Source organism: Sciurus vulgaris (genome assembly GCF_902686455.1).
Source record: "Sciurus vulgaris genome assembly, chromosome: X".
Taxonomy (NCBI): Eukaryota; Metazoa; Chordata; class Mammalia; order Rodentia; family Sciuridae; genus Sciurus; species Sciurus vulgaris.
Genome location: NC_136471.1, coordinates 118229268 through 118364230, shown reverse-complemented (window position 1 = coordinate 118364230; position 134963 = coordinate 118229268). Strand labels below are relative to the sequence as shown.

Genomic DNA, 134963 nt, shown 5'->3' with positions numbered 1-134963 from the left:
CTGAATCATAACCAGGTCTTGGCAGGCTTTCACTTGGTAAATGCATTTTTGTTAAGTTTTATCAATTGGGTCACATTTTAAATAGATTAGGGGAATTTAGAATTTGAACTCTCCTGTGAATCATTTTGTAAAATCAGCCCACATGTATGAATTTTTACATACTTTCTTTTTTTAAAGTGAACTATATCCACCTTGATATTTCCTTGTTAAATCTCATATTTGAATAAAATGTCACCTGTACTCTCTTTCCTTTTTGAATGCTATTTGTACTAGTGCCAGTTAGCCTTTTAACAAGGGTCTATAGAAAACTACCTGAAGTACAATATTGATGGTTATACAGCCTATGGGAAATTATTTTGTTTCCAAATATCACCTCAGGACTATAAGATTTCTTTTTCTGTCATTAATTTGTCGAGGGATGCTGGATAAGTCACTCTGACTCTGCATTCTTAAGTTTTTCCAGCATATTGAATAATAAATTAATTTTTGAAGTTGTATGAAGTAAAGAAGGAATGGACTATATTCTTACCTTAGAAACAAAATATTAGAACTTATTTCAGTATACAAGCAATGGAGCTGTTGTGCAGTGGCACATGTCTGCAATCCCAGGGACTTGGGAGGCTGAGACAGGAGGATTGCAAGTTCGAGGCTAGCTTCAGCAACTTAGTGAGGCCCTGAGCAATTTAGTGAGGCCCTGTCTCAAAATTAAAAAGAAAAAGAGCTGGGGATGTGGCTCATTGGTTGAAGATACCTGGGTTAAATTCCCAGTACATAAAAAAGCAATGTATACACAGATGAAAGTAGAAGAATTCAGAAAAATAAAAAAGAAAAAAACATCTGTATATCTACTGCATGAAGAAACTTAGCATTACATTCTAGTTTATATTCTCCTATTCTTCTTCATATGTACAGCTTATTTGTGTTTTTATTATCATGACATAAGCACATTCTATATTATTATCTTTTGTTGGATGTCATTATCTTAATAGCAACATGAAACACAAATGAGCAGATACACCATAGTTTACATATCTAGTTTCTTCTGTTCAGACACTTCCCTCTAGTTTTTGCTGTTATAAATAATGCCTAGCAAATTTAGCTTGTGTCACATTGTTTCCCCATTATTATTTCTCAACAATCCTTCATTCTCATTCATGATGTATAGATCCCATGTTTCACAGGAAATTGATCCCTAACCCTCTCTTCATCTTGAGTGCTTGCTCTGTGTTGGGCACCTCGAGGGAGCTGAAGATGAATAAATATAGTAGTTATCTGTAAAGAGTTTGGAATCTGGAAGGGGAATGCAAATCTGTAATATACAAACAATAGCAGCCCACTAGCAGAGCTCTACATGGGATGTTATGAAAGCATAGAGGAGTAAATTTCAAACTCTAGCTAGAGAGAGGTTTGAGAAAAACAAAGAATTTTTTAGACATATAGCACACATAAAGGAAATAAGAAATCAGAGTAATGTGAAAGTACTAGGAGAAGAACCATAAGAGAAGACAGTGTGTATTAGGAAGAACTGTCTGGAGAGATGACATTTGAACTGTGATCTGAATGACAAGAAGTTTCCAGTCATTCAATGACCCAATGGAAGGGTGTTCAAGGCAGAGGAACACCAAGCACCAAGGAAACATTGTATCTTGGCTTGTTCAAGGAAGAGTGTGTTCAAAATGACATGAGTGAAAGGGAGAATAGTAGAGTTGACCAGGAAGTGGAGGAGGGAAGTAAAGGGGGTCAAATGAAAGGACCAAAGGCAAGTTTGAGATTTCAGCTGATGTTAAAGGCCATGAAGCCTGAGTGACATCAATGTATAAATTACATGACTTTCAAGACTGCTTAGCAGCATAGTAGTAAAGGAGTATGGTTGGATGGATACAGAACAAGTGCAGCAAGAATATAAAAAGGCAAAAGGATAGAATTTACTGGGAGTGGAGAGTTTATACTGTAAGGTCTGGGCTGGATAAGGAAAGAGTAGAAGTTGAGCTGTTTGGGAAGAAGTAGGTGTGACAAATAGAAAATGGGATTGGAGGTTTGGAGGTCTTAGAGGGTTTACAAAGCAGATGTAATAGAAACAAGGTAGAGGGAAAGTATAAGGATGAAGGATTGGACTCTGAGAGCAGAATACTGGGGTTTAGGAAAACAGAGTTCCAGTAGCTTTGGATGATGCCAAGGTCATTACTTAGGTGAAATGAAAGTAATAGTTAAAGAGGAAATTAGGGATAGGTGAATAAGAAAAGGTGTTAGGACTTCATCAAATTAAAATCTTTTTGCTTCAAAGGCCATCATCAAGAAAGAGAGAAGACAATTCACAGACTTGTAAAACATTTATCTCAGAGGGAACTTGTATCCAGAATATATAAAGAACACTTACACTCAATAAAAAGAATATAAATGACCTAATGATAATAGGCAAAGGATCTGAACAGACATTTCTTTAAAGAAGATAAATGAATAGCCAATGAGCCCATGAGAAGATGCTCGGCACCACTGGCCATCAAAGAAATACAAATCAAAACAACAACAAGGCCCACCACAGTGGTGCAAGCCTGTAATCACAGCAACCAAGGATACTGAGATAGGAGGATTGCAAGTTTGAGACCAGCCTCAGCATCTTGGCAAGGCCCTAAGCAACATAGTGAGACCCTTATTCAAAATAAACAAAAATAAAAAGGGCTGATGATGTAGCTCGGTGGTAAAGTACCTCTGGGTTCAATCCCCAGTACCAAAAAACAAGCAAACAACAACAAAAACAATGAGATACTACCTCATATCCACTTAAATGGTTGTAATCAAAAGACAGATAAATAATAAGTATTGACCAGGATATGGAGAAATTTGAATGCTCTTTCACTCTGGGAAGAATGTAAAATGGTGTTGCTCTTTAGAAAATAGTTTGGCAGTTCTTCAAAAATGTTTAACAGAGAGGTACTACATGACTCAAGAATTTCACCCCTATGTACATGCTCAAGAGAAATGAAAGGATATGTCCACACAAAAACTTGTATACAGATGTCCATAGCAGCTTTACTCAAAACCCAAAAGTAAAAATACCACAACTCTTCATCAACTGATGAATAGATAAGCAAAATATGGTATATTCATTTAATGCTACCAGATAGATGACTCTTGAAAACATGTGAAGTGAGTAAGTCACAAAAGACTACATATTTTAAGATATATGATTCTATTTATATGAAATGTCCAGAATAGGCAAATATGTAGAGGCAGAAATTAGTGGTTGCTGAAAGTAAATTAGGGATTGATAGTAATAGAGAGTAACCAGTATTTTTTAAATGAAAGAGAATAGATCAGAGCATGTTACACATAGTGAGAGTAAAAATGTTCATGAAATTTTGTTTAAACCAATATGTATATGTGTATTATGTCTTGATTTTACTGTTGGTTTCACTAAAAATTTAAGAGACACTCCTATACCCTCTGGTTCAAACATTTATGACTATAATTTTTTTCTGAAGCATGAATCATTCTATTGGTTTGAGAATCAAAGCCCATAATCCCAGGGACAAGGGAGGTTGAGGCAGGAGGATAGCAAGTTCAAGGCCAGCCTCAGCAGCTTAGTGAGGCCTTAAGCAACTTAGAAAAAATAAAAATGGTCTGAGGATGTGGCTCAGTAGTGAAGCGCCCCTGGGTTCAATCTCTATTATTCCACCCAAAAAATCACAGATTATAAATATAAGACCTTTGATAGTTTATAATAGTAAATAGTATAGCATTTTATAAATTATATTTTTAATTGACAAATAATTGTATATATTTATAGATTACATTGTGATGTTTTCATCTATGTACAACATACATTATAGAAATATTCAAACTAATTAACATATCCATCACCTCATAGCTCTTTAAAAGTCACTTAAGTCCAAATGAAAATTTCTCAAATATAAATTAAGCATTAATTGAGTTTCTTAAGTATAAATACATGTTAGTCTAATTTCTTAACAAATGAACAATGTTTGTAATCTATATTAAAATGTTTTTCAGCCCTCAGATATTTCAGCAACTCTGATTATTCCTAATAATTTCTGAACAAAAAATCCAGGAAGCCCATTTTTATTTATGTGGTTAAATGCATGTTTAAATTCTTCTACTATGAATTAATTCAAAACATCTCAGTTCTAAGATTTCTTCTGGTATGTGCAGCACATCAAATGCATTTAATAATTCTCTTATTTGGTAAGTATTTGGTGGGGAATCTGGAGCCAGTCTGCCAGAAATCCTGGCTCTGTTGCCTACCAGCTCTTTGACATTTGGCATGTTGGTATATTGGGACCTCAACCGCCTAGTCTGTAAAATGGAAAAAAAATTAAAAAAATTTTTGTTAGTGCATTATAGTTATACATAAAATAGAGGTTCATTTTGACATAATCATAAAGCGTGGAATACAATTTGCTCCAGTTCAGTCCCCAGTACTTCCCCTTTCCCTCCCCTCTACCCTCCCCCTGTTCCCTTTCCTCTTATTCTGCTGGTCTTCCTTTTATTTGTTTATAGATTTTTTTAAAACTAGTTCTTTATAGATAAACTTAAAGGTGAAATTCACTGTGGTATATTTATATATGTACATAGGTCACTTTGGTCAGATTCTTTCCACTGTTCCTCCCTTTTCCCACCCCTCCTGCCCCCCCCTCGATCCCCTTCCTCTGCTCCACAGATCTCTCTTCTATTTTCATAGGATTACCTCCCCTATTTCCCCCATTGTTTTTGTCTTGCTTCTGTATATGAGAAAAAGGAGTAGACCCTTGACTTTCTGAGTCTGTCTTATTTCACTTAGCATGATGTTCTCTAGTTGCATCCAATTAACAGCAAATGCCATAATTTCATTCTTTTTATGGCTGAGTAAAACACTATTGTGTACATATAACACATTTTCTTTATCTATTCTTCAGTTGACAGGTGTCTGGACTGGTTCCATAACTTGACTGTGCTTCTATAAAAACTGATGTGCCTGTATTACTATAGTATGCTGATTTTAGTTATTTTGGATAAATACCAAGGACTGGGATAGCTGAATCATATGATGATTCCATTCCTTGTTTATTAAGGACTCTCCATACGGCTTTCCAGAGTGGTTGTACTAATTTGCAGTCTCACCAGCAATATATGAGTGTACCTTTTTCCTCACAGCCTTACCAGCATTTATTAATTCTAAATGGAGTGAGATGAATCCCAGTGTAGTTTTGGTTAGCATTTCCCTGGTTGCTAAGGATGTTGAACATTTTTTCATATATGTGTTGTCAATTTGCATTTATTCTCTTGAGAAATCTGTTTAGTTCATTTGCCAACTTCTTTTTTTATTTTTTAGTTGTTGATGGACGTTTATTTTATTTATTTATATGTGGTGCTGAGAATCAAACCCAGTGCCTCACACATGCTAGGAAAGTGCTTTTCCAATGAGCTACAACCTCAGCCCTTTTGCTCAATTCTTGATTGGGCTATTTGGGGGGTTGGGAGGGTTTAGTTCTTTATATATTCTGGATATTAATCCCCTGTCTAAGGAGCAGGTGGCAAAGATCTTCTCCCATCCTGTAGGCTCTCTCTTCATACTCTTAATTGTTTCCTTTCTGTGAAACTTTTTAATTTGAGGCAATCCCACTTATTGATTCTTGGTTTTATTTCTTGTGCTTTAGGAGTCTAGTTAAGGAAGTTGGTGCCCATTCCAGTATGTTGGAATGTTGAGTCTGTTTTCTTCTAGCAGTTGCAAAGTCTAATCACTAGGTCTTTGATCCACTTTGAGTTGACTTGTGCAGGGTTGAGAGATAGGGTACTATCTCATTTATTCATTCTTCTATATGTAAACAGTTTTCCCTGCACCATTTATTAAAAAGCCTTTTCTCCAGCATGCTTTTGGCAACTTTAGAGTATTAGATGACTGCATGTATATGGATTTGTCTCTGTGTCTTCTTTTCTATTCCTTTGGTCTTCATATTTGTTTTTATGCCAATACCATGCTGTTTGTTTTACTATAGCACTGTAGTATAATTTGAGATCAGATAATGTGATGCCTCTAGCATCACTCTTTTTACTCAGGATTGCTTTGACAATTCTGAGTCTCTTCTTCCAAATGAATTTTGGAACTGATTTTTCTAGTTCTATGAAGAATGCCATTGGTGTTTTGATGGGGATTGCACTGAATCTGTATAACGTTTCTGGTACTAATTTTGCCTATCCAAGAACAGAGGAGGTCTTTCCATCTTCTAAGGTCTTCCTCAATTTCCTTCTTTAGTGTTCTATACCTTTTATTGTAGAGGTCTTTCACCTCCTTAGTTAGATTTATTCCCAAGTAGTTTACTTTTTTGAGTTTATCATGAGTGGGATAGTTTTCCTGATTTCTTTCATTATTGGAATATAGAGAAATGATTGAGTAATGTATGTTGATCTTGTATCCTGCTGCTTTGCCAAATGTGTTTATCAGCTCTAGAAGTCTTCTTGTGGAGTTTTGGGTATTCAAAATATAGGATCATGTCATCAGAAAACATAAATTTGACTCATTTTCCTATTTATATTCCTTTAATTTCCTTTACTTGCCTGATTGCTCTGACTAGAGTTTCAAGAACTATATCAAACAGGAGAGATAAGAGTGGAAATCCTTGTATTGTTCCTGTTTATAGAGGAAATGCTTTCAGTTTTTCTCCATTCAGTATGATGTTGGCCTTGAGTTTGTCACATATAGCCTTTATAATGTTGAGGTAAGTTCCTTCTATCCCTGATTTCTCCAATATTTTAAGCATGAATGAGTTCTGGACTTCATTGAATGCTTTCTCTGCATCTATTGAGATAATCATGTGATTCTTGTCTTAGTCATGTGGTGAATTATTTGTTAATTTGATATGTTGAACCAACCTTGCATCCTTGTGATGAAACCCACTTGATCATGGTGTACTATAGTCTTAATGTGGGTTTTTTTTTGCATGTTTAAAGTTACTTTGTTAGTGCATTACTACATTATAGTTATATATAATATTGGGGTTCATTTTGACATAATTATACAAGCATGGAATATAATTTGCTCCAATTCAGTCCCCAGTACTTCCCATTTTCCTCCCCTTTCCTTCCCTTTTCATTTCCCTCTATTATACTGATCTTTCTTCTATTTATTTATAGTTTTTAATTTGTACATTATAAATATACATAAAGGTGAAATGCACTGTGGTATTATCATTTATGTGCATAATTGTGGCTTGCAATTATTTTATTAAGTATTTTTGCATCTATGTTCATCAGGGATGTTGGTCTGAAGTTTTCTTTCCTTGATGTGTCTTCACCTGGTAGTGGCTTCATAGAATGAATTTGGCAGTGTTGCCTACCTTTCTGTTTCATGGAATAATTTTAGGAGGAATGGCATTTGTTTTTCTTTAAACCTCTGGTAGAACTCAGCTGAAAATCCTTCTGGTCCTGGGCTTTTCTTTGTTGTAAGGCTTTTAATTGCTGCTTTAATTTCATTGCTTGATATTGGTCTGTTTAAGTTTTCTGTATTCTCATGGTTCAATTTGGGTAGGTCATATGTGTCTAGAATTCTTTCAATGTTTTCCAGGTTTTTAATTTTTTTAGAGTATAAATTTTCAAAGCAGTTTCTAATGATCCTCTGGATTTCAGAAGTGTCTGTGGTGATATATCCTTTGTCATCTCTAATTTTGTTGATTTGGGTCTTTTCTCTCTCTTTTGGTTAGTTTCGCTAGGGGTTTATCAATTTTATCCTTTCAAAGAAACAACTCTTTGTTGCATTGATCTTTAGTATTGTTTTTATTCTCAATTTCATTAATTTTGGCTCTGATCTTATCTCCTGTCTTCTACTGATTTTGGAAGTAACTTGTTCTTCTATTTCTAGGACCTTGAGTTATAACAACAAATTATTTTGTTGAGATCTTTCTATCTTTTACATGTAGGAATTCAAAACTGCAAACTTTCCTCTTCAAGCCACCTTCATACTGTCCCAGATATTTTGGTATGCTTTATCTCTATTCATATTACTTATAAAATTTTTAAATTTCTCCCCCGATTCCTTCTGTGACCCATCCCTCATTCAAAAGTGTATTATTTAATCTCTGAGTGTTAAAATGGCTTCTGTTTTTTTTATCTTGCCACTGATTTCTAATTTTATTCCATTATGATCTGATAGGGTACAAGGAATTATCTCCATTTTTATTTGCTAATGTTTGCTTTGTGCCCTAAAATATGATCTATTTTAGAGAAAATACTGAGAAGAAAGTACTATTTCTATTCTGAGAAGAAAGTGAATTCAGTTGTTGATGGATCAAATGTTCTATTGATATCTGTTAAGTCTGTTTTATTAACAATATTTTTTAGTGTCTTTTTAGTGTCTATTGAAATGTCTTTACTTAGTTTATGTCTAGTTGACCTACCCAATGGTGAGAAAAGGTGTGTTGAAATTGCCCATTATTATTATATTGTGGTGTATTTGATTCTTTATATTGAGAAGGATTTTTTTAATGCACATAGGTACACTGTTGTTTGGGCATTTATAATCATTATATTGTGTTGTTGAATGTTTCCCTTAAACTATATGAGGTGACCTTTTTTTTGGTCTCTTCCAATTAATTTTGGCTTGAAATCTGCTTTGTCTGATATGAGAGTAGTTACTCCTGCTTGCTTTCAGTATATCCTTTTCTATCTGTTCACCTTTAGTCTGTGGATGTCTTTGCCTGTAATATGAGTCTCTTGTAAACAACGTATTGTTGAGTCTTATTTTCAAATCCAATCTGCCATTCTGTGTCTTTTGATTGGAGAGTTTAGATCACTTTCATCCAGTGTTATTATAGAGAGATGATTTTAATTTCTTGACATTTTGGTTTATTTCTAAAGCTTAATTCAGACTTTATTCTCCTTTAATTGACTATTGACTGTTCTTTCTAATGTGATTCATCCCTACACTGGTTTTCATTTTTATTTTTCATTTTTTCTTTTTATCAATTTTGAAGGATAATTTTGGTAGACATAGTAATCTTTGTTGGTTTCTGTTTTCTTTCAGGCTTGGTATATATTATTCCAAGCCCTCCTGGCTTTTAGGGTTTGAGAAATCAGTTAAAATCCAAATTGGCTTACCTCTAAATGTGACCTGCCACTTTTCTCTTGTGGGTTATTAAATTCTATCATTATTCTGTATCTTAGGCATTTTCATTTTAATGTGTCTTGGAGAGGATCTTTTTTGATTTTGCCTATTTGGGGCTTTTTATGCATATTGTATTTGGATTTCCGTCTCATTCCTAAAGTTTGGAAAATTTTCTGATATTATTTCATTGAAAATAGTTTGTATTTCAGAGCCTTCAACTACACCAGTAAGTCTTAGATTTGGTCTCTTAATATTATCCCAGACTTCTTGACTATTCTGGTCGTGGTTTCTTAACATATTTTCTGTATTGCCAACTTTATTTTTAAGATTCTATATTTTGTCTTTAAGACCCAAGAAGCTGTCTTCAAAGTGATATAATCTATTAGTTATGCTTTCCACTGAATTTTTAATTTATTAAGGCTCATTTCCAACATTTCTGTTTGGTTATTTTTCAGGATCTCTATCTCTTTATTGCAGTGATATTTTACTTCCTATATTTTCTCTTTATGTCCATTCATTACATCTTATTTTAGCTCATTGAATATTTTAACTATGAAATTTCTAAATTCTCCAACATTTCCTCCACTGTGGTGTCAATGGAATTAGAATTGTGGAAGTGTTGTGGGTTGTTTGAAGTGGTTTGTTCCCTTGTTTGTTCATAGTGCTTGCATGTCTACTCATTTGCTGGGATGGTTATCACTTACACTTTTATGGAAGGGACTATCTCATGAGCTTCTTTCTCATAAGAGCTCCAGGCAGGGTGACTATCCAGGCATTGATATTTTCATTCAACATGTGTTCTCTGCTATTCCCAGTATCAGCACCATTTTGTGAGAAGACACTGAACTCTATTAACTACAATGACTTTAGAGCAAAGCCACATACTAATCAACCTTAGGAAAAACAAAAAGCTTGTTTGTAATGTTCTCCACAATCCACCTAATCAAGATATAAAATTGTAGCTAGGCACTGTGGTGTACATCTGTAATCCCAGCAACTGGGAGGCTGAGACAGGAGGATCAAAAGTTCAAGGCCAGCCTTAGCAACTTAGTGAGGCTCTCAGCAACTTAGTGAGATCCTGTTTCAAAATAAAAAATAAAAATATCCTGGGGATGTGGCTCATTGTTAAAGTGCTCCTGGATTCAATACCCAGTACAAAAAATATATGATTGTCATAATGTTCTGGAATAGGTTCCAAAATTAGTTGTTAAATATAGTAAAATCACTATTATATTATATTAGGACAGAAAAGAGGAGGAAAGAAAAATTGGGCAAAAGAAAGAAAAGAATAATACAAACCAAGGTAAAAAGCAGAAATGAATGAGGTGTACTGAGGCAGTAGCAGGTAATATAAGAGAGAAAAGAGGGGCTAAGAGGAGCAAGTGTAAACCTGGGCTAGGAAAACAAAGAGAATGGTTCTAGTTAATGCTTTAAAACATAACAAGAAATACAATGTTGGGTTGAGCACAAATATTGAATGCCAGGGGAACAACTATGGAATCAATATGAAGAGTAATATATGTAAGATCAAAACTGACATTAGAGCTATTTATAGTAAACCACATCAAGGTGAAAGAAAATTCTTTTCGAGTCTTCCTGGGCTGTATTTCATCAGGATTTGAGACCTTTAGAAGATCCCCATCACTCTTTAGCTTTTGATCCTCCTAGAGGTGCTGGGACACAGGAATTTCTTATCTAGTTTCTATGGATTTCTCAACAGCCAGTTTTTGTTCCTGATCAGCCCATGGGGCTGAGGCTACATGCTTGGAGAATACTGTGTTGTGTCTGTTGACTGTTTCTATTGGATGCAAGCACAGGATGCAGTTCTTAGGGCTGTTCCACTGACCAATAAGGAATGCTGTGCCCTTGTTCTCTACTGGGTATTTTAAAAAAGTATCATTGAACCTGGTGTCTGTCTACAAATGTGGGATCTGTGATTGTGGGTTGTCTGTGGCACAGAAGCCTATCCACTGATTGATGTATATTGCTCAGGCAAGTCCCTATAATTGGTATATAGAGTCAATTGACCCATCTTCATCAGTGAGTTTCCACCACAGTTGTAAATCACTGGTGCATGCTCCCTTCCACTGATCTCTCCTGGAGTGGTGCTTTCTGAACACTTGCTATCTGAACACTTGGTGGCTACTGGCAATCAGGGGTCCATGAGTGCAGGCTCTGTGTGGGCCATCTGTGGCACAGAAACCTCTGCTCAGAATAATATATGTTACTGGGAAAGAGAGTTGGTTGGCCTTCTGGCTGTGAATCGCAGGCATCTGATCCCTTCTGCTGTGGTCTCCTAGGGGCTGTAATTCAAGTACCTCACACCACCTGCAACCTGGGTGCTGCAGGGATAGACTCTATGTGGCCTTTTGTGGCACAGAAACCTCTGTTCTGGCTGGTATACATGATGAATTTTACCTGACACTATGATGGGGGTGGGATGTCAGCTTAAAATGTAGAAAATATTAAGTGGAACCTTATAGCATTGCCATTTGTAGAGGTAAAAAATGGTCAAATATTGGCAATTTTGTATGGCTCAACCTAATAAGCACCATTACAGGTGATTATGAGGATCAAACAAGATAAAATTTGCTTAATACTTAATACTTAAGCATAATGCTTATTTTGTTTGTATCCCTTTTGATAAAGGTAAAAAATCTTAGCATCAGTGTTTATTTCTTTTAAACTGGCAGTATATACATTGGTCCATTGTACATAATGTACTTACTTATTTCATATCTTGCCTTGTTCCAGAAAAGATTTAAGGAGATTATTTAGCACACAGTTGATACTAAATAAATATTTGAATACTAATAAATTAACATTTTCTGTTTAGTTTCAGTTCCCTGGTCATTTAGGAGTGATCGTTCAGTACTTTAATAGAAGTTGATCAAACATTAAGTACCAAATTTGTACACTCATCTTTTCCAAAGAGTTTGTAACATTGTCTTTTTTTGTACTTTTATATCAAGCTGCTCTTTCTTACAAGTCACCCCATACAGTGGCATCTGGCAAATATATAACAATAGGCTCTCCAGAAGCAGGGGTGGAGCTGATATCCAGCATTTGCCCATTTCTGTGGTTCGAGTACTCCCATTACTGCTGATTTCAGGCTACCTATTGACCTCATCGAATACAGAGTTTGGAAGAAATTCATGTAGTCAAGTCATCTCTTTTGAGCAAGTACCAACCAGCTTCAGAGTACCACTGGCCCCAAGACATATGAAACCCCCACCTGAGATAAGTGCTCCATTGACTGGAACTGAGAAATTTTGTAGGATATTTGTTTTATATTTATGTTGCTAATAAGGAATTTTCACAAATAGAGAATTTTTAAAAAAAGCATGACTATACAGAATGAACACAAAAATGGGACAAAACAATAATTATGGTATTTATTGCTGTCTTAGATATGTATGACACCTTCTTCTCATTAAATTACTTTTCTTGATGAGAACCTTAAAGGTTTTGCTCTCCTTTTTTCCTTTTGTCAACCTATTATATTAATGACTAAAATATTTAGAAAGTGTTTCCAAGAAAAAAATAAGCATGTAATTTTGTTCATTGACCCCAGGATCTTACTGCCTCAGATGTTGTGAAACTCATTTTTGGTAGGATTATAAAATCAAAGATCAAAATGTTTAAAAACTGCAAGGAAACATGAACCACAAATGAGGGCTCACTATGTATTCTTTTATTGATGTTATGTTTTAAGATTTAAAAAATGACATGCAAATTATTTTTTATTCTAAATTAGAGATTCTAAAGAGAAGGTAGCCTCATCTGAGGTGGAAGGTATTTTAGAAATCCACATGTTTTTCAGTACCCTATGTATATGTAAGATTACATGAATGGTGTGACTCTACATCGTGTACAACCAGAGAAATGAAAAGTTGTACTCCATTTGTGTACAATGAATCAAAATGCATTCTGCTGTCTTGTATAACTAAATAGAACAAACAATAAAAAAGTATAAGCCCTCCCCCCAAAAGTACTAAAATATTTTTAGGGATATAGCTTAGTAGTAGAGCTCTTGCCTAGTATGTGTAAGGCCCTGGGTTCAATTCCCAGCACTGAAAAAAATTAAGATATAAAACTGTTTCCTTAAATTTATTTTTAGTTATAAAATGTAACAGGGATAAATCATGATATAAAAGTAACAACATAAACTTATAAATTGCAAAAATATGTACTATTATACTATACTTTTGTATAATATAATGAATAATGCTACTTTATTCATGGGATAGCTTGATTCATTATAAAAATTTTCTTGCTGATAAAAAAAGAAATCCACATTTTTTTTGGTTGTCAGAATTATTTGGAGCACTATTGACATTTGAAGTGTGAAGTTCAGCAATTCTAGAATTAGAAATTGTCCCATGTTCTGAATGACCTTCAAATGTCCTGCTGTAACATTCATGCAAGTGAAAATAAGTACCCAATTTTCCAACAACACAGGTGCCTTACAAATTGAAGGATGCTTGCATTTAGTTTTGCTTAGAATTTTCCAGGAGTTGTTCACCATGTTGGGAAGTCCAGCTTTGTGGTTGGAATTGCCAGCCAAGCACACCTATGTCAGTCTGCATCTTGAGCTGTCATTCACAGTGATGCCATGATTAATATAAGCATATAACTACTTTATTATGTCTTCTAGTATTTCTATGCCTGAGAGTTTGCATTTTTAGATGTTTGTATGTTATTATGTATTAGTTTCCTTTCAACTAGGACATTCTTTTTTGTTTTTTGTTTTTTTTTTTTAAAATAATTCCATGCAGAAGTATGTGGTACCATCTATGAATTTCATTTCCAGCTAGTATAGGGGGTTACTAACTATATGTTTTCAAACTGTATGTTTTGGCAGTTACTTAGATCAGCAGTAATCTAAATAATCAATCCTTAACATATGACAGTATGTTTCTTAGGCTCCTAGTGTATCTGCCTATCATTTGACATCAGAGTAGTGTATCATATTCCCTTGGTTTTAAGACGATAAAAAGATTGTTCATTTCTGCCCTAGTCATTACTATTTGTGGTCTACAATAACAATTTTATCCATTTCCTTGATCACAATGCTTACAGTTTTGTCATTTGTTCTTTGGAACATTTGGTGCCCTCTTGGAAAAGCACATAATCAAAAAAGTCCAGTGAATCAAATCATTAAGGCTGTTTTAAAATGAAGTGAACCCAAATTTCCTTGAGTTGAGAATTTTCCCCTGAGAAATTTGGAGGCAAGCATTAACAAGCACATCTATTTAGTCATATGCCTTATACATTGGCAATAAACACCATGATAGAAAATAAGCAGTTAGTGTTAGGCATACAGTAACAAAAATAAATATATACTTTGAGTTGGATTCAAATATGAACCTACAGATCATGTTGTCAACACATTGAAGGAAAAATGCATCATCAGTGACTAAACCTGTAATCAATATTCAGGGCTGACCTTAGGCAAGATTGCAAAGTAGTTGGTATTTCTTTCCACCATTTCCATCTTCTTTCTTTGGTGGCCCTTTCTTTCCTCAGCACCTCTCACAACTGCAAGCCAGAGACCTTCAGTCGACATGGAATTAGCAACCATTTTTGAGCTGCTTCTGTATGCCAGGCACCATGAGAGGCACTATCAAATTATTTTTGTATTTGAAGCTGTCTTCCTATCTGAAGGAAAGGGGTTTAATACATTTCTTCCTTTAGTAACTAGAATCTTTTTAAAGCAGATGAACTATTTTTATAGGTCGGGATATTGATTATCTTGTACAAGAGGAAGTGACTAGGAAGGGACATGAGGTCTGGCAATGTATTTCTCTTTTTATTGTGGCAAAAATATATAACATAAAATTTACCATCCTAGCCCTGTCTGAGTGAACAGTCTGCAGTGTTAAGTATGTTCAAATTGTAGTGAAACAAATCTTAATTTTTCCATAATAAAAAACTGAAATTTTATACCCTTCTATTCAGCTGTTGATGAGCACTCCCATGGCTACAACACAACATGGTTGAAGTAGAAAGGGAAATGGTCGTGTACTGAAGGGGCCAAGCAGGTGGGGTGGCCTCCCTTTATAACAATCCACTCTCATGAGAACAAATTCAGTCAGTTCTGAGAGGTCAGCATTATTCCCTTCAAGAGGGCAATATCCCTGGTGACCTAATTACCTTCCATTTGGGCCCCACCTATTAAAGGTTTTGCCACCTGAGTACTACCACACTGAGGACCAAACCTCCAACACATGAGCCCTTAGGGGACATATCCAAACTATACCAACTAGAAATCAATTTTGTTTTACAGCTGACAGAAAAATTAAGAGCCTATGAATGTCTTGCTAGGAGCTCAGAGTTTAAACCAAACCCTGTCACATACACTGTTTCCCAGAGAGTTGGATAGCAGAAACTGCCTAGGATAACAGTGTGTGGGCTGCAAAAAGGAGGGACAAAGGACTTCTGAAAGGCCTTGTACTAAATTCCCTATTTTCAGTTTTCTTCTGAGGAAATCCTTGATGTATGTAAATAGGGGTTGCCATTAAAGTACAACATTAGTGCTGGTAAAGGAAAACACATTTCTAAGCACTCCATCCTTCCCATTCATCAGTGCAAGTGTGTTCAAGATTCATTCAAGGTGAATTGGGGCAGTTGGTCTGGCAGAGTTAGCCCCATCACAGAGGTTCTGATTTTCTTTTGAAACCCTGCAGTTAATTCTAGTTCTTTTTTTGTCTTTTATTAGTTGATATTTTCAATATTTTTAAAATTTTTATTTTTTACAGACTGCATTTTGATTCATTGTACCCAAATGGGGTACAACTTTTCATTTCTATGGTTATACATGATGTAGATTTATACCATTCGTGTAATCATACATGTACATAGGGTAATGATATCTATTTTGAGTCAGTAGAAAAACTACTCAGGCCAGATCAGTGAAAAAGTCCGAAGCAAAATTTTTATTATTTATCTAATGAGGATTAAATAACTAATAAAATGATTCTAAATTGAGGCCTATTTTAATGGTCTATTTTTAAACCAGAAAATAGTTAAATATAGTTAAAGGCAAAAGTCCTTTAAACAGGTTACTCCTATAAATAGGTAAACTATTTGTGATATTTTTATACCATTAATTGTTTAGTAAGGTTTTCTTTCATAGGGGTTTAAAGTAAACTTTCATCTAGCTCAGGTCAAATCATGATAAAACCTTAAAACAATGAACACCAAATCAAACAACTTGTATGGAAGGTGTGTGTGTGACTGTTACTGGCTGGATATGAAGACTTTTGATTGATATATTTATGGCTGTATGAAACTGTCAACAGCGCTGATCCATGTATTAGACAATTCATTCAACTGTGTAGGCTTTTGCTTCCTCATCTACAAAATCAGAGTTGGATCACTTGTCTCTAAGTTCTCTCCAAGCTCTAAAATATCTCAACTGGGTTACACCATAGGTATATCCATTTCTCAGGATTAGAGAAAACCCAGAACAACCTACCTAAAGTTTTCCTTGAAAGTGATATTTTTATTTTAATAAATAAAGGCAAGAAGAGTGTAGAGAAATGTTTTCAATTCTTTCTTGCTCCCTTGGAAATCTTTCATGCATAAAATAATCAGAAATTGGGAAAAACTCAGAATATCCATAAAGTGATAACCTCTAGATGGGAGCAAGGGATAAAGAATTGAGAGTTGGTTACTATAAGGAAAGTAGCTGCCATGAGAGAAAACCACATCTGTCTTTGCTTCTACAAATATCCAGAATGTGCCTGATGGGAACAAGAGATTCAATCCCAGTTAGTACATTCAGTGCTGCCAAAAGTGATGTCTTCTATTTGATGTCCATAGCTGTCAGAAAAGCATGTCATGGGAGCTGAAATGTGAGATGAGACTGTTCTTAGGGCTAAATGTTTTCACTCACCCCAACTCTGGGATGAATGACCACTCCATTTCATAGATAGCACTTTGAGGGTTAGGGTACCTCAACATTCAAGCCGAATAAGTACTTAAAATGCAAATTATTTGCATCATGAACCCCCTTTTTTGCCAAAGAGATAGCTGTGCACTTTTTGAATATTGTCCTACAAATTATAAAATTATCTCAAAATGTTTAACCACAGCTTCTTGATAGTCACCTTGTGACCATCTCCTCAACCAGTTTCTTGAGAAAGTGACAACCTGGATAGGAAACTTGGAGTTGGGAAGGTAGACAAAGGGGTTAATTCAGCGGCTTGACTGGGCCTCACTCCCTTCCTGTGGCTCATTTGTTGTTGCTATAATAGAATACCTACAACTGGGTAATTCATAAAGAATAGAAGTTTAATTGGCTTACAGTTCTGGAGACTGGAAAGTCCAAGGGTATGGTGCTAGCATCTGCTTGGCATCTGGTGTGCTGTGTTATACCATGGTGGAAGGTGAAAAGGCAAGTGGACATGTGTGCTTATGAAAGAGGTGAAACATGAGAGATGACTTGATTTATAATGACCCACTGTCTAGGTAACTAATCCAGCTCCTCAAGAATGAGAATTCACTCCCATGAGAATTAACCTAGAAAGTACCCTATGTGAAAGTGAAGCCCCTTTGACTCAAACACCTCTGTCTTAGTCAGCTTTTCACCACTGTGACTAAAAGACCTGACCAGAACAATTTGGGGGAAGGAAAAGTTTATTTGAGGGCTTACAGTTTTAGAGGTCTTAATCTATAGAAGACTGGCTCCATTCCTCAGGGCTTGAGGTGAGGCAGAACATCATGACAGAAGAGTGTGGCAGAGGGAAGCAGCTCACATGGTGATCAGAAAACAAAGAGAGTCTCCACTGGCCAGATACAAATATATACCAAAAACACACCCCAATTCCCACCTCCTCCAGCCACACCCTACCACTTCAGTTACCACTCAGTTAATCCCTATCTGAGGATTAATTCACTGATTGAGTTAAGACTCTCATAACCCAATCATTTCTCCTCTGAACCTTCCTGCATTGTCTCACAAGTGAGTGTTTGGGGGATACTCACATCCAAACCATAACAACCTCTTAAAGTTTCCACCACTCTCAGGTCTGTCACATTGGGAACCAAATTTCAACATAAGCTTTAGAGGGGACAAACAACATTCATGCCAAGTACTTCCTCACCAAGGGGACAGGAAATCAGGAAGAATACATGAAGTATACCTGAAAACTGTGTATATGTGGACTCTGTGGAGAATATATACACATTCAAGGAAAGATTAATGGAAGTGGAAAGATTTACAAAAGAATATAAGAGAGAGTTACAATGTGGTTCATACCATGATATATATGAAGGGTGAATGGTAGTGAAATTCAGAAGTTGGCCCATAAAACTGCCCCAAATGTACCATCTGGGATATGGGAGGTGTGGTAGGCTAAATAAAGTCCTTTCCCTGTCTCCATCCATTCAGTGCTGCTATAACAAAATATCTGGGACTTGATCATTTATAAAGAACAGAAATTTATCATTTATAGTTCTGGAGGTTGGGAAGTCTAAGATTAAAGTATCAGCATCTGATGTCTAGTGAAGACCTTCTTGCTGCATTCTCACATGGCAGAAAGTAGAAGAGCAAAAAAGAGATGAACACTGTGTCCTGGTGACATAGAAGAGCAGAAGACAGCAAACCCACTTCCCTTTTCATAATGACATTAGTCCTTTCATAAGATTGAATCCCATATGTCCTGAAAATCTCCCAAAAGGTCACACCTCTCAGTACTATTGCATTGATGATTAAGTTTCTAACACATGAAATTTGGGGGACATATTCAGACCATAGTACCCCATGAAGACATTTACCTTTTAATGCCCAAAACCTGTGAATGTGTTACCTTAATATGACAAAAGGGACTATGTAGGTATGATTGAATATCTTGAAAAGTGAAGATTATCATGGATTAACTGTATAGGCACAATATAATCATAAAGAAGGAGGCAAAAGGGTAAGAATGAGAGAAGGAGATGTGACAATGGAAGCAGAGGTTGGAGTGATTTAGGGCTATGAGGAGTGCAGGCAGTCTCCAGAAACCAGAAAAGGTGAAGAAAGGGATTATTTTCTAGAATTTCCAGAAGGAAGGCAGCCTTGCCTGCTGCTTGATTTTATTTTTTAAAGTTTTATTTTATTTTTAATTAACAAATAATAGTTGTATGTACTTATGGGGTATATTGTGATGTTTTTATATATGTATGCACTGTGGAATGATCAAATCAGATGAATAAACATATGTATCACCCTAAATATCACTTCTTTCTAGTGAGAACATTTAAAATTCTCTTTTAGCTCTTTTGAAATATACGATATATTATTATTAGCTATACTTTGCACCTATTGACCAATCTTTCTCCTTTTCTGTCCAACCCCCACAACTACTCCTTGATTTTAGTTTTTCTGACCTCCAAAACTGTAAGATAATAAATTTGTGCTGCTTTAAGCCACTAAGTTTGTGGTAATTTGTTATAGCAGCAACAGGAAACAAAAACAAGAGGACTCTACAGAGTGTTTTTCAACTGAACTATCATGGCCTGGTGAGAGCTTTGGAGATAACAGTTGGGGGAATGTTCAGAGAACCAGTCACTCTGCAGATTTTTCTGCTATCAACTGGAAACTATGCTAGCAACTGAGCCCTCAGTGGTGGATAAATAGGCATGGGCTCTTCCAATATGGAATTTATAGCCATGAGCGGAATACTGGCATTAAACCAAAAATTGCTATTGATTAACTTCAAGTACACAATGTGCTATAAAGGAGGACTGCTTGGTGCTATGAGAGTGATTAAAAGGAGACCTTGTCCCATCCAGATGATTGGGGAAGGTTTTCCTGAGGATGTGAGGTTTAAAGCCGACTCTGAGGGTGAGTAGGGATTAGTTATTTCAGGTCAATAGGAGTGAAAAGAGTGTTTCAGACAGAAGGAAGAACACAGACAAAAGCTGTGGACAGGTAAAACATTACATTTAAAGGAATTAAATCCGATATTACTGGATTACACAAAATAAGAGCTAGAGTTGTACAGGAGAGAATGGGGTGCCTAAGGGGAGAACAGGTATAACCTTAGAGGCCATTGAAAGAGAGAGACATGACCATGTTTACATTTTTTAGGCTCACATAGGGTGCAGTGGGTGAAAGAATGGAGTAAGGCAAGGGAAGATACAGGGAGACGCTTTATAATGACATTGCAATGTCCAGATGAGAATTAATGATAGTCCTGGCAAGGATAGTGGCAGTTGGGATGTAGAAAAGCAGAGAATTCAAGAGAGGACAAAGAATCAAGACACTTGATGACTGATGGAATGCAAGCCATGACAGCAAGTGAGGTGCCAAGGGTGATTCGTAGATTCTCATTTTAAGCAACTTTGTTAGCAGAACAACCATTTCCCAAGGAAAGAAGCAATTCTGGAATAAAAGGACTTTGGCAGAAAAATAATAGAATAATTTTGGACATGTATAGCTTGAAAGGATCACTGAGACATTTAATTCAAGTACAAAGGGTCAGAAGACATTTGGATATGTAGGGGAGCCAGAATTGAAATGGTAAAATGAAGCCAAGGGGATAGTAAAGGAGAGAAACAAGTAAGAAAAGGAATGAGGATAGAGGTTTAAGGATCTTTAAAAAGAGCAGAAGTCAGAAAGAGAGATACAGCAGTGACCAGAAAGGCAGAGAGTAAAATGGAGGCTATGAAGACCTTAAACTCAAAGAGTTTTTTTATTTTCCCACATGAGGTCAATAGTCATAGGACTGACAAGTATCCCTAGGACATGAAGATCATTGATGATTTAGCAGGAATTTGTTGTACTGAGGAATGGAGACAGACCCGAGGAATTGTCATGTTGGAGTGTTTTTGGCAGATGTTAGTGAGAATAGGATTTTCAGGAAAAGGTTTGTGGTTGGGGAGGGATGAAATACATGCACCACCCCCACCAATAACTATCTCTCTCTTCTCTCTCTCTCTCTCTCTCTCTCTCTCTCTCTCTCTCTCTCTCTCTCTCTCTCTCTCACACACACACACACACACACACACACACACACACACACACACACACACAGAGACACACGTCATTCCAGAAAGACAAATGTAGATCACAAATCTGACTCCTGGCCATCTGGGTCTTAACCTCATGTCTTAGTCTATTTGGGTTATTATAACAAAGTACTACTAACTTCCTGGATAGTTTACAAACAACAGAAAATTCATTTCTCATAGTTCTGGAACCTGGAAGTCCAAGATCAAGGTGCCAGCATATTGGGTATTTGGTGAGGGATCACCTTCTCATAGATGGCACTTTTTTTCTGTGTCTTCACATGATGAAAGGGATGCACTAGCTCTTTGGGGTTTCTTTTATAAGAGCAATAATCCCAAAGGCCCCTACCATCACACTGAGGGTGAGGATTTCAATATATGAATTTTTTTGGTGGGGGATGGGGTAGAGGAAGGACACCAACATTCAGACCATAACAGCACAACTCCTGTGCACTTGTCACCTTTAGCCAGAGTCCTTCCATCATCACTTACTCTTTTTAGTTCTCCAGTCCTTGCTTGAGCATCTCTGATTAAAGTCTTGGTTATTCTACCTCATATCACTCTTTCCTTTGCTTTTTTCTTTTATTCTCCTAGTGTTGTTCGAGAGATTTATATCTCCAGAGAATCCTAGTTGATCAAAATTTCATTGCAATTGCTTTTCATCCAATGAATATGCAGTGGTTCCTCATAATGGATACAGCCAGTCCTGTGAGCAGTTGGAGATTAATAGGGTATTAATTAGACAGGTGAATTCATACAGAAGGGTAAGAGGTTTCAGGTAAGCCTCCTATCTGTGAGAATCCAGGAAGGCTATTGGTAAAGATAAGAGTTGCCTTGGGTTGAAGGTTTAATTTAAGAGAAGAGGAATGGGGAATGCAGCTCAATAGGTTGAGTGCTCACCTACTGTGTGTGAAGCCATGGGTTTGATCTCCAGCACTGTAAAATAAATAAACAACAAGAAGATAATGTTCTTCTGCTTTTTCTTTCTTTTTTTTATAGTTGAACATAGTGATGGGATTTATTGTTACATATTTTCTTCTGCTTTTTCATTGACTGCTGAAATTTATCTTATGCCTAATTCAGATGGAATTCTTATGAGGTATATGTAGGAGTAAAAATTTCTCTACCCTGTGAAACAACAACATAAGAATGAAAATAAGTATTCCTTAGGTTATGCTGCCAAATAAAACTTAACTAAGACCAAAGTGACTTGCTCACTAAAACTAGAGTAACAACAGGAATGCTGAGAAGAAAAAATTGCAGTGAAAGAATGAAGCCATTCTGAGGGACAGGAATAAAATAAGAAAAGGGTTATATAACAAGTCATACACAGAAACAGAATACAGTTCTGACTCATGTAATAGGCTTTCTTTGTTAGGTGGTGAAAAAATAATTGGAGTGATTGGTGAGTAACATCAGAGTTCTGAACTCAGTTTTGAATAATGTTTTGAACACAAACACAGCTTTTGTTTGTAAATTTTAGAGTATTATTTTATCCTCTTTTACTATTTCCTTTGCCCTTCAGATTTGGAAATTGTTCTCTCAAGTAAAATAAAATTATTTCCTCTTGTTCCCTGGGAAAGTTCTTGTCCTAAGTCTTCCCTCAGGATCTACTGAATAAGTTAGTACTTGAGGAACAAAAGCCATGGGTGACTACATTGGCATGAATGAATAATTTATTATTGTAGCTAATGCTCCTCTCATAGACTCATGATCTCCCTTGCAGAGATCAGCTGAGGTCCAGTCCTCTCACTTTACATATAAGGAACAGGATGAAGCACTATTCCCAAATTTGCAGAGTTAGTGAGTGGCAGATCTAGGCCTGGAATTTCAAGGTTAGGTGTCTGTCTACATTACATTGTCATGCTTCAATGTATTAAAACAGCAGTGGCTCCTCTAATTGAAATCTGACTGAGGCCTGAAGGGTACTATTTCTAGTCCTTACAACTAACCTATAGAGGGGGCTTCATTTACTCCAATATCCTATTTTCCAGATGAGAAAACCAAACCTCAGGATGTTAGATAACTCACCAAAGACCAAAAAGTCAGTAAGTGGAAGAACTACTTAATTTTAAGAGGTGACCAAGAAGGGATTGTGGGTATCTAGGGCTGATCTGGTGATAGCCTCCTGGCAGCTTAAAGAATGCCCAAAGTTCCACCCAACTGAAATGATCGATCTAACTGTTGTAGCTGTTGCACTTGGAATCACTGCTAGAAAAAAGCAAAGTCTTGTGGGAATGGGACACTGAAGAGTTATGTTTTTCTTAGCACTGGTAAGGGCAATTATCAGAAGCCCTTGGAAAACTCTTCAGTCCCAGTAGGATGATACTGGTTAGGTGGAGGCAGTGTGAAGAAAAGAGGTCTCTGGAAAAAAGAAGTGCAAAAGTGGAACCAGACCCTGCCCCGCTCAGAACTGTCTCTAGAATGAGTCTGGATCTTGAGCTCCCTAATTGGTCTGTGGTATTTATGCAACTTGATAGCATGCATTTATAGAACTTATCCAATTTGGAAAGTGAGTTCATAGTTGCGTAGAACTAAATTGGTAGTAATCCTGGGCTTGGGAAACAGGTCCATACTTGGACGCCCTCTTCTTCTTCTTCTTCCTCTTCTCCTTCTTTTGGTACTGGGGATTGAACCCCTGAGGTGCCTTACCACTGAGCCACATCCTTAGCCCTTTTACTTTTTAATTTTTGAGACAGGGTCTCACTAAGTTGCTTTGAGCCTCTCTAAGTTGCTGAGGCTGGCCTCAAACTTGTGATTTTCCTGCCTCTGCCTCCTGAGACACTGGGAATACAGACATGTGCCACCATGCCTGGATTGACCCTTTTTTAAATAAATAAATACACAAATAAATATAAATACCGATGAATTCAACATTCAAACCAAAAACTAGAGCATTTGATAAAGTGATCTGATGATACCAAGTTTTCAAGAGTGGATATGGATTAACAAACTCTTGTTTATCTGTCAGAGTAGAAGTAAGTTTAATCAATTTTAAAAGTTAAATATTCTTATATCTTCTGATCCAACCATTCAATTTCTAGGTCCATAAATCTATTCAAATGTAATGTTCACAGCAGCACTGTTTACTGTTTGTAGTAGCAAAAAAATAGATGGATAGATAAAGGAAGGAAGGAATGGAGAGAAAGAGAGAGGAAGAAAGAAGAAGAAGGGGAGAGGGAGAGAGCTGGATAGAGAGGGAGGAAAAACCAAAAACAACCTAAATGCTCCTACATCTGCACATGTAACATAAAATGAATCTTTATAATGAAATACTGAGTGCAAAACTAGTTCCAGAAGTCTTCTGATAGCATAATACTCTCTTTTTAAGTTCTAAATAACTGAAATGAAATAATATAAGCATGCATATGTGTGTGATAAAATTATAAATCAGAAGATCCAGAGAAGGATAAAATTCAGGGCAGTGTACATGGCAGGCCAGAGTTGCTAGCCAATCACCTCTCCTTCCCAGGAGCAACCCTAACCTCTAACCTGGCATACAAATATCCCAGTTTTCTTGCCTTTTGGGTAGGATAACTCTGAGATGTACATTTGTGTATTCCCTGGCAGGGTGATGCTCCAGCTACTTCTGGCAACTTGTATGATCACAAGCCCTTAATTGACTTGTCCCTCTACTATTCTAGAGGGGTGTTTTGGCTTCATCTCTTAAATAAACAAATAGCACATAATCTCTAAGTCAGTTTTCCATCACTGTAATAAAATACCTGAGATAATCATTTTTTTAAAGAAGAGAAGTGAGCTGGGGATGTAGTTCAGTGGTAGAGTGCTTGCCTAGCATCCCCAAGGTCCTGGGTTCAATCCCCAGCACCACAAAATAAATAAGTTGGAAGTTTATGGAGGTATGGGGATTGAACCAAGGTCCTTGTGTATGTTGAGCACATACTCTACCACTGAGCTATACCCTCAACCCAGGAAAGGTTTATTTTGGCTCACAAATTTGGAGGATTCTGTCCATGGCCAGTTGGCCTATTGATTTTGGGCCTGCAGTGAGGCAGCACATCATGGCAGGAATGCTTGATGGTGAAAGACCTCACCCCATGACTAGAAGTGAAAGAAAGAAAGTAAGAGATCAGGGTTCCTTTGAGGGCATGACCTCAGTGACCTAACTTCTTCCTACTAGGTCCCACTTCCTAGGGGCTCTACCATCTCCCTATAATGCCACAAGCTGAGGACTAAGCCTTTGACACATGGGCCTCTGTGGGATACAGTAGTCTGCTTTAGGGAAAAACCAAACTAATCTCATATCTAAGATCCTAATGGTGATATTTTCAGTGTGACACATGGAACTCTAGAAATACTAATGGGAGAGCCAGTTTCAAGCATTTAAAATAGGCACTCACCTAGTTGCTTTCACTAATAATTCAGTATTATTCAGTATCATCCAGGTGTTAGCTAGAGGTTCCTCATGTCCTAAGGAATTGAGGTGAAAGTGTCCTATCCTGCTCCCACTTACTATTTTGCCCTTTCCCACCTTCCCTTCAAATCCTAAAGCCCATCACAGTTTTCAGTAATACTGAAATACATAATATGTCCTCTTAAACTCCCCTGCTGCCTGCTGTTTGTTTCACATGGCTGCTACTGAACTCTTCTTCTTCTTTTTTTTTAGTGTTATATATATTTTTTTATTTTATTGTAAACAAATGGGATACATGTTGTTTCTCTGTACATGGCGTAAAGGCATACCATTTGTGTAATCATAAATTTACATAGAGTAATGTTGTTTGATTCATTCTGTTATTTTTTCCCTTCCCCCACCCCTCCCACCCCTCTTTTCCCTCTATACAGTGCTTCCTTCCTCCATACTTGCCCCCCTCCCTAACCCTAACTCTAACCCTAACACTAACCCTTCCCTCCCCCCATTATGTGTCATCATCCACTTATTAGCGATATCATTCATCCTTTGGCTTTTTGAGATTGGCTTATCTCACTTAGCATGATATTCTCCAATTTCATCCATTTGCCTGCAAATGCCATAATTTTATCATTCTTTATGGCTGAGTAATATTCCATTGTATATATATATATACCACAGTTTCTTTATCCACTCATCAATTGAAGGGCATCTAGGTTGGTTCCACAGTCTGGCTATTGTGAATTGAGCAGCTATGAACATTGATGTGGCTGTATCTCTGTAGTATGCTGATTTTAAGTCCTTTGGGTATAGGCCAAGGAGTGGGATAGCTGGGTCAAATGGAGGGTCCATTCCAAGTTTTCTAAGGAATCTCCACACTGCTTTCCAGAGTGGCTGCACTAATTTGCAGCCCCACCAGCAATGTATGAGTGTACCTTTCTCTCCACATCCTCGCCAACACCTGTTGTTGCTTGTATTCTTGATAATCGCCATTCTAATTGGGGTGAGATGGAATCTTAGGGTGGTTTTGATTTGCATTTCTCTTATTACTAGAGATGTTGAACATTTTTCCATATGTTTGTTGATTGCTTGTAGATCTTCTTCTGTGAAGTGTCTATTCATTTCCTTAGCCCATTTGTTGACTGGACTGTTTGAATTCTTGGAGTAGAGTTTTTTGAGTTCTTTATAGATTCTGGAGATTAGTGCTCTATCTGAAGTATGATTGGCAAAGATATTCTCCCACTCTGTAGGCTCTTTCTTCGCATTGCTGATAGTTTCCTTTGCTGAGAGAAAGCTTTTTAGTTTGAATCTATCCCCGTTATTGATTCTTGCTTTTATTTCTTGTGCTATGGGAGTCCTGTTAAGGAAGTCTGGTCCTAAGCCGACATGTTGAAGATCTGGACCTACTTTTTCTTCTATAATCTGCAGGGTCTCTGGTCTGATTCCGAGGTCCTTAATCCATTTTGAGTTTAGTTTCGTGCATGGTGAGAGATATGGGTTTAGTTTCATTCTGTTGCATATGGATTTCCAATTCTCCCAGCACCATTTGTTGAAGAGGCTATCTTTTCTCCATTGCATATTTTTGGCCCCTTTGTCTAGTATGAGAAAATTGTATTTATTTGGGTTTGTGTCCGTGTCCTCTATTCATTTCAATGAACTCTTCTTAAAGCTCCCCACCCCACCCTAATTATTCCTCCCATTTCTGTTTCTCCTCTCTCCCTTCCATGAGCGCCCTGGGGGCTTCAAATTCTTCTATTCACAGCTCCAATCCCAAATTTGTATATCTAAGCTTATCAAGATGCTCTTTGAGAAAAAAATGGAATTAGAGGACTATCTAGAAAAAGTTTTCCTCCCACCACATCTAAAACTATAGACAAATACTTACAGGAATCTTTCTTTATTGAGTGGGGGAGAGTCCAGGTAACCAACAGTACCACTCAAAAGCTCTAAGTTATGATTAGATAAAAATGAAAGCAGTGCTACATAACTCATCACCAGTCATATGTTCATTAACTTAGCATCTAGGACTAGGAAGGTGTAGTTATATTTTTTTTAGTGAGGCTCTTCTGTGCAAAGCAATTTTAATTTTAGATAACCTATTTCCTCTCATTTATTTTTTGTTTGGCATCGTCTTTTCTGCATGTGTATGTCTTCAAATCATAGCAGAGAGAAAAGGCTTGGCAACTGAAAAACACTCTGAACAATCATTCAGTGTTAAATTTACTGACAGGATTGATATAAAGATTAAAAGAAGTAATTGTACTAACATAACCCTGGCACAAAGAAGCCCAAGTGTTAGCTATTTTCCCATATAAAAGAAGAATAAGGGATACTCTGCAACATATCTACTGCAGCAATGTCAAGTAGAATTCTAATGTGATCCTGAAATGCAATTCACAGACATAATTTTACATTTTTAGAAACCATGCTTAAAAAAGGGTAAAAGAAAGAAATGAAATCAATTTTTAGTTGTAGATGGTCACAAAGACTTTTATCTTATTTAATTTTATGTGGTGCTAAGGGTTGAACCCAGTGCCTTACATGTGCCAGGCAAGCACTGTACCACTAAGCTACAACCCCAGTCCCATGAAATCAATTTTAAAAACATACCTTATTAAACTAACATATACAAAAGGTTATCATGTCAACATGTAGTCAATATAAAATTTAAGATAGTTTACACTATTTTTCATGTGAAGTCTTTGAAATCAGTGTGAATTTTACATGCATAACACATCTCCATTAGAACTCACCATGTTTAAAGACCTCAATAGCCACATGTGGCAATGGTACTATATTGGGTAGTGCAGTTCTAATACTTATAATAAGGTTGAACCTCCTTAGATTTTGAAATCCAGCCTTTTCTATTCTATTCTATTCTATTTTATGGCACATTACAAACTGTGGGAGATATACAGTTCCAGTTTTGTTCCTTTAATATCACTAAATTATGGTTGTTCCATGCATCAGATAACACAAGGGATGGGTTATGCTAGAGCAGGAACTCCAAAATTCCTTGTAAGGAATAGTTATTTTTTTCTTAATGCTTTCAAATCTATATAAAATTAAGGTAAGTGGAGGGCTGGGAGAGTGAAGAGTTGGGGCTGACATAAAACTTCAGTGGTCTGGGGATAAGGCCCTCTTGGTAGCCACACGACACTCTCTGATGGAAATCATATTAAGGTGGAAATTGACCCATACTGAGTTCAATGTTAGTGGACAGGATGGTTGGGGATGGGGGCGAGACTGCACCTTGGAAAAGAGCTTGGAGGGATGAAGACTTTACCAGACTTGCAAATGTGAGAAAAGCCAAGTTTTCTAAATAATTGGTGGCATCTTAGGTTCATGGTAAATAATGGTTCCTGTTCAATTAATTATGGGGCTAAGTAAGTAGTAGTAGAAACTGCTAAGATTAAGTTTTGGATAAAAACAAAAGAGCAGCGAATTCTGACAAATCTTTGTATAATTAACCTTCATCTTTTGGGGTCAAGGAGAACTGAATAAGGTTATTGGTGGCCGTACTTTTATAACACATTCCAACCTAGGACTCTAGGATTTCCTCAGTGTCAAATCTAACCATGATATCACTCAAAGCATTCTTTAGTGGTTGTTGTGTTTTTAGTGTTTTCCTTTATTTTCTTCCACCTTTTTCTTAAAAAGTTTATGTGATCTCTTCATAGGCGAGCTAAAATTTAATAAAAAATTTGGTATCTTGCTATCTCCCCACTTATAATACTTTCATTTTCAAGTTTTAATATGAAATTCATACAATGAATCTTTAATCACAGTATAATGGTCCACTGAGTGTATGTGCCATGATTTATGTAACTATTTTCCATTATTGTTTTCCTTCTTCTGGATACTATAGGATATGATTTTGTTTCATAACACTTGGGCACAAGAAGCATTAGTTTATTTTTTAAAATAAAATAAAATCTGGATTTGAATTCACATGTGCATGGCTGGCAAAGACACCCAATAGCAGGCATTATTGGGGGGCTTGTCCCTGTATAGAGTATCTGGAGAATGCTTGGTGAGAAAGTTAGGATATTTTTTACTTTAAGTAATACAAGTATATGCATGTTGTCCTAAACCATAAAGGAGATATGCTGGCCCATATAAGTGGAATTTTAGGGGCTGGGTTGTGACTCAGTGGAAGAGTGCCTGCCTGGCATGCAAGAGGCCATGGGTTTGATACTCAGCACCACATATAAATAAATTAAATAAAAGATCCATTGACAACTAAAAAATATTTTAAAATATTAAAAAAAGTGGAAGTCTTCAGGGTTGGTTTGATTTAGTAGTCTGACAATGTCATCAAGGGCCCATTTTCTTTTCATTTCTACTCTACTTTCTGCAAAGTCAGCTTCACCCTGGTCACAAGATGGTTGCCAACTTCTTCATGCTTCTTTGTATACACTCTGAAATGAGGAGGAGGTTAAGAGAGAGAAGAGAGATTGAGAGAGGCATTTTCAGAGGCTTCCTTAGAATATTAAGAAAGATTCCTTCACAAAAACTTTCCTCTGCCATGCCCTTTCACCATGATGTTTTGCCTTACCTCAGACCCAGAATAATGGATTTGGCCAATCATGGACTGAACCTCTCTAAAACTGTGAGCCCCAAATAAACTTTTCCTTCCTAAGTTGTTCTTGTCAGGCATTTTGGTCATAGTGATGAAAAGCTGAGTAACACAGAAATTGGTACCAAGAAGTGGGATCATTGCTGTGACTCACCTGACCATGTTGTTCAAAAGCCTTTAGAACTGGTTTGCAAGAAGAATTTGAAAGTTTGGAGATGCACTCTGGAGAAAATTTAGAACGTTGTAAGCAAAACTTGGTGGGTGATTCTGACTGGGGCTCAGAAGACCAGAATGCCAATAGGAATGTGGACAGTGACCATAAAAACTGTGCTCATGAGGTTTCAGATATGAATGAGCATTCTATTGAAAACTGAACTAGAGGTCATACGTGTTACATTCTGGCAGAGAACTTGTCTACATGTTGCCCATGTCCTGATACTGTGTGAGCTGAATTTAAAGGTGATGTACTAATTAATCTGGTAGAGGAAATGTCAAGGCATCACAGCATTCAGGCAGCAGCCTGGATATTGCTGACAGCTTTTGACCAGGCTTACTTTGATAATCAGAAGCTGAAAGCAGAGAAGAAAGATTTTTAAAACTTGCAGTTTGACCAGAAAAGCACATGTAAAATTGGGGCCAGGGTAGATGTGGTTGCTGAAGAGTTTACTGCTAAAAGAGAAGATAAGTACTTTTCACAGAGACAATAGAAAAGATACCTTGAGGACATCTCAGGAATTAGCAAGACCTCACCCATGGCAGACTTAAGGGTGTAAAAGTGGAAACTTGTTTGAAAGACATTGCTTTACAACAAAAGCACCAGCACTAGGCAGCCTAGAAAGCTATTTCCCTAGTATTCAATTTACCACACTCAGTTACCTGGGAACTCAGAGGCCAGTACAGCCATGGTCCAAGAGTGTCCTGCTACTGCTTGGGCTGGTGGCAGACCTTGGCCTATCTATGTGGTACTGATTCTGCAGGATGTTGGAGTTAAGGGGTAATGGAGGCTTTCACCAAAACTTCAAAGGAAGTCCTGGGAGGCAAGGCAGAGTGTACAGGGTCAGAATCCTTGTGGGTAGCCCTGAGAGAGTAATTCAAAAAGCTGTGATAATGAAGACAAAGCTGTAGGGGAGACTCCTGGAATTAAGAGATGCCAGGAATGTGGACTGTCTGCTGAAAAAAGTTGCAGAAAGTGAGCAGAACCAAGCCAAGAGAAAGGCCATGTGGGCTGCAAGTGGCAAGACCAGAGGGGTGGACCTCCCCAAGCCCTTTGGAGATTGCATTTTACCACCATGTGACATGAATTCCAGACATGGAACTTCAGGACTTTTTTGCCCAGCTGAATTTCAGTCTTGTTTTGGTCCCATTCTTTCTTTCTAGGCCCTATTCCTTCCTTTTGGAATGGGGATGTTACTCTGTGCCATTGTATATTGGAAGCATGTAACCTGATTTTTTAATTTTTACAGGGGCTCATGGTTAAGAGTTTGCCTTAAAACTCAGAGGAGCCTTTGGACTTGGACTTTTGAGCAATGTATTTTGTTTACATTGTGAGATGGACATAAGCTTTTGGGGGCCAGTGGTAGAATGTTATGGTTTGGATATGAGATGTCCCCCTGAAAAGCTCATGTGACAGTGCAGGAATGTTTAGAGGTGGAAAGGTTGGATTATGAGAACTGTAACCTCATCATTGGATAAATCCATTTGATTAATTAATAATTTGAATGGACTATTGGGTGGTAACTGTAGGCAGGTGGGGCATGACTGGAGGAAGGAGGTCACTGTGGATGTGTCCTGGGGGATTATATTTTGTTCCTGGCTCCTCTTGCTTTCCCTCCTGTTTCTCCCTCCCTCCCTCCCTCTCTCCCTCCCCCTCCCTCCCTCCCTCCCTCTCTCTCTCTCTCTCTCTCTCTCTCTCCCTCTCCCTTTCTCTCTCCCCCCCTCCCCTCTCTCTCTACTTCATGGTTATCATGGCCTGAGCTGCTTTCCTCTGCCACACCCATCCACCATGATATTCTGCCTCACCGCAGGCCCACAGCAATAGAGTTGGCTGATCATGGACTGAACCTCTGAAACTGTGAACCCAAAATAAACTTTTCCTCCTCTAAGTTGTTCTTGTCAGGTATTTTGGTGACAGTGACAAAAAGTTGACTAACATGCAACCATGAAAAGACATGGAGAAAACTTTAATGAATATTTCTAAATAAAATAAACCAATCTGAAAAGACTATATACTACATGATTCCAGCTATATGACATTCTATAAAAAGCAAAGCTACAGAGTCAGTAAAAAGGTCAGTGGTTGCCAGGGATCAGTGGGGGAGGAGTATCGAATAGTCAGAGCACAGAGGATTTTTAGGGAAGTCAAACTGTTCTGTAGGATACTATAATGGTGGCTACAAGTCATTTTGTACATTGTATACCATACTACAGAATGTACAACATCAAGGGTGAACCCTAATGTAAACTATGGATTTTGATAATGATTAGTCACAATTAATGAAGGTTCATTAATTATAATAAGTGTCCCACATTGGTGTGAGTTGTTGATGGTGTGGGAGACTGTGTGTGGGGAGGGGGTATGTGGGAACTCCCTGTACTTTACAGTAAATTAGGTGTGAATCTAAAGGTGCTTTAAAAAATAAGGTCTGTTTTTTATGTCAGGCTGATTATAAAAGACCATAGAATTGTGGGGAGACCTGGATTCAAGTGCAGGTTTTCATTTACAAGCTGTTTGGCTTAAATTATTTTAAGGCTTCTATATCTTATTTCACTCACCTGTAAAATGAGTATAATATTTATCTCACATTTATTGTGAAGAGACAACATAAGTATATTCAGAGTACTCAACAGGTACTCAAAAATGTTAGATGAATGTGATGAGGGAAAGAGGGGGAAAGGACAGGGAAAACAGTCTCACAGCCCTGTCAAATGGTGATGGAGGTCTTTTGTAACAAGATCCACCAATTACTGATTAATGATGAAATAGTCATGGGTTCTTTTTCCTTATCTGTTCCATTCTAAACTTTGGGTTTTGTCTGTATTATATTATGATTTAACATAGTCTCCATTATTGCTTGTTTACTCAGAAAACTACCATTGCCTTTGTTCCCCCATTTAGAGCTATAGACAAAGAATGTGGTTTGGGGTAGGTTTTGGTGTGTGTGTGTGTGTGTGCGCGCGTGCGCGCGTGCATGTGTGTGTGTTTCATAAATATTTGGTGTGAACCTACATGGTAACTGGCACTTATGCTGGATATTGGTTAAGTCTAGTGTGGAAGACAGGCATCAGTTAAATTGCAAAAAGGAATTTGGAGGGTTATGGTAGGAAGAATCAGAGAATCAGAGTACCAGATACAGAGAATCAGAAAGTCGGATAGCAGGGGGAATGAATAGACTTTCCATTCAGGGATGGCCTCCCTTGATGTTTAAGTGATCATGCTGAAACCTGAGGTATTTTCTAGAAGGAATAGAGATCTTCATAGGGTAGGAAAGTGGCTCTCACACCTGAGTGTGCATTAGAATCACCTGAAGGTCTTGTATGTTAGTTAACTATTGTGGCATAACCAATTATACCAAAAGTAACAAACACTTATTACAACAAACTGTGAGGATTTCTGGGGGGGGGGGGTCAAGATTCCAGGACCTCCTTAGTCAAGTGGTTCTGACTCAGGATCTCTCCAAGGTGTTGGTCAGAGCTGTACCGTCTCAAGGCTCCACAGGGGAAGGATCTGTTTCCAAGCTAGCTCTGGTGGGCCTATTCACAGATGTGTCTCACAGCATGACAGATAGTTGCAGGTAGCTTCCAAGCTTCCAATAACACAAGAGAGAGAAGGGGCTAGGGATGGCAGGAGAGCATTAGTATGATATATATGTTGCTTCTGGGGATTGAATCCAGGGCTTTGTGCATGCTAAACAAGCACTCTACCACTGAGCTCTATCCTAAGCCCTTTTTATTTTAATTTTAAAAGTATTTTAATTAGTGGATTATAGTTATAGATAATAGTGGGGTTCATTTTGATATATTCATAAATGCATATATCACAATTTTCTTTATTTCAATCCTTGGTACTTTCCCTTTCCCTTCCTTTCCTCTATTGGATTTCCTATTTATTCATATACTTTTTTATTTGGTGCATTATAGTTATATATATATATATATATATATTTGTAGTGAATTGTGATATATCCATACATGCACACAGCATAATTTGGTCAACTTCATTGCCCAATTCTTCCTCTTTCCTTTTCCTTATCCCTCCCTCTTGGCTCCCTACTTCTACTTTACTGACATCCCTTAAATTTTCACAAGAATCTATTTTTTATATATTTTTTTTCTTTCTAGCTTCTGCATATGAGAGAAATCATTCAACACTTGACATTCTGAGTCAAGGGTCTTGAAACAGGGTCTCTCTAAATTGCTGAGGCTGACCTGAAACTTGAGATACTCCTGCCTCAGTGTCCTGAGTCGCAAGGATCACAGGTGTACCCTACTGCAGCTGGCTTGTGAACCAATATTGATACATCATTATTAAACAAATTTAGTTCAAAGCCTATACTTTACTCAGAGTGCCTTAGTTTTAACCCGATATCCCTTTATCTGATCCAGAATTCCATTCCAGATAACACATTATATTTAGTTATCATATCTCATTAGGGTCCTCTTTGCTGTGACAGTATTTTGGGCTTTCCTTGTTTTTAATGATTTTGAGAGTTTTGAAGAGTACTGGGCAAGTATTTTGTGGAATCCCAGTTGTTTTATAACCTAACCTCTGAAGTGAGATGCTATCACTTCTGGCCATATTCTATATGTTAGAAGTGAATCTAGCCCACTCTCAGGGGAGGTAAATTAAGTTACATCACTTAAGGGGAGAAGTATTAAAAAATTTGTACCCACATCTTTAAGACCATCAAACTTGGCGAAACACAGATTTCTGTGCCCCACTCCCAGACTGATTCAGTAGTGCTGCAGTGGGGTCCAGGAGTTTGCATTTATAAAAAGTTCCCAGATGATGCTGCCATTTGCTGGCCCAGGAATTTCACTTCAGGAGCCACTGAGAGTAGAGACCTTAGTACATACAAGGAAATGGAAAAAGTTCAAGATGTATTTCTCTCAAGAGACCTTTTCTAATAACTACAATCACCACTGAAATCAACATATTTATTTAGTTTCTAAACTTTGCCAGTTATCATGAAACTACTAGGTAAAAATATATGTATTGCTGTACAAAAGAGGTACAATACCTTATGTATACATTAGACGTCACATTTCATTTGAATACTAGGAAGAAAAATGAGATATCTCTATCTTACATTAAAAGAATTGGGACACAGGGGCTGGGGTTGTAGTTCAGTGGTAGAGCACTTGCCCAGCACAGGTGAGGCACAAGGTTCGATCCTCAGCACCGCATAATAAATATAATAAAGGTATTGTGTCCATCTACAACTTAAAAATTAAAAAAGAGCTGGGGCACAGAAAGGCTAAGTGACTTGTCTAAGGTCACACAGCTAGTTAATTATAGAACTAAGCTTCAGACTAGGTCATTTGAGCCCTGGCCCAGAAGTTTCCATTATACCAGGCTCTTTCCTATTGTTTCCAATTTACAGGACTTTGCCACCTTCTGGAGAAACAAAAATACAATTAGGCACATGAAGGTTCAAATAATCGAATCAACAGAATATATTTAAAGTAGAATTTGTGTAATGGAAAAGGAAGACATGAAACAACTGATTTGTAAGCTCAGGAAGCTTGGCAATGATTCATTGCATAGATTGGGAAAAACTCCTTATCCATCAATATCCAATTTCTTCCTGCTTACTGACTACCATAACTAATACCAATTACATTCCACCTGCAGGTATCACCTGAGAAATTCAGTAGGGAAACCACAGGCCATGGTCTTCTTTTTGTCTGCCCATGCACACAAACTGGAGTACTTACCTGTGCTGATAAAGCTGCCAGGTGAAAAGGTTGTTGGTATTTTTTTAGGTTTTGTTGTGAATGGTAAACCACCACCAAGATGACCAAGTTGTACGTGAGAATCCATAAATGTGGAGAGACTCTTGCATGTCTTTCAGTGTGTAACTTTTCTTTAGGGGAGTAAAGATGCAAGCAAAGAATTAGGTGCATAAACATCCAATGAAGTCACAAAAGCTTAATAGCTGTACACTAATAATCTTATTCAATGAGAAAAACCAGCCCAATCAGACCAAAGGAGTGGTTTCTAGTTGTATTTTTAACTTTCCTTAAAGAACATTTTACCTTTCATATTAGTTGATGTTTTCACATTACCAAAAATTAAGTTAAGTTTTGGTGAAAATGGTTTAAGCAAGCATTATTTCATGTATTCATATTAGGAAATAATGATTTCATATGCTGAGTTCATATTGAGTTCAAGTTCATTCTTATCAAACAATACCCAACACAGTGTAAGCATAAGTTCCTGTCCAAAAGTGGCGGTATATGATGGTGATGAAACAAAATCAAGTCCGTGTCCTAAGTTGGTAAGGGGGTATGAAAGAAAGTGTAAGTGACCTTACAGTTGGTGTTTCCCAACAGTACTAGTGGTGGCAGGGAGCATGAAACAGAACCAGTGACTATAATTAATTCTGTCCAATGGGGTTGAGAGTGGGTGGAGGGAAGGCACGAAACTGTTAGTGACCTTACAATGGATTATGTCTAATGATGGCACTTAAGTGGGTGGGTTGGGGGGCGTGAAACAGAACCAGCGACCTCACAATGTCATCTGAAGATATTGGCCCAGGTGAGACCAAGGGGTGCAGGGCCACGCAGGAGTCAGTGACCTAACAATCCTGTCCAAAGGTGTGTGTGTGTGTGGGGGGGGGGGCGTTGGAGAACATGAAACAAGGGAGTCAGTGACATTACAATTAATACTGTCCAATGGTGGGGCGAAGACGTGAACCAGAAACCATGCGTTTACATTTTATTTTGTCAAAAGGTGATAATAATGGTCGAGGGCATGAAACAGCCATTATAATTAGGTAATAAACAGAACATGAAAATCAAAGTTTAAGGATGCAACAAGCACTGTAAAGCGCAACAGTCGATCCAGGGAAGGCTTCCCGGAAGAGGCACCTTGGGCTGAGAAAGGCCCTGATCGGCGCATAGAGTAGTGTTTACGGCATAGGCTCCCTGTGTCCTTCTGGCCTCCTAGCACCTTGTCTACATTTCAGCCTCTGAGGACTTGGCCCGGGGCAGGGACGGGGGCGGAGACACTTGCCAGTGCAGGCTGAGTCCCACCAGCAAGAGAGACAGGCTCAGATGCCTCACTCCGGCTTATGAGAGCCTGTGAGGTGGCGGCGGCCAATCAGGGCCGCGCGCGTCCAGCCGCGTGCCCCTCGCGCCCCCGCACCCCTCGCGCGCCGTGTACGTGCGGCGGCCGGCCCCGCCCAGGAGGGCGGGACCTAGGGAAGCCGCGGGCGGCCGGCCGCGGCCCGTGAGCTACTGCTACTGCTGCTGCTGCTGCTGCTGCGGTGCCTGCAACCCTCGGTTCTGAGACTGAGAGGCCGAGGTGTGCCCCTGGCGAGCCTGCTGGATCCGCGCGGCTCAGCTGTGCCAGCCCTTGCGGCGGTCCGGAAGTCTCAGCGGGTCTGTGCACTGCTGTGGTGAGGATGCGGCTGTTCCAGTGGCTGTTGAAGCAGCCAGTGCCGAAACAGATCGAGCGCTACTCGCGCTTCTCGCCGTCGCCGCTTTCCATCAAACAGTTCCTGGACTTTGGTGAGTGCGGGGCCACAGGCCCCCATGGTCCCGGGATGTGAGGTTGCCGCCATCCCGGCCAGCTTCCTGGGTCTCTACAGCCTCTGGGCAAAGTCCGTGGGAACCGCGGGCGGGGCTAGGGGATGCCCAGGAGCTCTCCCCCAGGCTTGGATTTCGGGGCGCAGAGGGGTAGGGCCTGGCACCGTCACACCAGCGGAGGGCTAACCCGGAGACACAGAAGCCGCGTTCAAGGACTCTCATTTCAGGCGGGACTCCCCAAACCTGTCGTCATTAGCTTTAAATCTACGTGACACAAACCTCACCGCCCATAAAACTTCAGAACGAAATGTGTGTGACTTTGAAATGTTTTTAATTTTAGATTCTTTTTTGTTTGGCGAAGAGCTGTTTAGAAACACCTTGAGGTTGAGTAAATTATGCAATGGCATTTTGTTCCTTTTCTGCTCTGAGGTGTTGCTGCCGTGTAGCCAGAGTGGGAGGACTCGAACTGTAGTCTCCATTATGTTATATTAGAGCAGCCAGAGGCCTGGACTGCAAATTCCCTGATGCTGGGAAGGAGCTGACGTGTGGGTTCCTAGTGTCCGAGCACTGTCTGTGACAACTGTGGCCTTGGTTCCAGCACCTCTCATAGCTCCTTAACCTTGGAGTTCCATCCATCTTCCCCCATCAAATGGGCAGGCAGTCATCTTCCATAGATTGGGGAAGCAAAGAAGACCCTGGTCCCCAACCTGCCTTAGGCCTAGCTGAGAAGGAAATAGATTCCACCGCCTTCTGTTAACTGGATCATGTTTCCCCAGAGGGTGCCATTCCAACCGCAGCTAAATGCAGTTGTGCAACACCTGAAAGTAAAACAAAAGTGTGCACCCAGGTATCAGAATGGAGCTTGACATCCCTGAAGGAAAATAAAATCAAGCAGCAAAGATGTGCTAAGCACACAAGGGAAAATAATGTTCATTTAATGAATTTTATATAAATGTCAAGGGATGGTATCTGTTGGGCATAAAAACTAAAGTACAGAGTAGGTAGAACATTCCAGAAAGACCTGGAATATGCAAAATGTGGTGTCTATACTTAAACAAGATGGGATAGGAAGGGAGGAATAGTTTGAACTTGAGACCAAATTACATTTTTAGAAACCAATTTGCCACAGACGGATGATGAGAGTCAAAATTCAGTGAGATGTTGATCTTTGCATCTTAAACTTGTCTCCCCAGAGCTTTTCAATATCAGACTTTACCATCCCTACCTACTTGTAGAATTTTAGAGGTTGGAGGCAGGTCCTGACTTCAGAGTTTAGAATGAAAGTGTTGCTGTTGCTAATAAATAGGCATATTTTCCATCTCTAATTTATGGTTTAGAGAAAATTATTTTGAAGGTATCAACCTTTTGGTAGGGTAAACTGGGACATGTTAATTCACAATGACAGGAACCTGGAATTAAATCCCAATTCCTTCCACCCTCAGTTTGTGCTAACTTTAAAAGTGTGGCTGAATTTTCTGTTAATTTATTTCTGTGGCAGGGACTCTCTACCCCTGTTAATAGGTGTTTTGGCAAGGATGTTACTTGAGTATGTAAACCACAGTGGGGGTTAGTGTTATAGTGGAATATCTATGGGACCAGTGTCTGGAAATGAATATTTTAATTCTGCCTCTGCCACTAACTCAGAGTTTGGCCTTAACTAAGTGACTGAACCTCACTGGGGTCCAGTTTCCTCATTAATAAAATGTGTTGATTGTATCAGATAATCCCTAGTGCACAGCTCCAAAACCATATGATGATAATTTCAAGGAAAAGGGATGTGCTTTTTAAGAGAAAATTGCAGAAATCTTTTGATTTACCTGTAAAAGTCTTCTGACCTATTTTGGGGGGGTGGGATAGAGGGATTCACTCATCCAGGATCTTGAGAGAAGCATAGTAATTTTAAGTCTTTTCCATATAAGGACACACAGAGAAGTGCTATATATACTTGTAATGGATTTTTCTAGAAACTAAAACTTTGTAACACCCAGAGACAAATCAGGTGGCATTGAGCTTTAATGACATGAAAACTAAAAGAAGGGAGTTGTCAAAAAAGTCCATCTCTACTCTTCTCTTAATTTTGTCTCTTGATAGAAGTTCTGTTTTGACAGGGGATTGGGTGAACATTTAGAATGGATGTAGGGATAATTGTAAAGGGAGGAGAGAGAGGAGTAATGAGATCCTCTCCCTGTATGATTGAAGAAATCTGCAGGGGAGGGCCAACTCAAATGCTTATAGGACCAGGTGGGGAGCAGTAGGTGAAAGAATTAAACCAGCCAGGTGGGGATTGTGGCAAACTCCTGGTATATGGCTGGCTCTAAAAAGGGCAGCTGATTGGCACCAGTTTGGTTTATATTTTAAAAGACCTTTGGTGTAAACAAAGTGGATGAACTGCACTGGGCCACAGGTTTCTAGTTTGTGAACTTTATGTTGTTCTCCTTGAGAAGTTTATAGCTAAATGGGGCATAAGCTTTGGCTAGAGTAACTAGACAGGGACCATAGAAAGGATGTGCATAGAATTTTTATTGATAGTATTTTCTATAACCATATTAACAAATAAATTGTAGTTTCTATGGCCACTGAAATAGTTTTCTTATGTAAATGTGTCCCACATTAGTAAATAAGGAGATTATTTCTTATTTTTAAGAGTGAGGACTGAAAATGACTTTTACTTCAGAAGCAGTGATTTTATTTTATTTAAATTTTTTGTATCACTAACTTTTAAGATTTATTTTATATGCTACTAGTTTCTTAAGGCATAAAAATTGCAAGTAAAGCCAAAGACCCCCTTTAATCAACTGCACTAATATCCTGCCAGAGATAGCACTACCAATAATTAGGTATGCATCCTTCCAGTCCATTTAATATACTGTTACATACATATACTAAAATATGTATTTTAGTGATATTCATGTAAATTAGAATGATTTTATTTTAAGGCAGGGGTTCACAGCCTCAGTACTCTTGATATCCTAGGTCAACTCATAATGTTGTGGGCGACTGTCCTGAGCATTGTAAGAGGTTTAGCCACATTCCTCACCTCTTTCCACTCGATGCCCCCACCCCAAGTTTTGACAACCAAACATGGTGTCATTGCTAAATGTCTGCTGGAGAGCAAAGGGTCGCCTGGGTGGTTCTTTGTTGAGATACACTGTTTTAAAGCACTGAGATCAGTGGTTTTTTAGAGCAAGGAATCGCACCAGGAATTTCTGATGTCATGGTCTGAGAGTGGGTGCAAGGCATTTGTGTTTTTAGAAGATCCTCAGGTCATTCTAAAGCATTAAAAACTACTAACTAGATACTATTCACTCTAATCTACAGCCTCCCTTTCATCTATATGCAGTATTTTTCTAAGCCCTTTAAATAATAAGTTTCTTGAACTCAAATCTTTTGTAGAAATATGGCCTGACACCCAGCAATTGTATCAAGAATAGCAAGTGTTCTAAATGGATAATTAATTTATAGAGATAATACAGTAGTATATTCCAAAGGGTGGAATTTTTTTAAGATGAAATATTCTTTTTTGGCCACTGATCATAGTCATATGGTTCCTTCTCCAAAAAATGTAAAAAGACATAAGCAGAAAACCCTGCTTCCTGCTTCTGTTCGCTAGCCTCTTTTTTTTGTATAAATGGCAGCTTATTCTTTTTTTTTTTTTCTGTTCTTTACTTTTCTTTCTTTCTTTCTTTCTTTCTTTCTTTGGTACCAGGGATTGAACCCAAGGGTGTTTACCCACAAGTCATATCCACAGTCCATTTTATTTTTAATTTTGGGACAGGGTCTCACTAGGTTGCTTATAGTCTTGCTGAGTTGCTGAAGCTGTTTTCAAACCTGGGATCCTCCTGTGCCACTAGGATTACAGGTGTGTGCCACCACGCCTGGCAGCTTATACCTTTGTTTGTTGTATTTTAAACTTACTACTTTAGAGAGTTTCCCACATATGTGCCTATAGAACTTCCTTTTTCTTTTTTATGACTTCTGAGATCTTGACTATATGGATTTAATATAATTAGCCAACTCCCTATTGATGGCTAGTAGATTGTTTCTGGTCTTTACTATGATAACCAGTGCTACAATGCATTACGTGCATTGTAATTTCATGCATGTCTAAGTGTATATAGGACAAATTCCTAAACATGGGATTTCTACATCAGTGGGGATGTACATTTATAATTTTGATAAACACTGTCAAATTGCTTTCCATAGAAGTTTCTGAGAGTGCCTATTTTTTAAATACTTTTACCACATTGTTAAACTTTTGATAGGTGAAAAAATGGTATCTGACATTTTTTTTTCTAGAATTTTTTTCTCCTTGAGTAAATGTTTCTATATTTTAGCTTTTTATTATTGAAAGTTGTAAACATATACAGAAGTAGAGTGGTTTGATGAACTATTCATCCTGTGTTCATTATATTGGTATCCATGTGTTATTTGTCTATAGATATGTGTTTAAGTGCAGGCTTTTATGTTTCCTTATAAAAGTCACATTTATTTTAGAAAGATAAATTTTTTCTTTTTCTCTACTAACACCAATTCTTTGAATTTTTTCCTTAAATTATATGCTCTTTAAAGATTTGGTGGAATATCTGTATGAAACCTTTTAAGATTAGTGTGCTGTTTGACAACTTTCTCTATATAGGTTTTCTATTCCTTCTAGAGTCTGTTTTAATATTTTTTTCCAGAAAATTATCCTGGTCATGGAGGTTTTTAGTCAGTATGGATAGCTGAGATAGTAGTTTCTTGACAGCCTTAAATTATCCTTGTGGGCATTTCCCCTTTGTTTTGTAATTTTGTATTTTTTCTCCCTGTCCACTTCTTGATTAGGTTAGTTGATGGATTATTTGGATTTATTTTTTAGCTTTATGGCTGTTGTTTTCTAGTTCATTAATGTCTTTGCCTTTATTATTTCCCTGTGCCTCAGGTTTATTTTGTTCTTTTTTAAAAAATTGGATAGTTTCTTTTCTGTTTTCTTGTTTACTTCAGTACTTAAGGTTAGAGTTGTTCCTCTTATCACTGCTTTAGCAGCTGATGTATGTATTTGATGATTTCCCCCTTCTGCATCTTCAAATGTCTATTCTTACATAAACTAAGGGTTGTTTGTTAAAATTTCCAGCAAAGGCGCGTTCTGTATTTTAATTGTTTTAATTTGGTTGCATTGTTATCAGAAAATAATTGGTAAATTATTGATGTTCAGTTTGTAGCCCTGTATGTGATCATTTCCTGCGAATGTTCCTTGGGCAGTAAAAAAGATTATGCTTTCAAATTATAGAGTTTATTATATCAAATCTACCATATTATGTTACTTAGGTTTTATATACCTTTATATTTTATCCACTTGATTTGTTGTGAGTCAAACATAAGAGGTCAGTCTCCTAACAATATGATTCAATTTCTCCATATATTTCTTATGGCTTTTGTTTTATGACCATTAATATTGTATTTGATGTTCATTGACTGCTATGTCCTCATTGTGAGATGCACCCCTTTAGCATTAGAGAGTGCTGCCCTTTTACTAATTGAATGTGTTTTTGGCCTGGATCTACCTTATTTGACATTGAGATCTAGTTATCTTTTTCTTGTTTCTCTTTCCTGGTACAGGATTGCTGTCCTTTTATTTCAATCTGTTTGAATTACTTTGGTTTAAATATGTCTTTTTTAAATTTTTATTTATTTTTTTATTGTAAACAAATGGGATACATCTTGTTTCTCTGTTTGCACATGAAGTAGAGGCATGCCATTTGTGTAATCATACATTTACATAGGGTAATGGTGTTTGATTCATTTTGTTATTTTTTTCCCTCCACCCACCCCTCCCACCCCTCTTTTCTCTCTATACAGTCCCTCCTTCCTCCATTCTTGCCTCCCTCCCACCCCCAGGTTTAAATATGTCTTTAAATGTAAAGTTGGGTTTAGGTTTGTGAATCAATTCATTTCTTTTATGTGATAAATTTTTTAATTAAATATTTTTATTTTTACAGACACAGTTTGATTCATTGTACACAAATGGGGTACAACTTTTCATTTCTATGGTTGTATACAGTGTAGAGTCACACCATTCACGTAATCACACATATATATAGGGTAATACTGTCTGTTTCGTTCTACTGTTTTTCCATTCCCACCCTCTCCCACCCCTTTTTCCCCTACACCATCCAAAGTTCCTTCATTCTTCTCTTCCCCCCATCACCCCCCTTGTCATATGTTGTCATGCACTTATCAGAGAAAACATTTGGCCTTTGGTTTTTTGGGCTTGGCCTATTTCACTTAGCATGATATTTTCCAATTTCATCTATTTACCAGCAAATGCCATAATTTTATTCTTCTTTGTGGCTGAGTAATATTCTATTGTGTATATATACCACAGTTTCTTTATCCATTCATCCATTGAAGGGCATCTAGGTTGGTTCTACAATCTAGCTATTGTGAATTGAGCTGCTGTGAACGTTGATGTGGCTGCATCATTGTAGTATGCTGATTTTAAGACCTTTGGGTATAAACCGAGGAGTAGGATAGCTGGGTCAAATGGTGGTTCCATTCCAAGTTTTCTGAGGAATCTCCACACTACTTTCCGGAGTGGCTGCGCCAGTTTGCAGCTCCACAAGCAATGTACGAGTGTGCCTTTTTCCCCACATCCTCGCCAACACCTATTGTTGCTTGTATTCTTGATAATCACCATTCTAATTGGGGTGAGATGGAATCTTAGGGTGGCTTTAATTTGCATTTCTCTAATTACTAGGGTTGATGAGCACTTTTTCATATATTTGTTGATCACCTGTATATCTTCTTCTGTGAAGTGTCTGCCCATTTCCTTAGCCCATTTATTGATTGGGTATTTTGGGTGTAAAGTTTTTTAAGTTCTTTATAAACTTTGGAGATGAGTGCTCTGTCTGAAGTGTGTGTGTAAAAGACTTCTCCCACTCTGTAGGCTCTCTTTTCACATTATTGATTGTTTCCTGTGCTGAGAAAAAACATTTTAGTTTGAATCTGTCTCATTTATTGATTCTTGCTTTTATTTCTTGTGCTGTGGGGGTCTTGTTAAGGAAGTCTGGTCCTAAGCCAACATGATGGAGATTCGGGCCTACTTTTTCTTCTATTTGGTGAAGGGTCACAGGTCTAATTCCTAGATTTTTGGTCCATTTTGACTTGAGTTTTGTACAGGGTGAGAAATAGGGGTTTAATTTCATTTTACTGCATATGGATTTCTAGTTTTCCCATCACCATTGTTGAACAGGCTATCTTTTCTCCATTGTAAGTTTTTGGCACCTTTGTCTAGTATGAGGTTACTGTAGTTATGTGGGTATGACTCTGTGTCTTCTGTCTTGTACCATTGATCTACCTGTCTATTGTGGTGCCAGTACCATGCCATTTTTGTTACTATTGCTCTACAGTAGAGTTTAAGGTCTGTTATAGTGATACCTCCTGCATCACTCTTCCTGCCCAGGATTGCTTTGGCTATTCTGGGTCTTTTGTTCTTCCAGATGAATTTCATGATTGCTTTTTCTGTTTCTATGAGAAATGTCATAGGGATTTTAATTGGAATTGCATTGAATCTGTGTAGCCCCTTTGGAAGTATGGCCATTTTGACAATATTAATTCTGCCTATCCAAGAACATGGGAGATCTTTCCATCTTCTAAGGTCTTCCTCAATTTCTTTTTTCAATATTTTGTAGTTTTCATTGTAGAGATCTTTCACCTCTTTGGTTAGATTGAGTCCCAAGTATTTTATTTTATTTTTGAGGCTATTGTGAATGGAGTTGTTTTCCTTATTTCCCTTTCAGATGTTTCATCACATATGTATAAAAATGCTTTAGATTTATGTGTGTTGATTATACATCCTGCTGTTTTGCTGAATTCATTGATGGGGTCTAGAAGTTTTCTGGAGGAGCTTTTCGGATTCTCTAAATAGAGAATCATGTCATCTGCAAATAGTGACAGCTTGAGTTCCTCTTTTCCCATTCGTATCTCTTTAATTTCTTTAGTCTGTCTAATTGCTCTGGCTTGTATTTCAAGCACGATGTTGAATAGAAGTGAAAAAAGAGGGCATCCCTGTCTTGTTCCCGTTTTTAAAGGGAATGCTTTCAGTTTTTCTCCATTAAGAATGATGTTGGGGGGCTGGGGAGATAGCTCAGTTGGTAGAGTGCTTGCCTTGTAAGCACAAGGACCTGGGTTCGATCCCCAGCACCCAAAAAAAAAAAAAAAAAAAAAGAATGATGTTGGCCATGGGCTTAGCATAAAGAGCCTTTACAATGTTAAGGAATGTTCCTACTATCCCTATTTTTTCTAGTGTTTTGAGCATAAAGGGGTGTTGTATTTTGTCGAACGCTTTTTCTACATCAATTGAAATAACCATATGATTCTTATCCTTAAGTCTATTGACATGATGGATTACATTTATTGATTTACAGATGTTGAACCAACCTTGCATTCCTGGGATGAACCCCACTTGATCGTGGTGCACTATCTTCTTACTATGTTTTTGGATATGGTTTGCCAGTATTTTGTTAAGTATCTTTGCATCTATATTCATCAAGGATATTGGTCTAAAATCTTTTTTCCTTGATGTGTCTTTTCCTGGTTTGGGTATGAGGGTGATATTAGCTTCATAGAATGAGTTTGGTAGGGTACCCTCCTTTTCTATTTCCTGGAATACTTTGAGAAGTATTGGAATGAGTTCTTCTTTGAAGGTCTTTTAGAACTCAGCTGAGAATCCATCTGGTCCTGGGCTTTTCTTGGATGGTAGGTTTTTAATGGCTTCTTCTATTTCATTGCTTGATATTGATCTGTTTAAATTGTGTATGTCCTCCTGGTTCAGTTTGGGAGGAGCATATGTCTCTAGAAATTTGTCAATTTCTTCAGTATTTTCTATTTTGTTGGAATATAGTTTTTCAAAGTAGCTTCTCATTATGTTACGTATTTCAGTGGTGTCATGATATTTCCTTTTTCATCACAAATTTTAGTAATTTGAGTTTTCTCTCTCCTCTTTGTTAGTGTGGCTAAGGGTTTGTTTATTTTGTTTACTTTTTCAAAGAACCAACTTTTAGTTTTGTCAATTTTTTGAATTGTTCCTTTTGTTTCAATTTCATTGATTTCAGCTCTGATTTTAATTATTTCCTGCCTTCTACTACTTTTGCTGTTGTTCTGTTCTTCTTTTTCTAGGGCTTTGAGCTGTAATGTTAGGTCATTTAGTTGTTGACTTTTTATTCTTTTCTTGAATGTGCTCCGTGCAATGAATTTTCCTCTTAGTACTACTTTCATAGTACTTTCATAGTACCCAGAGATTTTGATATGTTGTATTGTCGTTCTCATTTACCTCTAAGAATTTTTTTATCACCTCCCTGATGTTTTCTGTTATCCATGCTTCATTCAATAGCATATTATTTAGTCTCCAGGTGTTGGAGTAATTTGTTTTTTATTTTGTCATTGATTTCTAATTTCATTCCATTATAATCTGATAGAACATAAGGCAGTATCTCTATTTTTTTTGCATTTACTAAGGGCTGCTTTGTGGCATAACATGTGGTCTATTTTCGCGAAGGTTCCATGTGCTGCTGAGAAGAAAGTGAATTTGCTCATTGATGGATGGAATATTCTGTATGTCTGTTACGTCTAAGTTATTGATTGTGTTATTGAGTTCTATGGTTTCTTTGTTTAGTTTTTGTTTGGAAGATCAATCCAGTGGGGACAGGGGTGTGTTGAAGTCACCCAGAATTATTGTGTTGTGGTCTGTTTGATTCCTGGAATTGAGAAGGATTTGTTTGATGTACAGGGATGCACCATTGTTTGGGGCATAAATATTTACTATCGTTATGTCTTCCTGATTTATGGTTCCCTTAAGCAGTATGAAATGTCCTCCTTTATCCCTTCTGAGTAACTTTGGCTTGAAGTCCACTTTATCTGAAATAAGGATAGAAACCCCCGCTTTTTTTTTACTGAGTCCGTGTGCATGGTAGGTTTTTTCCCATCCTTTCACCTTTAGTCTGTGGATATCCTTATCTATGAGATGAGTCTCTTGAAGGCAGCATATTATTGGGTCTTTCTTTTTAATCCAATCTGCCAGTCTATGTCTTTTGATTGATGAGTTTAGGCCATTAATGTTCAGGGTTATTATTGAGATATGATTTGTATTCCCAGTCATTTTGGCTTACGTTTGGTTTTTAACTTGGCTTGGTTTCTCCTTTGAATGGATTTTCCTTTAAGGTAGTTCCTCCTTTTGCTGACCTACGTTGTTGTTTTCATTTCCTCCTCATGGAATATTTTGTTGAGAACATTCTGTAGTGCAGGCTTTCTATTTGTAAATTCTTTTAACTTTTGTTTATCATGGAAGGATTTTATTTCGTCTTCAAATCTGAAGGTTTGTTTTGCTGGGTGTAGGATTTTTGGTTGGCAACTATGTTCTTTCAGAACTTGAAATATGTTGTTCCGGGCCCTCTAGCTTTTAGAGTCTGGGCTGAGAAATCTGCTGATATCCATATTGATTTCCCCCTATATGTAATCTGATGCTTTTCTCTCGCAGCCTTCAAAATCCTATCTTTATTTTGTATGTTAGGCATTTTCATTATAATGTGACTTGGTGTGAATCTGTTGTGATTTTGTGCATTTGGTGTTCTGTAAGCCACTTGTATTTGATTTTCCATTTCATTCTTCAGGTTTGGGAAATTTTCTGATATTATTTCATTGAATAGGTTGTTCATTCCTTTGGTTTGTATCTCTGCCTTCCTCAATTCCAGTAATTCTTAAATTTGATGTTTTCATGATGTCCCATAGTTCTTGGAGATTCTGTTCATGATTTCTTATCATCTTCTCTCTTTTGGCAACTTTATTTTCAAGATTAAATATTTTGTCTTCATTGTCTGAGGTTCTGTCTTCCAAGTGGTCTAGTCTTTTGGTGATGCTTTTCATTGATTTTTTAATTTGGTTTATTGTTTCCTTCATTTTAAGGATTTCCATTTGTTTTTTTTTTTTTTTTTTTGAGAATCTCTATCTCTTTGTTGAAATGATCTTTTGCTTCCTGCAGTTGCTCTTTCAACTGCTTATTGGTATGACCCTTCATTGCCTGCATTTGCTCTCTTATGTCATTCTTTGCTTCACGAATCATTTTAATCATGTATAATCTGAAGTCCTTTTCTAACATTTTTTCTATCATACTGTCACTGGATTCTATTAATATGGAATCCAGATTTGTTTGGATCATTTTCTTCCCTTGTTTTTCATGTTGTTCATGTATCTTCCCCTCTAGCAGTGCAGATCTGGGGTATTGCAGTTCCCCCCCATAGGCTTATAGTGACTCTATAGGTTTCTAAAACCTTTTCTTTAAGGGGGGGATCAATATTAGCAGTGCCCAGTTCAGACAGTGTGCAACCTGAAACCAAATTGCCCCTATGAGGACGTTAACAATATTGTGGTAATAAACAGAATGAGTTCAATTATTATCTTCAGTATAACAAATAGATTTCCAATAAGGTCTACAGTTTCTAATGGAGGACAAAGGATGGGGAAGGGTGTAGGATGTAGCTGTTAATGGGATAAGAAAGAATATATAGAAGTTCTACATCTTAGAAAGCATGAGAGTGTAATCAAAAGAAGTCGATTATTAGCATGGGAAAAGAGAGAAAGAGACTTTGAGGGAACAGGTAAACAAAAGGAAAAAAAGAAGGAGAAAAGTAAAGAAATAAAAACTTAAAATTTTTCAATAAGGAGAAAAAAGAATATCTACATTATAACAGTCATATAGTATTCAGACCTCCCAGTCTTCAGTAGCCTGATATATGAGAGGTACCTGACAATGAGCTTCCAGTCTCCAGCAGGTGTCACAGGATGGGATTTGCCCCACCTAAAAGTGGAGATAAAGCTTCCAGGATTATCCAAGATGGCCACTCTGCCTTCTAAATGTGTCAGCAAATGGGGAACTGTAACTTGGGTGTGGGCGTGGTTGGCTGGAGGTCCTGGAGGCAGGGTGCGGTTGGTCGGGCAGGGGTCCTTGGGGTGGGGTGTTGTCGGTCTGGTTGTGGGATCCTGTGGGGCAGGGAGCAGTCAGTCGATGTGAGGGCCCCGGAAGCAGGGAGTGATCGGTTGGGCTGAGGGTTCCTGGAGACGGCGTTCAGTCAGTCCAGCCAGGGATCCTACAATTCAAGGCTGTTGTCTCAAAATGGCGGCAGCCACATGTAACCAAACCTGTAGGTATTTGATAAATTTAACCTGTGTATACTTGTTGATATATTTGCCGTCTGTAATGATAATATGCATCTGTAGTTACCTTTTGTTTTTGTTTTTAATATCTTATTTTTCTCCATGTTATATATTGTCTTTGTTTTACCATATTTCTTTTAATAAATAGATTTGAACTTTTGTTTCCAGCAGTCAGGTTTATGATTATTACTTCATTTCTTTAGACTTTGTTGGGTATAGTCAAAACTTGCCAGCCACATGAGCCTCTTGGGTACTTGAAATGTGGCTAGGGTAGCTGAGAAACTAAATTAGTTTAAGTTAAATTTAAAGCTGCTATTTGGGCTGGGGATATAGCTAAATGGTAGAGCACTTGTCTAGCATGCAAGGAGCCCTGGGTTCCATCCCTAGCACGGGAAAAAAAAATTATATTTGATTCAATTAACTTTTAAGTGTTTAGAACAACTTTTATATGTGAATATACCTTATCAAATATAAATTTTATGAAAACTGATTATGTCAGTTATTTCTAATAGAAATTTAGCTTTCCAAATTGAGATAAGTGTAAAATACACACTATTTCAAATAATAAATTTTAAAATGGTAAAATATCTCAATATATTTTATGTTGAATGCAAGTTGAAATATTTTGAAAATGTTGTTATATAACATATAAATAAAATACAAAACAGTTCATCTGTTTCCTTTATGTTAATGTGCCCTACTAGGAAACTTAATATATGTGCCTCACATTTTATTTCTATTGGAAAGTATGGGTTCTGATGATCTATGTTAATTCTTTATGAGAACAATAGAATTGTTATATTTTAATGTTCAGAACAAGCAGTTATTGATTTTATTTATTTTTATTTATTTTTTCCAGTTTTTTTAATTGTAAACAAATGGGATACATGTTGTTTCTCTGTTTGTACATGGAGTAAAGGCATACCATTTGTGTAATCATAAATTGACATAGGGTAATGTTGTTTGACTCATTCTGTTATTTTTTTCCCCTTCCCCCCACCCCTCCCACCCCTCTTTCCCTCTGTACAGTCCTTCCTTCCAACATTCTTGCCTCCCTCCTTATCCCTAACCCTAAACCTAACCCTAACACTAACGCTAACCCCTCCCACTCCCCCCATTATGTGTCATCATCTGCTTATCAGTGAGATCATTCGTCCTTTGGTTTTTTGAAATTGGCTTATCTCACTTAGCATGATATTCTCCAGTTTCGTCCATTTGCCTGCAAATGCCATAATTTTATCATTCTTTATAGCGGAGTAATATTCCATTGTATATATATACCACAGTTTCTTTATCCATTCATCAACTGAAGGACATCTAGGTTGGTTCCACAATCTGGCTATTGTGAATTGAGCAGCTATGAACATTGATGTGGCTGTATCTCTGTAGTATGCTGATTTTAAGTCCTTTGGGTATAGGCCAAGGAGTGGGATAGCTGGATCAAATGGTGGTTCCATTCCAAGCTGTCTGAGGAATCTGCATACTGCTTTCCAGAGTGGCTGCACTAATTTGCAACCCCACCAGCAATGTATGAGTGTACCTTTTTCCCCACATCCTCGCCAACACCTATTGTTGCTTGTGTTCTTGATAATCATCATTCTAATTGGGGTGAGATGGAATCTTAGGGTACTTTTGATTTGCATTTCTCTTATTACTAGAGATGTTGAACATTTTTTCATATATCTGTTGATTGCTTGTACATCTTCTTCTGTGAAGTGTCTGTTCATTTCCTTAGCCCCTTTGTTGATAGGATTATTTGTATTCTTGGTGTAGAGTTTTTTGAGTTCTTTATATATTCTGGAAATTAGTGCTCTATCTAAAGTATGAGTGGCAAAGATTTTCTCCCACTCTGTAGGCTTTCTCTTCACATTACTGATAGTTTCCTTTGCTGAGAGAAAACTTTTTAGTTTGAATCTATCCCAGTTGTTGATTCTTGCTTTTATTTATTGTGCTATGGAAGTCCTGTTAAGGAAGTCTGATCTTAAGCTGACATGTTGAAGATTTGGACCTACTTTTTCTTCCATAAGATGCAGGATCTCTGGTCTGATTCTGAGGTCCTTGATCCATTGTCAGTTGATTTTTGTGCAGGGTGAGAGATAGGGGTTTAATTTCGTTCTGTTGCATATGGATTTCCAGTTTTCCCAGCACCATTTGTTGAAGAGGCTATCTTTTCTCCATTGCATATTTTTGGCCCCCTTGTCTAATATGAGAAAATTGTATTTATTTGGGTTTGTGTGCATGTCCTCTATTCTGTACCATTGATCTACCTGTCTATTTTGGTACCAATACCATGCCGTTTTTGTTACTATTGCTTTGTAGTAGAGTTGAAGATCTGGTATTGCAATATCCCCTGCTTCGCTCTTTCTGCTAAGGATTGCTTTAGCTATTCTGGGTTTCTTATTCTTCCAGATGAATTTCATAATTGCTTGCTCTATTTTTGTGAGGTATGTAATTGGGATTTTAATTGGAATTGCATTGAATCTGTATAGCACTTTTGGTAGTATGGCCATTTTGACAATATTAATTCTGCCTATCCAAGAACATGGGAGATCCTCCCATCTTCTAAGGTTTTCTTTAATTCCTTTCTTTAGAGTTCTGTAGTTCTTATTGTAGAGGTCTCTCACATCTTTTGTGAGATTGATTCCCAAGTATTTTTCTTTTGAGGCTATTGTGAATGGGGTAGTTTTCCAAACTTCTATTTCTGAAGATTCATCACTTATGTATAAAAATGCATTGGATTTATGTGAATTGATCTTCTAATCTGCTACTTTACTGAATTCACTTATGAGTTCCAAAAGTTTTCTGGTGGAATTTCCAGGTTCCTCTAAATATCTGATCATGTCATCAGCAAACAGGGATAGTTTGAGTTCTTCTTTTTCCTATTCATATCCCTTTAATTTCTTTGGTGTGTCTAATTGCTCTGGCTAGAGTTTCAAGGACAGTGTTGAATAGAAGGGGTGAAAGAGGGCATCCTTGCCTCATTCCAGTTTTTAGGGGGAATCGCTTTCAGTTTTTCACCATTTAGAATGTTATTGGCCATGGACTTAGCATAGATGGCCTTTACAATGTTAAGGAATATTCCCACTATCCCTATTTTTTTCTAGTGTTTTGAGCATGAAGGGATGCTGTATTTTATTGAATGCTTTTTCTGCATCTATCGAAATAATCATGTGATTCTTAACTTTAAGTCTGTTGATATGGTGAATGACATTTATTGATGTCCAGATGTTGAACCAACCTTGCATCCCTGGGATAAAACCCACTTGATTTTGGTGCACTATCTTTTAAATATATTTTTGTATGCGATTTGCTAAAATTTTGTTGAGAATTTTTGCGTCAATGTTCATTAAGGATATTGGTCTGAAATTTTCTTTCCTTGATGTGTCTCTGCCTGCTTTAGGTATCAGGGTGATATTGGCTTCATAGAATGAATTTGGGAAAGTTCCCTCCTATTTCATGGGATACTTTGAGAAGTATTGGAATGAGCTCTTTAAAGGTTTTGTAGAACTCGGCTGAGAACCCATCTGGTCCCACCCTTTTCTTTGTTGGTAGGCTTTTGATGACCTCTTCTATTTCATTTCTTGAAATTGATTTATATAAGTTGTGTATGTCCTCCTGGTTCAGTTTAGGTAATTCATATGTCTCTAAAAACTTGTTGATGTCTTCGAGGTTTTCTGTTTTGTTGGAGTATAGATTTTCAAAATAGCTTCTAATTATGTTTTGTATTTCACTCGTGTCTGTTGTGATATTTCCTTGTTCATTCCGAATTTTAGTAATTTGGGTTTTCTCTCTCTTTCTCTTTGTTAGCGTGGCTAAGGGTTTATCTATTTTGTTTATTTTTTCAAAGAACCAACTATTTATTGTGTTAATTTTTTTGATTGTTTCTTTTGTTTCAATTTCATTGATTTCAGCTCTGATTTTCACTATTTCCTTTTCTACTACTTTTGGTGTTGGCCCGCTCTTCTTTTTCTAGGGCTTTGAGCTGTAGTGTTAAGTCGTTTATTTGTTGATTTTTACTTCTTTTGTTGAATGCGCCCCATGAAATAAATCTTCCTCTATGTACTGCTTTCATAGTGTCCCAGAGATTTTGATATGATGTGTCTTTGTTCTTGTTTACTTCTAAGAATATTTTTATTTCCCTCCTGATGTCTTCTGTTATCCATTCATCATATAATAGCGTATTATTTAATCTCCAGGTATTGAAGAAGTTTCTGTTTTTTTCTTCAGTCATTTATTTCTAATTTCAATCCATTATGATCTGATAGAATACAAGGTAGTATCTCTATCTTCTTATATTTGCTAACAGTAGCTTTGTGGCATAAAATATAGTCTATTTTAGAGAAGGATCCATGTGCTGCTGAGAAGAAAGTGTATACATTCTTTGTTGGATGGTATATTCTATATATGTCTGTTAAGTCTAAATTATTGATTGTGTTATTGAGATCTATGGTTTCTTTATTCAATTTTTGTTTGGAAGATCTATCCAGTGGTGAGAGAGGTGTGTTAAAATCACCTAGTATTATGTGTTGTGGTCTATTTGATTTCTGGCATTGAGAAGGATTTGTTTGACATACATGGATGAGCCAGTGTTCGGGGCATATATATTTATGATTGTTATGTCTTGCTGATTTATGCTTCCCTTAAGCAGTATGTAATGTCCTTCTTTATCCTTTCTGACTAGTTTTGGCTTGAAGTCCACATTATCTGAAATGAGGATGGATACTCCATCTCTTTTGCTGTGTCCGTGTGCATGGTATGGTTTTTCCCTTCCTTTCACCTTTAGACTGTGAGTATCTCTTTCTATGAGATGAGTCTCTTGCAGGCAGCATATTGTTGGATCTTTCTTTTTAATCCAATCTGCCAGCCTGTGTCTTTTGATTGATGAGTTCAGGCCATTAACATTCAGGGTTATTATTGTGATATGATTTGTATTCCCAGTCATTTGACTCATTTTTGTTTTTTGACATGATTTGGTTTCCCCTTTATTTGGCTATTCCCTTAGGCTAGTTCCTCCCATTGCTGATTTGCATTGTTGTTTTTCCTCTCTTCCTCATGGAATATTTTGCTGAGAATGTTCTGCAATACTGGCTTTCTTTTTGTAAATTCCTTTAGCTTTTGTTTATCATGGAAGGATCTTATTTCATCGTCAAATCTGAAAGTAAGTTTTGCTGGGTATAAGATTCTTGGTTGGAAAAAAAAAAGATTCTTGGTTGGCATCTGTTTTCTTTCAGGGCTTGGTAAATGTTCCAGGCCCTTCTAGCTTTTAGGGTCTGGATTGAAAAATCTGCTGATATTCTTATTGGTTTCCCCCTGAATGTAATTTGATTCTTTTCTCTCGCGGCCTTTAAAATTCTGTCTTTATTTTGTATGTTAGGTATTTTCATTATAATGGCCTTGGTGTGGGTCTGTTGTAATTTTGTATATTTGGAGTCCTATAAGCCTCTCGTACCTGGTTTTCCATTTCATTCTTCAGATTTGGGAAATTTTCTGATATTATTTCATTGAATAGGTTGTTCATTCCTTTGGTTTGTTTCTCTAAGCCTTCCTTAATCCCAATAATTCTTAAATTTGGCCTTTTCATGATATCCCATAATTCTTGTAGATTCTGTTTATGATTTCTTACCATCTTTTCTGTTTGGTCAATTTTGTTTTCAAGATTAAATATTTTGTCTTCAGTGTCTGAGGTTCTGACTTCCAGGTGTTCTATCCTATTGGTTATGCTTTCTATGGAGTTTTTAACTTGGTTTATTGTTTCCTTCATTTCAAGGATTTCTGTTTGTTTTTTTTTCAATATCTCTAACTCTTTATTGAAATGATCTCTTGCTTCCCGTATTTGCTCCTTTAACTGTTGATTGGTGCGATCATTTAATGCCTGCATTTGCTCTTTCATCTCCTCCTTCAGTGCCTGCATTTGTTCTTTCATCTCCTCGTTTGCTTCCCTGATTGTTTTAATTATGTACATTCTGAACTCCCTTTCTGACATTTCTTCTGCTGTGCTGTCATTGGGTTTTATTGATATAGTATCTAGGTTTGTTTGGGACATTTTCTTCCCTTGTTTTCTCATATTGGTCAGATATCAGTGGAACTCTGAGATATTGCAGATTTCCTCTATTGGCTTATAGTGTCCCTGTAGATTTTCAGTATATCACCTCCCAGCCTTCAGTAGCCTGAAGTCTTGGGGGAACTTGATAATGCAGTGCTTCTGAAGAAAGCTGCCCCTAGCCCGCTACTGGGTCCAGGGCTGGGAGTGGTTCTGCGTGGAAATCCTCTCACTGGGCGGTCCTGCTCCTAGAAACTGGCTATAGACAGGGCCTTCCCCCACCTGAGGGAGCCAGGCTGCTCGGGGAAAGCCTCTCCCTGTCCTGCCTTGGTCCCAGAAGCCGCCTGCTGGGTTCAGGGCTTGGGGTTGGCTCTGTGTGGAAAAGCTCTCACTGAGCGGGCCTTCTCTGAGAACCTGGCTGTGGACCCCGCTTGCCACCGGAGGGTGCAGGGCTGTTTGGGGAAGTCTCTCGCTGCCCTGCTGTGCTCTGAGAAGCTGCCCCTATCCGGGCCTGCTGCCCGGGCCAAGCTTCACCCGGTAGGAGAGACTCACCCCGCGGCTCTATGTTGGTCTGAGTCTCTCAGTACCTCCCCTTCTTGAATCCTGAGTTTTGGAGCGAGGGGAGATGCAGTCACCCTCTAGTCTACCAATCCTTGATTTTATTTTTAATATAACTTTTGCATATCTTGTTCCATTGTTTCTTCTGTAAAGCTCTCTGACTTTTTGGACCAATTTATTGTTTTTAAATAGCAGTTAATGTTATGATGGCTCCTTTTTACATTTATATAAATTTGAGTTTTGTCTTTGTCTTATGTCACTGTTGTGAACTAAATGTTCTCTTGACTGTGGCTAAAGCTCATTGGTAGAGCACTTGCCTCGCATGTGTGAGACCCTGGGTTGAATCCTCAGTACAGCTGGAAAAAGTTCTCTTAATGATATAAGAAAAGGAGCCTGGGTGCAATGATGCACACCTTTAATCCCATCAACTTCAAAGCCTGAAGCAGGAGGATCCTCAAGTCCCTGCCAGCCTCAGCAATTTAGCAAGACACTCTCTCTAAATAAAAAATAAAGGGCTGGGGGTGGTAGTGCATTGGTAGGGCCCTTGCCTAGCACACCTGAAGTCCTGGGGATATAACTCAGGTTTAAAAAAAATGAGAACTTGGACTTTTATGACATAAATTAAAGATGGAACCTTTTGAATGTTGAATGAGTTGGTAGGAAATGATTCATATTTTTATTTGTACTTGCTTTTCATCTTTCAGCCTCATTTTGTCCACTTCTGATTCTCTCATTAACCACTTTTATACTTTCATCCCCTCTGTATAGGCTTACTTCCCACTTGTTTTATTTCCTAGTTGCTTCTGCATAGCATCACTTATATTATTTACTCCTGTCTCCTTTTATTTCATCCTCAGTCATCTCTTTCCAGAGGGGGAGCACTCATCTTTTTGTAACCTCTCTCAGCTTCCTTAGCTCAGTTTGCTCTGCACACAGAGTGGACACTCCAAAAATGGCAGTTACTCCATATAGAGGTCATTAAACATTATGACACTTTCATTTAGTCAGTTGTTATATAAGCTTAAACTTCCATAATGTCCCCACATTTAAATATAGATCTCCCAGATAAAACCACCAGAAGGCAGGTTGTTTGACCATCCTGCTATCTTTTCCCAGAACCTCCTATTTTTACTTCTACCCTAATTATGCTGTCTCTTTGAACCTCAGAGCCTTTAGGTATTAGGAGACAGCCAGGTCCCCTGCTCTTACTATTCTTGAGATTTAAGGGCCCGGTTACCTTCTGTTTCCCTTTTGAAAGTAAGGAAGATTCTAATACCCACTGAAAAGTTGATTTTGGTTCCAGAGGACTGCTGTTTCCAAAGTCTCAGTTTTTAAGTCATTTTGCTCCTTGATGCCCAATTACCACTTGGAAGAAGAGTGATTTTCTTCTTGGAGAAGATGAAGAAGTTTTTAAAAAGATTGTGTTAGGAAAAGGAAAATCTTTTTTTAAAATATTTGTTTTTTTTTTTTAGTTGTGGGTGGACACAATACCTTTATTTTATTTTTATGTGGTGCTGAAGATCAAACCCAGGGCCCCATGCATGCTAGGTGACCACTGAGCCACAACCTCAGCCCACGAAAAATAATCTTATTCTGTTTCTGAGTATATTTATTTTGTACCTTTACATGTGTACCCAATATACATTTTCTGTAAGCATTGAAGTTTTTCAACTGTGAGGAGTTGCCAAAAATGAGACCAGCCTGTTTGGAGAGAGAAGCCAACTATTCAGAATTAAAATGAAACAGAATAATTTTATTGAGGATAAAGAGATCTAACTTGGCTAGTTATATCTTGGATCAGTATTTACATTTAAACAAAGAGCTGGCCATTTGGACCTTTAAGGTCTGATAGGACTGGATTTCCATATAACTTGGTTTATCAGCCTCTAGAGCATCTTTGAGGCATCTGAAATTGTAGCCTTGACTTCACAGCCTTTGCAGGACTTGACTGTATTTTGTCTTTGATTGTGTTAGATCTTTCGCCTCCTTGGTTAGATTTATTTCCAAGTTGTTGTGCTTTTGAAGGGGAGATATAGCTACACTTACTGACCCATTGATGTCTGGGTGTTTTCCTCCCTTTAATCTTTTGGGAAATTGATTAGAACTTGGCAAGATTTGGGAAATACTGGTTTTATTACTGGATGGAATCAGAAAATATCACTACTTTTCCTTTTCCTTTATATTGTATAAGCATTCAGTTATTTTACTTTCATAATAATACTATATCAAAGTTGGGCAAATCCTTTTATTTGAGGAGTACCTCTGTCTAGGATAGAATGTCAGATGAAAAGCCTGGCTACCTATTTTTTGTTGTTTTTCAATTAGTAGACTTTTTTGCTTTTAAAAATTATTCAGAAAATCATAATGAAAATTGGCAACATGAGTCCACATGTAAGATTTTTAAAAAATTGTTCTTAAATTATTGCATTATGGTTATATGTAATTGTGGGGTTTCATTTTGACAGTCATACATGCATAGAATGTGCTTTGCTCCATTTCAGCCCCTAGTACTTCCTGTTTCCCTTCTCTCCTCCCTCCCCTTGTTCCCCTTCCTCTACTTTGTATCTTTCTTCTATTTATTGTTTTTTTATTTGCACTTTATAGATATAGCTAAAGGTGGAATTCACTGTGCTATGTTTATATATGTACATACATAATGTGGTCAGTTTCATTCATCCATTCCTTCCTTTTCCCATCCCTCCTCTCTCCCCCTCAATCCCCTTCCTCTACTCCACTGATTTCCCTTCTATTTTCATGAGTCCCCCACCCCCTGGCTTTTTTCCTTATTTTGCTCTAGCTTCTGCATGTAAGAGAAAATATTCAACCCTGTCCTTGACTTTGTGAGTCTGACTTATTTAACTTAGCATGATGTTCTCATGGATCAGTTTCATCTATGTACCAGCAAATGACATAATTTCATTCTTTTGTATGACTGAGTAAAATTCCATTGTGTATATATATCACATTTTCTTAATCCATTCATCTATCCATTCATCTACCAGGCATGTCAGCTGGTTCCATGACTTGGCTATTGTGAATTGTGCTGCTATAAATATTGATGTGGCTGCATACCTATAGTATGTTGATTTTAGTTCTTTTGATAAATACCAATAGATAGCTGGGTCACATGCTTGTTCCACTTCTAATCTTTTGAGGACTTCATTCTGCTTTCCAAAGTGATTGTACTAATCAAAATTAGTATACCACCAGCAATGTATAAATGTGCCTTTTCCCACTCATCCTCACCAGCATTTATTATTATTTGTAATTTCAGTAATTGCCATTCTGACTGGAGTGAGATGAAATCTCAGTATGGTTTTGATTTGCATTTCCCTGATTGCTAGGGCAGTTAACCATTTTTTCATGTAGTAGTTGCCCATTTGTATTTCTTCTTTTGAGAAATGTCTGTTTGGTTCTTTTGCCCATTTATTGATTGGGTTATTTGGGTGTTTTTGCAGGATGGGGGTTCAGTCCTTTGAGTTCTTCATACATTCTGGGTATTAATCACCTGTAGGAGGAATAACTGGCAAAGATTTTTTTTTTTTACCATTTTGTAGGCTCTCTTTGTTTCTTTTCCAGTACAGAAACTTTTTAATTTGATGCTGCCCCATTTATTGATTCTTGATTTTATTTCTAGAGCTTTAGGAGTCTTGTTAAGGAACTTGCTGCCTGAACCAATATGTTGAAATGTTAAGTCTATGCTTTCTTCTAGCAGTTGCAAAGTTTCTGGTCTAATACCTAGGTCTTTGATCCACTTTGAGTTGACTTTTGTGCAGGGTGAGAGAAAGGGATCTAGTTTTATTCCTCTACATGTGGCTATCCAGTTTTCCCAGTACCATTTGTTCAAAAGACTTTTTCTCCAACATGTTTTTGGCACCTTTGTTGAGTATCAGATGAGTGTATCTATGCAGATTTGTCTCTGTGTCTTCTCTTCTATTCCATTGGTCCTCATGTCTGTTTTGGTGCCAATACCATGCTATTTTTGTTACTATATCTCTGTAGTGACATATGAGATTGGTTATTGTGATACCTCCAGCATTGCTTTTCTTGCTTTGGCTATCACAGGTATTTTATTCTTCCAAACAAATTTTAAGACTGTTTTTTTAATAATTCTGTGAAGAATGTCATTTGTCATTGATATTTTGGTGAGCATTGCATTGAATCTCTACAATACTTTTGGTAGTATGGCCATTTTGACAATATTAATTCTGCCTATCCAAGAACATGGGAGGTCTTTCCGTCCTCTAAGGTCTTCTTCAGTTTCTTTCTTCAGTGTTACATAGTGTTCATTGTACAGTTCTTTCACCTCCTTGGTTAGATTTATTCCCAAGTTGTTGTTTTTTTTTTATTTTTATTTTTTTGAGGTTATTGTGAACTGGATAGTTTTCCTGATTTCTGAGTAGATTTGTTATTGAAGTATATGAAAGCTATTGATTTTTGTATGATGATTTTGCATCCTGTTACTTTGCTGAATTTATCACCTCTGAAAATATTCTTTTAGAATTTTTGGATCTTCTACATATAAAATCATGACATTAGCAAGCAGAGATAATTTGACTCCCTCCTTTCCTATCTGTATCCCTTTGGTTTCCTTCTCTTGCCTGATTGCTTTGGCTAGAGTTTCAAGAACTATATTGAATAGAAGTGGTGAGAGTGGACATCCTTGTCTTTTTCCTGATTTTAGAGGAGATGATTTCAGTTTTTCTCTATTCAGTATGATGTTGGCTTTGGATTTGTCATGTATAACCTTTATACTGTTGAGGTAAGTTCCTTCTATTTGTGGTTTCTCCAGTATTTTAAATATGAATGAGGGCTTTTCTCTTCATCTGTTGAGATAATCATGTGATTCTCATCCTTAACTCTATGTGGTGAATTACATTTCTTGATTTGCATATGTTGAATCATCCCTGGGATTCATCCCTGGGATGAAACCCACTTGATCATGCTATACTATATTCTTAATGTGGGTGTGGTGTTTTTCCGCATTTTTTTTTGTTGTTGTTATCAGGGATCGAACCCAGGGGCATTTAATCACTGAACCACATCCCCAGCCCTTTTTAAATTATTTTATTTAGAGACAGGATCTCACTAAGTTACTTAGGGTCTCACTAAGTTGCTGAGGCTGGTTTTGAACTTGCAATCCTCCTGCCTCAGCCTCCTGAGCCCCTGGAATTATAGGCATGTACCACCATGCCTGACTTTTTCTTTCATTTTAAAAAAAGTTATTTTATTAGTGCATTATAGTTATACATAATATTGGGGTTAATTTTGACATAATTATGTAAGCATGGAATATAATTTGTTCCAATTCAGTCCCCAGTTCTTCTGATTTTCCTCCCCTTTTCCCTCCCCCTGTTCTCTTTCTTCTGTTCTACCAGTCTGCCTTCTATATTTGTAGTTTTTTAAGATTAGTGCATTATAGACAGACATAAAGGTGAAATTCATGTGTATAGCTTTGAGTGATTCTACAACTTTAAAAAGTTGTTAGCAAAGTGTAAGTGTACCAGTTTCTCCACAGCCCTACCAAAGTGAGGTTTTATTATCTTAATTGTATAATAGGTAACATAGAAATTAGAAGTTCTTTTTTCCTGCTTAGGGTTATTGTCCGCATTTTTGTTGTGTGTAAAGTGCCCCTGACGATCAGTTGCCTGAATTCCTTGTGTATACTGATAAATTAGTGAACACATTGACTAGCACATTATCAAAAATGTGCTAAGGGTGCTGTGGGTAGGCTACCTAATGTTCCTAGGCTTTCCACCTTTTTCATGTAAACTGACATTGAAACTAGCATTTAAGTTTCTCCAGTTAGCCTATTTGGCTTTTATGCCAGGGAGGGCTACTTTACCTCCATATTTCCCTTCCTGGCAGAACCAGGTTTGATTATGACCCATGGTAGGTGTCCTTCATATATGTCAAGGAGAATCCTGCTGCTAGGTCATTGTTTCATTTTAACTCTGAGAATGTACCTTCTGCCATACAAATGGTATAAAAATTATAGTAAACAATTACATTTACACAGGTCAATATTTATATTCCCTCTAATTGAATATTTTATGTTCTAACACAGTAGTATATTATTTCCCTAAGGGTTTTACCACTAGTTGTGATTTTATTTTCATTCTTATACTTGATCTAGGATTCTGCTTTAACATTTGAGTTATACCAGTGTTGCTTTCTTTCTTATTAGTGAATGGAGGTTGGTATATAATAGTCTTTTTACTGTTGAGAATAAATGATCAGCTTGCTAACATTTTCCCACATCATGAAGTTAAATATTTTCCCATGTGTTGTTGGCCAGAAAACAGTTGAGCTCTTTGAAATTTGTAACTTACATATCTTTCTCCAATAACTGTTATATTTTCATAGACCAGAGCACTCTCAGGCTTCTATCTAAACCTTTTCTAGGATGTGACCTTTTCCCAGATCTGTTCTAGTAGAGTACAATGTTTTCTTAAGCTTGGTAGCAGATATTTCTTGATACCTGACTGGGTACTGTGTGTATTGGATTGATTTCTCTTGATTCTGCAGTTAAATAGAGAGAAAAGTGGTTATTGCTACATTACCATTTCATACTTGTCATATAATGTGCTCAAGTGAATACGTTATTTATAATAAATCCTTCTGGGGCGTAGTTGCTTGCTTCACAGTGAGTCTCTTATTCTCTAGAAACTGACCTTCCTGGATGTGGTACTACTTCTTTGGTTGGTGCTCTTTACACAGGATAGATTTCATCTTTGGGCTACATACCTCAGTCTTTCTGCTGCTTTGACCTGAGGTTGACTTCAGTGAAGCTAGCTGAGAAGGAAATTAAAATGATTCCTCTATGGCAACTGGAAAAAATTCAATAGATTGTACTATCATTTACTGAGTACTTATTAATGCTTGGTATAAAATCTGGTATCATTTAATTCTCATGACAGCCTTGCCCATTTTACAAATTAGGAAACTGAAGTTCTGAGAAGGTGAAAATTACCCTCACATAGTAGGGTATCAGGTTTTTGTCTATCTGGTCATCTTACCTGACAAATTAGGTGATTGATTGGGTGCAGTGCATGCACAAAACTTGAAGAAAGAACTAACAATTTCATTGTCACCATTTGTCAAGTGTTCCCACATCCTGAAGTACAGCCATTTCCTTCATGAATTTGTTCAGTTTTTAATCTTCTCCATTTAGGATCATCTAAAAGAGAAAGGGAAAAAAGAGTCGTAACAGACTTTGAAGGTGTTTGTGGTCAGTTTTATAAGAGCCTGAAACAAAATCATGAAAATGATGGCTAAAACACATGAGAAAATAGAAAAAATTTGGAATATGCTTAATAGATACTGTTTGAGCTTGAGGAATTCTTTGATTTGTTTTCCCTTATTTAATTGTCTGTTATTAGATGCTAGCCAGTGGTTATCAGTCCTGGCTGCTCAGGAGAATCATCTGGGGAGTTCCTAAAAACTGGCAATGCCTGTCCCCAACATCAACCACTTAATCTCTGGTGATAGGGTCTAGGTGCTGGTACTTTTGAGTTACCCAGTGATTGCAGTGTGCTTCCAGAGTTAACCACAGTATTAAATCCAGCAAGGGTTTTGCCCAAGCCCAAGAACCATGAATCACTTTAGGAGGCAGTGTGAGACGCCAAAGGTTAACAAGTCATTATGGAGTCTGTCAGCATTAGTTGAATATTCTGGATTTGGAATGAAATGGAAACTGAGAAGCACTGGGAAATTGCCAAGGCGCAGTCATTGCCTTTGAGGAGCTCAGAGGTAAATGGGAAACTGAGACAAATACATAAATTTATATGTGCTAGCCAAAATTTGTGAATCCTGTGATTTTATGGGATTTTTTTTCTGTCCTTACTGCTACCTTAAAGGTTTTTGAAATAGTGGTGGTGTCTGGGAATGTGGGAGGTGTTGACCCTTTTGTACTTTGTCCAAGTGTTGTTGGAGGCTTTCTAGATGAATACACAAAGAACAAATGTGAATGTATATGCAGTTTTTCTTGATTTCCACCTTATTTCCTTGACTGTTTCGTTTACTCCTAGCACTGCTCTCCAAAATTATCTTTTATTTTAGTAGGTGAGGTTGGTGTAGGATAAATAACTGTAAGCATAGAGACACAAACCAAAACTTATCTTCTTAGCTTCTTTCAGTAGAAGTTTGAGCTTAAAGCTTATCTGGAACTTCCCTAGTGTTATGTGGGAGAAAGTAGAAACCCTGAATAGTGATAGGTATATCTTGAATAATGATGGTTACATCCTAACCACCAGCTAATTGTTGACATAACATCTTGGCCTCCTCTTCCAAAGGGAACCAGAATTTATTTTTTCTAGGAGATCAAACAAACTTATGTTTGTGTAGCATTCTCTGCCAGACACAATAGTAGATTTAGCTGTAATTTTCACAGTATCCATATGAAGTAGATGTTTGCATTTTTTGAAAAATGAAGAAACTGAAGCTTACTTAAATGGTTTAAACCTCTTACCTGAGCAAACTTGGAGGCAAAACCATGGTTAAAATACAGGTAGTTGGAGCTTTTGAACCTGTGCTCTTTTCAGTTCAATATAATATACCATTACCCCCAATGCAGTTCTTTAGAGCAAATATCTCCATTATGATTTGGTTTGGTCTGAATTTGTTCTGTTAGACAATCAGGAAATGACATAATGTAATACTTACCTTTTTTAACATTTCAAGATCATTAGATTGAGATGTATTTACATTGAAACAATTCTTCTGAATCCGAAGACTACTACTTGTTAGTCTCCCTTCTTGTCTCTAGGAATGTGAGAAGCAGTAAATGCAGACTGATATTCAGGTCTTAATCTCAGATGCCTACCAGCAGTGTGTTTGGACAAATAACTTTATCCCACTATACTTTAGTACTCTTAACTACAAAATAGAAATGATAGCACTAAGAATTTTTGCATTGATGAGACACATGTAGCACAATGGGTGGCACAAGGTAGGTACTCAGTAGATGTTGGTTATGAATTGATCATTAGTGACACAGCATTTCCTAGATAAAATCTACTTCCTGCTAAGAATAAAAACTGGGGAGGAGCTCTTAATGTTGAATGTTAATTTTCTTCAAGTTTGCTGGCTGAAGGTCTCAACTGTACAAAATGATCATTTTCTAAGAAATTTAGCACTTTCAGCACATTCATGCTATGAGTGTGACTGACTTTGGACTCCTTTTATTCACTAACATGGTTAACTAAAAACATTTGGCCTTGATAAACCTCGAAGATGGGTACAGTGTGACCTTTACCTGACCATCCCTGCTTCCATGACAATAAGGCATCCTGTAACTCACCGATTTACTGTTAGGACTAGATCTTTAACTGCCTACTAGAATTAGGTTGATGTAGATGTGTTGTGGCTTTGGCTATGTGGCATTTGTTACTTATGTGCTCTATCTGGTCACAACTGTTTGTGATACCGGGTCTACATGTATCCATGGGTCCTCTTTCTGCTCTCTGGCCCCACACCACATTCACTGTTACTGTCACTGTATTATCACTTTCCTATCTCCCTTTTTTACTCTTCTTCTCCTAACTTTAGGGATTTTAACAGCCTTAAACAAATACATAGAATGAAGTTGATCTACAAAAGAAATTTACCATTCATAGCAAATGTTATCTTGAACCCCTGACTCTTATTTGCTATGGTAAGTTTATATTTAAACTTACTAGGTGTTTTAATTTTCAGTTACAGAGAATACTATTGAATACCTGCAGTGTTCCAGGTATTGTGCTAATGGATCTTCAATTTTCTTAGGAATCCTGGGACCCACAGCACATAGAACTTAGTGATTGGAACAATAATAAAGGGAGTGTTGCTCAAGGCGAGGGCACAACTTCTGGGCCCACAGTGAAATTAATTCACAACTTACTTTGGCCTTATCTGATATAGAGATAGGTTTCTCACTAATCTGCTTATGGAGATATATGTTTAAAAAGAGCAAACAAACAGGATTTCTAAAGAGAGATGATCAAGGTGTTAGTGGATATTACTATTTTTTCCTCAGAACAGACACAATGCTGTCATGCAGAGAAGAATTCTATAACCCTCACCTACTTTAATTAAGAATCCTGTTGTGATTATCTTGTATTCCCTTTTCCTAATCAGAACAAAAATCATTACATGAAAGGAACTATGGGTGTTAGACCCCCTTAGAAAGATCTGCATATGGCAGCATGTCTTGTATGAGGTTTTTGAAAATGTTTAGAATAGAATGGCTATAGTAATAGTGGGGTTGTAACTCAGTGGTAGAGTGCTTGCCTAGCATGTGTGAGGCACTGGGTTCAATTCTCTGCACCACATATAAATAAATAAAATAAAAGTTCATCGACAACTAAAAAATATTTTAAAAAAAGAATGGCTATAGTATGTTTTTTCTTGTGTAGACTAGAATGACTGTAGTTCTAGGAGGATATTTTTAGAGGAGAGTTTTTTCAAACATTCTTTGTAATGGCTGCATGTTTTTCCATGTAAATATACAATGTTAATATTTATTTTACTGTTCCGTTACTGTTGAACATTTAGGTTGTTTTCAGTGGCCCCCCCAAAAAATCCTTTATTTGGAAAAAATCAGACTTTAAGAAAAGTTTAAAAAATTGTACACTTACCACCTATGTCTAGCACCTAGTTTCACCAGTTACTTGGCCATATTTGCTTTCTCTTTCCCCTATCCATCCCTAACCCATTGTCTTTCTCTTTTTCCCTTTCACACACATAAGCTTTTTTTTTTTTTTGCCAAACTAGTTAAGAGTAACTTGTACACATCATGTCTCTTTATCCTTAGATACTTATTTATATCCTGAGCATAAGACTGGTCTCCTAACATAGTTATTATACTTAGAGAATTTATCATTGATACAGTAATAAAATTCAGTATTCACCTGGGCATGGTGGCATGCACTTGTAATCCCAAGTATTTGGGAGGTTGAGGCCAGAGGATTGCTTGAACCCAGGAGTTCGAGGCCAGCCTAGGCAACATAATATCCTGTCTCAACAAAACCTGAGTATTTAAATTTCCCCTAATGGCTACTGGTTCCTGTATTGGACAGCTCAAGCCTGGAACACACTTAGTAGCTTCTATGGCTGAGGAGGCAAGGTATAGCGGAGTCCAGAAAGGGCTTCCACCTCAGCAGTGCAGCGGGTAGGAGTGACAAGTAGAGCTTGCTAGATGTAAAGAGGAGCGTGAACTGGTAGTCTGCAAATAGAAGGGCCAAGCTGTACCTTGACCATGAGGACATTAGAAGCAGACAGTTACCTGCCTAAACAAAGCAAGGGACAAAAGGGGGTTCTTCTCTAAAGACACTCAACGAATTATTTAAGAAGAATCAGGAAGCTGGTGTGATGTTAGGGGCCACTGAAAAAACCCCCATATGATCAGGTATTTGGAGAGTGCAATGCTCCTTAGCCCTCTAAGGCTTCCAGCCAACATTTAGGCTACCTTACTGCCAAACCTGACTGAACAACCAAGGATCACTAGACATCTGAGGGAAGCTACTCTGAGAAAGAGAGAAACTAAGACAAATGGACAAATATTGATCTCAGAAAAAACAAATTCAGGCATTAAAGAGTGATTTGAAATGTAATTTAAGCAATAAATCATCTGCAGCTCCTTATTAACATCTTAGGGAAGATTGCATTTCCCAAATGTGGCCATGACAGTGCTGTGTTACCTTGGCACTCCTCTAACAGTGGAGGAGTCTAATTCTCTTTTCCTGGAATCTGGGTGGGCTGTGGCTGTTATACCAATCAGGTGTGGCAGAAGTGGGCCTGCTATGTGATTCTTTTTGTGTGTTTCGTGTTAGGGATTGAACCCAGGGTCCTGAACAGCTGTGTGACTTCCAGGGCTGAATCACAAAAGACCACATAACTTTGCTATTGTAAATTGAGCTGCAATAAACATTGATGTGGCTGCATCACTGTAGTATGCTGATTTTTTAAAAAAAATTTTGTAGTCGTAGATGGACAGCATGCCTTTATCTTATTTGTTTCAATTTTTAAAGTGGTGCTAAGGATTGAACACAGTGCCTCACATGTGCTAGGCAAGCAGTCTGCCACTGAGCTACAGCCCCAGCCTAGTATGCTGATTTTAAGTCCTTTGGGTATACCTAGGAGTGGGATAACTGAGTCAAAAGAGGAGGAAAGAATAGAAGTTCAATGGATTAGACAAAGGGGAAAGAAGGGATGGGAGGGGGAAATGGGATTAGGAAAGACAGTTGAATGAATCAGACATAACTTTCCTATGTTCATATGTATACACAACCAGTGAAACTCCATGTACAACCACAAGGATGGGATCCTAATGCGGATTCATGTATATATAATATGTCAAAATACACTCTACTATCATGTATATCTAAAAGAACAACAACAAAAACAAAAGACCACATAGCTTCCACCTTCTTGTCAAATCCATGTAAGAATCCAAGTAGTCAAAAAACTTCCATCCTTGAAGAAGCCCATCCAGAGGCCACCCAAAATTGCTTGACTGGGCAATCCTAGTCATCAGGTAATTTGGTGCGAGCATCAGACTTGTGAGTGAAGGAGTTTGGGGATGCTTCCAGCCCTAAGATAGTAACCCTTCCCCCTCCTAGCCTTCCACTTTTACCAGATAAAGTCAAGACAAGCCATCTCTTCTGTATCCTGTGTGAATTCCCAACTCATAGCATCTTTGAGCATAATAAAGTAGACACTGGGGTGACAAGAAGTAGGGTAATATCTGTATAGTATTGGGGCATTGAATTTGGTAGGGAATCAGATGTATGTGAAATCCTCAGTCCTTGGCTCTGAAGATTCTGGGTCAATAATTAATAATAATAACCCAAACATGGTCTGACCTATTAATGGAGGCAGCCCTAAATTTGGCATATCCCAAATCTGCTATCTATGTTTATCTCTTCCTTTAAAAAATTTTAATTGACAGATAATAATTGTACATATTTATGGGGTCCAGTGTAATATTTCATTATATGTATATACATTGTGTGATGTTCAAATCAGGGCAATTAGCATATCCATCACCTCATTTATCACTTCTTTGTGGTAAGAACATCAAAATACCCTCTCCCATCTATTTTGAAATGTGTATTACTGTCAACCGTAAGTCACCTTACCATGCAATAGAATGACCAGAACCCATCCATCCCCCCACCTTTTTTGAAGGTGGGGATCAAACCCAGGGCCACATACATCGCTAGGTAAGCACTCTACTACAGAGCTACATCACTAGCCCCATTCCTCTCATCTAACTGCAACTCTGTACCCACCAACCAACATCTTCCCCTCCTACTCTTCTCCCTCCCTAGCCTTTGGTAGCCACTGTTCTGCTCTCTGCTCCTATGAGATTGACTTTTTTACATTTCATATGAGTGAGATCATACAGTATTTGTCTTACTGTGCCAGGCTTACTTCACTTAACCTAACTAATGTCTTCCAGGTTCACCTATGTTGTCATAAATGGCAAGATTCCCTTCTTTTTATGGTCAAATAGTATTTATTCCATTGCATATCCCACATTTTTATTATCCATTCATCCATTGATGGACACTTAAGTTGTTTCCATTTCTTGGCTATTGTGAATAATGCTGCAGTAAACATGGGAGTGCAGATGTCTCTTCAACAGACTGATTTTATGTTCTTTGGATATGTATTCAGTAATGGTATTCCTAGATCATGAGGCAGATCTATTTTTAATTTTTGAGGAACCTCTGTATTGTTTTCCATAATGTCATGGTCTCTTCTTAAATTCAGGAATAAGTTTTCCCGAACAAAGGAAAAGTCTTAAGCTTCTCAGATAGTGAAATAACCACTACTGGGAATGAAATAAAACATTTTGAAAGTTTAAATGAAGTGCTTCTTTTGTAGGACCTTCAAATCATCTGGTAGTTCTCCATCCACACTTCAGATCGTTCCTTTTGAAGGACTATTTGGTTAACCATTGTTTAATCCTGGAAAATCCAAGCATTAATTATTTAAGAATCTAAAATTCAATATTTTCATAAGATTTGAAATCTTATAAATTCAACTGGAGAAAATAAATCCAAGTAGTATTTTCTCAGTTATACATTATCCATTTTAACATGGTTAGTGAAAAAATACATTGGAAACTCAAACATTTAGTTAACAAATTTTAACAAAAAGGTAGCATTATCAGAATGAGCTAGATCATTGTTCGTTTTTGGTGCTAGTAAATTTTCCATTTACTGCTTTCATTTCTACTCCTTTGTCCTCTTACTGCCATTCTCAAATCAACCCTCACCAAGTGTGAAAGCTGGAAGATATGGACAAAGATAGCCTTTAAAGTAATCCAAACAGAGGAGACTCTACATTTTAGGGGGCATTATCCCCATTGATGGAAGAGAGCACAAATTATGTCCTTAGTCTTACATTTAATTATAAGATACTTATTAGCAAGTGATTTCATTAACTGAAGAAATGATTATTTTTTCTACCTTCTGCAAATTAAAAATAGAATTAAAGACTCACCAGAAATACCAGCCACTGTAGAAACAAAATATAAAAAAAATCCTAAGCCTGCAAACTCTTGCCATCAGGTGGCTAGGCAAATGCGGCTGGTCACCTCTTGGTTCTACCACTGGAAGGGCTCCCTGTGTTAAACTGCAAGTTGTTTGTATTTCTGTCTATTCATCCTGAGTCTTGGTGAATGTGAAGCTATATGGAACCTTCCTAGACAAGGTAGATCAAACCATTTGTACCTGTAGTAACTATCTACAAGTTCCTTATGAAAGGGCAAAGTATAGAAAACAGAGACTGGGGATATAGCTCAGTGGTAGAACAAGTATGCATGAGGCCCTGGGTTTGATCCCCAGCACCAAGAACAAATGAACAAACAGAAGCAGAAGAGAATTAAAAGGTCATCAAACAAGAAAAACTGAATACATCAGAGTGTTATTTTAGTTAATGACTTATTTACATTCACTAAGTCAGAATTGTTCAGACCCCTTCACCTGTTCCCTCTTTGTTATCTTCTGAATCAATACTAGGGAAAAATGAATTGGTAAATTTGAATAAGAGGAAGTATAAAGAGAAATGCAGAATAAAAATCAAAATTAAGGAATGTTGAGAAGCCAAGTAAGTGGGGAAAAATGAAGTCAAATAATTGGAAAGAATAAATGGAAAAATGTTCAGTATGCCAGAAGACTTATAAAAAACAATCCTTTTGAGAGGTCATTTATTTAAAACTCAAAGTTTTTTATATTAGTTTATTATAAAAAGGTTGTAAGAACTCTGATTTAAATTGAGTATTCAGTATTAATACCTAGTATAAAATACTTCAATGTATATGAGGAAAGCCACAGAAAGGTTACAAAATTCAAGCATTTCAGATTTATTTTTAGGTTCACTAATTAACTAACTAAAAAAGACTTATCCTTCTGTTTAAGCTGATATATAATTAAGGTATCTAAGTACAAAGAATTTGTCCCTAAAGCTAAATTAGAATGTAGGAGGCAAAACCTGGGATTTTTCAGCTGTTCTTTTTTAAGAATACAAACTTCTGCAAGCATTAGCTAGTCTCCCAAGAAATCATGGAGAAGCTATAGACGAGGCACTATAACAGGTACTGTAGGGGTATAGAGTCAGATAAAGTTTCTTTTCATGTTTCTTTAACAGGCTGATAATCTACAGACACAGAGTAAAATGCTTCCTGAGGTTGGTTCTCTTAGACCATGCCTAATGGTTAAGTTTTCCATATAGTACATAGTTGACCTCTGTAATCATCAAGGATATTTATTTTTAAATAGTGAATGATAGGGGCACTGGGCATACTTTCATCTTTTTTAATTACAAAGAAGCACCAAATGAGTCCAGAGGACCATGCTAATCCAGAATGAAGTCTTGTTCTCAGGGCTGACCAAGTATCAGACTGTTTGATCTTGTATATAGCCTCATGTACCATTCAGCTTGATTATCATTTGTCGTCCTTAGTGATTGCTATTTAATGAGCCCTCTCTTCTGAGCTTTAAGAATGTGTCAATATCCAATGTTAAGCACATTTTTAACCTTCATCAAATCTATGAAGAAGGTGCTGCTCCTATCTTATGGATGGTTGAAGTGAGATTCAGAAGTGTAAAGAAACTTCTTTGTGTTTATGAAGCTAGTGAGTGCTTAGGATTCAAACCCAAGTCTTACTCCAGTGTCTGATCTTATCATTATGCTCCTACAAGACCAGTCATTTATCTGAATTCTACAGTCTAAAAACTGAATTTCTTTTTCATATATGTGGTGCTCAAACTCATTCTTTGACAAATTTGACGTGAACTAACTTGAGGTGAAAGTCTCTATCCTGTTTAGTGTGAATGTTCATATATTTCACCATGGCTATATTGTATCTGTATTATAATATCCTGCATTACACAAGTTTGCTATCCTTTTTACCATCTTAAAGTAGGAAAACCTTTAAATTCTGAAACCATATGGCCCTATGGATTCAGAGACAAGATATGGACCTGCCAGCTTGCTCTTGCTGCTTACCACCCCTTTCTCCTGCCACATGCCACATCCCTGTGCTTCTTTATCTGTTGCTAGTCAGCTATGGATAGAGAAATTTAAGCATGTAGATTTTCACTGCCCCACTAAAAAAAAACCCAAATAATTTTTTAAAATCATGAGTTCATATTGAAACTCTCAGTTTCAGTTCAACACCACAGGGTTCTTGTGCTTCTTCCCTATTCCAGAACTTCCTTCTCCCTGCTAAAGATGAAATTATTAGTGATCCTTTTTGAAAATGACAAGGGAGACTTTTTTCAAGATAGACCACTGTAGTGGGCCTTTGCAATACGGGAGAGAGATCACGATCCAGCTCAATTCCAAATGCATCCAGAACAAGTGAAGATTTACAGCCAAGGAGCCTGGGTGGGTGTCAGTGGGTGAAAAATTATAAAGGGAATCAAGGCTGGGGAGATTCTTCGTAGATCAGTTCAACTGGATTCTTGCTGAAGGCAGACCAGAGTGATTAGATATCCAAGGTAGGTGATGAGCAATAGAAACAGATATCAAAAGTGATCAGATACAGAGGGTATGGGGATTTTGATAAAATGATTTAGCAAGATATTTATTTATTTATTTATTTATTATTATTATTATTATTTGTGGTGCTGGGGATTGAATGCAGGCAGAGCCTTGTGCTTACAAGACAAGCACTCTACCAACTAAGCTCTATCCCCAGCCCTAGCAGGATTCTTGATAACACTAGCTTAAACAGGTCAAACTAGATTAAGGCCTAATCAGAGGAGCCTGATTCAAGTTTGGTCAAAGGAGAGAATCTTTGTTTTCCCCTACTAAGAACATTTCCTTTCTTTTCTTTTTTTCCAGTACTGGGTATTGGACCCAAGGGCACTGTAACATTGAGCTACATCCCCAACACTTTTCTGATATTTATATTTTGAAACAGGGTCTCAATAAGTTGCCCAGGCTGGCCTTGTACTTGTAATTCTCCTGCTTCAGCCTCCTAAGTAGCTAAGATTACAGGCATGCACCACTGTGCAGAACATTTATTTTGTGTGTGTTTTTTGGTGCTTTTTAAAAAAATGTCTATTTAACCAGGACGTAAAGTACTTCTGGCATGTGAAAATCTAGATTTATATTTTAACTTAGATAGTAAGTCTTTAATTTTATGAGATTTACTGTGACAAATATTAGCATTATTTGTTTGCTTAATTATTTTGGTACTAGGGATTGAACCCAGGGGCACTTTACCACTGAGCGATATCCCCAGCCCTTTTTATTTTTTATCTTGAGACAGAGTCTCACTAAATTGCTGAGGCTTTCCCTCAATTGCTGAGGCTGGTCTCCAACTTGAGATCCTCCTGCCTCAGCCTCTGGAGTAACTAGGATTATATGCAAGCTCCCCTGCACCTGGCAATAGCTGTATTTTTAGTCCATTTAAAATCAAGATTATATTTATATAGAACTTTTTAGAGATAATATATATTATTTGAAGCAAAACATCCAGGATCATATAGAAAGTCGGATGGTTATTTCTGGAGTCTTACATCCCTTCTCCCTTTATTTGGAAGTGAGTTTTAAGGATTAAAATACCTATCATAGTCTAAGTAAAAGAATCCTTCATTTGAAAGAGACACCTATTGAGGGCCTTCAGTATACTCAGAATGAAGGAAATGAGGGACAGATTATTTAGGACTGTAATCTTTATTCTGACTTTTTTGAAAATGAAGAATGGGTGTAGGGACAGGAGGAAAGAATCTCCAGATGATTTTCAAGAGTGGGTTCTTCTACTGCAAGTCTTACTTGATAGGGAGAGGAAAAGAAAAAACTGGAATAAAATTGAAAGTGTTAGAAAATTGAGTTTCTGAATCTCTTATTTGCTGCCTTTGTCATGTAAGGAAGAATAAGGTGAGTTTGAAGACAAAAATTGTTTGATAAGCTCTGCTTATCAGAACAGTTTCCAGGGAGCATGGAGCATGTGGGGGCCTAACTAGTGTGAGGAAGATTGGATGAACCCATAAGTATCATGGAAAGCTAGAGAAGCACCAGAGTTTATTGGTCACAGGCTCCATCTCAGGCTCCACACATGGTATCACATTTAGTTTTTAGGAAGTTTGACCCCCATTTTCCAAATTAAGGCAGCTGAAATTCAGAGGAATGATGAAGAAGCAGCTTAACAAAAGTTTCATAATTCCAAGATGGAGGAGTTGGAACTGGAGGATATTTTTGTCCACAAAGCTTATGTCCTCTCTATCATGCCTTCTATCCTATAGCCATCATTGAGTTTATAGCAGGGTTGCAGGCAACACTAGTTCTGGAACTACTCTGACCACATGGCAGCAGGCAAGAGAGACTGAGGCACCTTTTCTTTCCTTGTGCCCTATTTATGTTAGATTTTTGCACAATCAGCTCAGAGCAATCTCCTGAAGACTCCCTGATCTCTTATTTTATATTTTAGCTGATAAATGAAAACATGAAACCATACATATTTTATGGGGCACCGTGTGATATTTCAGTGCATGTATACATTTTGTAAATCATGTTAACACACCTACCTCCTCAAACATTTATCATTTCTTTATGGTGAAAACTTTCAAAATCCTTTCTTTTTAACTTTTTGAAATGTAGAATTTATCATTATCTGTAGTTGCCCTACTTTGCAATAGTACACCAGAATGTCTTACTTCTATCTAATGGTAGCTTACAATCCATTGACCAACTTTTCCCCATTCCTCCCTATATGCAACTCTTCCCAGCCTCTGGTAACCATCATTATTTTATTCTCAATTTCTGTGAGATCAATATTTTTAGATTCCACATATGAATAAGATCATGTGATACTTGTCTTTCTGTGCCTGACTTAATTCACTAACCTCTTTTTTCTGTTCTTTTTAGTTATACATGTCAGTAGAGTATATTTTGACATATCATTCATACATGGAGTATAACTTCCCATTCTTGTGGTTGTACATGATGTGGAGTTTCACTGGTCATGTATTCACATATGAACGTAGGAAAGTATGTCTGATTCATTCTACTGTCAGCCTCTTTGTTTATAGTCAACACTGTACCTTCCCATTTTTCAACATGTCATAGTAGACCATTCTGCCCACGGGGGCATCATGAGCTGGTTTCTCTGGCACATACGAACCCTTCGTTTCACAGCCCCACGTTTGGAATCACAGAGCATCCTGAGTCTGTGGCTGTTTTCCAGAGTGACAGAGCTATGGTTTGTGAAGAAACAAATTTGAAGAAAATATTAGGAAACAGTTGGCACACAATAGGTGAACATTTACAGAATGAATGGATCTGTTGCCTCTGTAAACCCCTATGCACAGTGATAGATTTACATGTTCTACTTTTGTACTTGGCAGTTTTCCCACAATGTTTATTTGAAAACAAGTTCAGATTATATCCCAGGTCACTTTTATATTGCTGCCGGTAAAACATTGGGAACATATTTGTGTTAAGGGAAAAAAAAACTGTTTTCAAGGTTGCCTCATGGAATAAGTGCTCTTTTTCTCTTCTAATTAAGTTATTTTATTAAACTAGCTATTTCAGAGGATAAAATTTTAACTAGAGACTGCAGATTATTTAACTTTTCCTTTCTGACTAGTAATAACTGTGTTATCATGAAAATACTTTATTTCTTCGTTTCTTAAGTTGTAAAATCATGGAACATTTTTATCTCTTAATAGGGAGAGATAATGCATGTGAGAAAACTTCATACATGTTTCTACGAAAGGAGCTTCCTGTGCGACTGGCTAACACTATGAGAGAAGTTAATCTTCTGCCAGATAACTTACTGAACCGCCCTTCAGTGGGATTGGTTCAGAGTTGGTAAGTAAATAATGTGGCTTGAAATGGATCTTTCCACAATGCTCTGAACATTTGGCTTTGGAACCATTCTCCATAAAAGTACACATACTGCCTGTGTGGGAATGAGTCATTCAGGGTAGCTGGATTTTCCGTGCTATTAAAAGATGGGTTCTTTTTGAACTGTTCAATTTAAATTAACTTTAATAAAAATATTTCTAAGGCATAATAGACACTTTCTTGACTTTTCAAATTTAATTTTTCTGCTTACAGATGTGACTGCTCATTGAAAAACATTGGAAAGTAGAGAACAATATAAAGGGTAGCAAGGCAGTAGCCTGTGAGAGTGAACCTGCCTTCTTTCAGATAGGAAGATATTTCCCAAATTTATCAGATTTAAACTTTGCTGCTTTTATTTTCCTTTTAACAACGTTCCTTGAAGGCAAGGCTTCTTGTAGAACACATGAAGTCATTTAAAGAGGAACCTCAGATTGGAAAAATATCAACTCCCTGCTGTGCTTCATCTGCCCTGTGAAAAGCATGAAAAATCTTAACAGACTATAACTTAAAGTTAAATCAGGTATAGCTGGGTTCCATGGCACATGCCTGTAATCCCAGCAACTTGGGAGGCTGAGATAGGAGGAGCAAAAAGTTCAAGGCCTGCCTCAGGAATTTAGCAAGGTGGCAGGCAACTTAGTGATACCCTGTCTCAAAAAATATGAAGGGCTTGGGATGTGGCCCAGTGGTAAAGCTCCTCTAGGTTCAATCCCTAGTATCCCCACAAAAGAATTAAATCAAATATAGCTCTGGTGAATAAAACAGATGTTATTAATTGAGGAAGTTGAATTTGTGATGAAACTCCCTACTAGGTAAGCAGGGTGAGATAAGTGAGTGGTAGAATGTAAGAGCAGATGATGTGATTTTTAGAAAGTAGTTTGCATATATTTGATAAACATTTGCAGGTCTACTCTGTGTTGTAAAAGCAAGGTAGAAGTCCCTGGAGAAAGGTGGAGGAGTTTGGAGTTTGGGAGCTTAGGTGGCTCAAGTGGTCTTGGAGCAGACTCAGTGCTATGGTAACACAGAGGAGGGGCAAAAACTGCCCACTGTGGTCCTTCACTGACCTTTGATGGGTGGGTGGAATTGACCCGTAAACGTGACTGGGAGAACATCTTAGAAGGGAATACTGTGGACAAATATAAGGAGAATAGAACCAGTAATTAGCTTGCATTTAGAGGGTTCATGGAGGCCAGGCCATACTAGAGAATGCATGTTCAGCAGTCATTTCTCAATAATAATAACGTAATAATTTCTTAGGGTTAAGAATGAATCATCTGAGAAGCACTATATCGGATGGTATTAGAGGTATAGTGTCAGTTCCTTTCCCCAAAAAGCAATAGCTCCTGACTGTGAGGCAGAATCCTTTGAATGCAGGACAGATCAGTGACCGTGGCTTTGATAGCATGGTTAACTGCATTCTGCTCTGGATTTATAGTTTGTTTTAAAAGGAAGGAACAGCAAGTACTAGTTTGCATGAGGCTCCTTTATTGCTTCAAGATAATTATTAGAGATTTTCCAGCATTCTAGGTAGGCAAGGTCAAGTTCTCAGATCTGCCTGGTGGTGGTAATGGTCAAGCATTTTCTATTGCTTTTGTGGTAGTTACTTCAGTGGCTTCCAAGTGAATTGCTGGCTTTGCCGTGTTTTCCAATACTAACAACTAATTCTTTGATTCTTCAGACACCAGTTGGGTGTTGAACAACTCAGTTCAATCCGGTATTAAGTACCTGAAGTTTTCACAGACCCCACAATTTAAGGGCTCAGTTCCTCAAGACTGACACCTACTTCAGATACCAATCACAAGTCCCTGGGCCACCTGTACTTTTTACAGGCCTGACTGTAAATTGTGTTTCCACAGCTCTCTTTTCAGATTTGGTAATTTGCTGGAATGACTCACAGAACTCAGAAAGGTCCTTTGCTTATGTTTACAGGTCTATTGTAAAAGGTACAACTCAGGAACAACCAAATAGAAGAAATGCATAGAGCTCGGTGGGAGTGTGTTTGGCTTTCACACCCTCTCTGGGTTCGTCATCCTTCCAGCACCTCCATGTGTTCAACAACCTAGGGGCTTTCAGAATCTTCCCCTTCAAGAGTTTTTATAGAGCTTAATCTCCTGGCCCTTCCCATCCCAGAAGTCCAGGGTGGGTCTAAAAGTGACAGTGCTCTAATTACTTGAACTTTCTGATAACCCTATTCTGAGGCTATCTAGTTGCTCCACCCTCAGTCAACCTCATTAGCATAAACTCTGGTGTGTTTGAAAGGGGCTCCTAATGAACAACAAAGGATACTCCTATCTTTCGGGATAGTCTAAGGCTTTTAAAACAGTGCTAAGAACCAGGGATAAGTACCCAATGCATTTTTTAAAAATTTACCTTTATTTTATTTATTTGTTTTTATTTATTTATTTATTTATTGTAAACAAATGGGATACATGTTGTTTCTCTGTACATGGAGTAAAGGCATGCCATTTGTGTAATCATAAATTTATTTGTTTTTATGTTGTGTTAAGGATTGAACCCAGGACCTCAACCTTGCTAGGCAAGTGCTTTACCACTGAGCTACAACCTCAGCCCCCAATGTATTTTTGTGTTATACATACATACCAGCACAGCACACCACACCAGCACAGTATAGACTCAAACAAATTGGTGCATCAACTCCTTTTTTTTGTCTCTACACCATTCTTTTTCCATTATCTATTCCAAACACATACATGCCATTTTGTCCTTTTTCTTAAACATTCTCTTTGCGAATGATTTCCTACCTAAGAGAAGAGTTGCAAGACTAGTAGAAAGAATTCCCCTATGTTCTCACTCAGATTAATTGATTGTTAACATTTGGACACATTTGTTCTACCATTATGATTCATATTCATATTTTCTCTCCGTGTGTGCGTGCGCGTGCGTGCACATATGTATAGCACACATACATGTGTATATATGAAAGAAATGTAAAAGTTCTCAGAATCAAAATAGAGTCACTTGTGTCAACCTTAACAAAAATGAATAAAGCTAGGAGGTTATAAAGAAAGGGTTTTTATGTGTGTGCTTGATAGTAACTACCACAAGAGAACCCATAAGCTTATATAGAAGCCACTACATCCTTACAAAAAAAGTACTTCTCCAAGGACATCTGCCCAGCAACTGTTTAACCTCAAACTGATGCAAATCTTTCTATTAACCATCATGGCCAAGGATTATTGTTTGAAAAAATCTGATGTAATCCTCTTCTTTTTTGTCTTTAAAAGCTTCCCCTTGCCCTCCAACTCCTTTGAATTCACCCTAGCTTACTGTGTGTATTCCCATTGCAGCGTTCTACTATTCCCACTGTAATGCTATTCCCAAATAAACATCAGTATTCTTTGGAGAATCTCTCCGATTTTCTTTTGTATTCTTTTTTTAACCAAACTTTATTATTTTATGTTTTCCACTTTTTTATTGGTGTGTTATAGTTGTGCATACTGATAGAATTTGTTGTTCTCTGATTTTCTAATTACCATATTGTACACATATATTTTTTTCCTGAACCATTTGGGTTGAGGTAGGTAGCATGTCCCTTTGTCCCTAAATACTTTGGCATATATTTCCTGGGAATAACTCTTAGAAAACTAGAATATGGTCATCATATTCAGGAACTTTAACATTGGCACAGTAATAATTCCTAATATGTAGAACTCGTTATCATTCACTTATTGTCTTAATAGTGTACCTTTTTTTTGGGCCATCTCCCAATTTAGGAATTCAGTTCAGTATCATGTATTTGTATGTTGTTATTTATTTTTAAAAGCAAATTTTATTTATAGCAGACTACCCTTGCTGAGCCACAGTGTGGTGTTCTTTTGATTTTCAGGCTGGGAATTTTAGCATAATCTTTGATTCCTCTCCATATATGACTTTGCTTTTTAAAGGACTATACACTTTGGAAAAGAGGCCTGCCAAAGTTTCCTTATATGTGGTAGGACAGAGGATATCACTGGGGCTGACCAACTTTGACTTCTCAAGGTGTTTTTGGCCTAATGATTCTAATATCTCTTACCTGGCCTTATGTGCCCAGCAACTTTTTAAAAAATATACATGGAAATGATCTTCCTTTAGCATCAGATACATTATCACAAAGTTTATGTGAGGCTGATGAATTAAATGTCATACCTGCTTTTATACTCATATATATGTATATATACGTGTTTGTATGTCATTTTTAGTCACTGAAGTGTGTTCTAATCCTCTATAATAGGATTAGTGGTAATTAATTGTTAGAAATTATTAGAATGAAGGAATAATTATTTCAAAGCAGAGATCACACACTTCTAATTGGAATATCTGAATCCATACCAGATCCATCCAGTTCTGGGCAGATATAACTGCCAGACTAATGTGCCTCTCTGAATCCTGTTTATCTGTGTGCTCCAGATCTTAATGTTGTATACATTTTTATTGTACTGGCCCTTACTGAAATATGCAGCCATTGTTAATTCAGAAGCTGTTTCTGAGGACCTACGGTACATTCCTCCATTACATGTTGATGAAATGAATTTCACTGAGAAGGAGCTTTTTTTACTTCTAGTTTCTTAATTTTTGGTGTGTACTTGAGTGTCACACAGGTGCTTGATAAAATTTATGTGCACATTTTTAGTCAATCTGTAAAATATCAGTTAGGATATGTTTATAAGAGCGAAAAATGCACCTGAACCTGGCTTGTGTAATTTGAAGATTCAACTGAAGGATAAGCTTTTGAACTTGGTTTGAATCAAGAGATTCATGAGGCTGTTAAGGCCCTGCTTTTGATAATGTTAGCTTTGTTTTCAGGTTGGATTCCTGCTTGGTGGCAGAATAGCTACACAGTTCCAGACTTCACATCCCCAAAGCACACTATATAAAAGCAAAACAAGTTTATTTCTTTCTCCAGCAAGTTTTCTCTCTCCTTTTATTCACAAGAATTGAGGCAGTATGCTCATTCCTGAGCTAGTCCTTGTATTCAGGGGAATGCACAGCGTAGGCTTAGTTAGACCTCAACTGTTAGACTAATTAATAGCTAGTAGCAAGAGAAATAGGATTGATTACCCAGAGAAAAATGGGGACCCCATCATGCTTTGGAGGCATCAGCTTTTCCTGAAGCATTTGAGCTGCATGTGGGAATGGGATGAAATCTGCATGAAAAATTGGAGTGCTCTTGGGAAGAGGGAAAGAAGGAGTGGATATCCGGTAGGCAACTAACACAGTAACTTTTCTTCGTTTTTTTTTTTAGGTACATGCAGAGTTTTCTTGAACTTTTAGAATATGAAAATAAGAGCCCTGAAGACCCACAGGTTTTAGATAAGTAAGTATGGTATCACTTAACTGAAAAAAAAAGTATCTAGGTAAAAAGATGTTTTGGTAAATGGAATTCCTGCCATTAAGACCCAAGAAATAAAATTTGAACAAAAGAATTAATTTTCTTAGAGGCTAATGGCTCAAGGTTGAATTTTTAAATTTTTGAGTTAAGAATTTAATGTTAGTGCACAAGGAATAATGACCCTTCAAATCAATGTTTCATGACCCAATTCTTAATACATTTAGTCAAGGTGAACTGAGTATTAACTCTAAACATTGCAGTAAATGTTCCATCTAGTGGTAGTTTTAAGAATGCAGTGACCTTCATATATACATGAATTATCTATCCAGTCTTTTTTTTTTGTTTTTAATTCAGTGGGATACTATATTTGAACCCAGGCACTGTATTTTAGATAAGCAAAAAAAGAACGTGCTTTTTTCTTTCCATAAAGGGAACTGAACCCAGGGGTTCTTAACCACTGAGTCACATCCCTAGCCCTTTTTATGTTTTATTTTGAGATAAGGTCTCACTAAGTTGCTTAGAGCCACTGCACCTGGCAAGAATGTACTTTTTATATAGCAACCTGAATTCTGTTGTCATTATGCACAAAGACTACTAAATTGTCATGCTGATGGAAAGTATTTCAGTTTTTCATTTTTATTTAACTGGGAAACATTGACCCTAGATGTGAATGTGTTTTTCTCCAAGAGAAATTATGATCTCCTTCACATTAATTTCTTCCTGTTTCATGTATACAGAAGTGAATGCACATGGCACGTCTGTTGTGCTGAGCATTTCCTAAGTATAAACCTAGTCCACATAGTTTTGAGACAGACACCTGTGTCAGGTGTTCCATGAAAAGCACTAGAGAAATATCACATTATATGAACAACATTATGAGGTATTTAACCCAGCCGTCTGAATTCACAGATAAGGGAACTGAGATCAGTGATGTGAAATGACTTGCTCAAGATTGTGACAGTTCATAGCAGACTTGAACCTGTAAGTCATGGTTCCTTTTCCCTTGTACACCATTCTTTACAGTCTACCATACTGCCAGAACTGCAGTTTGAGCCATAACTAGGTAACTCAAGTATAGTTGAAAATTAAGGTATAAAAGGGAAGAATTCCTGACCTGTTTTATTTTTATTTATTTATTTTTTGGTACTGGGGATTGAACCACTGAGGCACATCCCCAACCCTTTTTTGTATTTTACTTAGAGACAGAGTCTCGCTAAGTTGCTTAAGGCTGCACTAAGTTGCTGAGGCTGGCTTTGAACTCGCAATTTTCCTACCTCAGGCTCTCTAGCCTCTGGGATTACATGCGTGTTATTCCATGCCTGGCCCTGACCAATTTTGTACTTTCCTTGGTGTTCTGTCTAATGGATACGTGAAATGTAGATATAGTGGTTTCTTTGATACAAGCCACTGCTATAATTTAATGTGTCGATACTGAATGAGTGGAATCTCGGAGCTTCATTTTCTCAAAAGTCATGCTGATGACTCTTTGGCTGATGTCCTAAAAATTAGGGCTGGCCTTTCCAGCTCCAGATTTGAGGATGTCAATTTGTGGGAGTACACAATACTGTATTTCTTCTGTGTATTTCTGGAGTCCCGTCTTAGTTTCTGGAAGAGGTTAACAGTCAGATGTAATTTATGTATACAGGCCTGCTTTGTACATGGCCACTGTGAATCTAGCGTGTGCTAGGTCATATTGATGGCAGCTCTCCCTCAGTGAGTTTTGGTAATTTGCTAGGTTCATGCAGCTAGTTAGAGTTGAGATTTGAGAAGCCCAATGATCTTGGTGAAGAGAGGAGTGAAAAGTGAGTGAGTGTCATGGTTGCAGCCATTTCTGTTCAGTGAGAGGTTATATGAGATTGCCAGCAGGAAAATCATTTTAGTAAAGTCAAAATAGCTTGGAGGACAAGCATGTTTATCATAATAATAGAGGTTAGAAGAGCCTGGAAGATTGGGGAAGTATTCTGGGAATTGAACCATTGAAGTAAGTGTCCTTCCTTCAGATAAATCAAAACACTGTTATAATTAACTTTCACTTTAGGAAATTTAATTTATATTTTATTTTGTATATACATTGGAAAGAGTATTGCAAAAGGACAAATTGTCCATTGTAAAATTTTTTGTAAATATCTGTGTCCTCCTAATTTCAGAGTTGATTTATTCATCTTTACTATCATTGTATGTATGTATTTGTTACAAAGATATTTCATCATTGAGAAAAATAAGACTATTCAGATAAGTAATAAAAAAACTTGTTCCATATTTCTACTAGGGGACTGGGGCTGTAGCTCAGTGGCAGAGCACTTGTCTAGTGTGTGTGAGGCACTGGGTTCGATCCTTAGCACCATATAAAAAAATACACAAATTTCTACTAGGAGGGGAAAACTGCTGTTAACATTTTCCTTCTGTCTATGCTTTTTCCTAAGCATGCCTATTTTTGTATATATAAAATAGTTTTTTACAAAAATAAGTGTCTACATTATAGATATACACCATCGTTAGTTTCATAATATAATTGCATTGCTTAATGACAAGGATACATTAAGAGAAATCAATCATTGTATGATTTAATCTTTGTACAAACATCATAGAGTGTACTTATACAAACCAAGATTATGATATTGCTAGGTGATATGGTCTTATGGGACCACTGCTGTCTATGCATTTTGTTATTGACCAAAAGTTGTTACATGATGTTTGACTATTCATATTCCTAGTCCTTCTTTAGATAAGTCATGCAATTTGACCACCTGCTATTGAATCTTAGACTGACTTGTAGATTTCTTCCAACCACAAACAGTGCTCTAAGTAACAGTTTTTAAAAACAGCTGTTTACCTTGTCCAGTTACTTTTCTGGAATCAATCCTAGAACTAGAATTATTTTATCCAGGCTTTTGAGATGTGTTGTTAAATTACCCTTAGAAATTTCTTAGTTAAGCTCTCACACTCTACTGACATTTGTTACCCTTTGCCAGTCTGATAAATAGAAAATAGTATTGCATTGTTTTAATTTACTTTTTTTTTTTTTTTTTTTTTTTTGGTGAGGGCAAAGTTAGTGGCACTTGTGTTTACTCTTTGGTAAATTTTCCATTGATTATCAGCCCTTTGCCTAGCTCTTTAATAGGATGCTCATCTTTTACTTCATCAAGGGTAATAACTATTGCAAATATATTTTTCCTGGTTTCAGTTTGTTTTTTACTATATACAATGTATGTTCCTAAGGAATTATTGAAATCCTACATCATCATATGATTTGTTTCTTTATATCATTCATGCTGCCTTTGGTATTAAGCTTAGAACAGCCTTTCTTACCCCATGGTTATATGCTTGTTCGCTTTATTTTTTTAATCATTTTTTATTTTACCCTTTTACATTTTTAATCCTTTTTTGGCATTTGGTTTAAGACTCACAATTGGGATGTGACTTAATTGTTAACCTGCTACCTGAATTAATTTGATTATTTATTTGTGTGTGGAGGTTACTAGAGATTGAACCGAGGGGCACTCTACCACCAAGCTACATCTCCAGCCCTTTTTCTATTTTATTTTCAGACAGGGTCTTGCTAAGTAGCTGAGCCTGGGTGATCTTCCTGCCTCAGCCTCCCAAGTTACTGGGACTAACTTAAGTTTTTAACTTGAGTACATGCCCACTTTGATTATTAATTTGATTATTTCTCTACTGACTTGCAATGTCACTTACCCAGTATGCTAATTTTTATGCATACATACTTACCTTAGGCCTGATTTCAAACTTTTTATTTGGTTCCATTCATTGACTTATCTTTCTATTTTAGTTACTATTTTTAACATTTTTTTCTGTATGTTTATGATAATACGCCAGAATACTTGAATACATTTTTCTTTTTCTTTTTTTCTTTGAGATGGGGTTTCGCTATGTTTCCCAGGCTAGTCTCAAACTCCTGGGCTCAAGCAATTCTTCCACCTCAGCTTCCCAAGTAGCTGGGACTACAGGCATGTACCACTGTATCCAGCAAATACATTTATCATAATTGTCTTTTTAAAATCTACATTTCATTATTATATTTTACTACTGTAAGATATTTAGTTCAAAGTTTTACTCTTAAAAAGTTCGACTTTCTGTCTTATGAAATTTATTGCTTTGAAATTCCATTAAAAAATTCTTGGAGATTATTTTAGGATTTTTCTCATTGTCAAAATAAGTATTGACATGTTCTGCAATTATTTACTGAACAAACATTTATAGAATCTGTATTATATGTAACTACTTACTCAAAAAGCCAAAGGATGTAAAATCGGTATACTACAGTGATGCTACCACATCAGTGTTTATAGCAGCTCGAGTCACAATAATTAAACTATGGAACCAACCTCGGTGCCCTTCAACAGATGAATGGATAAAGAAAATGTATTGTATATACATGATGGACTATTACTCAGCCATAAAAAATGAAATTATGGCATTTTCAGGTAAATGGATGGAACTGGAGACTATCATGCTAAGTGAAATAAGCCAATCCCATAAAACCAAAGGCCAAATGTTTTCTCTGATAGGAGGATGCTAATTTCACAATAAGGGTGTGGATAGGGAAGAATTGAAGTACTTTGGATTGGAAAATGGGGGATGAAGGGAAGCGAGGGGGATAAGAATAAGAAAGACAGTAGAATGAATTGGACATTACTATCCTATGTGCATGTATGATTATATGACCAGTGTAATTCTACATCATGTACAACCAGAAGAATGAGAAGTTACATTCCATATATGTATAACATGTCAAAATACATTCTACTATCATGTATAACTAATTAGAACAAATAAAAAGAATTTTTAAAAGTCAGTAAATTCCTAATAAGGTAGTTGAGCATTTTTTTCCTTACTAGGATCTTATACTTTTTGCATCTCTGAAAGGAAAACTTCTCTAGGAAGTTTCAAGCAAACACTTAGTTAAAGCTTTAGTTTCTTGTGAGTATTTCCTTGATGAGAATGATGTCTCTATCTGTAAAAATACCAGTAGATTAATTGGTCTGAGGATGGAGTTGAGAAGTGTATGCATCAGCCACGAGATGTAAAGACTAACCGTGTTTTCTTTCTTTCCCATACAGCTTTCTACAAGTTCTAATTAAAGTCAGAAATAGGCACAATGATGTGGTTCCTACAATGGCTCAAGGAGTGATTGAATACAAGGAGAAGTTTGGGTTTGACCCCTTCATTAGCAGTAACATCCAATATTTTCTGGATCGGTTTTATACCAATCGCATATCCTTCCGCATGCTTATTAACCAGCACAGTAAGTTGGGTTTTGTTGGAACTTTTGCAGAGGTAACCAGAGGGATTTTTCCCCGAAGTTTTTTTGTTTCACTGACCTACATTTTTGGCTATAGAAATTTCATTGCTAATTCAGTTTTTCCTAAGTGAATCCTATTAAAAGGCTGTTAATTAGCATTCTTGAATACTAATTGATGATGTTCATCTTAGAGATAGGGCCACTTTCTGCCATTTAAGACTTTCCATTACATTCCTAGTGGACAAAGGGATTGGCTTTGGTGGCAGTTGTGCATTCATCTCTGAATAATTTTATGTGTCTCTGAGAGTATGTTATACTCTTTGTCCAAGTTGTTATCTGTTTTCCTTTTTAGTTTTAAGAACATGGAGTACTGGGAAATATTGAATTAGCATGTTGGCAAAATGAGCAATAAATCCTGTATTTTATAATTATCAGTGAAATCTGATTAAGCAAAATTGTCAGTGCTTAATTCTGCATTGAGAGTTTTAGTCCTCTCTCTAAGGTGATGAACAGATATGAAGAAAACTGAAATTCTCTCAATACAAAAACTGTTTGGCTCATTTTTAGTGTTAAATCTTTGGTTGATTTCATAATTCTTAATAAAAGCGTTAATATGTCTAGAGTCTAATTCATCCTGATGCTGAATCAGAAAATGGACAGAGCACCTTTATTTTACTAATTTGATTTATTTGGATAAGCATGTTACACAATTATTAAATATGGGTTTATTATAAATATGTATCTTTTAAAAGCAGAAATGTATGACATTTACAGGAAATTTAGAGGAGAAAAGACCCTAAGTACTACTCAGCTTAAGTACTTCAGATAACTGCAATTTCTTTTTGATCTAAATATGAATATTTAGATATACACATATATGTACATTTTTAGATCATAGGTTAAACCTATATATCTGTTTTTTCCCCCTTAATCAGTTGAAACTTTTTATACTGGCCTAATGCCCATATTTACCATTTTTCATAATTCAGAATCTGTCCTATTTTATTTAGGTATCTTTTTTGTGGTATCTAAGTTATTTTCAGTTTTTTACTTGATTTAAAAATAACTGCACCTATAAAACATTTGGATTGAGATTGCCTTTTTCTTTGGGGCTTCTTTTGGCTTTTGTTCAGAAATAAAATTTTGCAAATCTTGAGTATGGTGAAATTATCTGAATGTTCTTTTCAAAATACTTGACCAAATATTGTTTGTGTATACGACATTGAAAACTAATCTCCATGATGAAAGCTTTTGAAATGCTGCCAGTGAAGAACATCACAGGCCTGTCCAAATGGTAAAGACTGTGTTCTAAGTATTTAGCAAATGTTGAGATAAATGTCTGCAGTAGTCCTGAGAAGATGGATAAACTTGGCTAAGGATGAAAGTAAGTTTCTTCATCCAAGTCACACTGACTGGGGGAGAACACCTGTCACCTGCTGACTACAACTGATGAGTCTTAAAAGCACGTCCTTCTTCCTTCATTGGCTGGTGGAGTTTCTCCTCCATCAGTTATATGTATTCCATTACTTTAAGTCACTAGGGATACTAAAATGATTCTTACATATAAGGGAACCTTTCAACACTTATAAACTCCTATATTTCCCTGCTTGATCATTCTAGAATGCTGTGTTTTAATCTTCTCTCTTCCCTTTTGTGTTCATTTAGCACTTCTGTTTGGTGGTGACACTAATCCTGCTCATCCTAAACATATAGGAAGTATTGATCCTACTTGTAATGTGGCTGATGTGGTGAAAGGTAAGGAGACTAATACAATATTTCAGTTGTAACTCAAATAGTGTTGTAGTTTATTGGAGGCAGCTTGGCTATAGGGTTATGTTGTTAGGTTTGTTGCTGATTTGTCGTCATATACATTATTAGTCACTACACATTTCCGCACCCCAACCCCTGGTAATCACTAATTTACTTTCTGCCTCTATGGATTTACCTAATTTGGACGTTTCATTAAAAAGGAATCTTACAATATGTGGTCATTTGTGACTGGCTTCTTTTAGTGTAATGTTCTCAAACTTTATGTGTGTTGTAACATGGATCAGTACTTCATTCCTTTCGATTGCTGAATAATATTCCACCAATACATATACTACATCTTGATTATCCATTAATCAGTTGACGGACATTTGGGTTGTTTTTACTCTTTGCTGTTAAAAACAGTGTTGCTAATGACATTCCTGTGCACATTTTTGTGTGGACATATGTTTTAAACTCTATTGGATATACACATAGGAGTGGGTTGACATATTATAAGGTAACTGAAATGTTTAACTTTTTGAGGAATTGTCAAACCGTTTAACAGGAGACTGTATCATTTTACATATCCACTGGCAATATATAAGGGTTTCAATCCATCTCAACATTTGTATTTTCTTTTTTTAAAATTTTTGATTTCTTAATTTGTTCTAATTAGTTATACATGACAGTAGAATTCATTTTCACACATTGTACACAAATGGAGCACAACTTCTCCTTCCTCTGGCTGTACATGGTGCAGTCATACTGCTAGTGTTATCATACGTGTATGTAGGGTAATAATGTTCGTTGCATTCCACCATCCTTCCCACACCCCCTCCCCTCAACCTAATCCAAAGTTCCTTCATTCTTCCCTATACCCGTCCATTATGGATCAGCACCTGCTTATCAGAGAAAACATTCAGACTTTGGTTTTTGGCTTGGGCTTATTTCACTTAGCATGTATTTTCCAGCTCCATCCATTTACCTGCCAATGCTATAATTTCATTTTTCTTTAAGACTGAGTAATATTCTATTGTGTATATGCACCACATTTTCTTTATCCATTCATCTTTTGGACAGCATCTAGGTTGATTCCATAGTTTAGCTATTGTGAATTGAGCTGCTATAACCATTGATGTGGCTTTGTCACTGTAGTATGCTGATTTTAAGTCCTTTGGGTATAAACCAAGGGGTGGGATAGCTAGGTCAAATGGTGGTTCCATTCCAAATTTTCTGAGAAATCTCCATATTGCTTTCCAGAGTAGTTGTACCAATTTACAGTCCCACCAGCAATGTATGAGTGTACCTTTTTCCCCACATCCTTGTCAACACTTATTGTTGCTTGTATCCTTGATAATTGCCATTCTAACTGGAGTGAGATGAAATCTTAGTTTTAATTTGCAATTCTGTAATTGCTAGAGATTGTGAACATTTTTTCATATGTTTGTCAATTGACTATTTCTTCTGCGAAGTGTCTGTTCAGCTGCTTAGCCCATTTATTGATTGGGTTATTTGTTTTTTTGGTGTTAAGTTTTTTGAGTTCTTCATATATGCTGCAGATTAGTGCTATATTTGAGGTGCATGTGGTAAAGATTTTCTCCCATTCGTTAGGCTCTCTCTTCACATTATTGATTGTTTCCTTTGCTGAGAAGAAGCTTTTTAGTTTGAATCCATCCCACTTATTGATTCTTGATTTCACTTCTTGTGCTTTAGGGTTCTTGTTAAGGAAGTCAGGTCCTAAGCCAACATGGTGAAGATTTGGGCCTACTTTTTTTCCTACTGGGTGCAGGATCTCTCTTCTAGTGCCTAAATCTTTGATCCACTTTGAGTTGATTATTCTGCAGGGTGAGAGAGAGAGGTTTAATTTCATTTTGTTACATATGGATTTCCAGTTTTCCCAGCACCATTCGTTGAAGATATCTTTTCTCCATTGTACGTTTATGACACCTTTGTGTAGTGTGAGATAACTGTATTTTTGTGGGTTTGTCTCTGTATTCTATTCTGTACCATTGGTCTACCTGCTTATTTTTGTGCCAATACTATGTCATTTTTGTTACTATTGCTCTGTAGTATGGTAGTGTGATGTCTCCTGCTTCACTCTTACTGCTGGGGATTGATTTGGCTACTCTGGGTCTCTTATTTTTCCAAATGAATTTCATGGTTGCTTTTTCTAGTTCTAGGAAGAATGCCATTGGGATTTTAATAGGAATTGCATTAAATCTGTATAGCACTTTTGGTAGTATGGCCATTTTGACCATATAAATTCTGCCTGTTCAAGAGCATGGAGGTCTTTCCATCTTCTAAGGTCTTCTTTAGTTTCTTTCTTTAGTGTTCTGTAGTTTTCATGGTAGAGGTCTTTCACCTCTTCTGTTAGATTGATCCCCAAGTATGTTTTTTTTTTTTTTTTGAGGCTATTGTGAATGGAGTAGTTTTCCTAATTTCTCTTGTAGTGGATTCATCACTGAGATATACAAATGTATTTAATTTATGGGTATTGATTTTATATTTTGCTACTTTGCTGAATTGACTTATTTATTCTAGAAGTTTTCTGGTGGAATTTTTGGCTCTTCTAAATATAGAAGAATCATGTCATTGGCAAATAGTGATAGTTTGAGTTCTTCTTTTCCTATTCATATCCCTTTAATTTCTTTCATCTCTCTGATGCCTTTGGTTAGAGTTTAAGAACTGTGTTGGATAGAAGTGGTGAAAGAGGGCATCCTTGTCTTGTTCCAGTATTTAGAGGGAATGCTTTCAATTTTTCTCCATTTAGAATAATGTTGGCCTTATGCTTAGCATAGGTAGTTTTTGCAATATTGAGATATGTTCCTACTATTCCTAGTTTTTCTAGTAATTTGAACATGAAGAGGTTACTGTATTTTGTCAAATACTTTTTCTCCATCTATTTAAATGATCATATGATTCTTGTCTTTAAGTCTATTGATGTGTTAGTTACGTTTATTGATTTCTGTATGTTGAACCAACTTGCATCCCTAGGATGAACCCCACTTAATCATGATGCACTGTCTTTTAAATATGTTTTTGTATGTGATTTGCCAGAATTTTATTGAGAATATTTGCATCTATGTTCATCAGGGATATTGGTCTGAAGTTTTCTTTCCTTGATGTGTTTTTGTCTGGTTTTGGTATCAGGGCAATACTAGCTTTATAGATTGAGTTTGGAAGGGTTCCCTCCTTTTATATTTCATGGAATAATTTGAGGCTTATTGGTATTAATTCTTCTTTGAGGATCTTGTAGAACTCGGCTGAGAATCCGTCTGGTCCTAGGCTTTTCTTGGTTGGTAGATTTTTGATGGCCTCTTCTATTTCATTGCTTGAAATTGATCTATTTTAATTGTTTATGTCCTCCTGGTTCAGTTTAGGTAGGTCATATGTCTCTAGAAATTTGTTGATGTCAAATTTCTTCAAGATTTTCTTTTTATTTAAGTATAAATTTTCAAAATATTTTCTAATTATCTTCTGTTTTTCAGTAGTGTCCATCGTGTTATTTTCTTTTTCATTACAAATTTTTAATTTGAGTTTTCTCTCTTTGTTAGTGTACCTAAAGGTTTATCAATTTTATTTATTTTTTAAAGAACCAACTGTTTATTTTGTCAATTTTTTCTACTGTTTCTTTTGTTTCAGTTTCATTGATTTCAGCTCTGAGTTTAACTACTTCCTGTCTTCTACTACTTTTGGTGTTGCTCTGTTCTTCCTTTTCTAGGACTTTGAGCTGTAGTGTTAGGTCATTTATTTGTTGATTTTTTTCTTCTTTTATTGAATGCACTCCATGTAATAAATTTTCCTCTAAGAACTGCTTTCATAGTGTCCCAAAGATTTTGATATGTTGTTTCTTTGTTCTCATTTACCTCTAAGAATTTTTTAATTTCCTTCCTGATGTCTTCTGTTATCTATTCATCATACAATAGTGTATTATTTAATCTCCAGGTATTGGAGAAGTTTCTGTTTTTTATTCTGTCATTTATTTCTAACTTCAATCCATTATGATCTGATAGAATACAAGGTAGTATCTCTATCTTCTTGTATTTGCTAACATTAGCTTTGTGGCATAATATATGGTCTATTTTAGAGAAGGATCCATGTGCTGCTGAGAAGAAAGTGTATTTGCTCTTTGTTGGATGGTATATTCTATAAATGTCCGTTAAGTCTAAATTGTTGATTGTGTTATTGAGATCTATGGTTTCTTTGTTCAGTTTTTGTTTGGAGGATCTATCCAGTGGTGAGAGAGGTGTGTTAAAATCACCTAGTATTATTGTGTTGTGGTCTATTTGATTTCTGGCATTGAGAAGGATTTGTTTGACATACATGGATGAGCCACTGTTTGGGGCATAGATATTTATGATTGTTATGTCTTGCTGATTCATGCTTCCCTTAATCAGTATGAAATGTCCTTCTTTATCCCTTCTGACTAGTTTTGGCTTGAAGTCCACATTATCTGAAATGAGGATGGATACTCTGGCTTTTTTGCTGTGTCCATGTGCATGGTATGTTTTTTCCCATCCTTTCACCTTTAGTCTGTGGGAATCTCTTTCTATGAGATGAGTCTCTTGCAGGCAGCATATTGTTGGATCTTTCTTTTTAATCCAATCTGCCAGTCTGTGTCTTTTGATTGATGAGTTCAGGCCATTAACATTCAGGGTTATTATTGTGATATGATTTGTATTCCTGGTCATTTGGCTCATTTTTTTTTTTTGACACGACTTAATTTCTCCTTTATTTGGTTGTTCCTTTAGGGTAGTTCCTCCCTTTGCTGATTTATATTATTGTTTTCATTTCTTCCTCATGGAATATTTTGCTGAGAATGTTCTGTAATGCCGACTTTTTTTTGTAAATTCTTTTTTTTTATGATTTTTTGGTGAACTTTATTGAAGTATAATTGAAATCCAACAAAATGCATATATTTAAATTATAAAATTTGACAATATATAAACCATTACCACATCAGCATAAAACATTTTCATTGTCCTCAGATGCTTCCTTGCAGCCCTTTTTATTTTTTTTTATTTTTTATTTTTTTATTTTTATTTTTTATTGTAAACAAATGGGATACATGTTGTTTCTCTGTACATGGAGTAAAGGCATACCATTTGTGTAATCATAAATTTACATAGGGTAATGTTGTTTGATTCATTCTATTATTTTTTCCCTTTCCCCTACCCCTCCCACCCCTCTTTTCCTCTATACAGTCCTTCCTTCCTCCATTCTTGCCCTCCTCTCTAACCCTAACTCTAACCCTAACACTAACACTAACCCCTCCCACCCCTCATTTTGAGATTGGCTTATCTCACTTAGCATGATATTCTCCAATTTCATCCACCTGCCTGCAAATGCCATAATTTTATCATTCTTTATGACGGAGTAATATTCCATTGTATATATATACCACAGTTTCTTTTTCCATTCATCAATTGAAGGACATCTAGGTTGGTTTCACAGTCTGGCTATTGTGAATTGAGCAGCTATGAACATTGATGTGGCTTCTTTTTGTAAATTCTTTTAGCTTTTGTTTATCATGGAAGGATTTTATTTCATCGTCAAATCTGAAGGTATGTTTTGCTGGGTATAAGATTCTTGGTTTGTATCCACTTTCTTTCAGAGCTTGAAAAATGTTGTTCCAGGTCCTTCTAGCTTTTAGGGTCTGGATTGAAAAATCTGCTGATATTCGTATTGGTTTCCCCCTGAATGTAATTTGATTCTTTTCTCATATTGCTCAGGTATCTACCCCTCTAGTAGTGAAACACTGGGATATTGCAGATTTCCTCTATTGAGTAATATTGTCTCTGTAGATTTCCAATAACTCACCTCCTAGCCTTCAGTAGCCTGAAGTCTTGGAGGAACTTGATAATGTGGTGCTCCACTAGGAAGCTGGCCTTCTACGGCTGGTGGCCTTCTGGTGGGGTATATTCCCTGGTGGCTCTGAGTTGGTTCCGTGTCTCTCAATACCTCCTCTTCTTGGCTCCTGGGTCTTATCAAAGGTCCTCTAGTCTCCTGTAGGTGTCTCAGGAAGGGAGTTACCCTTCCAAAGATGATGGCCACGCCCTCAAGAGTAATTCAAAATGCCTGCACCAGCCTATAAAGAAGCCTCTGGCTCACTCCGTAATGGCGACAAACCTGGGCGTGGTGGTCGCGGGCAGCGTTGTTCAGTGGTGGTGTCTTTATTTGGCCTGGTGGTTGGGCGAGTTGGCTAGGCTCAGCTGGCAGCTCGCTCCACAACAACGACCAACCAGTAATGGCACCGACCTAGGTGCAGGGGTCAGGCGGGATCCTAGTTTTGTCAATTTTTTGAATTGTTTCTTTTGTTTCACTTTCATTGATTTCAGCTCTGATTTTAATTATTTCCTATCTTCTGCTTTTGGTGTTGATTTGTTCTTTTTCTAGGACTTTGAGATATAATATTAGGTCATTTATTTGTTGACTTTTTAGTCTTTTAATGAATGAGCTCAATGCAATGAAGTTTCCTCTTAGCACTGCTTTCATAGTGTCCCAGAGATTTTGATATGTTGTATTGGTGTTCTGTTTACCTCTAAGTATTTTTTATTTTCTCCATTCATCATTCAGAAGCATGTTATTTAGTCTCCAGGTGTTGGAGTTGCTTCTGTTTCTTATTTTATTGTTGATTTTTAGTTTTATTCCATTATTATCTGATAGAATGCAGGGTAGTATTTCAATTTTTTGTGTTTGTAAGAGTTGCTTACAACAAGTTTGGTTAAACTTGTGGGTACTCTGATAGTGGGCTTTCAGGCAACAGTGGGCACTCTGCAGGTGGTCTGCAGGCAGTCTATGGGCAGTCGGCAAGTAGATGTCAGGCAGTAGGCGATGGGCAGGCAAAAGGTGGGCAAAATGGCAGACAATCCGTGGTGGTCAGTGAGCCATATGTGAGCAAAAGGCGAGCCACATGCTGGCAGATGGTGGGTAAATCCCTGTGGACAAACAGTGTTGGGGGGCAAACAGCAGGGGATCAGTGGGCAGCAACTGCTGCCTCCCAGAGAAACAGTGAGTGTTTCCTCTGCTTAGATCCCAAGTCACAGGGACAAGGAATGCAGCTTCCCTCTTGTTCGCTATCTTGGATCTCCTATCAAGCATAATGTTTTCATGTGTCATCCATTTTGTAGCACTTATCAGCACTGCATTCCTTGTTTTTAAATTTATTTTATTTTTTTGCAGTGTTAGGAATCAAACTCATGCTAGACAAGTGCTTTACCACTGAACTGCATTTCTAGCCCACTGCATTCTTTTTTTATGTCTGAAAAATATTCCATAAAATGACTGTCACACATTGTATTGATTCATCAGTCGATGGGCATGTGGGTTAGCTGGGTGACCTTGGACTGTTATGTAACTATTGGACCTTAGTTTCTTCATCTATAAAGTGGCAATTTAGGGCTTTTTGAAGGCAATTGAAATTTTGAGTACTGGATATTTGATATTAAAGAAATATTAACTTTAGGTGTGATATTGGTTTTAGAAGAGTTCTAGCTTTGAGAGAGGTATTTAAAAATATTTATGCATGATATAAAATAACATGGAATTTGCTTCAAAATTATACAGAGGGAGGTGGATAAGAAAGATTTGTGTATGTGTTGAAAATTGTTGAGGCTATTGATAAGCACATGGGGATTCATTATACTATGTTCTGTACTGTGATATATGTTTTTTGGGTTTGTTTTTGTGGTCCTGGGGGTTGAACCCAGGGATGTGCACATGGTAGACAAATTATCTGTCACTGAACCACATCTCCAGCCCTTATGTTTGAAATTCTTCATGTTGAAGTTTTGAAAACACTCTCTTTAATTACCTCATTGTTTCTTCCAAATAAAGTCTTTCACTGATTTTTTAGGGGAGATTTTAACCAAGAACCAGTAGAACTTGGTAAGTAACCAGGAGTTTTACAAAACTGTGACTACTTCTGTAGAATAGAGATTAAGCAATGCTGAAATGAGTCAAAGGCCTGTGGAGAGTTCAAGGAGGGATCGTCTGTGACTTGATGCTTAAGGCCAAACTAATCTATTTTTTATGGCACATACTGTCTGTATTCCTCTATTGTATTTAGTACATATTACCTGGTCTTGCATTATTTAATCTTATGTTGATCTTTCTCACCTGGGTGTAAATATCTAAAGGTCTGGAATTATTCTCATACACTTCTGCATTACTTCATTTTTTTGTTTGTTTTTGGTACTGGGGATTGAACCCAGAGGTGTTTTACCACTAAGCTACATTACCAGTCCTTTTTATTTATTTATTTTTTATTTTGAGGCAGAGTCTCCCTAAGTTGCCAAGGCTAGCCTTGAACTTGTGATCCTCCTGGCTCAGTCTCTTGATGCTGGAATTATAGGTGTGTGCGACCACATCCAGCCCATCACTCCTCTCTTTTTTATATTTTAGTTGTAAATGTATGCAATCCTTTATTTCATTTATTTATTTTTATGTGGTGCTGAGAATCTGACCCAGTGCCTCACACATAGTAGGCAAGTGCTCTGTCACTGTGCCACAACTCCAGCTCCCCATCACTCCTCTTAATGACAGAAGTTTGTATCAAAAACTGGCTGAAGACTATATAGATTAGTTCAATAGATAGGTGAAGAAAGCCTAGAAGTTGATGCTGGAAGTATACCACTTAGCCTCTTTGTGTTAGCTTTCCATCACTGCAAGAAAACACCCCAGATAAACAACTTAAAAAAGAGGAAAGATTTATTTTGGCTCATGGTCTTAGAGGTTTCAGTCTACGGTCACTTAGCCTCATCACTTTGAACCTGTGGCAGCATAGTACATCACAGCAGGAGTGCATGGTGGAAGAGGCCGGTTTACTACATGCCAGGCAGGAAGTAAAAGAGAGAGGAAGAGACTGGAGTCCTGTTTTAGTCAGCTTTTTCACCACTATGACCAAAAGACCTGACAAAAACAATTTTACAGGAGGAAAAGTTTATGTGGCACTCATACTTTCAGAGGTCTCAGTCCATAGATGACTCTGTTGCTTTGGGTCTGAAGTGAGGCAGACACCATGATGGAAGGGCAAGGAGGAGGAAAGCTACTCAGGACATGGCAATTGACAAGTAGAGAGAGGCCGAACTCTGCTCACCAGGGACAAAATATATACCCCAGTGACCTACATCCTTCAATCATATTCTACCTGTCTACAGTTATCATATAGTTAATCCCTATCAGGGGATCAATGCACTGATTAGGTGAAGACTCCCATAACCTGCTCATTTCACACTAAACTTTTTCTTTTCTTGCATTGTCTTACACATGAGCTTATGGAAGGCATCTCATATTTAAACTGTTAACAGGACCCAATATCCCTTTTTTATTATTTTTTTATTTTTACAGACACATTTTGATTCATTGTACACAAATGGGGTACAACTTTTCATTTCTATGGTTCTACACGATGTAGATTCACACCATTCATGTAATCATACATATATATATATATGTATATATATATATATATATATATATATATATATATATATATATATAGGGTAATACCATCTGTTTCATTCTACTGTTTTTTCATCCCCACCTTCTCCCACCCCTTTTTCCTCTACACCATCCAAAGTTCCTTCATTCTTCTCTTCCCCCCATCACCCCTCCTCGTTATATATTGTCATGCACTTATCAGAAAAAACATTTGGCCTTTGGTGTTTGGTAATTTCACTTAGCATGGTATTTTCCAACTTCATCCATTTACCAGCAAATGCCATAATTTTATTCTTCTTTATGGCTGAGTAATATTCCATTTTGTATATATACCACAGTTTCTTTATTCATTTGTCAGTTGAAGGACATCCAGGTTGGTTCCCCAATCTAGCTATTGTAAATTGAGCTGCTATGAACACTGATGTGGCTGCATCACTGTAGTATGCCAATTTTAAGTCCTTTTGGTATAAACCGAGGAGTGGGATAGCTGGGTCAAATGGTGGTTCCATTCCAAGTTTTCTGAGGAATCTCCATTCTGCTTTCCAGAGTGGCTGCACCAGTTTTCAGCTCCACCAGCAATGTACGAGTGTGCCTTTTTCCCCACATCCATGCCAACACTTATTATTGCTTGTGTTCTTGATAATAGCCATTCTCATTGGAGTTAGATGAAATCTTAGGGTGGTTTTAATTTGCATCTCTCAAATTACTAGGGATGATGAGCACTTTTTCATATATTTGTTGATCACCTGTATATCTTCTGTGAAGTGTCTGCCCATTTCCTTAGCCCATTTATTGATTGGGTTCTTTGTATTTTGGGTGTAAAGTTTTTTAAGTTCTTTATAAACTTTGGAGATGAGTGCTCTGTCTGAAGTGTGTATGTAAAAGACTTCTCCCACTCCGTAGGCTCTCTTTTCACATTATTGATTGTTTCCTGTGCTGAGAAAAAAACTTTTTAGTTTGAATCTATCCCAGTTATTGATTCTTGCTTTTATTTCTTGTGCTATGGGGGTCTTGTTAAGGAAGTCTGGTCCTAAGCCAACGTGATGGAGATTCGGGCCTACTTTTTCTTCCATTTGGTGTAAGGTCTCAGGACTAATTCCTAGATCCTTGATCCATTTTGAGTTGAGTTTTATACAGAGTGAGAGATAGGGGTTTAATTTCATTTTACTGCATATGGATTTCTAGTTTTCCCGTCACCATTGTTGAACAGGCTATCTTTTCTCCATTGTAAGTTTTTGGCATCTTTGTCTAGTATGAGGTTACTGTAGTTATGTGGGTATGACTCCGTGTCTTCTATCCTGTACCATTGATCTACCTGTCTATTGTGGTGCCAGTACCATGCCATTTTTGTTACTATTGCTCTACAGTAGAGTTTAAGGTCTGGTATAGTGATACCTCCTGCATCACTTTTCCTGCCCAGGATTGCTTTGGCTATTCTGGGTCTTTTGTTCTTCCAGATGAATTTCATGATTGCTTTTTCTGTTTCTATGAGAAATGTCATAGGGATTTTAATTGGAATTGCATTGAATCTGTGTAGCCCCTTTGGAAGTATGGCCATTTTGACAATGTTAATTCTGCCTATCCAAGAACATGGGAGATCTTTCCATCTTCTAAGGTCTTCCTCAATTTTTTTCTTCAGTGTTTTGTAGTTTTCATTGTAGAGATATTTCACCTCTTTGGTTAGATTGAGTCCCAAGTATTTTATTTTTTTGAGGCTATTGCAAATGGAGTTGTTTTCCTCATTTCCCTTTCAAATGTTTCATCACTTATGTATAAGAATGCTTTAGATTTATGTGTGTTGATTTTATATCCTTCTATTTTGCTGAATTCATTGATGAGGTCTAGAAGTTTTTTGGAGGAGTTTTTTTGATCCTCTAAATAGAGAATCATGTCATCAGCAAATAGTGACAGCTTGAGCTCCTCTTTTCCTATTCGTATCCCTCCAATATCCCTTTAAAGATTGTGCCCCCAGTGACCTAACTTTCTTCCATTAGGCCCTGCCTCCTAATGGTTCCACCACCTCCTAATTGCATCACAAGCTGTCAGTACACAGCCTTTAGGGAACATTTAAGATCCAAACCTTTGTCCCTTTTATTCACAGTTTTGATCATGGACTAAAATCCCTTCACAATTTTATCATCATTCCTTCTGCCCTTTTCAATTTATTCCTTGTAGTATACCATGAACAAAGTGCATTACTCTGCTTGTGTATATCATTCCTACTGCTTGTTTGCTGTATCTAAAACCTAGATTTCTGGCAAAACTTCATTCAATGGAAGCCACTTCACCTATTTCTCTGTAGTTCATATTTCCACATTCTCTGGATATATACATGCATACATACGGATGCACACACTCAGATGCACACCTGTAGATTCTACCCCCACACTCATGGGGTAAGAACAAGGGGCTGTTATGCTTTCTGTTCCCCTGTGCATCTCTCAAACAACATTTTTCATCTTTCAATAACTTCTTCCCTTAAGGGGGGGGAAAGCAGTAGAGGATGATTTCAGATTCAAAAAGAACATAAATGCTATAAAGCAACATCCACATAATTAACTTTTCTGACACCCATCTTTCCCTTTGTAAATCATGCATACTGATACACATAGCACATTAAATTTTCTTGTCTGGTATATATTTTCTATAATGCTTTTGTACTTCTGCTTCTACCTGGTAAGGTGTGTACTAAGGGTCACTTATTTGTATCCAAACTTGGTGTAAGTTACAGTGCCTTTTGTGATTACATAATTTATTTAAATGTCATGTAAACTAAAGAAAAGTGACTTTTCACATTAAAACCAAGTCGAATGCTTTGGAAAAACTCAATAAAGGAAATTCTCTTAAAATGTAATGAAACTACCATGAACAAGAAAATTTATTAAATTATAGGCCAACAAAAAGTTAAAATCTTAAGAAGAAATCCATAATCAGGTTACCTTATGAGTATTTATAATTATGTAACACTATAAAGAAATAGAAATTGTAATTCATTGATGTGGTGGTGTTTATCCAAGAAAGATAACCTAAAAGCCCAAACTGGTCTGTATTCAAAGAAAAGGCTTTGGGCTTATATGACCATATTGACAGACTAAATTGTATATTTGAATTTACATTTTAAGATAATGTTTATGATTTCCCAGTTTAGCCAATACTTTTGTTAGTCATCCAGCTTCTGTTCCCATTTGGGGCAGTTAAGAGGACTAATACCATATTGCAAAAGTAATGAAAGTGCTCAGCGAAGAAAATTTAGAATACGTGGAAAAAGAAGAGAATAAAAATTACCTGTTTTCAAAATCTAGTGAGAACACTGTTTTATGCATTTGAACTCATATATGTGGGTCAGTGTGCAACTGCAAATACTGTAAATACTTTGTCTCTATGAAATTTATAGTATTTGTGTTTCCCCATTTCCAGCACTAATGCCTATCACATACAACCTTCTGGGTGCATTCAAGACCTGACGGTAATAGCCTCTGTCCTATCCTCTATTCCTACATTTGATCTGTGATATTCATCATCTCTATTCAAGTGGTTTTTCCAGTCAAGCATATATAATCTTTATTCCTCAGTGGAGGATTAGCCTTAAATCAATTACTGTTTGTACCATGGCAAAATGGGCTTGGCAGTCTAAAAGGAAACCTGAAGGTCTTTTTTCTCCCTGTAGATTAAAGCTAAGTTTGACAGTCAGCTTTCTGCTTCACTTCCTACAGACCCTACTCTTAATTTCCTGAGTGTCTAAATACCTAAGAAGAAGCTCTTTCTAGCTCAAAATAAGACTGGATGAGAACAAACAAGGCAGAGATGTCAAAGGTCAAAGGCCTAAAAGTTCTTCTGTCTTCTAGCTGAAATCCCTGGAGTCTATGTCCCTAAACATCCCAGGAACAACTATCAGAAAGCCTCATAAGACCCAGGCCCCAGCTCTTCTCCCCAGTGCCCCCGAATGTTGCTGAGGACAGGAAGAAATGTATGTCAACTTCCTTTCACTCTTAGTGAGGTCTTACCACTCCCTTCCTCTTTTTAGAGTTTGTACACTGACTTTTTACCATCTCTCCTCATCCTCCGAGACCTGTCAGTTAATCTGCTCACACAGCATCTCTATGTCCAATATTTTCCCTTCCTTTTGTTTAAGAAGCTTGATGTAGAAAGTGTAAAAGTTCTGGATATTAATGATAGCTTTACACATGATAGTCTAGCTCTGAAGATCTTCCATGGTTTAAACATAGTCAAATGTCCATCCCCAAAGGTCTTGTGTGCATGTGTGTACATGTACCTGTGTGTGCACACGGGTGTGTTTTACAAACCTTCACGAAATTCAGTGAACTAAGACTGATCCCCTACTTAAATCTCTTGAGACAGACTACAGAAAACTTTTGGGTGGAAGAGACAATACTTTTATATTTGACTAGACAGTTGTATAAGCATGTAAAAGTGGGGGTGCATCCTGCCTAATGTTAATTGAATGTGCAGAATCCTGAAGCTTGCCTTCTTGCTGCTTACTTAGCACATTAATTATCTGCCTTTACACATCTGCAAATTATAGACTCAGGGTAGTGAATGCTAGAATTAGTGTTGTAAAGCAGGTTCTATTATCCTTTGGGAGGTGCCTTCCATTGTGACCCCTTTCCCTCCTTTCTTTGTAAGAAATCAGGAAGCAAATGGAACATCCTGTGGTTGGATCATTTTAAAGGTATAAACTTATATACTCAGTAGAAAAGTCTGCTCTCACAGTGATGTTAACTTGCCCATGTTGTCCCTATATGCTATTATTGCTTAGTGTAATAGCATACAAATGGTCTCCTGAAAGTGTGGCATTATTCTGGTTCAGAAATAATGTCTTATGCTCTCACTTTAGGCTCTTCAAGTTGAAAGAAACAAAGACCAACTCACATTAGCTCAAGAAATAGATTTATTAAAAGAACCTAGTAGGTCCCATGGTGATCCAAGGATAGGAAGCACTTTAACAATTGGAGTGATACAAACAGGAATTGGAAAACAGAAAACAAGATTGTTTTCCTGGGTATCTTTGCAAATGTAGTGGCCAAGTCATGTCCTCTCCACCTTTCCCTGCCTGCTCCATTTACCTGTTTTTTTCTGTACCCTGGCTGACTTAGGTACAGCTTGTTTAGGGCAGTCTAGGCATCCCTGGATCGTGATAATTCTCAATGTGCCCCCTTGGCTCCTGCCCTTCCTGATCATCCTGAGTGTCCCCATTCTAAATTCCCAAAAGATGAATTTAATTTGTGAAACTCATCTTTTTTTTTACTGTTATTTTTATTTATTTATTTATTTTAATTAAAAATCATAAATGTACATAGGGCAATGTTGTTTGATTCATTCTGTTATATTTTCCCCTTTCCCCTCACCACTCCCACCACTCTTTTCCCTCTATACAGTCATTCCTTCCTCCATTCTTACCACCCTCCTTATCCCTAACCCTAAACCTAACCCTAACCCTAATGCTAACCCCTCCTACTCCCCCCCTTATATGTCCTCATCCGCTTATCAGCGAGATCATTCATCCTTTAGTTTTTTGAGATTGGCTTATCTCACTTAGCATGATATCCTCCAATTTCATCCATTTGCCTGCAAATGCCATAATTTTATCATTCTTCATGGCAGAGTAATATTCCATTGTATATATATATGCCACAGTTTCTTTATCCATTCATCAACTGAAGGGCATCTAGGTTGGTTCCACAATCTGGCTATAGTGAATTGAGCAGCTATGAGCATTGATGTGGCTCTATCTCTGTAGTATGCTGATTTTAAGTCGTTTGGGTATAGGCCAAGGAGTGGGATAGCTGGGTCAAATGGTGGTTCCATTCCAAGCTTTCTGAGGAAACTCCATACTGCTTTCCAGAGTGGCTGCACTAATTTGCAACCCCACCAGGAATGTATGAGTGTACCTTTTCCCCACATCCTCGCCAACATCTATCGTTGCTCGTATTCTTGATAATCGCCATTCTAATTGGGATGAGATGAAATCTTAGGGTAGTTTTTATTTGCATTTCTCTTATTACGAGAGATGTTGAACATTTTTTCATATATCTGTTGATTGCTTGTACATCTTCTTCTGTGAAGTGTCTGTTCATTTCCTTAGCCCCTTTGTTGATTGGATTATTTGTATTCTTGGTGTAGAGTTTTTTGAGTTCTGTATATATTCTGGAAATTAGTGCTCTATCTGAAGTATGAGTGGCAAAAAAATTCTCCCACTCTGTAGGCTCTCTCTCTTCACATTACTGATAGTTTCCTTTGCTGAGAGAAAGCTTTTTAGTTTGAATCTATCCCAGTGGTTGATTCTAGCTTTTATTTCTTGTGCTATGGGAGTCCTGTTAAGGAAGTCTGATCCTAAGCCAACAAGTTGAAGGTTTGGACCTACTTTTTCTTCTATAAGATGCAGGGTCTCTGGTCTGATTCCGAGGTCCTTGATCCATTTTGAGTTGAGTTTTGTGCAGGGTGAGAGATAGGGATTTACTTTCATTCTGTTGCATATGGATTTCCAGTTTTCCCAGCACTATTTATTGAAGAGGCTATCTTTTCTCCATTGCATATTTTTGGCACCTTTGTCTAGTATGAGAAAATTGTATTTATTTGGGTTTGTGTCCATGTCCTCTATTCTGTACCATTGATCTGCCTGTCTATTTTGGTACCAATACCATGCCGTTTTTGTTACTATTGCTTTGTAATAGAGTTGAAGATCTGGTATTGCGATACCCCCTGCTTCGCTCTTTCTACTGATGATTGCTTTAGCTATTCTGGGTTTCTTATTCTTGCAGATGAATTTCATGATTGCTTGCTCTATTTCTGTAAGGTACACCATTGGGATTTTAATTGGAATTGCATTGAATCTGTATAGCACTTTTGGTAGTATGGCCATTTTGACAATATTAATTCTGCCTATTCAAGAACATGGGAGATCTTTCCATCTTCTAAGGTTTTCTTTAATTTCTTTCTTTAGTTCTGTAGTTCTCATTTTAGAGGTCTTTCATCTCTTTTGTGAGATTGATTCCCAAGTATTTTATTTTTTTCGATGCTATTGTGAATGGGGTAGTTTTCCTAATTTCTCTTTCTGAAGATTCATCACTTATGTATAAAAATGCATTGGATTTATGAGCATTGATCTTGTAACCTGCTACTTTACTGAATTCACTTATGAGTTCTAAAAGTTTTCTGGTGGAATCTCCAGGTTCCTCTAAATATATAATCATGTCATCAGCGAACAGGGATACTCTTTTCCAATTCGTAGCCCTTTAATTTCTTTGGTTTGTCTAATTGCTCTGGCGAGAGTCTCAAGTACGATATTGAATAGAAGTGGTGAAAGAGGGCATCCCTGCCTTGTTCCAATTTTTAGGGGGAATGCTTTCAGTTATTCACCATTTAGAATGATATTGGCCATGGGCTTAGTGTAGATGGCCTTTACAATATTAAGGAATGTTCCCACTATCCCAGTTTTCTCTAGTGTTTTGAGCATGAAGGGATGCTGTATTTTATCAAATGCTTTTTCTGCATCTATTGAAATAATCATGTGATTCTTAACTTTTAGTCTGTTGATATGGTGAATGACATTTATTGATTTCAGGATGTTGAACCAACCTTGCATCCCTGGGATAAAACCCACTTGATCATGGTGCACTATCTTTTTAATATATTTTTATATGCGATTTGCTGAAATTTTGTTGAGAATTTTTGCATCGATGTTCATTAAGGATATTGGTCTGAAATTTTCTTTCCTTGATGTGTCTCTGTCTGCTTTAGGTATCAGGGTGATACTGGCTTCATAAAATGAGTTTGGGAGGGTTCCCTCCTCTTCTATTTTATGGAATACTTTGAGAAGTATTGGAATGAGCTCTTCTTTAAAGGTTTTGTAGAACTCGGCTGAGAACCCATCTGGTCCCAGCCTTTTCTTTGTTGGTAGGCTTTTGATGACCTCTTCTATTTCATTGCTTGAAATTGATTTATTTAAGTTGTGTATGACCTCCTCATTCAGTCTAGGTAATTCATATGTCTCTAGAAACTTGTTGATGTCTTCGAGGTTTTCTGTTTTGTTGGAGTATAGATTTTCAAAATAGCTTCTAATTATGTTTTGTATTTCACTCGTGTCTGTTGTGATATTTCCTTGTTCATTCCGAATTTAGTAATTTGAGTTTTCTCCCTCTTTCTCTTTGTTAGTGTGGCTAAGGGTTTATCTATTTTGTTTATTTTTTCAAAGAACCAACTCTTTATTTTGTTAATTTTTCCAATTGTTTCTTTTGTTTCAATTTCGTTGATTTCAGCTCTGATTTTCACTATTTCCTTTTCTACTACTTTTGGTGTTGGTCCACTCTTCTTTTCCTAGGGCTTTGAGCTGTAGTGTTAAGTCGTTTATTTGTTGATTTCTACTTCTTTTGTTGAATGCACCCTATGAAATAAATCTTCCTCTAAGTCCTGCTTTCATAGTGTCCCAGAGATTTTGATATGATGTGTCTTTGTTCTCGTTATTTCTAAGAATTTTTAAATTTCCCTCCTGATGTCTTCTGTTATCCATTCATCATATAATAGCATATTATTTAATCTCCAGGTATTGGAGAAGTTTCTGTTTTTTTCTTCTGTCATTTATTTCTAATTTCAATCCATTATGATCTGATAGAATACAAGGTAGTATCTCTATCTTCTTGTATTTGCTAACAGTAGCTTTGTGGCATAATATATGGTCTATTTTAGAGAAGGATCCATGTGCTGCTGAGAAGAAAGTGTATTCGTTCTTTGTTGGACGGTATATTCTATATAAGTTGGTTAAGTCTAAATTGTTGATTGTGTTATTGAGATCTATGGTTTCTTTATTCAATTTTTGTTTGGACGATCTATCCAGCAGTGAGAGGCATGTTAAAATCGCCTAGTATTATTGTGTTGTGGTCTATTTGAATTCTGGAATTGAGAAGGATTTGTTTGATGTACATGGATGAGCCAATGTTCAGGGCATATATATTTATGATTGTTATGTCTTGCTGATTTATGGTTCCTTTAAGCAGTATGTAATATCCTTCTTTATCCCTTCTGACTAGTTTTGGCTTGAAGTCCACATTATCTGAAATGAGGATGGATACTCCAGCTTTTTTGCTGTGTCCATGTGCATGGTATGTTTTTTCCCATCCTTTCACCTTTAGTCTATGGGTATCTCTTTCTATGAGATGAGTCTCTTGTAGGCAGCATATTGTTGGATCTTTCTTTTTAATCTATTCTGCCATCTCTGTCTTTTGATTGATGAGTTCAGGCCATTAACATTCAGGGTTATTATTGTGATATGATTTGTATTCCCAGTCATTTGACTCATTTTTGTTTTTTGACATGATTTGGTTTCCCCTTTATTTGGCTGTTCCCTTAGGCTAGTTCCTCCCATTGCTGATTTGCATTGTTGTTTTTCCTCTCTTCCTCATGGAATATTTTGCTGAGAATGTTCTGCAATGCTGGCTTTCTTTTTGTAAATTCCTTTAGCTTTTGTTTATCATGGAAGGATCTTATTTCATCGTCAAATCTGAAAGTAAGTTTTGCTGGGTATAAGATTCTTGGTTGGAAAAAAAAAAGATTCTTGGTTGGCATCTGTTTTCTTTCAGGGCTTGGTAAATGTTGTTCCAGGCCCTTCTAGCTTTTAGGGTCTGGATTGAAAAATCTGCTGATATTCTTATTGGTTTCACCCTGAATGTAATTTGATTCTTTTCTCTCACAGCCTTTAATATTCTGTCTGTATTTTGTATGTTAGGTATTTTCATAATAATGTGCCTTGGTGTGGGTCTGTTGTAATTTTGTATATTTGGAGTCCTATAAGCCTCTTGTACTTGGTTTTCCATTTCATCAGATTTGGGAAATTTTCTGATATTATTTCATTGAATAGGTTGTTCATTCCTTTGGTTTGTTTCTCTAAGCCTTTCTCAATCCCAATAATTCTTAAATTTGGCCTTTTCATGATATCCCATAATTCTTGTAGATTCTGTTCATGATTTCTTACCATCTTTTCTGTTTGGTCAACTTTGTTTTCAAGATGAAATATTTTGTCTTCAATATCTGAGGTTCTGTCTTCTAGGTGTTCTATCCTATTGGTTGTGCTTTCTATGAAGTTTTTAACTTGGTTTATTGTTTCCTTCATTTCAAGGATTTCTGTTTTTTTTTTTTTTTTTTTTTTTCAGTATCTCTAACTCTATTGAAATGATCTCTTGCTTCCCGTATTTGGTCTTTTAGCTGTTGATTGGTGCAATCATTTAATGCCTGCATTTGCTCTTTCATCTCCTCCTTCAATGCCTGCATTTGCTCTTTCATCTCCTCGTTTGCTTCCCTGATTGTTTTAATTATGTACATTCTGAACTCCCTTTCTGACATTTCTTCTGCTGTGCTGTCATTGGGTTTTATTGATATAGTATCTAGGTTTGTCTGGCACATTTTCTTCCCTTGTTTTCTCATATTGGTCAGATGTCAGTGGGACTTTGTGATATTGCAGAATTCTTCTCTTGGCTTATATTGTCCTTGTAGATTTCCAGAGTATCACCTTCCTGCCTTCAGTAGCCTGAAGTCTTGGAGTCACTTGATAATGCAGTGCTTCCAAGGAAAGCTGCCCCTAGCCCGCTACTGGTTCCAGGACTTGGAGCTGGCTCTTTGTAAATAGACTCTCACTGGGCGGTCTGCTCCGAGAAGCTAGCCTGGAAAGGCGCTTCCTGCTGGAGGAGGCCGGGCTGCAGGCTGCTTGGGGAAGTCCCTGGCTGCCCTGTCCTGATCCCTGAAGCAACCTGTGGGCAGGAACTCGCCGCCCTTTTTCAGGGACTTGAAGCTTGGTTCTGTACAAAAAGGCTCTCACTGGGGGGCCTGCTTCGAGATGCTGGTGAATCTGGCCCTGTGGGAGGAACCCACCACCGGAGTGTGCAGGGCTGCCTGGGGAGGACTCGAGCTGCTCTGCCCTTCTTTAATAAGCCACCCGAATCCGGGCCTGCCGCCTGGGCAGCACTTTACTGGGTGGGGGAGACTCACCCTGATGCTCTGTTTTAGTCCGAGTCTCTCAGTGCCTCCCCTTCTTGAATCCTGGGTTCTGGCGCGACTGGAGATGCAGTCACCCTCTAGTCCGCCATCTTGGATCACCCCATGGAAAAAGCCTGTGGCCTGGGGGGCCGGGGGGCAGGTCCACCTGGAAAGGTCTCTGGCTGCCCTACACTGGTCCCAGAGGCTGCTTTCGGGCTGGAGGTCACCGCTGGCTTGGGGACTTGTGGCTGGCTCTGTGTGGAAAGGCTCTCACGGGGCGGTCTGCTCCTAGAAGCTAGCCTGGAAAGGCGCTTCCCGCTGGAGGGGGCCGGGCTGCGGGCTGCGGGCTGGAGGGGGCCAGACAGCTGCCCTGTCCTGGTCCCTGAAGCAACCTGTGGGCAGGAACTCACCACCCTGGTTCAGGGACTTGAAGCTTGGTTCTGTGCAAAAAGGCTCTCACTGGGGGGCCTGCTCCGAGATGCTGGAGAATCTGTCCCTGTGGGAGAAGCCCACTGCCGAAGTGCGCAGGGCCGCCAGGGGTGGACTCTAGCTGCTCTGCCATACTCTAATAAGCCACCCGAATCTAGGGCAGCCGGGCAGTGCTTCACTGGGTGGCGGAGACTCACCCCGTGGCTCTATTTTAGTCTGAGTCTCTCAGTGCCTCCCCTTCTTGAATCCTGGGTTCTGGAGCGACTGGAGATGCAGTCACCCTCTAGTTCGCCATCTTGGATCACCCATCTTTTTTTTTTTTTTTGTCTGTGACTACAAGTATAAGGATATTGGTGCCCTTACATTAGATGTTCTCTTCCACTTCTCCAGTCTGCTCTGGTTTTGGGGATCTGGGAAGGTGTACTCCTTAAGAAACTGGTGGTTCATACTCAGGATTGGTTTTTGGTAGAAAAATGATGATAAACATGGATTATTAGAATTACTTTTTAATTTGGGAAGGTTTCCAGAAAATAGTGTACCAGATCTGGAAGTTCCTATCTGAGGAACCTTTAGGTTATTGTGGTCTTTGTGAACTTCCATTTTGGTGTACTGTGACTGTCAAAAAGTGCAGAAAGTGAAGATGTAACCCATCAACTTCATCTTCAGACACATGCAAAATAGATTCCAGTTTCAGGTTTGGCTCTGTGAGCAAGCGAATATACATGTTGAGGGAAGAATCATTGGTTTTGATAAGTATATGAACTTCAATCAGATGATGCGGAAGAAATTGATTGCAAAACAGTCAGGAAAAGAACTGGGTCACTTTGTGCCAAAAGGAGATAAGATTACTCTGCTACCAAGCATCTCCAACTAGAAATGATCGATCAATGAAGTCATGATTTATTGAGAAGGCAGTAGTTCGTTTTTTAAGGTGTCTTTTGTTTGGAAGTATAATTCTAAAACATTTATTCATAGTATTTTGATTACCCTTTTGTTATTACCAGATGACAATAATGGTATGAAATTGTTTTTATTAAAAAGTAAAAATTAAAAGCAGCATGTCCATGACTGTGTAATGCTTTTATGGTCACTTATGGTTACCTTCTTAAACTGAGCTTCTGTGTTTTTTCTGTATTCTATTAGACTCAAAGTTAGGGACCTTGTAATCTTTCATTTTAATTTTTTCAGCACTCAAATTCATCCTAGTCTAGACTTCTATAAAAGTCCCATCTGTAAACAAATGAATGTATTTAGGACAGAGGCTATTAAATTTTCCTGTGTGCTGTTTCTTAGAATTGATTCGTGGCTAGGTTGAATCTGTTGGGCTAGTTGCTGTGTGAACTTTTACTTTACTCTTTATGGCTCAATCTTTAAAAATTTGAATCTTGTGTATGTATGTGCCACACCCAACAGTTTTGTTAGTTGCTTTGTGAACAACACGTTATTACCTTTGCAAATAGATTCTTAAAACAGTGACTGTCACTTATGTTCAGGGGCAATAATAATACTTTCCTAATGTTTTGTTTTAAAGATTAGCAGTAAGTACTGGCTCACATACAAGTAATTTGGTAATTATCATTTACAATTTTTATTTCTAGTTAGAAAATAGAAAAATTTTATTAGAAAACTTATAAGCACAGCTTGCATTTTGCTCTAGATATAAAAGAAATTTATAAGCTTATAGTTGAATTTTGGTTGTTATAGTAGTGATTTTTATTATTTACTTAAACAGATGTGTCCTGTTCCAGTACATATGTGCTATCAAACACCCCAGTACCTCATGATCATTCTTTAATGAGAGAGAAAATGCCAGAATTAAGTGTAACCCAGCCTTGACTTTCCAGGCAACTAGTCCCCCAATATAGCTTGTCTTCAGCATTACCTGCTAAGGTTTTAAAATGTAGATTCCCAGGCCTCAACACAGAGCTACTGCATAATAATCTTTAGGGGTTCATATCATAATATGCACTCTTCTTAACTTGAATGAATTCTATACATAGCCATGTTTGGGAACCACTCTAGGCCTCTAGTTCCTGACCTAACAACAACAAAAAATATCTACCATCAGTGTAGTAGACTGCATGTTGAGAATTTTATCACAGGCCAGAGGATTGTTCCATTTAACACATACTTACTAAATGTGATGCTTTAAAAGTTCATACTCATATGTGATTTAAGGAGCTATACTGGGTCTTTGAATTTGAAGCTGACTGCATCTGTCTGGGCGCCACTGTATTCCACATGTTATATTTGTGTAGCACATTTTCATTGCTATCATAATCATGCTGCTGGGAAAGCTAATACGATGAAGAATTAGCACATTTAGTGGATTTAGTTTATTTTTCTGTTTTATAAGTGAAAGGAAAAGCACCATTTAAATGTTTTTATTAACTACATGGAGGAATTGTTCTGTGATGTATTGGTTTGTATCTATACAGCAAACCATTATTTTTCGATTTCAAAGTGTGGTCTTGGTAGTTCCTGGTCGGCTTTGTAGCTGTCACGTCACTAGGTGGAGATGTAGTATTGTTTGGTGGCGTAGCCAAAGCAAGAAGAGTGTGTCTTGAATTCTCCTCTCTTTACAAAAGTACTTTACAGGTATTTGGTGAAGTTCACTCTGTCCTAAAAAAAGAAACAACTTGAAAATTTAGTATAGTTTAAATTTTTAACTTTTTCTTTTCAGGATTGAAATTCAGTACAACTTCAATGTCTATTTTAACACTAATCAATTATTTTAAAAAAGGTTTTTTCCTCATATTGCCAGTTTATTTTTTCTCTCCCTCATTATTTCTTTTCAGTTATTTTAATTTCTTTATCTTTAGTACTTTATAGTGATTTAATTCTAAAGTTTAATAGGACAATCGGAATTTTTACTGAGGCCAAATAATATATAAGATTCTAATTTGGTAGCCATATGAGGTAAACAAAGATAAAGAACCAAAATTTACAGTCTGAAAATATCCTAATATTATCTTTGTATAATTTTAGGTTGATAATGCCAAATTTTAACATTTAAATTCTGTAGAGCTTATTTTCCCTCTCTCCTCGTTTTCTTCCCTTCTTTTCCTTACTTCTTGAATTTCCAACAAGTATCTTCTCTGTGCAGCATTGATGTGAGGATATAAAAGAAGTGCAAGCCTGTCTCCCAGGAGCTTATTCGTAGTTGAGAACATTGCAAATGTACCTGTGAAGCATTTTAATGTAATTTCAATATCTAATCTTTAGAAATTATAAAGGTGAAACTTCAAAAAAAATCTTGCTTTGGCAAGCAGTCTGGCAGTACCACAAATGTTTAAATGTTGAGTTACCATATGATCCAGCATTTTTCTACTTCTAAATGAATAGAAATGAAAGCATGTTCACACAAAAACTTAGACATGAATGTTTACAGAAGCATTATGCATAATGGCCAAAAAAGTGAAAATATCTCAAAATGCCTATCAACTGATGAGTGGATAAAAAAATGTTATATTTATGCAATGAATATTTACTTAGCAATTAAATATGAAGTACTGATTATACAACATAGATGACCCTTGAAAGCATTGTGCTAAGTACAAGAAGATACTCACATTATCTGGTTCCATTTATATAAAATGTCCAGAATGGCACGTCTTAGAGACAAAGTAGATCCTTGGTTACCAATTGTTAGGTGGAGGTGAATGACTGCTAATGGGCATGAGGCTTCATTTTTTCAGTAATGAAAATGATGTAAACTTGACTGTGGCAATGGATATACAACTTGTCAAATATATTAAATACCAATGGTTTGTATGTATACTATAAATGGGTGAATTGTAAATTATGAGAATTATAGCTCAATAAACTTTTCAAGTGAGTTATTAAAATGTTTAAAATTTATCAAACCAAGGAATATTTATTGACCATCTACACAGGCACTATACTACGTTCTATGCAAGTTATACAACAAGCATCCTGACTCAGATTATTTTCTTGTTGTTTCTTTTGTAAAGATTATTTGTAGTACAAGAGAAAAAGCAATGTCATGAGGCACTTTTGCTTTCTGACTTTGTTCCTGATCTTTTGAACCCCCTGAATTCCCTCTTCCAGCTATTCTGTAATGACCCTGATCTTCCTTTCCTAAGTCCTAGTTTTTTCCTTTCAAAGGTAAACTCTTGCTCTTCAGACTTGGATAAATATTAGCCCCAACCTGGCACCTTTAACTAACTTAAAGAACATTTTAAAGTGATAGTGGTGTCTCCAACAACTTAAATTGTGTGACTCACAGAAACCCATTCATTCAGCAAATACTAATGGATGTTTCATTTAGAAGTAACAGACCATTGACATTATTTTTAAAATTACAACAAATGTCCTTTTGCTACAATTTAGTCAGATTGCATGGTATTTAGAGTATAGTCTTAAGTTGTAGATTTTCATGAAAAATACCTTTTAGGAATGATTTAAAGTTAAACAACTCTGGTTTTCCTAGAGCTAGCTATATTTTTTAATGTAATATTATGACATGGTTGTGGCTTTTGAAACTTTAAGGAAAGAGAAATTTTGTTTTAGTCCCATAATAACTTTATTAAAGCCAAAAGGCTATTTTAAATGGTTAAGTTGATTAATTTTAAATGTCACTTTAGACAGTTTATTATCCATCCATACATAATTGTGCATTTGTGCCTCTCATAAGTGTGACAGCTAAACTTTTCTGTCTTTGCAGATGCGTATGAAACAGCCAAGATGTTGTGTGAGCAGTATTACCTGGTAGCTCCAGAGCTAGAAGTTGAAGAATTCAATGGTAAAAGAAAAATTCTTTTAACCTTAAATACAAAGAAACCGACTCAAAAACTGATTATACATGAGGTATATTTTAGTGAGATCCTAAAATTATGCTACTTTTTCTTTTTTGTTACCTTTTAAAACCTTTTTCTATACCTTTGGTCAACTGGGAGTTTTTGAAAGTTATGTGTAATGTATTAGACTGCTAAGTTCTTGGAACAGAAGTAATCCAGGAAGAGGATGCATAAAGTTATAAATAGGTAGTTTTCAAATTGAAAAACAACAGTGTATAAATATGTGGAAAAGAGGAGTATAACTTTACTAATCAAAGAAATGCAAACAAAAACAAATGCCACTTTTGTCTTTCAAAATAACTATCATTAAAACATTATAGTGCTTTGAGTTTAGGCCCAGAAAAACACTGTCACCAACACATACATTTCTTATATAAATTAAATTGGTTTAGTTTTTCTGAAAAATGCTAACAATGTCCTTTCTCTTTGGACCAGTCAATTAAATTAATAATGAGCATATTTCTTTAGTACAGTAAATTAAACTTCAAGAAATGGATTATAAGAAAATAAAGATGTACAGAAATTTATGTACAAGAATGACCATAGAGCATTTACAATTAAAGATAAACCAAATTTCCTCTCAAGGAATACCAGACGTGTATTTCTCTTACAGTGAGATGAAAATGGGGAAAGACTTCACACTGCCCTTGAAGGACAGTTGCCCCTACATTCTACTAGAATGTATGAAGTCAGAAATACTTTCAAAGTCCCTTGGGTTCTCTGAGAACAGTTGTGACTGTTTTGAGTAAATACATGACCAGAACTGAGTGGACTTGGCTTGGTATTTTAAGTGGAAACATTTTAATATTCTCTGTATTTATTCCTACTGGCGAGGCCAGACCAGACCTAATTGTCCTTATTTATATTGGCCAAACAATGACACCTAAATCACAAGTAGTAACAAATGTCTCCTTGGTTGTGTATGGCAACCTTACTTATTCAGCAGGCTGGAGCAGCAGGCCTGTTCTTGCTTTCCCAGAGCCAGCTGTATCAGCACATTCCTCCCTAGCCAAATCTGTTAGACTGGGCAGCTCAGCCACCATGATAGGAGCTTGAAAACTACTTTTGGCACTATCTCATGGATCATCTAACCCCTTTTATATCACAGTTTGAGGCCCTTTTTCTAATCATTAAGAAAAATGCATGCTGGTGGTTTTAGGTAGCTCTAATTTTCTATTCCCTTGGATAATGTAGCTATGATTTTTATTTATAATTTCTTAAATGCCAAAGCTCTTAGTGAACATGATTAAGGGATGTGCATTAGCTCTAACAAGTTCTGTGTTAGAGATATAGGTCAGAGGTTGGTCCTGAACACCTTAAGTATCACCTTCATTGCTTTATAATGAAAGAGTGTGTGTGCTTCCCACAGTAGGACAGCTGACTGTCACATCAGGATTCAGATGGATGTACATTTGGAGCTCATCTAAACTATAGCATGGCCTATCAGGATGCTTCCATTACACAACAGGTGCCTATAACCATAGAATGATAGTGCTTGCTGCTCTGACCTTCAGGCTGCCATTAAAGAGCAATTTGTTGCTCCCTGAAAATGGAAATTCTACTAGTTTGGTATATTTTCTTTTGTTTCCAAATTTGGGAGTTACTTCCCCCTTACTCAGTGTGACCTCTAAAAGAGTAGTAATTAGGGTTATGTAGAACCCAGAGTGGCAACACCATCAGTATTCACCGGTCATTCACCATCAGTATTCACTATAATTCTGGATATTGGGAACAAGCTATGGTGAATTTCCTTCATTTTCCTTTCTGTAATGCATTTAACAGGAGCATTCAAAATAACAATTTTGTTTATCTTTGATCAAGTTTCAGATATTTCTTTCTCTAATTTTGGTGCTGGGGTTCAAACCCAGGGCCTTGCACATACTAATTAAGCTTGTGTTCTACCACTAAGCCGCATCCCCATCATGGCTTTGGATATTTCTCACTATCCACTTGTGGCAGCCCATGATCAGTTTCTCCAAAGTCCAGAAGCGTTTTTATCATTCTGGTTCTCATTCTTTTGCTATTCTGATTCATTTGCCAAAACCTTAAGCAAATAAACATTTTTACCTTAGCTTTTTCCATCCATATGGTAAGGCAATATGGCTTAGGAAAAAGGTGAGCTTTGTAGCTCACTAGGTGGTAGACATCCTGGTTCTAACACTTAAGTAGCATGAGCCTTAACATCACTTCAGCTCTCTAATGCCCAGCTTCCTCATTGGTTAGCTTGCATTGTATGGAGGTAGAAGAATGTGTCTAGTTCCTCAAATATTATACTGGGACACACTGGATATTTAGTAAAGGGTAGCTACTTGAAGTGAAAGTTGACTTTGGAAAGATAAGACTTAAGGTCCCTTGCATTTCTTCATAATTTATACATTAGACTCTTATCAAGAGACTGATTTGTAGCTTCAGGTTTGGTGGGAAACATGAAAATTGAATTTATATTGTATGTAATGTTTTCATAGAACCTTTTACCTCTAGTTTTCTCATATTGACTACTTCTGTGGATCCTTTGAATCCAGTGGTTCCATATAATACAAAAACTTATCACTAGTAGTTGCTGTTAATATTGAGAAATTAATATTAGTAATGACAATAGCCAACATGTATCAACTACTTACTATGTGGAAGACTCTGTATATACCAGTTTATCACTATTATCTCAATTAATCCTTGTATTTGCCCAATGAACAATGTACTGGGCCCATTTCAGAGATGGAGTACTGAAACCCAGGTGGGTTAAATACATATTAATATAGCTATCAAATGGCAGAGTTGGGACTTGATCCCACTGTGACTTTGAACTCTACCATATGCTGTTATGAAGAGCCTTATCCATTGACCTTGGGAACTGATTAGCCAGTTTTAAACACACTGCTACGTTTTCTTTTAAACCATTTTTTTCTGTTAGCCTCCATTTCCTTTTTCTTGCTGTAGAACTATCTGAAAATAAAATTCCTTATGTCTGTGTCAAGTTCTATTGGTATTTATTAAATGCTGCTTCAACTAATGGTATTTGCAGCATTGACTATGAAAAATAGACACTTTATTTTTTTTCCTTGAGTCTTCAGCATGAAAAACCTGAACCATTTTTCTATTGACTTTTAAAAATGTACCCTTAGATGGAAAATTCATATTCTGTTTGTCTCTTATTTTAGAAAGTCAACAAACATCTATTAAGCATTCAATATTTAATAGCTACTAGACCCAGAATAAGGAAAGAGTCATGGACAGAAACGTTTGACAAGGCTTTAAAAGGAAAGAAAGAAATCTAAACCATAATATTCCCAAAGAAAAGTGCAAGTAATTGAGCAGGCCTTTAGATGGCTCCTAGAGAATGCTGTTTGAACTAAGAAAATCATACTGTAAAAGGTATTTTCATTTCCTTGAGATTTAGAATGAAAAGGTTGAATTCAGAGGCTGTTTATATAACTAATCATGGCTTTTGGTACAAGATAGACTTAAGCACCAGTTTGCTCCTCAGAACCCCATTAAAACAACAGTAAAGGAATCCAAAGAAAATCACCAAAGGAAAGCAGGAGGTTTTATCAGTGGACCACTGTCTTAGTCCCTTTGGCTTTAACGTAAGTACCAGAGACTGAATGGCTTTAACAACAGATATTTATTTCTCGTGTTCTGGAGGTGAAAAAGTTCAGGATCATGGTGCCAGTGAATTTGGTGTCTAGTGAGGGCCCATTTCATGGTTCATGGATGGTATCTTACTGTGTCTTGACATGGAGGAATGGGCCAGGGAACTCTCTGGGGGTCTCATTTATAAGAGCACTAATACCATTTGTGAGCTCTCCACCCTCATGACCTAACCACCTTCCAAAGGCCCTACCTACTAATACTATCAGTTTGGTGATTAGATTTCAGTATATGAATTGAGGGGGATACATACTGAGTCCATGACAACCACTAATTCCATCTCCTGCAGAAGGGTAACCAGATGGAGGTATGCTGATTGATGGGACAGAGCAAAACAACCACAAAGGAGAAGGCTGCAGCAGAGATGGAAATCAGTTTGCCAAATGTTATCCTGAGGGGACCCTGGTAACAGTGCTGATAGTGCAAAGAACTAGAATGGGAAGAGAAAGATACAGGGTAGGAGTTAGCTGAAAGCTGATCTAAGAAAGAGCATAGAGGGATAATGGGGAGCAGCTTGACCCTGGTCAGGCTCTGCCTGCCAACAGCCAAATAGGAGTACTTTGTTTAAGAACAACCTGGGAGCTGGGAGTGGTGGCTCATGCCTATAATCCCAGTGACTTGGGAGGCTGAGGCAGGAGGATTGCAGGTTTGAAGCCAGCCTTGGAAACTTAATGAGGCTGTAAGCAACCTAGTGAGACCCTGTCTCAAAATGAAAAGTGCTGGGGATGTGCTCAGATGTTAAGTGCCCTTGAGTTCAGTCCCTAGTACTAAAATAAATAATGTGAGTGATGTTATTTCAAAGTAAAGCCTTCTTCATTTGCTGTCTGCTTGTCCTGAAGCCATTGAAATGTTTTCATCTGGTCCACAGAGTTCCAAGTCAGCTTTCCCACCTAGGGGAGAGCCCCATGGGAAATGAACACTAACTACCTTGAATGATGAATCCAGTTCTTGATTCTTAAACAAGAACATTACAACTGGGGTATGTCATGGCCAAAGTCAGTAGCATGAATGAAACATAAGTGTCATTAAACTTATCAACTGTACTGTTATTGCCAGAAAACCCTCCCCTTACCAAATTCTGAGAGAAAATGTTTTCAAACCCAGAATTCTGTACCTAGTCAAACCTTCCAGCAGGTGAATCACAAGGATTGAGAGATGTATCCTTCATCTACATCTTTCTGAAGTAGGTTACCTGACTGATTCAGTGAAGTATGTAAGATGGATATAAGAAATGGGAGAACATTCTAGAACTTCAGTCAAAATCAATTTTAGGATGGCAGCTATGCAGCATGTTTGGAAAGCAATCAATTCTAATTTGGAAAATCTTACGAATGGATGGATAGTATGCAAAAGAAGAAGCAGCTGGAAGATTTTGGTGATGTAGTGATGAAAGCATGTTTCTTGTCCAGTTGCCCAAGAGGAGAGGCGGTTAGAAATGCTAGGAAAAATACACAGCTGTGTAAGAAAGACGAAGTCTGAATATGAAACAACTTAAAAAGGCTAGCATGATGTTGAGCAGTAGGAAGAGTATAAAGAATATCCATGTCACCTTAAGGCTGAGAGCATTATCCTCCAATTGACACAAGTCATATCATTGGACTTGCAAGGGAAGGAAATGCCATCCAGGTACATTGTTGTTGCTGCATTGCAGCAGTTGACATTTATGTAGTTATAATTTGACCAACACTACTGAACTTTATCTTAACCTATAGATGACATACAAAATAGTTATTTAGGGCTACAAAACATAATGTAAATGTCAAACAAAAGAATACAGCAGAAATAGCAAAGAGTAGCTGCCTCTGGGCATAGACAAGGGTAAGATAGAAGATGGTAGAAGAACTACTAACTGCTTTTCTTCTTTATGAAATGTTAAGCCAATTGTATGTAACAATAAATAACTTATGAAAGGGTTCAGGGTTTAGAATCAAAAGCTCTTGGGACCTGGAGACGTAGCTCAGTGGTTTGTAGTGTACTTATCTAGCTTGAGCAAGACCCTATGTTTGATCTCCCCATAAAAGCTCTTGGGCCAGGTGTCCAGTTTAAGCGTCACTTCTATTACCCTGAGCAGCCTCTTCAAAGCCTATTTGTTCACCTGTAAATAATACCACCTACCCTATGAGCCATGAGGCATTTTCATGAGTATTTAGTTGAATAATGTGTGTGAAAGCGCTTCATATTCTGCTAAGAACCAAACAAATGTTAACTCTACTTCTATTATTGTTAATTATTTACATAATTAGAGGAAGTAGTTAGGTTGAAATTATAACATGGATAAGTATGTCTGTGTTCTTGAGAAAGTTCACGTAGTTTTAATCTCTTAAGTGATTTCAGGTCATGAGGAGGAGGAAGGACTACATTTCTGAGCACCTCCTCTCTACCCCACGCTGTTCTTTGTGCTTGACTTGGGATTCAGTGTTCCTCAGATTTTCCTCAGAAGGTCACTGATGCAAGGAGTAAAGACTGTAGGTCTCCTGGCATTTAGCTGCTAGATACTAGTAGAGAAGTTATATGAACCTTACACTTTACTGTACAATATGCCCTGTTTATCATAACTTAACACAATTTAGTGCTGCTATTTAGTCTACTTCACCACCCCTTTCTCTCCTGTGGTCAACCCAGCTGACCATGGGTTGGTGGCAAGGGTGTCCTAATTTAAAAAATACCAAGTGTTATTTGAATGATCTTACATAATGTGCAGAACATCATAGAATAGATGATACTATTCCAGTTTTGCTCAACTAAATTTCAGAGAACTTGAATGATCTATCCAAGGTTATATAGCTGGTAAGTGAAGGAACTGGGTTTCACCCCAGGTTTGTTTGATTCTGCAGCACATGATTTTGCTCATCACTACCTTTAAAGGAGGAAACCTAAATTAGTCTTTTATAGAGTTCTGTTTTATGTACTCAGAAAACAGAATGCAAACATCATTCTAGTTTTGGTCCTTATTCATTGATGGTTTTGTCTCTGTTTTCAGCCAAAGCTCCAGATAAACCTATTCAGGTAGTTTATGTGCCCTCACATCTGTTTCACATGCTATTTGAGTTGTTCAAGGTAAGTGGAATTTAAAAACATGGAAAGAAGTCTTCATTTTAAATTACTTCGATTCAGGGCATAATGGATTCATTAGATTAGCATAAGAAAAAGGTTTTGCATAACCGTTTTAAAAATTCTATTTCTGATATCCTGTGGGTTTTATAATTTGTACACTGTGAGATGAAAAATTGCTGTGTACAGTATAGTTTTCATGAATATTAGTACATATTGATTTTGAAACTTAATTATACTTTAGTGACTTTACATAAAATCCATACTGTTTTTTCTTCAGTTATGAGATTAGAGATGCTTTTTAGTTTGCAAACCTGGCAAAGGCTTTATTGGTAGTAACCAGACCAAAATAAAAACATGTTTATGCATATGTATACTTCTGAGTATTAACTATGTTGGTGTATTAGTAGTTGTTCCAGTCCTGAGAGATCCTGTAACCCTTTTACATATTCAAATTAATTCAGAAGATCCTCCAGAGGTAGAGGAGAAAGATGTGGATGGGCTGAACCAAAAAGGATAAAAAGAACCAACAAAACTTAACAAAACCATACAAACAGAAAAAAACCATTACCTCTTTAGACTATAGCCTAAGCTATTGCTTTCATTACTCAGTAGCTAATGGCATTTACAGTGGCAGTATTACAGGCACAAGACATTTGAGCTAAAATTTTATTTCTTCCAATGTGTAAAATACTAAAGTGAACACCTGAAAAATCAGTTATGCTGATTTGCTTCCAAAAATTAGAATGTTACTGATGTAACACTTTAAGGTGGAGATGGGCATTCAATTGTGAATTTCTCTTCAACAGCTGTGGCTTTTTCAGAATTTCTTTTTAACTGATATTCTACTTTTTTCAGTCAAATGATTAATTTTTTGTGGGAAGCATGAATCTTTTCAGTTTGTCTCCCTTCTTCAGAGGAAAGGTGCTCTATAAATGCAGACTGATAAATAGGACTTAAAGTGCACAAATCAGCCTCTAAACCCTCATTAGTTATGATAAAAACACTTCTCTGGGTTGAATTGAATGATTTAAATACCCTAAAGCAAAAAAAAGGAAGGAAAGAAAGAAAAATAAATATTTAGTATGATGGATACAGCTAAAACTCCATGCAAAATAAAGTGTCAGGAAATGTTTCCTTGAGCTGAACACATTTGTTTAGCTAAGCTCTTTAGAAGGAAAAATACCGTATAAATCCAACTATATTTGTCCCCACAGAAGAACTTTCAGGTGACTATCTGGTGCTTGTTTCTTTTATTTAAATTGTGATTTGTGGGATTAGGGGAGTAGCTTAGTGGTAGAGTGCATACTTTCAGCATGTTCAAGGTCCCGGATTCAATTCCCAGTACCAAATGAGTACATAAATAAATAAAAAATAAAATTGTGATTTATGAGTCATCAGTATTGTTGAAAAAGAGTCTTATTATTTTAGAACTCAATGAGAGCAACAGTTGAACTATATGAAGACAGAAAAGAGGGCTACCCAGCTGTTAAAACTCTTGTTACTTTGGGTAAAGAAGACTTGTCCATTAAGGTAACTGCTTTATTTATCAGTTGATTTAATAGTATTTAGACATTGAGAAATTAGATGGAATGAAATAAAACTGACATTTCTTGAGCATCTTACTTGTAAATACATAGACGTGTTTATATTGAAGCACGTCATGATACTTCAGTCAATAACTATGTACATATATGGTGGTACTTGCATAAGATTATATTACCTAGTAACTTTGTAGTCAATTTAGTTTGTGTAAGCATGCTCTATAATGTTCACATGATGAACCTAATAATGCATTTCTCAGAATGTATCTGTCTTTAAGTGACATATTACTGTACTGCGCTGGATCCTTGGCTTAAGTTACCTCATTTAAACTTCACTGAACAAGACCTCAATCTCAGGCCTTTTGGATGCTACTGCACTATTATACCTCTTTTGTTTTATACTGTTCCCAAAGAAATTATATTTCAGTGGAAGTTCAAAGCCCTTATACTTTTAGAGTACTCTAGCCTGTCCTTTATTTAACGAACTCTTTGCCTCCTACTAAGTATAGATTGATTCCTATTTTTTTTAACATTTTCTACACTGCAGATAAGTGACCAAGGTGGTGGAGTCCCACTTCGAAAAATAGATCGTCTTTTTAACTACATGTATTCAACTGCTCCTAGACCTAGTCTGGAGCCTACAAGAGCTGCCCCTTTGGTAAGTAAGCATTGCAAACCGCTGCTGAAGGAATGGTAATTAACATGAGGGAGAGAGAGAGCTGTCTGTCTCTCCAGGTTGTTGAACTAGCCTTATTGAACTAGGATGTTTCCCATATGACTGGAGGAAGGGAACTTTCTTGGCTTTCTGTGAGTCCTTTGGACTTAGATTACTTCTCTAATTTGTTTAAGACACTCTGAGCTGAGTGCCTCAACTCCCAAAGAGAGTGAAAAAGCATTTTGCTGTATTAAGACTGCAGCTGGAGCATCATTTACCACCTGTTGCTGTCCTAGGAGGGGTTGGAAGTTACCAGCGGGTGAGTGAGGGGACCATCCAGGGTGTATAGCTGCAGTTTGGTCCTGAGCACTTTGGTGCTATATACCATAGAGGCCCAAGTCACCCAAAGCCTTTGACTCTCCACCATCAAATTTGTTTATATAATTAAAATGTTCAGTTATGAAAACATTAAAATTTTCATATTAAATAACCGAAGCACAAAACATATAGGTGGTGTATGTATTTTCAGAGCCTTTTCTGTTGCACTCTGGAAATAACCTTGAGCCCTATTAAGGCAGTGAGAAAAGCCTCTGGTTACCATGGTAGCAGTTAGATCCTGGTAGGGCCACACTTTCTTCCCCTGCGGAGTGTTTCTAATTGACAAACAACAATTGAACCCTTTGTCATTAAACACAGAAACATATCTATCAGTCTACAAAATGGTTCAGGGTATAAATTAAGTTTCATTTTAAAGTCCTACCTGACTGATAAGCACATAAGATTATATTTTATTGGTATGAATAAAATCAAACACTTTGCATTGTTTATTTGAGACAGAATTTGTTAACTCAGCATGAAGAAAGCAGAGAGGAAGTCATTTATATAGGATTCAGGAAAATTTGTTAAAGATCAAAAGCATTGCCTTGACCAGGTTCTGGTACCTACTTAAATAAATATCAAATGAAGCAAACCTATCACCTTCCCCAGTCATTTAAAAGGAATATAGATTGTCTATTCCAGGTCTTAAAATAGCATCCTGAGAACAGCTATTAAGTCATAGTTTTCTTCGTGAAACTGAGGAATTGAAGCAAGAAGCCTTAAAATATGTACCTACCCTCCCATTATATAGATGAGGAAATGAAGTTAGTACCTTGCCCAAGGTCACTGAGCTAGTTAACGGTAGAGCTGGCTCTGGCTACATCTGTGTTCTTTCTGGTATTACTATATGGCTTCTCCTTTTGGGGAAATATTTCCACAAGTGTCTCTCCCAATTAGTAAACTCCTCAGCTTTAATGTGGGTTCATGGATATGGACTACTATAAAGCATAATTTCCTCCCTGAACAACTTAGAATTTTATACCTCTCTGCCCTTGACACATACATTCTGGGTTGGAGAAGCATGCACCCAGCTAACTCCTGTTGATGCTTTAACACTCTTCCCTGAACTTTTGCAAATCCAAGATAAAGACCCCTCCTTTGTGTTCCCAGGGATTTCCTACCTCCTCTCAGGGAATTTTGGGTTCTCTGTTGTTCCCCATTAGACCTGAGGGTAAGCACTGGGCCTTGCTTGAACACAGAAGTACATTCCCTTGGCTCTCCTCCTGTAGTATACTGATTTCTTTGCTATGGTTTCTTCAGTCACTGTGGATAGGTCACCTTCAGTGATCATATTCAGCCAGTTCTATTTAAATGATAGGGTGTGTTCTGTTACCCCACCCTTTCAGTTAGACCCAACCATGAGGAAGATACTGAAATGTTAGAAAATGGCAGAAAGCCACATAACAGTTAAATTTCTATCTTGGTAGCCATAATACCTGCTTCCATTTCTTTAGTTTTGCTATGTGTTAGGCACTGTGCCAAGACTTTACAGGTATTTTATAATTTAATCCTTACAGCAGGAAAGCTTTTTATTACATGTTTGAATGAGAAAATAGTCTTAAAGAGATTGAGTAAATTGTTCAGTTGAACAAAAAAATAGATTTCAACTTTGGTCTGAATCTGAAGCCCATGGAACCATGACTGTATGTGTACATTATTCTGCATCCCTCTTTCCTTAATTAGGTTTACGGATTTAATCAGAGGTGATGAAGCTGGGTGGGATAGCATCTCCCCCCAGCCATCCATGACCAACACAAAAGTTATTGAATTTAGTCTCAGTTATTCTTATTGTTCTCACCAATATCTGAGGTCTCTAAAAATTACCTATTATTGACCATCTGGGTTCCATGACATAGAGATACAGGAAGGTACTAAAATATTTTCTTATTTCTAAAAATATATGAACTACAAAATATTAATATAGTGTAGCATTTGTAGAACCTTAGGAAGTAGCCCCTCAGGAAATTGTTTTCAGAGTTTTAGCCTTGTTACTGGTAGATGTGAACCCTGGTGCTATTAATTTTCACTTCACAGAGCAAGGAAATCTGATGATGGAACTTTGAAATTAATGTGGTTTAGTTTTGTCATTAGAGAAAACTCCATATCAGATTTAGAAAGTGCTAAAAACTTTAAAATGCTAAAAATTTAATAAAAAATTGAAACATTTCTGTTATTATCCATGTTTTGGCAGGGTGAAAGAGATTTGCCATAGATAAGCATATACATCATTGTAAAGTTTGAATCAATAATTCATTTGATTTAAATCTGAATCAGTAATTTATTTTCATCTTTTCTCAGTGGTCCTCATATGAAGCATTTGTGCTTGTCTCACTGCATTAATTTTCTTTTCTTGATAGGCTGGATTTGGTTATGGTTTGCCAATTTCTCGTCTGTATGCTAGATATTTTCAGGGAGATCTAAAACTGTATTCCATGGAAGGCGTGGGTACTGATGCTGTCATTTATTTGAAGGTACTGCATTTTACTTCTGTTAGTATGAAGGCATTTTCACTTCTTAAAGCTATATTCTAATAACTTATCAAGACTAGTACTATAACATCTCTTACAATCAGCTCAGATTTACCTCCATTTCACATGAAAATCCTGTCATACCTCACCCTTGATTTTATGCTCAGACACAGCAAAACATACAACATGGAGATGTAAATATTAAAATACTGATTTTCAAAAATAAATAAATAAATAAAATAAAATACTGATTTTCAAAACCATAGTTCTAAATTTTGATTTTTCAGAATTGCATGTCTATCAAAGACATAATCTAAAAGAAGACAGACTTTTAATAATATGAAGTTGACTTTTGCTTTAAAAATTTGCTAGTTTTCCTTAATTATAAAAATTCAATAAAAATATATTTATATAATAAAGGCTGATCTAATAGCAAAGTTCTCTATAACAGCTTTTCTCATTTGTTGGTGGTGTTAGACTTTTACTTATAAACTCTGGAATATTTTGAGTATTTTTGAATAGGTGATATAGGCACATTATAAAAAATTAAAGCTACAAAAGGGAAAGCTAAGGACCCTAAGCCACCATTTCTGCTTCCCAGAAGAGGTCCCATTTTCTTATGGATCCTCCTAGAGATGAGTCTGCATTTATAAACAAATCTAATCTTTTTCCACAGAAATTAAATTTTAGCACCTTGTTTATTTATTTTCCAATATATCTTACAAATCTTTCATTGTCAGTTCATATAGAACTGGCTCATTTCCCCCCTTAATACCTTTCTTTTAAAAATTTTATTTCTTCTTTTTATACATACATGACAGTAGAGTATATTTTGACTGATATATGGATGATAACACACAACAAGGGGAGAGGGGAAGAATAGGAAAGAGTGACTCATTCTTTTTTAACTGCGGCATAATATGCTACTATATCATAATTTACCCATTTATTTGAAGTATTTTTTTAGATGCCAATGCATCTAAATGATGTGAATTGTTTGTTTTGGTGTTGGCAATTGAACCTAGCATCTTATTGAATGCTAAGCACACATCCAACTATATTCTCAGCCCCTAAATGATGTGATGTTTGATATTACTTGATGACATATGTTTATAAATCTGGTAGAAATGAGACTTAATTTCCCTTTGGGGAAATAGCTGCCTAGTAAGCCATAGTCTTGGTTTAAGAACATACAGTCAAAACATTTGAATATCTCAAAGCATTATTAGCTGAATTAAAATGTGTTTTGTTCTAGTCATGTGTACTTTATACTGACTTTAAATGAGCCAATGTTTTCATTCCTTTAAAATAGCTTTAATTTTTTCCTTGCCAGTCTAAGTAAGCTGCTAAAATATAATTCCAAAAGTATATGCTGTGGTCTCTGATGTTTTAAATGGTAAAATTTGGATTAGTATTTCATGTGAGAAAAATTGCACCCTAGACCTTTGGGGTATGTGTATATATATATATATATATTTTTTTTTTTTTTTTCTAACAGGCTCTTTCAAGTGAATCATTTGAGAGGCTGCCAGTTTTCAATAAGTCTGCGTGGCGCCATTACAAGACCATGCCTGAAGCTGATGACTGGAGCAATCCCAGCAGCGAACCCAGGGATGCATCAAAATACAAGGCTAAACAGTAATGTAGCACTTTGATTTCCATTATAAAGGATCTGATTTGTCCCTAGAATGTACCAGCCAGAAAATGATAGAGTGATACTTTCTGCCAGATATTCTTTGAGGTTTTATCACTGGAAAAGCAAAGCAATCCCAAGAGAAAGAGTGATGGGAGCAGACTATTCACCTCAGACAGAAGGATAGCAAGAATTGGGTAGCCAGAGTCACTGTTTCAGTAGAGGTCCTATTGTTGTAGGAAACCTTTCACTGTAGTTAGAGGTATTAGGGGTTTATCCTGCCATGAATTTTATTTAGGGAAATGATGTTTGATTCATTCTGTTATTTTTTCCTCCCCACCGACCCCTCGCACCCCTCTTTTCCCTCTATACAGTCCCTCCTTCCTCCATTCTTGCTGAATTTTATTTAAAAAGCAATAGGTTTGCATTTTGTTGTCATCCCTAGAGACAGAAGAATGTTCAGAGAAATTCTATGGATTGAAACTGAAAAAATAAAGAAGTTAAAATTATCCACCAAGATAAACAAAATGTGGTATATCCATACAATGGAATATTATTTGGCCTTAAAAAGGAAGGAAATTCTCTTATGTGCTACAATGTGAATGAACCTTAAAGTCATGCTAAGGGGAATAAGCGAGACCCCTAAGGACAAATAATATATGGTTTCACTTATATCTGGTTCTTAGAGTAATCCAATTCATACAGTCAGAAAAAAGAACAGTATTTGCCAGGGAGTGGGAGGAAGAGGAAATGAGGAGCTATTGTTGAATAAGTAGAGTTTCAGTTTGGGGTAGTAAAGTTCTAGATGAGGATATTGATGATAGTTGCACAACTTATTGCCAGAGAACTGTATACTTAAAATGGTTAAGAAGATTAAGTCGTATGTTATATATAGTTTATCTTGATTAAAAATTGAAAAAGTTGTCATAGAATAGTAACTGTTATTATTTTATGTTAATAAGGAAAATATTCCAATCTTTGGTTTCCACATTTTTTTTATTCTGACTACCCTTAATCTCCAACTTTACTAACAAGAGTAGGGGTTCAGTTTATTTAAGTTAAAATAACCTTTTATTAATAGAAAAGCAGCATATATTCATTGTAAAAAATTAGAAAACATAAATAAGTAAAAAAAAAAAGGAGAAAATCACTGTATTTCCATAACCCAGAGATAGCTACTTCTTACTGTCTTGTGTATGTTCTCCAAGATAATTTGCTACTTGTATTATATACATATTTCCTGAGATCAGATCATACAATTCATACTGTTTGTAACCTGCCTTTGCTTTATTTAAAAATCTCTACTTTTCCATGTCAGTAAACTTTCATCTCATTAAAATTCTCTTGATTTGTTCAGTCTGGGATCCATTTCAGCACCACATAACACATCAGGGTCGTCTTAAATTGCTTTTAATCTAGAAAATTTTTTTGTTGTTGAGTCTTTATCAGCTGTCCTGAAAAATGTCCTGCCTTGATTTGGTTGATTTCATCTTCGAAATACCATTTAGTTTATTCCCCAGTCCCATATTTCCTGTGATCTAAAGTCGCTGGAGTTTGTTTTTGTTTTCTAGAATACTCCATCAACGTGTAGCAGAATTACTTGATATCACTGATCTACCATTAGTGATGTTAAGATAGACCATAATTTAAGTGTTGGTTGTCCAGTCTTTCATGGTATAGTTATATTTTTTTCCATTTCACTAGAAAACCCTTTGTGTGGTGTTATTTTGGCACTTTACAAATGTATACTTATCCATCAGCCATTTGCCCAATGTTTTTACCATAATTGATCATTTTGGCCCGACAAGGCTACCCACTTTCACCACTTTAATTCAACATAGTACTGGAAGTCTAGCCAGTCATTAGGCAAGAGAAAAAATAAAGGGCTTTAAAATTGGAAAGGGAAGTCAAATTGTCCCTAAATCAATAATCTTATTACTCTTTGTAAAATGTTTTTTTTAAAAGAAAACTCCTTTGTCAATTATTAGTTGACATTCCCCTATAAAGCTAAGCTCTTTCTCTAACTCAGACCATTTAGGTACCTTGAAATATACTTCATCCAGTGAGTGATTAACTCTTTCCCTTCAAATGTAAAGGAAAAATTAAATCCCCTTTAAATGACTAATTTCAAGCTAAGAGGTTGGATTAAAAGCCTCCTTAAATGATGACAAATGAGTTTCTGGCTTTGTCCTTTATGAGCTTATAGATTTAATAGATTTTTATTGCTTTGCTATACTACTATCACTACTTATTTTTATTGAAGTATAACACAAAGTACACAAATCTTAAGTTTATAGCTTGATATATTTTACATGTGTATTTCCACCGCCCCCAAATCTCCTTTCTTCGTCTGGGGATGTACCTCACTGGTAGAGCACTTGCCTAGCATGCACAAGGTTCTGGGTTCAATACCCAGTACTGCCAAAAAAAAAAAAAAAAAAAATGACGCCTTGTCAAATTTTTCTCCCTCCCCTTCTCCACATATAACCATTTTTCTGTCACCAGAGGTAATCTTCTTAAACATAAAACAAAAGGAATGTATAGCATATTTTCTTTTAGTGTCTTGCCTTCCATGAGATTCATGTTATTGTACATAGTGGCCATCATCCTTTTTGCTTCTTAAATTAGCACACCTTTGGTCAGTGGAAGCTATTTTGAGCTGGATTCTCTGTTCCATTGACAAAAACCTGCTAATCTTTGAAAGCTTTCCTTTTTTCTGGTCCAAGATGATATCCTAGGCTCATCTTGTACCTTCCATGCTCCTTGTCCTGTACTCAGCCATTTCCCCCATGGAATCCTATTTCTGTTTAATGGCTATTAGAGGCCTTCTTCTGGGAGACCCTCTTCCTGCATCTTTTCTAGGCCCTTTTTCTGACAGAGACATGACTTGTATGTGTGCGCACATGTGTGTGAACACACATGCACACACACTTATGCATCCATACATAAGTTCATGTTGATATTTTTCTATTTTAACATGGTATTATTTCTCCCCCATATATTTTATTATGTTTTCTTCTTACCCTGAAAATTTTGATTCTTAACATCTTTAACTTAATACAACAGAAAGATATTTGTATGCAAATATAGTTTATATAGCTTTGCAATTTTGTACTATTATAGTAACACTAGTCTTCCCTGTTGAGGGATATGGAAAAATAAAGGGTATCCATACTGATGTTTATTTTTTCCACGGGAGTATCATGAGGGACATCTATGCCACTTATCTAAATGATGAAATTTAGAGGAGTTTGGTTTTCTGCATTTAATCATATGATAGTAGCAATGCGGTTGTCCCCACTGCCACCACAGTGGGGGATTTTTCCCTGGGAGGAGTTGTGCTCTGACGAGCTGCACGTGGCTTGATTGCATTTCTGCTTCCTTTAGTTCCACTCACACACACTCATCTACCATTCTCAGTCAAAATTAAGCTGATCAGCTTGAAATACCTGGATTGGATCAGTTCCCCTTGATTCCATTTCATTGTGTTTGTAAGCTAGATGGCATGTTGGGGCATCAGTGTAACCAGTTAATTCAAACTATTGCTCTGAGAGGTAGAGTAATTTGGGTAGTACAGAAGCCATCTTTGTAAATAATAAGGTCTATTTCCATTATGAAAAGATAGCTTTAATTGAATATTGATTTCAAGGTAATTTTAAAATCCTAACAGATTGTAAGTATGAATCTTAAGTTATAATATATTATTAGAAAAGTGAATTTTAGCAGAAAACAATTTTTGAAATTCTAAAATTCTTAACTTGATAATTAAAATTATTACACTATACAGATAGGGTAATTGGTAAAGACCTTGGGAAAGTAGTAGATATGGGAAAGTAGGTATTTATAAATGAGGTATTCTGAGAAAGTTCATTCTCTAGATAGCTTTTAAGTAATAGCTTTATTAAGATATAATTCATGTATCATACCACTCACCCTTTTAAAGTATACACTTAAGTTGTTTTTAGTATACTCACAGACTTCTACAACCCTGATCATGATCTTATTTCAGAACATTTTCATCATCCCGAGAAGAAATCCCATGTCAATTAGCAGTCACTCCCCCTTTCTAATCAGGTTTTTATCTGAGAGTAAAGAACTGTTTTAAAGTATACATAAGTAATTAATAATAATTATTTTTCTTTAGTAGCCACAGCAAATAATTCTGAATTAAGGCAACAGTTTTTGAATTACCACCATAACTAAATGCTCTAAGTGTTGGTTAAAATAGAGATTGTACTCATAAACTCACTATGATGTTCCCAATATTTTCTTTATAGGGACAAGATCAAGACTAATAGAACTTTCTAGAGAACTGAATGCTCTGATCCTCTCTGTGAAGAAAGATTGTCTTCTCCAAGTCAACCAGAGAACTTTCTTTCACCAACTCTGAGTGTGGCACCATAGTTATTCCCAGTGCTTGAATGTGTGTTTTCTCCACACCAGCCGGACCTTTTCATGGAGCCCTTCCTGTAGTTACTTCAACCAGATCTTCCACTAAAGTAGTAACTTGAGTAATTTTTCATGGTATCTTGCTGTGATGTGGTTGGCACCTGTCACAAAAGAGCACAGAGCCTCTTTAGAGCTCTCATGCCCTCATATTCTCTATCTCAGTGTGTTAGAGTCTAATGTCTAAAGTCTCTCCAAGATTTTGAGCTCCTTCCGCATTCCAGACACAGCAGATCCTGCTATTGCTCTTTGTGACCAAATACCGTATTTGTCCCAAACCTCCCGCTAGGGCCCAGGAAACCTGTAAGTGGAAGACATCAGCTGAACATGTCTTGATAATTCAGTCCCAGGTCCTTTCCTCTCTCATATACATCCCTCCTCCTTTCTCTGATTTAGACTTTTGCCTTTTCTAATTGTATTCTCATTGTGCAGTATGATACTTTTCATGTTAGATCTTAATTGATGTGTTGGTTTTATTTTAAAATTCATTTGTATACTTCCATTCCATTGATTAAAGCATTCCAAAAGTTGTGTTGGAATTTTTCACTTAACAACTTGGTTTCAAAGATCTTAAGTGAAAAACTGCCTTATGGCCAATATCAAGCTTCTAATGAGTGAGAAGTGGAGTTTTTATGGCTCTATAAAGTATTGCCAATCTGATACTGTACTTTTGTCATATTATATTCCTTTGTGGTCTTCTAAGGAATTGGAAGTTTATGTGTAATGCACTTTACTAGTTGTAAAATAGGCCGTTAAAGGGAAAAGTTCTTTCTAGTTTATTAAAATCCTATAGATATTTTTAACTTTTCATTGTCACTAATTTTAACTGGTGTTAGAATTGTAAGCTAAGTTTGATTTTCAAAATCATTATTTTTTTGCTAGAAGTTGGAAGTGGAAATTAGAGACTTGTGATAAATGAAGAGGAATGGCATTTTATTTACCCTTAGTAATAGAAGTTATCTGAGAGTCCAGATTAAAACTGGCATTTTACACAAATCCACAAGATGTTTCTCTTCTCTACAATTTTAATATATATCATATCTGACTTCTGCCCTCTTTTATTGTCTATATAAATGTTTCAGTCCAATTTTTTAACAGCACAGTTGTCCCCACTGTCACCACAGTGTGAGATTTTTCCCTGAGCGAGGTTGTGCTCTGACCAGCTGCATGTGGCTCAATTGCATCTCTGCTTCTCTTAGTTGCAGTCAATCTGATTTGCATTTATTTTATTATACCACCATCTTTAGAAAGATCTCTTTCATGCTTAGAAGGATCTCATTAGAGAAGTCATATATAATCATTCAGGTAAAAGAAATACCAATGAACTTGACCTGAGATCAGGGTCAGTGTCTTGGAGGTGAGGCTATATGATTATTTTCTTGTGCTATAAAATATGTAAAAATAACGGTCCTTTACATGTAAAAATCATAACTTCCTTGTAGACATTAAATAGTATATATCAATATGTTACTAGGCCTTAATTTCCAACCATTTTCATTTACACTTTCAAGTGCGTTATCCTGTAGGGAAAAGGAGGCAACAGATTTGGGTTGTGTTACTGCCTTGTTCAAGCAGAGTTTTTATTGCTTGAGGAATGTCCATTGATTGCTATATCTTTACAACAACCACCACATAAGAGATGGATATGGTATAGACAAATCATACCACATTCTTTATAAGTCTTTCAAAAGTAAAAATTTATTTTGACATTTTAAGGACTTAATGGGTAGTCTTTTACTAAATATAATTTGGGACTTATATCCATCTGACCCCAGTAAAATCTGGACTTCTATCTTCATTTTCTTCATTAAGAATTTAACTTTATTCCTAAATAACCACAAGAACTGTATTCTTACAGTTTATCAGCCCCTTTACCAAAGTACTCATTTATTCTTTTTGTTAGCTATACATGATGCTCTGAACTTAACCATATCTCTAGCTGGTTGCTCGGTTTGTCTATAAGCAGATGGTCAGATTTCTACATATAGGTTATAATATAATAGACACTGACCCCTTCTCCGCTAAATTCTTCCCCATTCCTTTGAAATGCCTTTTTACTTATTCAAGTGTTTGGGAACCATGTCTACTATTTGAAATTGTTCCTGGCCATAGAATCAAAGAATGAAACTGAGAGACATTTACCTTGGGTGGCAGGGGGTGATATTTTTCTAAGTTCTTAAATTGTCCTTGTCTCCAAATTAATAATGG

At 36.9% G+C, this 134963-nt stretch overlaps 1 protein-coding gene across 1 annotated transcript; it reads left to right on the top strand.

Moving 5' to 3' along the window:
* The first annotated feature begins 37462 nt into the window (after positions 1-37462).
* Positions 37463-134404, top strand: PDK3 (pyruvate dehydrogenase kinase 3). The gene is made up of 12 exons (XM_079122933.1): positions 37463-37776; positions 76744-76885; positions 82161-82232; positions 87329-87513; positions 89176-89265; positions 114800-114877; positions 121561-121637; positions 123063-123164; positions 123723-123833; positions 126566-126679; positions 128175-128314; positions 132587-134404. The coding sequence occupies exons 1-12, from the start codon at positions 37671-37673 to the stop codon at positions 132615-132617; spliced, it is 1248 nt and encodes a 415-aa protein (XP_078979059.1). The 5' UTR covers positions 37463-37670; the 3' UTR covers positions 132618-134404.
* Positions 134405-134963: the final 559 nt, after the last annotated feature.

What these genes read in the sequence shown, in the direction of transcription:
- PDK3 (XM_079122933.1), top strand. Translation starts at nt 37,671, where the DNA reads ATGCGGCTGTTCCAGTGGCTGTTGAAGCAGCCAGTGCCGAAACAGATC. An exon ending in AAGAAGACTTGTCCATTAAG is followed by an intron (nt 123,165 to 123,722) that starts GTAACTGCTTTA and finishes TCTACACTGCAG; the next exon opens with ATAAGTGACCAAGGTGGTGG. An exon ending in ATGCTGTCATTTATTTGAAG is followed by an intron (nt 126,680 to 128,174) that starts GTACTGCATTTT and finishes TTTTTCTAACAG; the next exon opens with GCTCTTTCAAGTGAATCATT.